Source organism: Eschscholzia californica, unplaced genomic scaffold (genome assembly GCF_041429995.1).
Source record: "Eschscholzia californica isolate CP2 unplaced genomic scaffold, dmEscCali1.0.p SCAF_5, whole genome shotgun sequence".
NCBI classification, from domain to species: Eukaryota; Viridiplantae; Streptophyta; class Magnoliopsida; order Ranunculales; family Papaveraceae; genus Eschscholzia; species Eschscholzia californica.
The window spans coordinates 36,904,016-37,047,137 of NW_028238472.1; the positions used below are offsets into that span (position 1 = coordinate 36,904,016).

The 143,122-nt window shown below is 35.4% G+C and overlaps 11 protein-coding genes across 30 annotated transcripts; 4 read left to right on the forward strand and 7 right to left on the reverse strand.

The window, feature by feature from the left end:
- Positions 1–7,909: 7,909 nt before the first annotated feature.
- Positions 7,910–15,376, reverse strand: LOC147538932 (casein kinase 1-like protein 3). Of its 18 annotated transcripts, none has more exons than XM_086639279.1 (18): positions 15,060–15,376; positions 14,917–14,957; positions 13,975–14,044; positions 13,745–13,893; positions 13,295–13,390; positions 12,991–13,061; positions 12,777–12,838; positions 12,625–12,688; positions 12,260–12,344; positions 12,035–12,161; positions 10,537–10,619; positions 10,128–10,185; positions 9,920–10,032; positions 9,470–9,667; positions 9,196–9,301; positions 8,891–8,929; positions 8,626–8,805; positions 7,910–8,406 (listed from the first exon to the last, which is right to left on the reverse strand). In XM_086639279.1, exons 1-14 carry the CDS (start codon positions 15,133–15,135, stop codon positions 9,473–9,475), a joined length of 1,290 nt encoding a protein of 429 aa, XP_086495405.1. In that variant the 5' UTR covers positions 15,136–15,376; the 3' UTR covers positions 7,910–8,406; positions 8,626–8,805; positions 8,891–8,929; positions 9,196–9,301; positions 9,470–9,472. The 18 variants fall into 18 exon arrangements, with proteins under 18 accessions (XP_086495405.1, XP_086495413.1, XP_086495408.1 ...); XM_086639287.1 differs by having other exon boundaries at positions 8,622–8,805; XM_086639282.1 differs by having other exon boundaries at positions 8,891–8,937.
- A 6,991-nt stretch (positions 15,377–22,367) lies between these two features.
- Positions 22,368–25,630, forward strand: LOC147538933 (uncharacterized). The gene is made up of 3 exons (XM_086643552.1): positions 22,368–22,805; positions 23,616–24,030; positions 25,558–25,630. The coding sequence occupies exons 1-2, from the start codon at positions 22,436–22,438 to the stop codon at positions 23,663–23,665; spliced, it is 420 nt and encodes a 139-aa protein (XP_086499678.1). The 5' UTR covers positions 22,368–22,435; the 3' UTR covers positions 23,666–24,030; positions 25,558–25,630.
- LOC147538934 (putative xyloglucan endotransglucosylase/hydrolase protein 26) lies at positions 25,238–27,294 on the reverse strand. Its single transcript, XM_086643551.1, has 4 exons — positions 26,983–27,294; positions 26,762–26,862; positions 25,938–26,131; positions 25,238–25,817 (listed from the first exon to the last, which is right to left on the reverse strand). The coding sequence occupies exons 1-4, from the start codon at positions 27,146–27,148 to the stop codon at positions 25,418–25,420; spliced, it is 861 nt and encodes a 286-aa protein (XP_086499677.1). The 5' UTR covers positions 27,149–27,294; the 3' UTR covers positions 25,238–25,417.
- A 5,628-nt stretch (positions 27,295–32,922) lies between these two features.
- On the reverse strand, positions 32,923–35,090 carry LOC147538935 (putative xyloglucan endotransglucosylase/hydrolase protein 26). The gene is made up of 4 exons (XM_086643425.1): positions 34,727–35,090; positions 34,181–34,281; positions 33,701–33,894; positions 32,923–33,614 (listed from the first exon to the last, which is right to left on the reverse strand). Exons 1-4 carry the CDS (start codon positions 34,905–34,907, stop codon positions 33,206–33,208), a joined length of 885 nt encoding a protein of 294 aa, XP_086499551.1. The 5' UTR covers positions 34,908–35,090; the 3' UTR covers positions 32,923–33,205.
- Positions 35,091–38,942: 3,852 nt separating this feature from the next.
- Positions 38,943–41,592, reverse strand: LOC147538936 (glyoxal oxidase-related protein). Its single transcript, XM_086642272.1, has 3 exons — positions 40,954–41,592; positions 40,346–40,506; positions 38,943–40,259 (listed from the first exon to the last, which is right to left on the reverse strand). Exons 1-3 carry the CDS (start codon positions 41,353–41,355, stop codon positions 39,086–39,088), a joined length of 1,737 nt encoding a protein of 578 aa, XP_086498398.1. The 5' UTR covers positions 41,356–41,592; the 3' UTR covers positions 38,943–39,085.
- Positions 41,593–50,090: 8,498 nt separating this feature from the next.
- LOC147538937 (uncharacterized) lies at positions 50,091–55,032 on the forward strand. The gene is made up of 4 exons (XM_086643047.1): positions 50,091–50,896; positions 50,960–51,292; positions 52,288–53,858; positions 54,363–55,032. Exons 1-4 carry the CDS (start codon positions 50,135–50,137, stop codon positions 54,970–54,972), a joined length of 3,276 nt encoding a protein of 1,091 aa, XP_086499173.1. The 5' UTR covers positions 50,091–50,134; the 3' UTR covers positions 54,973–55,032.
- A 5,174-nt stretch (positions 55,033–60,206) lies between these two features.
- On the forward strand, positions 60,207–66,675 carry EMB2726 (elongation factor Ts family protein). The gene is made up of 4 exons (XM_086642480.1): positions 60,207–60,276; positions 61,729–63,556; positions 64,475–65,195; positions 65,848–66,675. Exons 2-4 carry the CDS (start codon positions 61,801–61,803, stop codon positions 66,485–66,487), a joined length of 3,117 nt encoding a protein of 1,038 aa, XP_086498606.1. The 5' UTR covers positions 60,207–60,276; positions 61,729–61,800; the 3' UTR covers positions 66,488–66,675.
- A 373-nt stretch (positions 66,676–67,048) lies between these two features.
- GULLO3 (D-arabinono-1,4-lactone oxidase family protein) lies at positions 67,049–73,385 on the reverse strand. 2 transcript variants are annotated; one of them, XR_015225819.1, is made up of 5 exons: positions 72,928–73,385; positions 69,077–70,042; positions 68,289–68,544; positions 67,220–68,191; positions 67,049–67,135 (listed from the first exon to the last, which is right to left on the reverse strand). XR_015225819.1 is itself a non-coding variant. In XM_086642482.1 (4 exons), exons 2-4 carry the CDS (start codon positions 69,755–69,757, stop codon positions 67,374–67,376), a joined length of 1,755 nt encoding a protein of 584 aa, XP_086498608.1. In that variant the 5' UTR covers positions 69,758–70,042; positions 72,928–73,385; the 3' UTR covers positions 67,156–67,373. The 2 variants fall into 2 exon arrangements, 1 of the variants encoding a protein (XP_086498608.1); XM_086642482.1 differs by lacking the exon at positions 67,049–67,135 and having other exon boundaries at positions 67,156–68,191.
- A 4,759-nt stretch (positions 73,386–78,144) lies between these two features.
- Positions 78,145–79,597, reverse strand: LOC147538940 (ARM repeat superfamily protein). Its single transcript, XM_086644256.1, has one exon. The coding sequence runs from the start codon at positions 79,254–79,256 to the stop codon at positions 78,204–78,206; it is 1,053 nt and encodes a 350-aa protein (XP_086500382.1). The 5' UTR covers positions 79,257–79,597; the 3' UTR covers positions 78,145–78,203.
- A 17,393-nt stretch (positions 79,598–96,990) lies between these two features.
- LOC147538941 (sn-2 acyl-lipid omega-3 desaturase (ferredoxin), chloroplastic-like) lies at positions 96,991–107,940 on the forward strand. Its single transcript, XM_086643973.1, has 10 exons — positions 96,991–97,129; positions 98,504–98,821; positions 98,922–99,074; positions 105,973–106,042; positions 106,139–106,205; positions 106,326–106,418; positions 106,523–106,708; positions 106,815–106,895; positions 107,032–107,169; positions 107,395–107,940. The coding sequence occupies exons 3-10, from the start codon at positions 98,960–98,962 to the stop codon at positions 107,584–107,586; spliced, it is 942 nt and encodes a 313-aa protein (XP_086500099.1). The 5' UTR covers positions 96,991–97,129; positions 98,504–98,821; positions 98,922–98,959; the 3' UTR covers positions 107,587–107,940.
- Positions 107,941–129,298: 21,358 nt separating this feature from the next.
- LOC147538942 (uncharacterized) lies at positions 129,299–134,694 on the reverse strand. Of its 2 annotated transcripts, XM_086642037.1 has the most exons (6): positions 134,163–134,625; positions 132,474–132,962; positions 131,862–131,940; positions 130,198–131,171; positions 129,619–130,080; positions 129,299–129,515 (listed from the first exon to the last, which is right to left on the reverse strand). In XM_086642037.1, the coding sequence occupies exons 4-6, from the start codon at positions 131,156–131,158 to the stop codon at positions 129,511–129,513; spliced, it is 1,428 nt and encodes a 475-aa protein (XP_086498163.1). In that variant the 5' UTR covers positions 131,159–131,171; positions 131,862–131,940; positions 132,474–132,962; positions 134,163–134,625; the 3' UTR covers positions 129,299–129,510. The 2 variants fall into 2 exon arrangements, with proteins under 2 accessions (XP_086498163.1, XP_086498162.1); XM_086642036.1 differs by lacking the exon at positions 132,474–132,962 and having other exon boundaries at positions 134,163–134,694.
- Positions 134,695–143,122: the final 8,428 nt, after the last annotated feature.

Sequence of the window (143,122 nt, forward strand, 5' to 3'; positions counted from 1 at the left end):
CGTGGACGAGGCTGGTGTGGTGTAAAGAGGGGGTACCGAAACACTCATTTATTGCATGGATTACTCTTAAACGGGGTCTGAAAACAAAGACTAAGTTGCGGGCATGGGGTCTAGAGGTGGATGAAATCTGTCCTTTATGTGACTCGGGAATAGAGACAGACGAACACCTCTTTTTTCAGTGTTCTTATTCGGTCACAATATGGACGGAACTACTACTCATGCTAGGTATTCACCGGAATCATACAGGAATATGGTTAGAGGAGATCAATTGGTGTGTGGACACCTTTCGTGGTGACTCGATATTGGGACGATTGGGGAGTGTGGTCTTCACAGCCTATATCTATAATATCTGGACTGAACGAAATAACCGAGTATTTCGTGGTGCGAGCAAACCACATCAAGAGGTCTTACGACAAGTGATTAGTGAGATAAAAATAAAGGCAATGGCATGGAAACGGGTGATATTAGACACGAATGAGGCTAGATGTATATTAGATCGATGGAATATAACAGTCCCACTAGTCAGGAAGGCCCCACCGATTTGCAAATGGCAAGGACCTGCTGTTGGCCACATTCTAATTAACACTGATGGAGCATATGATCCCACTTTTGCTGGATATGGAGCTATTCTGCGGGACTCGCGAGGGGAAACAATAATAGCAGCAGCTTCCATGACGGAAAGAATCTCGGTTCTTGCACATGAAATGCAGGGGGTCAAAATGGGTCTTCAACTAGCCCTAAAAATGGGCAGGTCTCGGGTTCGAATAGCCACTGATTCATTATTAACTGTGACTATCTTAACTAACACTGGGAAAGATCCTCCATGGCATGGTATGCGACTATATCGAGAGATCCGGACGCTATGGGAACAATTTGAGGAGTGCTCCATTGCACATGTTTTTCGAGAGATAAACCAGGCAGCCGACTATCTCTCGAAGATGCGACCTGCTAGTGGGACTATTGAGTTGTTACCAACAGAATTACCGGAAGACCTACAAAAGATTTTAAGGGATGATAAAAGGGGTGTTATCAGAGTCCGTCATCCTTAGTTTCTTTGTTTTTTATCTTGATGTTGAATTTATATGGTTTACTTTAGTTGATTCGAACTTTTCATTGGTTAATTTTTTGATTCTTTCGTTGTAAAGGGTCGGGCCCTCTAACCCGTTGACAATTTCAAATAAAAAAATCTAGAACCTATAATAGGTGACACGTTCACTGCAAGATTTGCAGATTGTCATTTTGACGAAACAGTTTTCCCACCATTAGGGGGAGAAAATTCGTCTACAGTGAATAGCAAACAAATTGAATTGTGTTGGAGTGCACAAAGTTTATCTCATCTTGATCCTTATACAAATCAATCTGAGCTCGAAGTAGAAAGGATAATACATTTGCAAGGCATTGCAAATAAACTACCAGATGCATTTAATGATGCAGCAAGGGTAACCGAATCATATATCCCAGCCGCTAATGCCCGTGCACGAATTAATATTCCTAAAGGACCAGAAGAAACTGCTATAGCAAATGAATCATCTAAAATACGTCAGAAGCGTGGACGACCAATTGGTTCTAAAGATACTATCCCTAGAAAGAGGAAGAACCAATCACAAAATAATAGTTCTCTAGAAGAGACTATTAATGATACAACCACACTTTCTGAACAAATACCCCTTCAAGAGGGTGAAACCCTTGATGAGGCAGAGATACCGAACAATGAGGAAATCTCTATAAATTATGAATGTTCAAAAGAAGTGTGGGACCGAAATGAAACAATTGTCGATGAGATATTCTCTTTTGCGGTGGCAACCTCAATTCTGAAAGAGAATGATGATTATGAGCCACGCTCTATTGAGGAATGTCGACAAAGACCGGATTGGTCAAAATGGAAAGATGCAATTCAGGTAGAATTAGATTCACTTAATAAGCGTAGTATTTTTGGACCAGTGGTTCTCACACCTAAGGATGTAAACCCAGTTGGGTTCAAATGGGTTTTTGTAAGAAAACGCAATGAAAATAATGAGATTGTTCGCTATAAAGCACGACTTGTGGCACAAGTGTTTCTACAAAAACCTGGTATAGATTATGAAGAAACATATTCTCCTGTTATGGATGCAATTACATTTAGATATTTAATCAGTCTGGCAGCTCAAGAAGAACTTGATATGCATCTACTAGATGTCGTTATTGCGTATCTATATGGAAATTTAGATACTGATATTTACATGAAAGTCCCTGAAGGATTCAAATTACCTGAGGGAAAACTACGTATCATGTATTCACTGAAACTTAATAGAGCTTTATATGGTTTAAAGCAATCAGGGCGAATGTGGTACAATCGCCTCAGTGAATACTTGACCAAGGAAGGATATGTAAATGATCCTATTTGTCCATGTGTATTCATTAAGAAATCGTATACTGGATACGCTATCATTGCAATATACGTCGATGATATAAATCTAATTGGGACAGTTGAAGATGTCATATTAGGGTTGAATATTTGAAGAAAGAATTTGAGATGAAAGATCTTGGAAAAACAAAATTCTGCATTGGCTTGTAAATTGAGAGAAGTACAAATGGCATTCTTGTCCATCAAAATTTATATACTGAAAAGGTTTTGAAAAGATTTCGCATGGACACTTCATATCCTCTTAGTACTCCAATGGTTGTCAGATCATTAGATATTGTAAAAGATCCTTATCGTCCTAAAGAAGATAATGAAGCATTGCTTGGTCCTGAAGTACCGTATTTGAGTGCAATTGGTTCTTTATTATATTTGGCTCAATGTACTAGACCTGACATTTCTTTTGCAGTAAATTTATTAGTCAGATTCAGTTCGGCACCTACAAAGCGACATTGGATGGGAGTAAAGCATATACTTCGATACCTTCGAGGAACTACTAACATGGGATTATTCGATTCGAAGAATTCTTCTGATGATTCACAAGTAACAGGATACACTGACGCAGGATATCTCTCTGATCCACATAAAGGAATTTCACAAACAGGTTATGTTTTTACCAGTGGCGGTACAGCTTTCTCTTGGCGATGAAGTAAGCAAAGTATGCCCGCTATATCTTCTAACCACTCAGAGATTATAGCTCTTCATGAAGCTACTAGAGAATGTATATGGCTCAGGTCTATTATCAGTCATATTAGAATTTCTTGTGAACTTCCTGAAATTACAAAGTCACCTACCATTATTTATGAAGACAATGCGGCTTGCATTACCCAAATCAAAGAAGGATATATTAAAGGTGACAGAACGAAACATATTTCACCAAAGTTATTTTTCTCGCACCATTTACAAAAAAATGGTGGAATTGATATTCAGAAAATACAATCATGTGAGAATTATGCTGACTTGTTTACAAAGTCTCTGCCTACTACAACGTTCAGAAAACTAGTAGAAGGTATCGGAATGCGAAGCTTGAATAATCAGATTGTGTAAATCTACACCGGTTCACGATATGATATTCATCAGGGGGAGAATATTATCATTTGGAGATTTTCACATCGCTAATACTGGATATCTACGCTCTGTACTCTTTTTCCTTCGTCTAGTTTTTATCCCAATGGATTTTCCTGGCAAGGTTTTAACGAGGCAGCACTTTGCGTGTCATATTTTGTCACGCTGGATTTTGCTGACAAGATTTTAACATGGCAAATATTTTTATTAATGGACATCCAAGGGGGAGTGTTATAACATTATTTAGTGGTTGCCCATTAAATTATGGATGCCTATAGCAACACTCAAGTTGTATGAGGTGGCAAGTCCTTATCTTCAAGTTGCATGAGATTGAGGTGGCAATGAAGTTGCATAAGGGATAAGGCCATGGTAACTATTGCTGGCACAATTTTGGGTATGGGTAAGAACGAGTTTTCTTACCCATCAAGGAACTTACTACTTATCTTTTTTACAAGGCATTTCCCAAATCCTACATATAAGCCATTACCCTCATTAACTCTTGGTAACTTTTGGTGTAGTAATATAAAAGAGATATAAATAAAGAGTTCATGTGTTTATTAGATACAGTGTTCAAATAACAAAGTTATAGTGCCTTGATATTCACTTTATCTTTTAACTACAAGACTTCAACTCATTTTACATTAAAAATCATAATGTCTTTTATGGATTTTGTAAGAGAGTAGCAACACCACAGCTAGGTGAAGATGAAGATAATTGAATTAACTACCAGCTTTATAGGCACTCTCGGTTCTGGTAATCAGCACAAGCATTTCTCTTAGAGCACACCCTCCACATGTGCTAATGACCGGTGTGAATTAGTAACAAACTACTTTAGTTAGTTGTAACTAATTCATTATTTGTGTAAGTTTCTGTTAAGATGAAAAGTTGTATATAAAGAGACGAGAGATCTTTTGTTGTTCATCGAATTTAGAAGTTGAATAATACAATTTACTAACAAATTCATAAAAGTTTACATGGTATCAGAGCCTACTGATACATCTCGATCAAGATTCAAGATTGGATTCAAGTCAGAACTAAGAGCTCGAAAAGGAATTGATCTTATGTATCACATGATTAGAGATTCAATCTTCATCAAAAGATAAGTAATACTCCAGCATAGAGCATGAACCCCAACTCAGATCAGATTTCATATAATCCTAATCTTACGAGTTTGATATCTGCTAGGTTAGATGATTTGAATTTTCTTGTTTGGAAGGATCAAGTAGAAAATGTCCTAATTGGGAATGATCTTGTATGTTATATTGATGGCACATACAATGAACCCCCGACAACTTATTGTTGTTGATGGAAGAGATGTAGTTAACCCAACGTATCTTGCGAAAGAATGATAGCATTGTCAAGGCTTGTATAAAAGCTACAATAAATCATTCTATAGCTTCAGACATATTAGGGCTTAAGACCTCTAGAGAAATTTGGAACTATTTAGAAATGGTATTTCTTCAAGAATTTGAAGCTCAAAAATCCTCATTAAGAAACAAAATTCAGAATATCAGAAGGGGTTCCAATTCTGTATCTGAGTAGCAAGATAAAGTCTCTTGCTGACTCTCTTGTTGTTGTAAATGACAAGGTGAGTGATTATGAATTATCAAGAATTGCATTGCAAGGATTAGGCAGAGAGTATTCTCAATTTATCATAGCATTATAAAATGGAGATGGGACTCTAGCTTTTGCATACCTAAGAAGTAGACTAATTCATCATGCACATATGGTTGAAAGAACAAGAAATACATGATGAACCAAGTGAATATTTCTTTGTTAAGAAATTTCAAAATAGAGGCACAACAAGATCACCAAGTCAGAGAGTTCAAATTCAGAATCAAAACTTTGAGCCCTCTCAAAGAACCAAATTCAGACCAAATGCAAGACAAAGTCAAACCCAACCAAGAAACAATTTCTTTGGATATACAACTGTGTCTAGTGCAATTTGCTATAAATGGGGGGCATACAGCAAGACAGTGTAGGATGAGGTTCAAAGATTTTTCAGAATCTTCTAAGATTTTTATTTTCCGTATATGTAATGGTGGAAAAGTACGATGGACTCTTAATTTTTGGTTTCCGTATATCTAATGAAATGAATAACATTAGTTTGTCATTTTCTCTAAATTGTGTTTGGTTAAACCGATCAACCGAACTCAACCGAGACGAACCAAACCGAGCCGAACCATGTCGGTCGGCCGAATGATCGGCTCGACTTCGGCCGATGATTTAGTCAAACCGCCACTTATTGGTTCGGCTCCGGCTCGGACCAAAACCGAAAAAAACCGACCGCTGCTCACCCCTATTCACAATGATATTTGGGTCCAACACCCATCACCACAAACTCTGGAATCAGATACTATATCTTGTTCCTTGATGATTATAACAATTTTTTTTTTTGGATATATCCAATGAAGCTGAGATCAGACAGCTTGAAATGCTTCGAACACTTTCAGATACAAAATGAGAAACTCTTCTCATTACCAATAAAGTGCTGTCAAAGTGATGGTGCTCCTCAACTGTGTAAAGGGGAGTTTCAGGCTCGTCTTACTAAGTGTGGTATTGTGTTTAGATGCTCTTGTCCTTATACTCTAGGGAAAAATGGTAAGGCAGAAAGAAGGAACAGGCAAACTACTTCATTAGGGAATACTCTCCTTTTTCAAGCATCTATGCCAGAGGAATTCGGGTTTCATGCTTACTCTACTGCCACCGATCTTGTCAACAGAACTCAAAGTAAGTTGCTCTCTTACCAAACACCCTATGAGGTTTTATTTTAGAAATTCCCTCATTGTGCTATGATAAAAGTCTTTGGTTCACTCTGTTATAAAGTTCGATTCATGTGTCTTTATTGGGTACAATACCATTCATAAGGGCTATAAGTGTTTAGATATCAACTTAAATAAGGAGTATGTATCTAGCTAGACATGTCATCTTTGATGAGTCTTATTTTCCCTTTGCCACACATCAGCCACATATCCATTCTTCTAAGATTGGTTGACGGAGCTTTATAGACACTCTCGGTTCTGGTAATCAGCACAAGCATTTCTCTAAGAGCACACCCTCCACAAGTGATTATGACTCGTGACTAACTAACTACTTTAGTTAGTTTTAACTGATTCATTCTTTCTTTCTATAAGTTTCTGTTGTATATAAAGAGATGAGAGATCTTTTGTAATTCATTGAATTGAGAAGTTGAAAAATACAATTTACTTCAACAAATTCATAAAAGTTTACAGATTCAAATGTTCAACAATTCGATAGATACAAAAGTAATTTGAAGTAATAATTATTTTGTGGTAGCTGAATAAAATGTTGGTGGCTACAACTACTGGAAAGCAGTGCAAACTCATTGCAAAGCACTGCAAACTTGTTGCAAGCACCGCAAAACACTCAAACTCATTGCGAAGCAGTGCAAACTTGTTGCGAAGCAGTGCAAACTTGTTGCAAGCTCTTGAAAGTTTTGGAAACCTTTTACCAATTAAATAGAAAATACTTTGGAAGTAATTACACAACTCTACAAACCAGTTTTCAAAACACTGCAAACTCATTGCAAAGTCATCAAAAGCATAACTTTTAATGCAAAGGAACTTCATTTATGTACATCATGTGTGTTAAATGTTGATGAATTACAAATTATTTGTATTACGTATTCGATGATAACCAGTTGGATCATTCTTTGACTTCGAATGATTAAACGAGAACAACAATATTTTAGAAGAAACATCAAAGTTACATATTTTTATTTTAATCTTTCTGTCATCTTCCACATTTATTGAAAAAGATTTAAAGATCATGCGAATATATATTTGCCTATTTTTCAAAAAAATATTTGCAACTAAGTTGCAAAACTCTCCAAACCAGGTTGCAAAACAGTGCAAAGCAATGCAACTCAGTTTGCAAAGCAGTATTGCGTTTTGGCCAATAAGGTAAGTTTCGTCGTTTTTCCTCTGTTTCATAGTCTTCAGCTCTCTACGTACTTTTTTTTAATTTGCAACACCTTGCTAAGAGCTCTCTAAGTACCTTTTTAATTTGCAACACCTCGCGACAGCTTTGCAATGCTTTGCGACAGCTTTGTAATGCTTTGCGACAGTTTTGCAACTTGCGACAACTTTGTAGCACCTTGCGACAACTTTGTAACAACTTTACAACTGTTTTGCAGTCACTTTAGAACGTCTTGCAACAACTTTGCAATGCCTTGCAGCACCTTTGCAATACCTTGCAACACCTTTGTAAAAAAATAGTGAAATCTTAACCGAACAATATACAAATATTTTGGTTTCTGAAAAATACAAAATTCTGGTTTATTAACAAAAGAAAATAATTTAACCTGTCTTTTTAACTAAAAACTTTTTTTTTTTTTTTTTATTCTCATCAAGTAAAAATAAAAACTTTTTAAAATTAGGTCTTCGACTCAATTTCCTACTTTTAGGAGTTTTGACCAAATTTCCCTTTAAACAATTCTTCTCCATAAGTTTATAGAAATCTCAATATGTTTACAATCATAAGAACAATCACGTACTTAAAGTGAATAAAACTCTCAAATTAATTACCAATACACTTCCATCAGGAACTTTTCTACTCTTTTGATGTCTACATAGATCATGTATAGTAGTTCTCTCTCCAAAAAACAACAAAAGTAGATGATCATAATCTGCAATTACTAGCAACACAGTTCTTCTTCTTCATGGTTTATGACAGCTTTAAATATTTCGGAGAATTAACACAATCAGTTTAATCTACTACTATTCTGTAGATAGAAAAGCAGATATTCGTCGACTCGCCTTAGATCAGGCAACAAATTTAATTTAACACGCAAAAATGAGATTTTTCTTGACCAGAAAATATAAGTAATTGGAGCTCGCTTCCAGATGGCATTTATCTTCTTCAACCACTGAATTCCGTCTTTACCACGCCTTTTCAGATATTGGCTCATATTAGAAACACACCTGCAGAAAATAGATTTATATGGCGGTTAGAATCGTATAACGAGATAGATTATAAAAACCCGAAAAGTATCCCAACCCATTTTGGAACTTAACTTTAGAATTAATTACTTCTATCAGTCGAACAACTTCATAAATTATTAATTTTACCAGCAAATAAAGAGAAATACAGCAGGTTAGGGAATATCAAGGCATCGAAATATGAACAGGAGAATGACCTACTCGTTATAACAAAAGACTATTTCAATCTTAAGGTATACTACTCTTCATACGTCCTGCCACCAAAATCTGGGATTTCACATTTTCTCTATAACAAAATGTATTTAGATTTTAGAAGGTTGCGAGTTCACTAGAAGTCTTTTGTGTATCCCTTCTTCACTTGAATAGTCGTAAGATTGGTCTCTGGAAAATAGCAAAATAGTCGAATAAGATTTATGACATGTGTGACTGTACGAAACAACAAAGTTAAACTTAGCAGCTGTGGTACCTGGAGAAAACTCCATGTGAGCCCATGAAAGCTCCACGCCTGAAACACTAAATTATACTGTTTAATACAGATCCAACTGAGTTAATATGATCAATATCGCCGTTCAAGATTTTGAATCTATAGAAAATATTCAAGCAACATAAAATCCTTAAACAAATCCAACAAACACTATCATAATCACTTGGCACAATACGGAAGTCCCGACTATTAACAAATGAATTGAGGAAACATTCTCATATGAACATCCATGTTACATGAAAGTATGAAACCATAAAACCGGAAACATCTGTAGTTCAATTTTGTACCATTCATCCCCAGATGTGAATGGGAATCCAGTTAAGGGCTCGAGCTCGGCTTTTCTCACAGAAACTCGCGGCAGAAGTAAATCTATTCAGCATTTTCTCCGAGATCCTTCACAGATGACATAGATAAACTTAGTAATTCTTCCCAAGAAAAATTGAACGAGAATGCATATCCTAGATGTAGATTAGCAACTAAAATCCATGAGAACATAGATTTTACAAAGTAGATTTTTCACCATATTGTTGTAGTATCATATATACAAACCAACTACCCTACCAATTATCTGGCAGAAGGATTGCGTTCTAAAGTAGCACACCAGCTGCTTGTTGGACCGACTCTGCTGCTACCAAGCCCGCGATTAAGATTTGAATCTTCAGCAGGCCCCACAGGCCTCATGACAGTTCTCTTGGAATCCGCAGCCAGAGATAAAGAAGTAGATGGCATCGGCACATTCTTAACAAAGCTGCTAAGATTCTGCAGAAACCAAAATATGCAAGTAGATAAGTAGATTAAATCTACGTGATCAGTGACGAACACGTAATTCACAGCAGAAAAATAAATAAACATGTAAGAACAAATAATCTGCATTCAGAATCTTATGAATAAACTAATTAATTACCAGAATAAAAATCTAGAACACACAAGGGCTAAATCAATAGAAGACCACACAAAAATGTGATGAGAAGGGAATAATGAAATTACAGTGTTCTGAATTGAATTGTCAACCTGCAAATTATCGACTGCTGGTGATTTGAATTGCACATGGATGCCAGGGCGAGCAGCATTACTTGATCCTATGTGTTCTGTGGCCTGAGCTGCATATGATACAGCATTACCGACTACATTTAAATTTTAACCCAGAACTTAGTACTTCGGTAGTAGCATAAACAGCTGTAGATATACCAGACATTAAAAATCTAACTCACTATGTTACCTTGGCGCCTGTCATTATCCATTGTCATGGCGCGGTTGTTCACTCCTCGAGAAATTGGCTGTAAAACAAAAGTCAGCTTGACACAGACAATTTTTTTCTTTATAGCACGAAAGAAATAAGTGTGTTCACCAAAACGAATGAAAGGTACACTGGTTAAAAACTTGGCATTGGCTCCGAGGGTCCCACGTGAAGTGTGCGACTGTGACCAAGTTGAATTGCTGGTTGTCGCACACTAAAGAATAAGTGCATTCAGCACAACAAATATGAAAGGTACACTGTTTAACAAGTTGGCATCGGCTCCCAGGGTCCCACGTGAAGTGTTCAATTATGACTAAATTGAATTGCTGGTTGTCTTACACTAAAGAATAGACATAAAGTTATTGCTAGATCACATGTTAGAAATACTTACAGACAAACGATGCTGATTTTTAGCCTTTTGGGCTTGCTGATATTTCAGGATAGTCCAATCAAATATATAGTCAAACGTGTATCCTGTAATCCAAGAAAAGGACAAGAATTTATGTTCACTTGTGCAATTATTTGGAGGAAAAAATAAGCAATAAACATGAAAGCTTGAGTTCTGGGTCATTTTTAATTGTCAAACAGGACAATGTCATATTAACATTGGAAAGAAATAGTTTTGACGAAACTATACATAAATTATTTTTCGACTGAAAGTTTTAACAGATACGTAGCCTGTGTTGTCTTCTTTGCTTGACGAACAATAGAAAGACCCTACAAGAATAAAAGGGCAAGATATGATCCTCCTCCAACTTGGATGAATTGCTTTGCGCTCAATTGTGAATAAGCTTTGCCAGAGAAAGGAGAGGTAAATTATCTGGTTGTATAAGCTAAAAGACAAAGGGATCCGTTTAACTACTTTGATGCACGAGGTGCTTTAGCATCAAAGATTTCCTTTTTGCTTAAAATTTAGGGTGCCTCTATAGGCGCCTTCAAAACTGCTATAGGGGCCTCCCTAAAGTGTTTGACTACAATAAATTTCCGACAGCTGTAGGGTCTTTCTATTGTTCGTTTTATGGTCAGGGTTAGGGTTCTTCGTTTTATGGTCAGGGTTCTTCATTTTATGGATCCAAAAGATGAAAAGGTCAAAAATACCATTTGAGAATGGTTAGGGTTCTTTGTTTCATGGTTAGAGTTCTTCGTTTCATGGTTAGGGTTCTTCGTTTCATGGATTCAAAAGATTGAAAAATCAAAACCATTTGATAATGGTTAGGGTTCTTCGTTCCATGGATAAAGATGAAGCTTTATTAGTTGAAGAACTAATAGCTTCAACAGTTTTAGTTGAGAATGCACTTAGGAACTACATATTTGATAATATTAGAATGGATGAAGGAATTGAATTCAAGATTTGGGTAAGAAGGCACACGAAATGTAATTGGGAAATCACAGTTGAAATCTCTGGGTTTAGAGAAAGTAGAGAGAAAAGAAGGCACACGAAAAAGGGAGGAAGAAGAGGGGGTGCTCCGGAGGCGCCTCCTGGGCTGTTACGGGTGCGCCTACAGATGGAGGCTCCTATAGCAGTTTTGGGAGGCGCCTATAGACGCACCCAAAATTTAAATTAAGGACAATAGAATCGGCATGGCTACTTTTATGCAGGAGCCAGGAGCTGGTTTAGCAAAAAAGATTTCCCTTTCTCTTGAACTTCAAATCCTTCAAACTATCAGTCACCATAGCTTTTTCCTTATTGCTATTCACTGAAACCGTTATTTGGTATCTTCACGAAAAGAGAACAAAAACCCTCTTATGTCCGAAAGGGCCACAGCAATTGAGTGCTTCTAGAAACAATATCGCTGGACATACGACATGTTCATCTTATACAGCTAGGAAGTTGAAACTAATAGGGGAAAATGACAATTATAAAGATATAAGGGTCTTTTGACTCATACCTTCACGAGTAAACAAATCACGGAAAAGACGCTTCAAGAATCCATAGTCAGGCCGTTGATCAAATGTTAAGGAGTGGCAGTAATGGAAGTACGATGCGAACTCTACTGGATGACCCTTGCACAAGACCTTTTTACAGATTTAAAAAAGAAAATCACATCAGTTAATATAGCGTCACAATATCTAAAATTCCTAATGCTCACAAAACAGAAAAAGAGAAAGCGTACTTCAATTGGAGTTGATAACTTCTTCTCACATATCTTGTCATATTTTTGTTTCTTTGTGTCTGCTTTTAAACTCTGCCACGGAAGACTACAAATAGAAACATCTGAATCAATTCAACTGACAAAGGAAAAGAATGTTTATAAAGAATTTAGGAGTTTCTTTTTAATTATAAGAATAACAAGAAATTTAAGAATATCATTAACCAAGTCCCAATAGAAAACCACTAATCAGCCCGAATTCCAAATCATGAACCTAGTTTACTTGAAAGTAGGTAAACGCTGCAAGAGATTTTCAGAAGTTGAATAATAACAATACTCAACAATATTCCTCTACAAGGCAAAAGAAGAAGAGCATAGAAAGAACATACCTCCCTCTCAAAAAATATAGAAGGACGTAGCCAAGAGACTCCAAATCATCCCGGCGGCTTTGTTCTAAGGAAAGAATACCAGAAGAACGAAAGATGAGAACTAAAGATATGAATAACAAACCTCTCTTATTAAAAGAAGGTACTTTACTTACCGATCCCCAAATGAGTATTACAACTTGCATAACGTGCAGTTCCTGTCAGGTTTTTGTTCTCTCTGTATAGACACGAGGGGATATGTCATAAAACTTTTCTTGTTAGAACCGAAAAAATTGTAAAGCGTGAATTTCATATGACCTTAGGAGCTATTCATCCAACAATTGTCAGCTTATGGGAGCTAATTACAATTTAACAATATAAAAACATTACCTATAAGGAATATGGCGATTCGTTGTAGCATCTCGGTATCTCTTTGCAAGTCCAAAATCAATGATGTACACCTGAGAATGTACATTTAAAAGTATGATGATTGTGCCTCAAGAAATTAACTTGAATTGGGGGGGTATAGTTAGTTAATATGCAACGTTAATACTCCCCCGGTCTGTCGTTTATTTTATCATTCTTTTTTCCTGTTCTTTCCCTTGTATATTTTTTCCTTCATGAGTTCAATCAAGTTTCAAAAAAAAAAAATTCAAGTCAACTAATTAAGAGCACAGAATTGCAGTATATTTACCTGATTCGCTTTCCGACCAAGACCCATGAGAAAGTTATCTGGTTTTATGTCCCGATGCAAAAATCCTTTTGAATGCAGATACTCGATTCTTGTAATCTGGATTGAAGTCATAGAAATGGATGTATCAGCATAAAGATTTTTATGTGTTTGCAATATTGTAATGTGAATAACTACAATAGTCTGTAACTAGAAAAACTGGTAACGGTAAATATGGAATTCCTAATATTCAAACTATTATGGGTGCACGGTGAGAACCAAAGAGCCAATAGAAAAGCGACGAGTGATTAGAAATCAAAAGGACTATTTACCCTGGCACCCAACAAGAAAAGAAAGATATTTGAAATGCAATTGACAGACGTGATGGAAAGTTCCAAGAAATGCCAAGATTTCATTATGGTGTTATAATATGTAGCATGAGCTATAAACACCAAAATCACGCAATTAAATTACCATCTGATCAGCCAACATTAGAACACTCTTGAGAGAGAACTTTCTTCCACAATAGACAAAGAGATCTTCGAGACTTGGTCCCAATAAATCTATAACAAGGCAATTATACTCCCCATCCACCCCAGACCATTTTATGCCAGAAACACCACCTGCGAGTGAGGTTTAAAGAAAATAAATTAAGCTTGATAATATAAGGAATGGAAATATCAGTTGTTATCTCTTCCACTTACTTCCACCCTGAAGGATATTGTATAATTTGGCTTCATATAACAGCTGCGGATGTTTTGTCTTGCTATTCTCCTGTAAAAAGGATGATTACCAAATCTCAGTTAATAGAATTACTATTTAAAATGAGAATTTGCAACAGTTCAAAAGCAAACGCAAAATGTATGTCCTCTTCCCTAGACAGGAACTAGATAAAATAAGGGAAATTTGGTCAAAACTCCCGATAAATTTTTAGTTTTTAGTGACAAAAAACCAATCAATTTTTTCTAGTCTTCAACTCGCTAGGTATTTTCATAATTTGCAACAGCTTGCAAGATGGTTGCAACAACTTGCAAGATGTTTGCAACGACTTGCAAGAGGTTTGCAACAACTTGCAACTAGTTTGCAACAAATATAAAAATTTGGGCTTTTAACCAAACAAAATACAAATATTGGATTTTTAACCAAACAAAATATTTTCTGATAAAATAAATAGAGGGGCGCTACACTTGCTCAATCTAATAAAAACTAATACAACCAATTATCAAGAAAGAAAAACATGACTTTTAATTTGATAAAATAAATTTGGGCATTAAAACCCAAGAAGCAATAATTCAAACGTTGCACTTATATATGAAACCAAAATAAGTAAATAAAACTGAGTTTTTTCCCCCTCAATTATAAGCAGCAATTGCTCAACAACTCATAATCAAATCCTTTTATTTGAAGGAAGAATATAAATGAACTCTGAGATTGAAGAACACAAGAAAAGACCAAAATTTCTTAAGTTAAGTTAGATCAGATTAGTATCAAAAGCTAGCAATTTCAAAGAGAGAAAACAAACTTAAGATCGAAATACTAGAGTTTAACTCAAGATCCATCATCCATTATATTTCGAATTGAAATGAGTTAAAAATTAATCAAATACTACTGTTTTACAAAATGAAAGCAGATCGATTGATACTAACCATTTTTACCGCAACGATCTCACAAGTGTCAACATGAGTAGCTGAAAAAAAAAATCATCAAATCATCATCATCAGAGGAGACGAATAGAAATTGATTAGTCAAATAAGGAAAAGGAACTTGTGATTATAACAAAAATTCTCACCGAGATAGATTTCTCCAAAAGATCCGCTACCGATCTTTCGCCCTAGCTTATACTTCCCACCGATAATCCTCTCCATGCCCTAGATCTCTCTTTACTTCCTCTCTCTCTCTCTCTTTACTTTCTATCTCTCTCTAGGTCGTTGTCGTTTCAATGCATGGAAGGTGGATGGATATATAGTTTAATGGATTTTAAGAAGGAAAAGGTTAAAGCAGTTGAAACCAGGGAGGAAAGAGATAGAAACCAGTGGCAATTTTAGTGGTGTTATTCGGGACGGACGCCCCGCCCCAACTGTTTTGTGACGGTACAACTGGTTGTGGTCTGGGTCGGCTTGTTTGAATGTATAGTCCGCGGCGAGCTGGCCCATCGAGGGAATACATAGGCCAGTTCGAAACTAGGACCGTGCTTGTTTGTAGACGGCCTAATCCGTTTTGGCCAGTGGACTTGACCAAGTCAATAAATCAACAAATTGACTTAAGCTACACGTGTCATTACATAAGTTCAAAAGGAAGACTCTCAAAGAGAAATTTCACCCAAGTGTCATGGCACAAAGCTAAGAAAGACCCAGGGTCTGAAAACCCTGATGAGCAAAGACGCATGAAAAAAGATGTTTGTGTTTTGCGCATAAGATCAAACATGTAAGACATGGTTTTACTCACCTAGACGTCTCAAATACTAGGATTATGTGTAGTCGTCACCAATCAATTTCAGACAAAGTACTCTGAACTGCGACTAGAGAATGTCCTGTAATGCTGAAAGTGTCAGGAATAGACTCTTAAAAAGGCGGGAAAGAAAATGGTTGAAGCAAGTCATATGATGCAATCTTTCAAACTAGGATGAGTCAGTGTTGACTAAGAAGAACATCAAGCTGAAAAGGTTCAGACTGAGGGTTGTCGCAAACTCTACAAATAAAAGAGGATAATAAAAGCTTTCGAAGCGTTAATCTTCGTATCGAAATATTTAGAACTACCATTGATGATACATAAAATGGTCACCCGTTGACTATCGTCAATAAGTCAAGACAAGATCAAAAGCCCAACGGGTCAACCCGTCTTAAGACAACAGGATCGCTGAGCCCAAAGAGATCTGCCACCTAAGCCCAGAATTAGGAGGTCGGCAAGATCGTCTAAGGAGCTCCAGCCCTGTCCTTCCTTAAACACAACCATGTCTGCCATGGGATTCATAAGGAGAGTTGGGGGGCCGCTTAAGCAAGGCAATGTCTTACACCTTGAAGATATGAAGGCATAAGTGTGCCCCCGCTTAACCGACTTAATCCTATATCTTCCCAAAGATCTCTGTCGGTAACGATCGTAAGTGTTTGATTAACTTGGACTTCAAGAGTCTCAAAGGAGGAAACATCTCCTAAAAAATCTATTAACTCTTTAGGATATCTGCGAAGGATCCTTAAACATGGGAACTTATAAATATCCAAGATACGAGATAAATACAAAGAGGAAACCCTAACTACGAAATAGTACTCCTGATACAACACGATAGAATCTCAACCGCCTCAATCTCACTGCCTATTACGGTAGGTCCAAAGCAGCCTTCGACAAGTTAAGAACTCCAAGGTTCATTCAATATTCAATACTTTAACTGCAAAGGGCAATATAATCTGACTGTCTTGAGCGCAGGAAAGGTTTCCGAACTCTTTGCAGGTTTTCCCGACAGGTTTCCAAGAGCAAAAACGGGAATCAAAAAACTAATATTGTCCATTCAGACGTGATCCAACATCAAGTCTCTATTTCCAGAATGATAACCAGATTAACGTTTTTCTACATCAGCAATCATAGAAAACTGAAGGAAGCGTCCTTCAATCAAAATGATAATAAGCAAAGTTTACAGAGATCAGATCCAAAACTAAACTATCACTTTACACCAATATGAAAAGTCAAACTAAGGTTTAAGGCATTAGGTACATTCGAGAATGACCTAGACTAGTAAATTGAGTGCGTAAAGGAGTAAGCTGGAAAAAACTTGAATATATAAACTCTTGTTATCAGAAATAAAATAGTTTACTTAGTCATTTAAATTTGGTTTAATATGTAAAATGATTGTCCAAAATAATGAAATATTCCAAATATAATTAACAGATGCAAGATCTGATAAATGAAACACTTTAAGTGAAGTTGGAATCATTTCATTATCCGTTCCCTCGTCTAGGTCATTAAGTGGACAATAATGACTTACGGAGACTAGCGTGTGAGGTTGACTGGTAGCGTTGTTTCATGGGATATAGGAATATATTCGAGTCAACTACATGGGTGTATGATACAATGGATAACCCACCATGGAGTTCTTCAAAAATTGATCATCGGATACTCATTGACAAGATTGGGGAGATTCCTCAAAACATGAGTGCTCTACTCATCTTATATAATAAATGTCAAACTTTGGTACCATCAAACATCGCTTCGTAAAAAGAGGTAATAAATTAAGGTTGATACTGGGTAAGACACGATAAACATGAAGTTGAGTGGGAGTTCATATGTCCTCCTAATTAAGCTAGGATATGTATCTCTATGCCACTTGAAGAGTAACAACTAGAAAATGCATGGTTGTGCTCAAATTGATTAAAATTAATCATTTGGTTGACAGTTGTGCTCTAGATTAAGAAAATCTGAAAGGTATGACGTATTAGATGTCTAAGTACAAGTGGGAGAGTGAAGGAGATCATGTCCTTCTGAAGAAGATGTCTTTCGACCAAGATGATAATGCAATGAATTTGTCGAATATGACAATGATGCTTTATCTAGAAGATCAAGTCCGATCGATTTAATGATCGCAATGCTTAGCTAGAAGCCAGCTAAGATGGTCGAATCAATCTAATGGTTCGCGGCTAATTTCAACTGGATCGTACAACGGTACAGAGTGATGGTTGGATCGGAAAGGTATGACTAGATGGAACAGGGATAAGAAAGATAGATTAGACCTATCGAAATAGGCCCAACAAACCCGTTAAGAACCATACAAAGATAGCACAGGCAGGGCCAAGTGCATGGGCAAAATGGTGCCCAGGCATATGGCTCGACTCAAGTAAAGGGACGACCATATTATGGCCAGCAAGAGCTGAGCCAGCCAGGTCAAGCCCACTTAGTGGGTTTCCTTGACCGACCACATTAAGGGATGCCCCAGATGGGACAGAAATCTCATATAGGGATTCCCACTCAGAATGGGATTCTGAGTCTTATTTTCTCTGTGGTCCTTATTGAATCCTATTTTCAATAGGACTCTGACTTTAGATTTTCTATATAAGGACCTTATTAGAATGGGAAAAGTGTGGAATTTTCTCTAAGTAAAATCTATCTCTAACAATCAAGTAGAAAGAAAGTGGGAGAATTAGACAAAAAACTTTCAAGCTATCTATCTAGTTTAAAGGAGACGTCTTAACCTCTAAATAAGGTCCGCCGACTCCAAAGGAGGGAGATCAAGTTGATTGATCGGGTTTCTCAAGTAGAGGAGCTGCAATTTGGAGTTCTGATCTCTGGGATAAAGGCAGTCAGTTTAGTCCGCAGGAAAGCGATTCGGGTATACCTAACCTTAATCAAGTTCAAGTTCATCTCTGGTCCATGCATGAGGTCCTGGAAACTAGTATTAGTCGTCTGAGATTCTGCTTAGAACACTAGGTGACTACATAACCCAATACGACACTACCTAGTCATTAAATCAACCTGACTCACATATTTAAAAACTTGAATTATCAAAATCTCAAAACCATGAAGATTTGAGGGTGCATTTAAAGAAAACATGAAGGATAGAAGCCATATTTGTATTTACCTTCTAAAATTTTAGGTAAGTTTTAAAAGCGTCAGTTGCAAGTGTTACAGGCGCCTCCCTCAAAACAAATTTAGGGGTGTTTATGAGTGAAAAAAGCGCCTTTTAACGCTTATATGGGGCCCTTTAAAACTTGCCCAATTGTTCCCCGTTCACCGAAAGTGTACCTGTGATTTTTTATTTCCTTTTAAAATTTTACACCACAGGAAAATCGTCAAAATTTATAATTTTTATAAAACTTTGCACCCCGGAAAGTTTTCTTATTTCTAAAAGAATCGACCTTCGTAAATTAAAATGGGGTCGTCTAGTGGTGGCCAACGGGCCATGTCTGCCCGAAAACAGACCGTCACAATCCGTTTATAAGGCAAAACAACACGAAACAGAACGGCTCGTCCCAATTCGTCACGGGTCAAACAGAGCGTGGCAGGTTTAGGATTTTAAATTCTCAAACCCAACCACAACAAGTTAGGAATAACAACACGACCGACCACGACCACGCTAACCCGTTAGAAACGGTTTGTTTTAATTTATAAAATATTACTACCACTTTGTAGAAAGTATTTACTAGTTGTTACGAACAAAAAACAAATTAAGACTTAAGTTGGTAATATAGTTTTACATCTAAAAGACTAAACGATAATAGATGACTTCTTTTCCAACAAGTATACCAAGAAATAAACAAAAACGTTAGACTTTAAACAAAATACTATAACGTTTGACTTGGAAAAAAAATTAAGTACTACTATTTTTCTTACTTTTATTTTGTTTAAAAATAAAAAATAAATTTTAGGTGTTGGTGAATGGACCGGCATGTAGCACCCTCACTTTGGAGGGGCGCCACCAGCAAAAATTAAGGGCCCGAATAGCATTAGCCCTTTTAATTCCTAAACCCTTAACCCCTCACAGTCCTTTCTTTCCTTCCTTGTGCAGCCCGTGAGTTGTGAGAAGGGATTCTAGAGTGAGAAAGTGAGGTTTTAGAGAGAGAAAGTGAAAAAGAAAAAGGAAGATCTTGAAAGGGATTTGCTAAAGGGTTTAATTTCTTCTTGGTGCTACATCTCAGGTAGGTTTCTTCTTCCCTAAGGTTTACATAACCCTCTTTAATTTCAAACCTAGATTTGATTGGTTAGAACTATAATAACTTTAAACTATCAATTTTTACTAGGTTATCATCAACTTAGCACCAATTAGTGATACAATAGACATATACCAGTTATTCAAAAAAAAAAAATAGACATATACCAGGATTAGAAACTAATTCCAACAACAATATAGAGACCCTAGTGTAGGGAATTATACCCTAATACTAGTGTTTATAGCGGATAACGACATCTAATGTCTAACACTAGTATCCTCAAGATTATCATGCAAAACTAGTAATTAAACTAATGGAGATAGTAGATTACCTTAATCGCTTTTTCCCTCGAACTAGTTGAATTGATTAAAGAAGATCAAGAGCTTCAAGTGTAGCTCCTCTACTTGGGACACGAGCAATCAACTTGATCTCCACCTTGTTGTATAGCTAGCACACCAATGGTGGTTGGAAAGAAGAACACCTTCTTCTTTTGACTAGATAGATAGTAATGGGAATTAGCTCACTTTCTCCTCTCTACTTGATGTGGTAGAGTAAGAAAGCTTAGAGAGAAATTCCACACCTTATTCTCTGCCCTAAGAGTTTTTATATAGAACCCTAATAAGAATCCACCTCCTTTTAGGTTTCCTAAAACACCCTTTAGAATAAGATTTAGGGAAATAGTCGAAAATAGCAACTAGTTGATATTTTCTCAATTACCTAAGGAGATGACGTCCAAACCCAGTCAAAATTGGCAGATTTAATGTTCATAACATAAGAAAACGTCCCTCCAAAAATCAGCCCAATCCGAGCCCTAAAAGTGCCCGAATCGGCCTAGGCCCAAAAACCCTGTTTTTGGCCTTTTTGTACTATCTTTGCCTAATTCCTTTTTAGGCCTATGAGATATGTTTATGGGACACTCCCATGATTATATCTCACTCCCACTAGTCATATCCTAGATCAATTTGTCACTCTTATGTGTAACCCGTTGTAGGATCCGATCGAAGTTAGCCGCGAATTACTTCGTAATTCGACGATCGTAGTTGGTCTCTAGCTACAACTCTACGATCCCTAAATCAATCGGACTTGATGATCTTCTTCATCAATTGTCCTAGCCGACATATTGCTCGCATTGCCATCTTGGTCGAAGGACATCTCCTTCAACTCCTTCACCTAGACCATTATAGTTATATTAATAGAGTATTTATATACCCGGACATCAACCTAGGTTATTAAGGTTATATAAATATAGGTATAAATACACCCGGACAGCAACCTATATGCTAAGAATTATTCGTGTTTATGTTATTGATGTGGATAATTGATTGTATGAGATTATGTATGATATTGGAGCATAAGTGCTATCAATAGTTGTGTATGATATATTACTTTAGGTTTTAACCTAGAAGGCATAGACTAGTTGGAACCAAGAATGGTTGGCTCGACATGTGGGTCGATGAAAACATGGGTTTGTCAATGTGATATTGGACAACCCAGTGGACCATGGAGGTGGTAGAGGTCGAGGTGTTTTACCTGAGGAAAGGGGTTCTACAAGACCAGAGGATTCACAAGCACAGTCAGGAGGTCATGCAGGCTCAAATCCTAATCTGGATGGATGGACAACTGTGACCATAAGAGTTGAGGAATTGCAATATTGTTAACAATGTTGTGCAAGCTGCGATGAAGGCTAATGAGACTCCACAGAAGTCCACACCTGAAAGATAGGGACCTATTGAGGAACTGGGACCGGAAGTTGTCGTGAATCAACGACAACAAACCGAGTTGACATGGTTGAAGTACTATCATGAGTTTAAGAAAATGGGACTGGAGGACCGGTAGAGGCAGATGAATGGTGCAAGGAGATAGAGAGGATGTTTGTAGCCTTTGATTGCTCTAGGGAGTATAAGCAACAGATGGCGGTGTTCCAGTTAAAGAAGAATGCAGCTACTTGGTGGGACACTCAGTCTAGGCTAGTGGATCCATTGAGGTTCACATGGGAGTTTCGCCTCCTAGGCAGTTATTTCTTTCATTCGTTCTTGTCCGACCTACATGTCGATGATTTAGAAACATTGTTTGAGTTAAGAAAGTTTAATGGATTTCTTTTAGATGATTTATTGATTTTATGAGCTTCACATTTGATATTATTTGTATCTTTTGATGGATATATCGACTATGCTATACTGTTCTGCGGAGAAATGCTTAGAGTTTAGGTTTTCATGGCGGCCAACGTGGAAATCTAGATTTGGAGCGTTACACGGCAATACTGGACCATTCAGTACAACAACGTCTAAAAACGCCATGGTAACATCTGGAACGTGCCATGGGTCGTTTCCGTTTCACGGCACGACACGACACGACACGGCACAGCCTGAGGGCCTCCACAAGGGTCGTCTAAGTTAGATGTAGTTTTGGGTTTGTTTTGGTCTCGATATGAAACCAGAACAAAGGAAAATCGGTTCTAGCTCACTTTATAAGCGGGTACGCAGTTGATTGAAAGATTAGTTTTTACAAATACCTGAGTCAGAAGGACAAAGAAATGGGGGATGTCGAGAAGATGATAGCAATCGGCCTAGTATGGGGAATTACGAATTCTATTATGCGAAAGGGTGCCCTAATTTGGGATCAAAAGCTCAAATCATCATCCTATTCAAAACAATCTCAACAACAATCTAAACTCCATGATCGGCTACTTGGGTATTTGAAGAACTGGTTAAATCTTCTATTAACTTGGCAATATTCAGTTCCTTTCTTGGTTAATTTATCAGCTTCAGCTTCTTTTTTTGCTATTTTAAGTGATAGCCCTATATCTTTAGCTGTTCCAGTTACCAATGCCACAACTTTTGCAGCAACTGCAGTTTCAGCAATGGCTCTTGGTGAAGAAACTCGTATTGGGTTTGCACTTTTTGGTACTTTTCTTATTGTTCTTGGTGTCTGGATTTGTATTATGTGATGGGTTTTGTTTGATTATATGTGTTTATCTTATTGTTCAATTGAACCTTTTGTAATTGATTCAATGTCAATCAAACTCTGAAATTTACTGGGTATCTGAATTTGTATCATGAGATGATTTTTATGTTTTAGTTTAGGGTTTTTGTAGTAGATCATATTGAACTCTTGTTTTTTTTTGGGTTGTAAGTTAATCTGATTTTGATGTCAATAAAATGTAGAATTTTTATGGATCCAAAAGTTTAATTATTAGGATATCCAATTCCAAATTTTGGTATGGTTTTTGGATATGTTTCATAGATAAGTTTTCTTTTTCAGTAAATTTAATTTGTAGTCTTCAATCGCACTTTTAGATGTTCCGCGGCTGTGTTCTATGGTGTTCTAATTTATTTGATTCTCATATGAATGGAAGTGTGGAGTTTGATTGGCTCATCTCTCATATTGTTTGTTTCTTGTTCTTCGGTTTGCCGTATTGGTCCAATACTTCTCTCCTATTAGATTACATTTTTATTGTTGAATTTCTTAGACCATCCACTACCCAAACAACTAAAACTTTGGAGGTTATATTAAGATCTTATTTGTGCAGAAAATGGAAGGATATAATTTTAATAATCCCAATCTCCTAAGACTTTTTTGTTTGTTGAAAGGAAGAACTTAAACTACAAATAGGTACCGTCTAGTTATGAATTAAACTAAATTATGTAATAGTATAGATTTAGTTCTTAACTTATTTTGTTAAAATGTGGCTTTCATTTTTCTCCCTGATACAGCTGACACAGCGATGAATGCCGATCTGCAGAGACTTGAATGTATAGAATAATTGGGTTTTAACCAAGAGGTCCAAGATCTCAAAGCTGTAGTAGAAGCTGTAACTTTATGCTTCGTGTGCCAGAGAAATTTTTCATCTCTCGTAAACAAAAATTGAGGATAAATAAAGTCCAGTAATATCGACCTCAAAATCTGTTAATTGGATATTCGCTTGCTAATTCCTTGATGCTAGCAACATGAGTTTGAAAATTTACTATGTTTCTTCTGAAATGCTGAAATTTCTGTCCTTTCACATGCTCTAATGAAACACCTTTAGAGATGGAACCTTGAAACATCAGGTAGTTGCCAGTGCCATGATTTAAAATGCTCTGGAGTAAAGGAGGCAATGACTCAAATAGTTCAAACATATTTCTAAAGGTGAACTCAGCAGTATCTTCACCTCAAAACACTGAATAAGTGTTGTTAAGGAGCATCTGCCAATTAGTGATATGCCAAGCGCCATGGCGAGTGGTTTCTGAGTTATTTTATGATGTATATCATATTCATGTTTTGAATACTACGACTTTAGATACTTCTACTTTCAGTGAAAGATTTACAAGTTACAACAGTCCTTGTTATTGGCAGTGGAATAAGCTGCCTCAAAAGGTACTTAGTTGCCCAAATAAGGGCATATGTGGCATAGAGAGTTTAAGGAGCTTACATCTTTAGGAAATCAGCAACTAATTTAGGGATGTTATGTGACTATATATACACTTGTTATTTAGTTATTTGGGTTAGGGTAAACTTGCTAAGAAAGTCAGGCTAGAAAATAGAGTTCTAAATAGAGTTTTGGGCGAATGAGGACATTCTAAGAGGGAATTTTGAGCCACCCGCTGGGCCCAATCATAAATGTGTATACTGTATAACCATATGTATTTATTATGTGTTTTTCTCATTTTGATCATTGAAAACCTAAATCATCGTTATGTCTCTCTTTTTCATGCTTGCTATGCCTTTTATCACGCTCTTTAGTTGTTAACCCTACTTTGGTCGTTCATTAATCTTTGTCTTTTGCAAGTATTAGACTACAAACTAAAAATTAACGAATTGAAAGATTACTCTTTTCTTGTGGGATGGTCATGTTATGGCCTAATTGATATCCCGAGATATCCATACCGATATTGTATCTGACACTTGTATTAGATTCGGATATAGTCAGTTGAAAACTCTAGTAAGGGATACTATTAAACACTTACATACCTTTTTGGGTCATTTACTTTTAGTTATTATTTATTTTTCTCCCTTTTGGAGCTATCTATATCTAAAATGTACATAAAAGATGTTATAGGTATTGGCATGACACGAAAGTTATGAACAAAATCTCAAAAGTTACACCTACTGAAGTGACGGGAGTATCGAAGTGTTCGATATGGCAAAAACTCTAAATATGAGTATCCAAAGTTACATGGAGTAATTGTTTAAAATAAGTTACATGAAGTAACCATTGAAACAGATTCATACATCAGAAGGCTGTTCTTGTGGTAGCATGATTTAACAGGAAGCACAATTTACCAGTGTAATAACATATTTTCTCTTGGGAACGTGTCTTTGCATCTTGGATTATTTGACACATGCTAGAAACATATGAACTTTTAATAATATGATTATCATTGTTATTGTTATTACACTTTTATCTCGAATACACAAGAATGGTAGAATGTAAATAGTAACAAATAATATGAATAAAACAAAAAGAAATGAAAACCAAGAACTAGTTATTAATACGTTCTTTTATCTTTTGTGGAATCGATAATTCCGTATTATATCAATACTGTGGTAGAAAACACTCGGCGGGTATCTGCCAGTTGAATCTCTTAGTATCCTTGCAATAGTCATAGATCATGTAATTCTTTCTAACCCATTGCATCTGACCTATCTGTGCAAAATTGAGTGTGCTGTATACAGGAGATTTAAATTGAGAATTGGAGGTACCCCAGTTAATGCTGCTTGGTCCATGCCAAGTGCAAGCATTTGGACTGAACTTTCGGAAGCTAGCTCTGAATGGTGCACTTTGCCAGTCAATCTTGTCGAGCCCACCTCGGGTGGCCCAGTTATCAGCATTCCATAAACTGCAGTAAGTTTTCATACCTTGCTTGTTTGGAAATGGAATACCCATGTTTTCATAGTTACGGAAAACACGGATTGGAAGACCGTCTATGAACCACCTAAAAAAGATAATGAAAAATGTTAACTATATGATCTTCTCTATAACTGTAGTACTATATACATAGTTCAATTAGCCCGGTAGAAAGAATCGCCGGGGTTGACTACTTGACTGAACTTACACAATCTGGCTTGGATTCCAATGAATGGTATAGTTGTGAAAATCATCCGAAGGATCGAACCATGGGTAGAATTGTTCTTCTTTGCTTCCATTACCTTGAGCATAAACATTTGTATGGATAATGTAAGGTTTTCCTGATACATTTCCTAAGAACTCAAAGTCTATCTCGTCATGCTTGTCTCCTGTAGAAGATAGCTGCAAAAAGATCGAAACAAAACTTCACTCAAACATTTTCACAACAAGAAACGTAATCTCATAAAGTTAGCTTTCACTCTCAAAAGTGCAAGGAATGAAATTTTGGTAGGCATGGAAATGGATTCGAAATTTATTTCCTTGACAAGGCATTGTTAAGAGAAATGTAGTTAAATTTCGGTCCCGATCGTAACTTCGGTAGGCATGGAAATGGAAACACTTCGGTCGTTTCAACAGAAATGTTCCGATATATAATTCTAACCCGAGTTTGAAACTAAGTAGTTGGCCTCACGAGAGTCTCCTGACCCCAACCCAAGTTTAAAGATTTCCCCTGAGTTCTGGGACTTCATTTCTCGAATCTTTTTATGCTATATGTGTACATATATTTATGATATATACATTTCAAAAATATATTAATGTGTCGAGCTTTTACTTCGAGTAAAACGACTGGCTCGAGTGCCCGAGCCCAACTACCAAGGTCCAAAGTTTCTTTCATTAATTCATGGCCCATGGGGTGTAAGGTTTAAGGTAAACAGAGTTAGATAAATGTAAGTTGTGCATTTCGGAATTTCAATACAGATGATCAGGTAAGATGGATTCCAATGTTGAATATGAATTGGCAAGCCTACTTACATAGTAAGCAGTAACAGTGCCGGCGGAATTCCCAGGTACTAATCTGATTAACATTTCAATAGTGCCAAACAGGTATGAATTCTTGGTTTCAATTCCAGATCCTGAAAATCAGAAAGAAACCTTATTTTTAACAGCATTTGAATAAAAATATAAATCATCAGACTATCAGATTTATCTTGCTAAATACCATAGTTTGATTTATTCAAATTCGATAACAAAACCTGCAGATTTATCCAAAACAAGCTGAAGATCTTCACCATCGTTGGAAACCCACGAATGATCAGCTCCCCAGTTGAAATACATTGTATCCCAGAACTTAGCTTCAACGATAACCAAGAAAACACAGAGCACCATGAACAATGCCTGTAAGTTCTTCAACATCTTCATCCTAACTCCAAAAACAAAAGCAAAAAACAGAAATTTGATGAAACCTGAGAACTAGAATTCAGAGTGGGATGAGTTTGAAAGCATTGAAGGTTGGGGTTTTATAAGACTCCAATATAATCAATTTGAATTATGTAATTGAAATTGTTTGATAACCTTCTTTTTTGTAGTTCAATCACAACTCTTAGGGGTATTTTGGTCATTTTGAGATTTTTGCATGGGAGTTCAGATCCTAATTTTATGAGTTTATGATGACTAATAAATGTTGAACTAAAGATGGATCTTAGCAAATTCTGAAAGTATTCAAATCCAACGGTGAAGATTGAGTGGGTATTTTTTTGGATCTGACCAGCTTTAACTGGGTGGGTTGAGGCCCTTCAGGGAGTAGGAAAAAGTCGTGCAAAGAACTATGGTTGTTCATAACTGTAACGTGAGGGCCTCTTAAATTAGGGTATTTTGGAATGGGGAGTGTTAAACGCACTCACCATTTTTGCAATATGCACTCGCATCTTCTTTGACTTATACAATAAATACCTTTGAATGTGAGTGTATATAACAAAAACAGGCGAATGTTCCCTTTTGGGATCCTCTGACTGTAACGTGAGGCGCCTGTTATAAATTATACTATGTTCTTTTCATATTGGTAAACCTCGTGGTGCTACCGCATTTTGTTGGGCACCCTTCTAAAGCTACTGAGAAGTGGTAGGCTTGATTTTCAGGGGCTGCCGTCTTAGTTACCTATATATGAAGAAAATAAAATAAATGTGGCGATGATCATGGCTTGTAAAGACTCTCAAGTAGTAGTTTGATGACTTCTAAAAGTATTTTTACTCTGTTAGCGGATCAAAATGTTGGTATGGTAGTTTATGAGCTCTTCAACCTATATTTTGATCTTCCATCATCATTTCTCATCGGTTAAAAAGATCTAACCAATGATTTGACAAATGTTGACATAATGTTATACATCACATGTATAAATTATACTTCATAGTTAATTTAAATAGAGAATGCAAGAAATGTTTTTTGGGTCCATTGGCATATAGCCCAAAATAATGTTCAAAAAGGATTTATGGTGTAATCTTTTCAAAAAATAGGTTTTTAGTCCTTTTGCTTTTGGGACTAAAAACCCTTAGTATATTAGACAAACTACATTCCATGTCCCTAAATAAATTTCGCGGGATTTTTTAACGTGGGGTCAGACCGAAATTCAAGCGGCATATTGTACCGTGATTCTGGGTTTAAAAAAGGATATAATTTAAACAAAATTTTCTCTCTCATCTATCATCTATTTTGAAATCGAACCAAAACTTTCCCTTAAGTTAGTTACCAAAACCCTAATGAAATTTCAGATTTGGAAAGATTATATTTTCTGAGATCAATTACCGTGATTTGGGGGTTAATATTTGAAACGTATATATCACTTTCTCTCACTTAACTTTCAGATTTGGAAATAGTATATTTTCTGGGATCAATTTAGCGTGATTTGAGGGTTAATATACAAAACGTATATACCACTTTCTCTCACTTAACTTTCAGTTTTGGAAAGAGTTAATTTTTCTGGGAACATTACAGCAGCATTTGTTTTCGTTTTTACTCATATATATAAACACACATCGAATACAAATTACTAAACAATTACGTAAATTATGTGTTATTTATGACGAGAAAACCATCATTTGTCATGTATACAACGTAATTTATCAAATGTATGTGTATCACTGTTCAATAAATTACACAGAATTTCTTTTACATTACACATCGTTTACATTATGTTACAGAAAAAACGTACAAAATCTTCTCTGGTTCAAAAATGGTGTCCATCCATGTACTCTCCATTTGTAGTCTTGAACGGGACAAACAACACTTACACTATATTGTCGAAGAGCATATCGAAATGCTTTTGCACCACCAGGAAACAACTGATCAACTTCAGTAAATATTTATCCCAGCCATCAGATTTTAGTTTTGTGGTCTTACTTAGACTGGATGATTCTGTAGGAAATTCCATAAGTAACAAGAAAACTACAAAAAGAAAACATATACATTTGTCAACAAAACATATAATTTACTAGAAACGACATGTATAATGGAATAAATTATGCATATTGTTTGTTAAACTTCATAATGTGTTAGGAGACAAACAGAACTTTAGTTTGAATCACAAGGTCACCGTTATGTGAAAAACTATGTATAATATGTAATAAATTACATATAATTTTTGGAACATTACACAATGTTTACATTCTGTTACAGTATAATTGTACGAAATCTTCAGTGGTGTGTAAAGCGCAATAAAGTACATATAATTTTTTGCACAATACAAATTGTTTACATTCTGTTACAGTAACATCGTACGGAATCTTCTATGGTACAAATGTGTGATGTTCAATAAATGGACATACTTCCATGTAACCATGTAAATTACACATCGTTTACATTCTGTTACAAAAAACGTACGAAATCTTCTCTGGTACAAAATTGTGATGTTCAATAAAGTACACTTAATTTCGTATAAATTACACATCGTTTACATCCTGTTACAAAAAAACGTACGTAATCTTCTCTGGATAAAAAATGGTATCGTTACTGGATCTGATATCAAGAGATGTTCTAAACATCAAGATCTGTAACCTAAATCTAATGAAAAATAAAATAATACATGGATACAAAGATAACATAATCAAAGATAATGAATTAGTAAACAAAGATTTAACATTAACACCATAAATCGATTATGAAGATCTTAGAGAGAGAAAATCATGAATAATGATGAATATTTGAGAAGATGATACAGAGATGAAATCGATTATAATGAAAATCATAAATATCTTTAAAGATGATGAAAAACATTAGAAAGAAAGATTAAACTTGTTACTTTAACCTCATAAGCAACTGTAGATCTTAACAAAGGTACGAACCTGAATCTTTTTTTATTGAAATCGAAATAAACAATGGAGTTTTCAGTCGGTTTATTGGATTGGAATGAGATCTGAAGCTTATTCAAAAAGAGAATGAATATAGGTTACGGTTTTAGGAAGAGAAAAATTTTGGTTTTCGATTTTGATTAGAAATGAAGATAATGGTTTCGGTTATTAAGATCGTGATTGGAGAGAGAAAGAGGGAGATAAAAATTGAAACCGAATATCGGTGGATTTGATTAAAACGGAAGTGTTTCATTATATATAAAAAAAAATTTAATGAAAGGAAACATTATATATAAATTTAGATAAGGTATTATGAAATTATAAGCATCCTAGAGATTTGGGTTTTCTCTCGAGATGGATACAAATGGATTATATATCTATTTGTTTTAATATTTTGGTTTATAAAACCATTTGAAGCTTAGAGTGGATTAAATGTGTTATTAGGGATAGATTTTTGTGTCATAAGCCCAAAAATTAATGTTCTAATGATCTTTTGTCTCCTTAGTGAGCATTATGTTCTAATGACAAATTACGTATTGACGTGTAATATTTCTTCTTTTCTCTCTCTAAAAAACGATGGAAAAACCTGTTTGCATCTTTTCTCTGTGTCTCTTTGTTAATTTTTTTCAAAGGAGTTTTCAAATATTTAGAATGTAAGGTGAAGCTTTATCGTTGAATTTATTCGATCTGTCTTATTTAGATCTAAGGCATTGAAAAAACTTCAAAAACTTGAAATGAAGATGATCAAACAGAGCAAATAAATCTTCAACCAAAAACTCAATTAATGCTATATAACAAAAGGACACTGGTATTTATAGAGCACTTCAGAGGAATTTACAGTAGAGCTGGTCCTAGTCTTGGTATTTATAAAGATCTTTTGGTTATGATCCAAAAACTATTTTGGATTTAAAAGTAAACGCTTAAATTTAGAGCGAAGTCTCCAGAAAGTGATCCATATGATAAAACTCTAAGCCTAAAACTAATAGCTAAACACCATTAAATTCAAAGTCAAAATCAAGGTTTTTGTTTAAACCATCAATCATCAATGAATCAAATTGTTTGGGTTCTTAAGGTTCTTTTTATTGGATCGAATAGACATTATAATTTCTTGTCTGGTATTAACGAGGTTTCTAATTTTTCTTGTATGGTATGCATCAAAATCTTAAAGTTCTTTTTATTGGATCAAATAAGCTTTATAATTTATTGGTTTGATTCATAACATGAGTTTTGATTTTCTCTCTCCAGAAATCTTAGATTATCCAACGTAAATAGAACTAAGGTTTCTATATAGGTAGGACTTTGTTGGTTTTAATGAGGGTTTTATGAGTTTTCTTTATTGTGTGAAGTTTAAACTCGGACACTGATGTAAAAAATTGTTTGAGGAAGATGATATTTTTTGATAGATCCGTACTGTACAAGATGAGATTTTTGGCATATATTGTCGAAAATCAATCGTTTTTTCGCTACTATATATCTTTCATCTATTTATTTTTTTGTTGTTTGTGGCTGATTTTTTATTTATTTCTAGTTTAAGCAATTCTTTATGTTTTGACATGTAATAAGCACAAACATTTGTAGGTTATTTAAATTTCAGTTGTAAGAGCTTCATATTCTTTATTAGAATTTAAAACCTAATTATTAAAAAATTGCAAAAAGAAAAAAAAAACGAAATCTTTTACCGTTTTGTGAAAAATGATATTATTAACTAGGATAAAAATGTGGCTGAAAACTTCATCGTTAAAAGCATCAACTGGCCGAAATCTTGGGGGACAAAATGAAGAAAATTGATTTACCTATAAATACGAGTTTTCTTTGGAAGAATTGCCACAATTTGTTTTTCTTACCTCTAAAAATATGTTTCACTCAGAATATTATTACTATGAATAAAATGATTCCTGAGCAGTGGTGGATTCATGTGGAGTCTAGGGGTGTCTATAGACCCCCTGAACCTTTTCGATTTAGTATACGATATTTGATAAAAAAAGAAGAAGTAGTTGTAGATTGTTGTTAATAACAATAATCACAATTTCTCTTCATAAAAAAAAAAAAACAAAACAATAATCACAATTAGCCCACCTGTAAAAGGGTAGTTTTAGCACTTTTTGTAGTCACGCTCTAGTTCCAGACCAATCATTCACTTTTTTATCTTTATTATTCTGTTGGAAATGTAAAGCAAGAACATAGAGTATTCAGCGCTTTACCTTACCATAATCTTTTTTCTATTAATCTACAACTACTTTTTATTTGCTTAAATTTCTATGATTGTAATTTTTAGAAGGGTCGTAGTAATTTTTTAGACCCCCTTCAAAATAAGTCCTGGATACGTCGAGAGCTCAAGAATGTCAACTCCCTCCATTAATGAGATCCTTGAGAAGCTTCAACTTCCTCCGAAAATGAAGCTTCTAAAAATATTAAACTTCTCCAATAATGAAGCATCATCAAACCAATTTCTTCCATTAATAGCATTGTTGGTGGATGATTGTGAGGATGATTCCTGGTGGTGGTGGTAAGATTTGAAGACGAAAGAAAACATTACAATTAGATCTAAAACTTTAGAAACCCAAACACCATTAGTGTTGCTCTAAAGACAATCTATGTTGATCAAACCAAACATTGTTCTTGTTGTTTCAGATCTAATGTAATTGGATTTTCTATTAAGATTGAGACTTAAACCTTTTTTGGTTTATTTTGGACTTAAAGCCCATAGCCCCTTTAACTAGTAGAGTATCAAATACCCATACTAATACTAATTTTTATATCACATAAGGGAAAACAACAATTTCTTTCAAATTATACAAACTCATAAATTTCCATTTCATTTATAGATCAATAAAATTGAAAAACAAGAAGAAGTTTATGAAAGAATCACATTTAATAAGTAACTCAAGAATTCAATTGATCACAAATGAAGAAGAAAAATAAAAAAAGGATTCAAGATAGAATCCACAAAGCAAAGGTATAAATATATTGAAACAAAGTAAAACTTCAATGTGATATGACCAATGTGTTCAAACAAATTTATTTTAGTCCACATTCCTTTACATGGAACTGTGAATATAACATAATAATATATAATTAAGTAGAACCAACTTGTTCATTCTTCTCCTTGTAGAATCGAAAAATCGATCGAATTCTTTCAAAACTGTGGCAAAGAACATTCAGAAGGCATCTTAAAGTTGAATCTCTTTGTATCCTTGCAATAATCATAAATCAAGCTCTTCTTTCTAACCCATTGCATTTGACCTATCTGTGCATTACTCAGTTTACTATATGCTGGTAAATTCCACCAATTAGCAGGAGATTTAGAGCCGCATTGACCGATACTACCTTGTCCAAACCAAGTACAAGCTCTTGGACTAAACTTTCTGAATTTAGCTATAAATGGTGCTCTTGTCCAATCAATTTTGTCTAGTCCACCTCTTGTTGCCCAGTTATCAGCATTCCATAAACTTCCATAAGTCTTCATACCTTGCTTGTTTGGAAATGGAGTTCCTTGTTTCTCATAGTTACGGAAAACACGAATTGGTAGCCCGTCGATGAACCACCTACACGATAATAACAAACATGTCAGTCGTTAGCACGGTCTATCTTTATTATATATATATGTGGAAATGGGGCTGGCTGAACTTACACAATCTGGCTTGGGTTCCAATGGATGGTGTAGTTGTGGAAATCAGAAGTTGGGTCAAACCATGGGTAGAATTGTTGCTCTTTGTCACCTTTGCCTTGAGCATAAACATTTGTGTGGATAATGTATGGTCTCCCTGATACATTTCCTAAGAACTCAAAATCTATTTCGTCGTGCTTTTCACCGGTAGAAGATAACTGCAGAAAAATGAAAACAAGACTTTAGTTACCATTCATAATTAAACAACTTTTTTGAACATGAAACATATCAAGTCTGTGGAGATTAAACTCGGAATCAAATGGCACGATGTGGTCTATCAACCTCAAGTGTTTTTTTGTTGGAAGTAGTGGAGGATGTGGATGTGCCGTTTGACCTATAATGTTTGAAACTTACTCTGATACCATATTAAGTTTCGTGCGGGATTATTTTCACATAAATATCTTATACAAACTATTGTATTGATATGCTTGGTCAAGTACTTACATAGTAGGCCACGACAGTCCCTGCAGAATTACCCGGTACTAGTTTTATTTGCATTTCGATGCTGCCAAACAGGTACAAGTTCTTGGTTTCAACTCCAGTTCCTGTAAATCAAAACAAAATTCTTTCTTCTTAAGATGTATTAGAAAAAAACCTAAATAACAAACAGTTCCTTGAAGATCGATGCAAAAACTTCTACCTCTTGGATGCGTTAGCATCAAGATGTGTACACTAGATTTACTAAAGTTGGGCTTAAAAGTCTTTCTCGAAGAACACTCATTGAGGTGTACTTCAATAACTAGTACAAGAACGACTTTTTCCAAGCATTTGGTAACAATTGTAACGATAATTAAATAGTGAAACCGAAAAATTTCAGCCCTTATAAATGTACTGGAACAACTTTACTAGTAAGACTGTTTTCGAACGAGTCCATAAATAAAATAAATGAGCACTGAATTGCTAATCATTGCTAAGTATCAATGTTCTAGACATCAAAATAAATTAAGATCATAAGATCAAAGTAATATGAGTTAAAACGAAATTAGAAACCTGAAGTTTTATCCAACACAAGTGTAAGTTCATCGCCATTGTTCGATATCGATCCATGTTTAGCTCCCCAATTGAAAAACATGGTATCCCAAAACTTAGCCTCAACAATTTTTTGGTGCTCAAAGACAACCAACAAAACAAGAAGACACATGAAAATTGCTTTTGAGTTGCCCATTTTCATCCCAACTCAAATATGAACTTAGAAACTCAAGACTTAATTGAATTCAATGTTGGGATGGTTTTGAATATATGCAATTAGTTGTCTTTATATAGAGATGAAATTAAGGAATTTAAGGTAGACTTGTTTTTTTTGGAGCTTCATACTTTTCAATTGGCAAGGGTAGTTTTGGTTATTTTGATTAATGAATTGCATGAAACCTAGATTCTAATTTAAATAATCTATGGTGAGAACTATTTCGACCCTTGTCGTGATGTATTATTCTTCAAAAGTATGCAAATTAACGGTGGATATTGATATAAAGATTTAGGAAATAATGTTCAAAACGCTATTTGGCCTAAAAGTAGGGGTGGAACACAACCCGAAAGTTGATGTGGCAATTTTCCATTGGTCCACACTTTTTTCTCCAGTGCCCGAACCAATGGTAGCCGACGACATCAACTTTGGGCTGTTGTCAGTCTCTATTTTCGGGCTAAATAACATTTCTCATTAATGGTAACGATAGTCTAAGAAAATTATTGTAAACTTAAATCTTAAAATAAAATGAAAAATAAGAAATATATGTAGGGGCATAATGGTATTCTTTCTTTCACTAAGAAGCTGGAACGCGGTAAGACTTGGCAGTAGGAGAGAATCGTGCAAGGGACTATAGGTAAGGCCGGCCGGTTAAGAGTTTACCCAATTGTGAGGGCTTTTTCAGTTTTGGGGTGCACTAATATATTAATAGGATTATGCTTTTCTGAGATTTTTTCTTCTAAACTTTCAAAAGATTTTATATTTCATAAAGATTTTAGAACTTTGGATCTTCAATATAAGTGAACGAGCCTTGTGTGATTAAAAAATGAATGTTGTAATGGAATAATAATTGTTCTACGCTAATGTAATGTTAAGACGTAAGAAAAAAGAAATTACTTAGTAACGTTCGGGAAAAATAAAATTAGACAGACTTTGGACAAAAATTTCATGTGGTTTGCGTGATTCGCAGTTCAGTGGATCATCGGACACATGAATCACAAAAAATCACATAAAATCTGAGATATTTGGTCAGAACTCCCTAAAAATTTGGACCTTGGTCAAAAAGGACCAGTCAACCTTTTTTTTTGTCTTCAGCTCCCTGAGTACTTTTTTAATTTCCAACACCTTGCGACAGCTTTACAACGCCTTGCGAAAGCTATGCAGTGCCTTACGACAATTTTACAACACTTTGGGACAACTTTACAACTGTTTTGCAACAACTTTAGAGTTTAGAGCGTCTTGCAACACTTTAAAATTGGATATTCGGCCCAATTTCCAGTTTTCATAATGTTGATGCACATGAGAAATAGAAAGTAAAAGAGATGAACAGTTATATTAGCATTACCCTAATAATTGTATTTTAACAATTTTCATATGTTTATTCACATGGAGAGGCTTTGGCTGATTACTTAGGGAAATAATCAATGGAAAGAAGAATAAAGCAGAAAAAGCAAATTTGGTCAGAACTCCACATAATTTTTTTATGAGATGTTTCCTATTTGGCCCCCTACTTTGTGACCAACTTTTTTTATGGCCCCCTGTTTTTTGTAAATTCAAATATGGTCGCCTTTTGTTTATTGTAAATGTCATAACTACCCTTCCTATAAATATTTTTTCAAAATAAAATTAAATAGAAAATATAATTAGGGGGCCACCTCACCTCTCTCTCTTTCTCCACTCACCTTTTTCTCTCTCTTCACCTCTCCTCTCTCTCTCTCCACCTCTTCGTCTTCTCCGACAAGGTCGCCGACCGGAAAAATTTTCGGTCGGCGATCTTGAAAATAAAAATTTCTCCTCTCTCTTTCTAAAACTCCGGCGAAGGGGTTTCCCTTCGCCGGAGTTATTGGTCTGTTCAAGAACATACCAAATCTATTCTTGAACAGACCTACTTTCGGCGAAGGGAAACCCCTTCGTTGAAGTGTTTAGAGAGAGAGATGAGAGATTTTTTTTTTAGAACGGTTGAAGGTCGCCGCCGACCGGAACTGCCGACGATTTTCGTCGGAGAAGAGAGAAGAGAGAGGTGAGGTGGAGAGAGGTGACGTGGAAGTGATGTGGAAATTTATATTATCTATTTAATTTTATTTTGAAATAATTTTACATTAAAAAAGGGGCATATTTGAATTTACGGAAAACAGGAGGTCATAAAGGAAGTTGATCGCAAAGTAGGGGGCCAAATAGGAACTAACTCATTTTTTATGTTGGTGAAAAACTCACTCAATTTTTTAGTGTTCAGCTACTTAGTATTTTCGTAATTTACAACAACTTGCAAGAAATTTACAACAACTTGCAAGAAATTTGCAACAATTTAAAAAAAACGTTGCAAAATATAATGAGTGAGTTTTAAATAAATAAAACACAAAGTATTAGGTTTTTAATGAAAAACAAGATATAACTTATTTTTTTAACTTAAATCTTTTATAATAATTCACCCAATTTTGTGAAGCAAAAACATTAACGTGCCTAAACTAAAATTATCAATGTCAAAATTGGACAAAATACTAAATGTTGGTTTAAAATGGTAGTCATTACAATGTCAGAGACTCAGAATTGCATAGAATACTAAATGTTGGTCTAAAATGGTAGTCTTGAATTTTGTATTTTCACTTTTGAGGCAAAATCCCCTTTTACACTGTCAAAACGACCTTTGTATGATTATTCTACTTTTTAATAGTTTCCTATTTATAAGATTTTACAATTTCATTTGTTTAGAAGACTTGTTAGTGACATGTTTTTGAATAAGAAACTTTTAATTCAAAAGAAATTACACCGAAGACCCAATATTCCTTTTTCATTGTCAAAGTTCAAAATTTAATTTTTTTGTTAAAAATTCAAATATTTGTATTTTGTTTAGTTAAAAGATACTTGCAAGGCGTTGCAAAGCTGTCACAAGGTGTTTCATTACAAGGCATTGTAAATTAAAAGGTACTCAAAGAGCTGAAGATTAATAAAGTTTGACTGATTTTTTTTTATCAAATTGAAAAAACTTACAGGGAATTTGGACCAAATTTCTCTTTAGTTTAATCCTGTAAGAAAGGGTTCCTCTATAAATAATATTCATTCAATTTTGTTAATATAGTTTGGCAGTTTCTATATACTAGCGAATTTTATGAGTTTTTAAAGTTTTAGCCGACGTTTTAAAAACTTTTATTTAATTTTCCACTAGGTCATCTTCAATTATATACGTCTTTTTGAAGAAATAACGGTCATAACGAATAGGATCACACCTATTAAGATTTTTGAGAAGTACATTAAGTTTTCTATGTGTGTCGTTATTATAGTTCCAATTTCTAGAGTATGCCGTTATACGTGCTCTTGTTTAGTATACTAGGTTTCCGCCACGTCTTACGGACGCGACAGATCCCTCTTGACTAACGCCGTAACATTTTGAAATTATTTTCTGCAAATTTTCAACTTCAATAAAACCATATTTAGTGGAGAAAAATATGTGGCGGTAAGGGGAAGTGATAAGGGATATTGTAACAGATTTTCGTCCCACTAATTTCTCTTCCTCCCACGATTTCCACCCATAATTGTTGGGTATCTAGTAAATGCCAACAATTGCCTAGCAGTTAATTTATTAGAAGCTGACATATCTGATAATATCTAATACAAATGAGGGTATAAAAGTCTAATGGTAGTTTCATGAAGTTAGAACTTAAATATTGATATTAATACCTTTTTATTTTGATTCAAACTACAAAAAGAGGATTTTAAATCGGACGTGGATGTGATCTTTATCAAACTCCCAACAAAAATAGACGGTCAGACTCCCTGAATCACTGACTGACCTGTTTTAATATAATAGAATACCCTTTTATTTTGATTCGAATTACAACAAGAGGATTTTATATCGGTCGTCGGATGTGATCTTTATCAAACTCCCAACAAAAACAGACGGCCGGACTTATACCCTTAATAACTGACTGACCTGTTTTAATATAATAGATGTTGAAATCAATCAGTTCTCTTCAACTACACACAAATGAAGTTCAAAATTTGAGTATGAAAAAAAATTAAACTGAATTTTGCAAAGAAATTCATAAATTAAGTAGATTATGTATAAGAAATTATCACAAAGAAGAATGTTATATGAAATCAACAACACAAATTAAGTTTAAAAAGAAAAAATGTTGAAGCTACAACTTAATGATAATGAATAATGGGTTTTACTCGGTGATTCGAAACCACATTCCTTTACTGGGAACACCGCGATGAACTACGAAAAGAAGATAGTAACCAGGTGGAGCAACTGCACCAGATGGTGGTGTCACAGTTCCAATACTGTATCCAAGCAACCCAGGTTGAACCATAGTTATTGCCAAACTTATGAGCCTTTGGTTCATTGAATACCCATGAGTTGTAAATGGTGGTGCATATAGTGTCACCTTTATATCTTGCTTATCTAATATTGCGAAGTCGGCCAACCTGATATCTATTTGCAGATCCATTCCATAACCCAGGAATCCTCCTGCACTATCTCCCACAATTTCTGGTCTGTGAATATCTAGTAATGGATCCAAGTATGGTGGCAAAAATTTCTCAACTCTTAATTCGGTAGGGTACTTTGTTCCACCAAACTTGTATACATTGTTTGTGTTACTACCCGCGACTAAAATTTTACCATCGGGTAGTAAAGCAGATGTTGAATGGTACATTCTTGGAATGTTAGTTGGTGCAAGTTCGAAAAATCGTGCGGTTTTAGGTCCCATTGGTTTGTACATAACAGGCGTAAAATTAGGGTCATCGGCGAATTCCCAACCAGATACACCTTTCTTTGCACCATTAAGCATAAGAATATCACCTGTTGGAAGGTTTAACATGTCTCCCATTACTCTTGGACTAGGCATTGTTTCCATTTTCCAAGCTGCATTAGGTTTTGTTATTTGAAGTCTTCCACAACTTGTTAATGCAGGTAAGAAGATTTTCTTTTCAGCATTTTTCATTCCTTCAGGTTGTCCACCACCACATATTATGACTTCAGTGGGAATTACTTCGGCGTTATTTCCATGGAGTTTAATAGGTAAGAGAGCAGACATTCCTGATCCTGGGTAATTTCGAGCTCCACCTTGTAACACTGGAAATTCCTTAATGACTTTATTGGTATTTGGGTTTAGAAGGACCGAACGAGTATTGGCAAATATGAAAAGATTTCCATCTGTTGATAGATGAACAAAAGGGTAAAGATTGTTTTCGGATATATCTGTTGTTTGACGAAGCATTGGGAGTTCGTAAGCTTGGGTGTTAGATTGTCCTGGGGCTGGTACATATTCGTAGTTAAACATTCTTCGACCTCCAACAACAATGAAACGTCCGTCTGGAAGAATTTGTTGAGTCGAGTACCTGTCGTTGTGACCAAGTATATGTTAGTAAAAGGCTTCCTAACGTATACTTGAATGATGGATGAAGTGGCGTCTAATAGATCTTACCATCTTTGGTCTGAGAGTGCCATAGGGTACTCTTTCCAGTCACAGTTTTCGCATGTTTTAAGGTATCTTATGGCTCGTTTTCCGTCATCCCACCCACCTGTGTTTATTAGGGTTCCATCAGGTGCCAGTCCACCTGATGAGCACCATGTATCGGTATCAATCTGCAACAAAGATCATCATGTTGTTGAGAATGACATTTCAAATGTCCTAGCAGATACCATGCTTGTGAATTACTTACTAATAATATGATATTTTATGTAGTATTTCAAAATAATCGGTTTTAAACCATAAAGTACTACAATTGATTAATGTTCGTGCATACTACATGAAACAATGCTCCATTTAATAGTAAAAAAAATGTGTGTCGACTGGTCTCGTTTTTGGTCATTTCTACACCCGATAAATCTAACCCCCAACATTGAAATCAAAGTTTCACCAATCGTTATTGTATCAACGTTATGTGCCTAACAAGTAATGCTGCATAAATACTCTATTGACTACATTGAGCAACCAACTAGTGAATAATGTGGTAGGTCGTATACACTTAAATTAGAGGCCTAAGAAGAATATGTACGTCTCTAAATAGATAGATATAATAAAAAATTAACCTTAAGAGCGCGGATTTCGGCTGTGTCAATATCAAATTCAACAGCGTGAGCGGTACAATCCTTTTGACCATTTGTTTTCGGAATGATACGACAAGCTCCAGTTAAAGGAACAGAAGAAGGACCAAAGACGGTAGCATCGAACATTATAGCTTTATTAGTAGGCAATATGACAAGATGCATGGAAGAAACACCAGAACTTGTAGTTACAAGCTCCCATGAACCTTTATATTCAGTTGTAAAATCAGCAACTTTTTGAACTAACTCTCCATCCACAGGAATATCTTGTTCAAATAAACCTCCTAATGGAACTTCAAGTCCATGTGAGGGTAATTGGAAGAAACCAAAAAGCCCTAAAATGAGAAAGAGAAGAGGAATGGATTGGGGTTGGGAAAATGACCTCATTCTCAACAACCTCCAATTAATGGAAGTTTAATTGAGGTGTTTTTTTTTTTTTTTGTTTTTGAGATGAATATTGGGTCACTTTTGCATTTTCTTGCAAAAGCTTCCCCTCCTCTGAAGCTTTCTCCTTCTTCTTCTTATTCTCTTTAACTTTTATTACTGGCCTTACCTTCTTCCCTCTTTTTCTTGTCTTCTTATTTTTGAACACTTTGCTTAATTTAGAGTGTTTCTAATGGTAGTAAATTGTTATTTCTCATCCAACAAAACTCCAAAATAGTATCTAGTTGGTTCCAAGTTTTAGGGTGGAGAAGTTGGGTCAAATTTAATTTGTTATTTTCATGTTTCTAAACTAGGACATATTAATACAAATTTTGTTATTTTCATGTTTGTATTCTTCCTGTATTTGTTATGTTTTTTTCTTAATGCCTTCCTTCGCACTTTTAATACAATCCAATTTTTTTCTACATTCTTTTTATTTTCGGCCATATTAGAGAATTACAAACCGTACTTTTTTTCGAGACACTATTTTGTTTGTTTTTAATAGAAGTAGTGTATGGGTCAAAATCCGCTCTCGGTAGCGCCTCAAAAAATCGACAGAAAATGGACTTGTGTGCCCGTCAAGCCTGCAAAATCAAACAAAAAAATGGGTCCGACTCACTCACCTCTGGACGACAAGTGTTCCTTTTTTCATCTCCTCTATACCTAAGGACTGCCCTTTTTTCACATATTGAAGAAACGGCAACCATCTTTCTCTATCATACATACTGTTAGCATGTGACAGGCTGCCATTTTCTCTCTCCAAGCAAGGCGAACATTCCCTTGAGCGGTCACTCTACATATTTCCCTCCCCTGGCAACTCAAAGAGTCAGGCAAGCTTATTTCTTCAGTCGATCTAACTCGTAGAGACCGAGCAGTTGCTTTCTTTCAAAATCCGACTTATTCAGTTTTTTCATTAACGAATGCTTCACCACTTAAGTTGTGTCAACTCGTCCCTCTTCATCTTCGACATCTATGTTGTGAAAGTTCATGTGTGTATTTATAGAGTGACTTAGGTATCTTAGTAACAACTCGAAGTAGTTTACGTGGTTTGGTCGGAGGATTACATCCTACATCCACGATGAAAGCGATTAATGACTGTATTATATTATCTCCACAATCGTGGGATTGATTGGTTTACAACTCAATAGACTCGATGACTCAATGTAACACATTAATTTAAAATACATAGAGGTCACTTCTATTTATAGAGTGCATCTCCAATGCAAAACTCAATCTTAGAAACTCGGAGTGCCACATAGGATTTTCTGAGTTTTTTTTAAAAATCATCTCTAATGCAAAACTCAACTAAGATCTCAAAGATGATTTGTCGAGAGTGGAATAGAGATATCTCAAGAGGACACTCTATTTTCAGAGTGCCCTCTTGAGATATCTCTAATTGTCCAACTCATCAATATTTAAATTTCAACTAATAGAAATCAAGTCTTCGTATATTTCCAAAATAACTAACTATTTTTTTACAAAAATAACCATGACAAGTAAGTAAAATAAAAGAGTTTAGAGTGTTGCATTGGAGACATACAAGAATTGAAAATCTCTATTTTCGACACCTAGGAGTGAGAATCTCAATTGGAACTTGACAAATAGGACGAATAGAGATTTTTTTGAGTTTTGCATTGGAGATGATCTTAGGTATCTTAATTTTTCAGGACTCTATCTACGATAATTACAAGATAACTAAATAACATATTCTAAATCTTCATATATCTTGAACGGTTGATATTTCATATATTCGGATCTCGATCCATCTCGATCCTTATAGTATAATACTCCTCATCAAGTTGGAATGGCGTAACTTGGGAAGTATCCAACCTGAAGATTAAACGTACAATCTATTCAATTATTGAACTTGAAATTCTTCTTTTTTGTTTTTTGTTTTTTGTTTGATGTCAAACAATTGGCAACGATGGTGAATACTTCGACTGCAACTCCACTTTATAAGTAACTTTAGCTTGGTAATTTGAATAGGCTTAGAAACTTGAAATTCTTCAACTGAAGTAAACTTGATTAATAATGCTCGAATAATAATATCATGTTGGTTAATCAAAAGAAGAAACTTGAACTTGTAATCGCATCTTATTCTTTTCTTTTCTTTTTCTTAAGCTTGAACAACATTCTTTTCTTTATTTCTTTCTTTCTTTTATTTCGACAAAGATGGAAAAACAATGGAAGTGAACATTGAGCATAAAAATCAGTGATTGAGATGGGGGCCGGATTGATTGATCCCTAAGGTATCAAATTCGAGAGATGATCAAACTCATATGGATGTTGATGAATTGACCAGAGCCGCATGGTTACGGTTCGTTAGAATATATCTTCCATGTAAAAGAAACTAGAAAAGTGACGATCTAATGATATTTCAATCTCGACCGAAGAGAGAGAAAAATTGCATAACAAAAAAAAACTGAAGTAGGGAAAAATAAAAGAGGGAAAAGATGAAGCTTCGTTCCAAGTCTACTAGTAAAAAAATAAGAATGACACACAAAACCATGACTAAATGAAACTTTAAGACTAAACCAGCTTTAACAAGGACAACATGATATAGTTGATGAACAATCAAGAAATATTTTTGGTAGCATACCAACATTTTTAACACAAGCAGAAGCCATAAGGGAAGATTACGATCCGAAAAGTGGAAGGAATATGGTTTCTGTCGATTTTGGGAAGGTGAGATGGAATTGGGTACTTCTAAAGAATGTGAAAATAACCTTGATATTTGCAAACCTATGTGATTAAACTTCTTGTTGTTATCGATTTGTTCATGGGAAACCATTAATTCTGTTGTCGATTTGTTCATGGGAAGGTTAAAGCTAATGTAGTTACGACCGCTGTTCACCGTGGCTTCGGTCGCCGACTTCCCTGTCATCAGGTCACCAACTTCTTTGACTTTTTGGCACTGAGCAGGCCACAACCCCCATACATGGTCTTACGACTTTGCGGAGACTTGTGTTTGGTAAGATTTGTTTCGTGGAAGAAATAAGGTTTTTGTCAAATTTTTGGAAGGGGAGATGGAATGGGGTACTTCTAAAAACCGCAACCTTATTCAAAATGGCATATGTGAAAGAGAGGGGCCCACATGAATAAATTCGAGTCCCTTATAAATTTCTCTTAAGATTTTTCCTATCATGTCAAACACCAAAAATTGAATTGTGTAAGAAAAACTTGGTTTTCTTTTCCTTCAGAAAACATGTTTTTCACATCAAATATTTTCACACGTATCAAACAGACCCTTAATGAAACCCCTTTTTTTGGAAGACGACTACGATCTACGTCGGTCATGATATTTGGCATTTGATACATCATAGATGTGATAAGCTCGATAACGCCCCACTCAAACACTAACAAGACCGGGCCTATAGCCCAACAAGACAGTGATCGGAAGCCCAACAACATTATTTATACCCTAGTAATCTCAATTCATGACCAAAGATTCCACCTTCTCTGGGATTCGAACGTGGGACCTCCAGGGCTTTCTGGAGTTTATGTTAACACCTTGGAACCGCTTGGGCTACCAACTGTTGACATGAAACCCCTTTTTTGCACCCTATAAGTATGAAAATATCTGTATCTTTATTATTTCCATCTCTTTTTCTTCGATCTCCCGTATCCTTCCGTTGTTATGCTACCATTTGCCGATGCTCTACCGACAAATCTTCATTTTTCATACCTACCTTATCTTCTCTTGCGTCAATTTTCTTTCGACTTTATCTTTATTTGAAAATATGAACTTTTCTTATCCTTAAATAATAAACATGGTGTTTTTTTTGGAAGAAGCAAAATAGTTCATTAATCGACCGAGTAATGGTAGCCAAGAAGGCTACCGAAAACTCAACAATATTACAAGTTAATACATTGGAAGGCTTAAAGCCTTGATAAAGCATCCTAATTACAAATGAAGTCACTAAAGTTTATATTCTTGATCCATGGCTGTTTGATAGCCCAGTGGAATACCATTCCTTTGATTTTAACAACTATGGTTTCTATTGTTTCCTCTTTATCAGATTCCACATCAAGTAATCTAGTATTTCTCACACTCCATATGACCCAAATAGTAGCCGGGAGGATGCAAAGGTTGATGAAGCTCTTCATATCTTTGTTTTTCTTGTGCTTCCATTCTCTAAGGACTTGAGCAATTGACTGGGCGGAGCTAAGAAGGATAGCTCGTGATAAAGAATTCCACACTTGCTTAGTGAAAGGACAAAGGAGAAATAAATGGTCTTGTGTTTCTCCATCCATCTTACAAAGAGAGCATCTATTAGGAATAATCAATCCTTTCTTGATCATACTATCGGTTGTCGGAATTGAACAATGCTCCAAAGCCCAAAGAAAGAAAGAGACTTTTATAGGAATAACCTTATTCCAGTAGTAAGAAGAGTTGATGACCATAGGGTGGCTATCCATTTGTTCCAAAGCTTGGTATAGGGACCTAACAGTGAAGCCATCAGGGTGAGGAGTCCATATTCTCTCATCGCTTCTGGAGTATAGAGACTTAGATGCCTTGTGGTAGCTTCAAGCATGGTCAATAAATCTAGAATCTCTGATTCTTTTATAGGCCTAGAGAAATGAAAATTCCATAAATCATCCGAAAAGTTATCTCCAATGTTATCCGAGATAGAAGCTTGCTTTTTTTGGAAGCTCTCCAAAGAGATGAAAATTTCGTTCTAAAGGCCTCTTTCTTCGTCCAATCGTCGAACCAGAAATTGATCTTGTCCCCTCTGTTAATATGAAGCTCTGATAGCTTTTGAATGTCATGAGTCATAGTAGAAATGTATTTCCAAGGACCACCTCCTTTGAAGTTTTTCTCCATCTTAGGAAACCATCTACCAGGCTGACCTTTATACTTTTCTTCTATGGTTCTTCTCCATAAACTGTCTGGTTCTTGACCGTAGCGCCAAATCCATTTATCAAGCAAGGTTTTGTTCATCAATTCCAAGTTTTTAACTCCCAGACCACCATATTTCTTGTTACGACAAATCTTGGACCATGCTACCCAGTGGTGCTTCCTTTTAGATGTTGATGAACCCAATAGAAAGTTCTTAATTGTTTTCTCAATGATGTTCTTAATAGACACTGGTATTATAAACATGGTGTTAAGTATGCACTGAAAAAGGAAAATTCTATTATGGTGGTTGCACCCAGGGTTGGGAATGAGGCCGAATGGCTAGGGTCCCTGATGAGATATGTAAATGTCCCATCTGAGTCTCTTAATTTAGACGAGTTAGTCTCTCTAGAGCAGTTACTCTCACAAATTACTCTCTTTTATGTGCAGGTACCCTTTTACAGAGTTACGCGTGCAAAACGGATAAAGTTGGAAAGAATGCAGATTAGGGGTATTTTGGTCATTTGCTGATTCTGATTTCATGGTCAAGGTTAGTGCTCGGATGGAAAGTAGAGTCCAAGACGAACCCGCAGGCGAAAACGGAAGTCAAATCGGAGTTCGAATGAGTAAAATAGAGCGAGTCAAAGTTCGGGTCAAATTCAGTTGACCAAGGGTCAAGAGGGACACGTGGCGCGCATCCAGGAAGTCATCGGAGGGACCAAAGAAGTCGCGGGCTACATTCTGTCACGGTCAGAAGTGCACCCAGCTATTAGAAAAACACGGGATTATTTAACGGACCCGATTTAGCTGAGATACGTGGCAACATCAGAGAGCTGAGGCCGTACCATTTTCGTCCACCCGCGAAGCACTGAATCGATCTTTCTCACCAGCCAAACCCGTACGTGATTATCTCTTCCTCGCTTATCTTTTCAACCAGTTTAGTTAGAGAGAGAGACCGAGAGAAAGAGAGAATCAAAACAGATAAATCCTTCTCTCTCTCGTCTCTATCTAATGCTGGATGAAAGTTGTTTCATGGAGAGATCCGAGACAGAGGGATTTAAGAAGAAAGATTGACCGAGTAATAGGAGGAGAGAGGGAAACCGAAGCTGGGATAAGAAGGAATAAGAGATTTGAATTGATTCGATTGGGTTTTTTTTTTGTCTATAAAAACAGAAGAGAAACAGAGATCAGGGGGGATCATCGGTTATATAGAACAGAACAGAAAAGGAGAAAGTAGAGAGAGAAACCGAGAGCTGAATCTCGGTTTTAAGAGAGAAATAGAACAGTAGAGAGAGAGAGAGAGTTTTTGAGTATTTCTGCTTTTTCTTTTCTTTCTGATTGTACTCTTTATTCGTGAGAGATAGAGAGAGAGACAGAGAGATTGAGAAGAGAGTTTTGTAGAGAGAGAGAAAAACAGAAACTCGGTTTTTACAGAATTAGTTTGATTTTTCTTCCTTGATTCTTTGATTGCTCTTGTTATTTTCTGTTTCTAGTGAGAAAGAAAGAGATAACATAGAGATAGAGAGATTAGATTAAGAAAAAAGAGAGAAAACAGGAACATAGAGAGAGAAAACAGAGTTGAAGAAGATGAGAAAATAATTTTCTCAGAGAGGAAAATATTTCTGGGAAGACGAGAAAATCGTTTTCCCAGAGGGTGCGTTTGGCAGATTCTCGGAAAAACAGAAGGAAATCAACTCCTTAAGGGTCTGTTTGGTGGGAAAATCGCAGAAAAGTAAGTTTCTTTCATCTTTTTCTTCTATTACTTCGAATATTTATCGTTTCTAGCATGAGTAGCTAAGTCTTTTATATCTAGGGTTTTAGATGAAGTTTAAATAACTATTCTAATAATAAATTTATTACAGTTTTTATTGTTTTAACGATAATATCTTCCGGGTTTCTTTAGACCGTTCATGGACTGAAAACCTGAGTTATACAAAGAACTATCGAATTAGACCAAAATTAATTTGTCCTTAGAATTGTTAGGAAAACGGATTCGAAAACCCTAGGTTCCCTTTTTCTGAATATCGAAATATTTATTTATTTATTTATTTTTCTTGAGTTTTATATTATAGTTCTATTTCATCACCATCAAAACCAATTTTAAATCTCAATAGTTTTAAGGTTAGAATTAGTTTAACTTAGTCTCTGAGGAACGAACCGGTCTTACCGGAACTATTACTTGACGCCCGTATACTTGCGGGTGGAAACCTATTTAGGTAACTTTTTAGGTCCATCAAGTTTTTGGCGCCGCTGCCGGGGACTTAGTTTAAATTTAATCTAATTTTATTTCTATTTTTTTTTAGTAAGTTTATATTTTTGGACACTTCTACTTGCTTTTCCGTTTTTGGTGTAGAAAAACACTAAGGAGCAAAGGAGAAGACGCAACAAGGAGAGGAGCTCAAGAAGAAGAATTTACATTTTTTGTTATTTTTATTTTTATTTTATTTTATTTTTTTGGTGAGAGAGAGACTTTTTAGACTTTCTAGTTTTATTTTTTTTATTTTTTTAAGTTTTGACCCTAATTTAAAGGGCTAAATTGTAACCGAAAAAAAAAACCAAAACGAAGTCTCGGAACACTCGCGGGTCATCTACAAAGGTCATCGCCCGTCTTGAACGAGAGGTAAATTTCTTGAACACCCACGAATCTCCTGTCAGTGGGTTTTTGGTGTGAATTCGTGTGCCTAATTGCTTTGATCGAACTGTTTAGTGTAATCATTCTAGTAAGGGCACTAACCCAGTTACAAGATAAGAAACGGATTTCATCACCGTTCTCTTGCCCACATAGGTAACAACATTCACGAACCCAAACTTCACTTAAAAGCTAAAATATTATTTAGACATCAGCCCCTAAGGTATCGAGCTCATAAGACCCTTCAAAAACAACTCGAGAAATTGACTTTTATCTAGGCATTCTCAGAGGAAAGTTTGTAAACAATTTTTGTCAAAAAGGCCGCTCGAGAAGAGGAAACGTTTGCCGAAGGAAGACGGCTATCACAACGTTCATCGTTGGTTGTCTTCCTGGAGAATTGTCTACCGACTACTCTGGTCGAGTAACCTTTATAAACAGTCAAAGTTCAAGTGTTGTGGAGAAGTAGGAGCTGTCTAGCTTTTTAGGGGAATCTGACAAACCTGTCTATTGTCTAGATTTTGTTTAGGTTGCTTGGTGAAGTCAGACTGTTTGTGTTTGCTTTCCTATAGGTTCCTCGTAGTGATTCTTTGGTTCGAATATCCTTGGTCGTTGGGCTCTAGTGTATGCCCAATAGATATCGTGATAAGAGAGGTCGTTTCATCAGTAGAGAAGCACATTTAAGTAATCTTTTAGCGAGTCTCTCTTTGAGTGACACTATGGGTGAGAATCTAAACCAAGCCAGGGATGGAAATCAGCCTATGACACTCAGGGATTACATGAATCCCACTAGAACGTGTCAACCGTCATGCATACAGTTACCCCAATGCACGACTCAATTCGAGTTGAAACCGAGCACTATTCAAATGCTTCCTGTTTTCCGTGGGGTTGAGAACGAGAATCCCTACTACCATGTTAGGGATTTCGAAGAAATCTGTGGGACTATGAATTTCCCCAATATGCCTGACGAAATATTGAGACTTAGGTTGTTCCCTTTCTCACTGAAGGAGAAAGCAAAATCTTGGTTGTATGCCTTACAACCCCATTCCATTACTACATGGGAAGAATTGAGCAGTGCATTCCTTCTGAAATTCTTCCCGAAACACAAAACTACCTCTTTAAGGCAAAGTCTTAACAGTTTTGTACAGCAAGAAGAATAATCTCTCTATAAATATCTTGAGAGATTTAAAGAAATCTTACTACAGTGTCCACACCATGGTTTTGAAAAAATCAGATTAGTCCAGATTCTCTATGACGGACTAAATTACCCAACTACATCCATGGTAGAATCATTCTGTGGTGGCGGTTTTACTCATAAATCCGCCGATGATTGCATGGCTTTTCTAGAAGATCTAGCTGAGAAATCCCAGCAATGGGAAACTTCTAGAGGACCTCCTACTAGGGCTAATCCTACTCCGAATAAAGCTGGCATCTATAGAGTTGATGAGTCAGATCTTAAACTCGCCGCCATGACGAGAAGGATAGAAGCCCTAGAACTTGGTCAGCCTAAAGCATTCAGGGAGGATCCCACTCAAGTCATGAGTGTTGGAAATGAATCCATCTCTTATCCGTGCTCGGTCTGTGGAGACCCATCTCATACTGGAAATAAGTGTACCCTATTTTTTGTTCCTGACGAGAAAGAGCATGCTAACGCTCTTTATCTAAACTCTAGGCAAGATAACCGTCAGAAATATGATCCTTATTCGAACACTTATAATCCGGGTTGGAGAAATCACCCCAATTTTTCTTGGTCAAAGGGTCAGGGTCAGGGCCAGATTAGTAGTTCAATGAACCCTCCTGGGTTTAATGCTCCTAGGAATCCTTATGCTCAAAACCAGGGTCAATCTAGTACCCAATATCCTTCTCAGAACAAAGAGTCTTTAGAGGAAACCATGAAGCAGCTAGTTAAGGCCCAAATGGATTTTGCACAACAGACCAACCAGACTATATCCAGTCTAAGAACCGAGGTAGGTCAACTTACAGAAGCCCTTAGGCAGAGAGAACAGGGTATATTTCCTAGTCAACCAGAGCCAAACCCGAAGGGTAAAATGGACCAGGCCAATGCAATAACCACCCTTAGAAGTGGTAGGGAAATTGACAATAAGGTAGGAGTTCCCGAAGATAATGAACAAAACTCTGAACCACCAACCTTACCAACTAGTACCCCTAGTAAAGAGCCTGTGAAGGCTCCTGAGTTTGAAAACCTACCCATTGTGCCTGAGCCATATGTTCCTAGAGCCCCTTATCCTCAGCGTCTGGTAGAACCTAAGAAGAAGTCTCAGTTTGAGGAGATAATGGAAATATTCAAACAGGTTAGTATTAACATTCCATTATTAGATGCCATTAAACAGATCCCGTCTTACGCTAAATTCCTTAAAGACATATGTACTCAAAAGCGTAAGATGAACGTGCATAAGAAAGTCTTCTTGACTAATCAAGTGAGTTCTATTATCCAACAAACCCTTCCATCTAAGTACAAAGACCCAGGAAGTCCTACATTACCATGCACCATAGGAGAACATGAGATCGAACGAGCATTATTAGATCTAGGTGCTAGTGTTAACCTCCTTCCTTACTCAGTGTACTTACAGTTAGGTTTAGGAGAAATAAAACCCACTCCTATAGTTCTCCAGTTGGCGGATCGGTCTATTAGACGACCACGTGGAATAGTGGAAGATGTTTTAATAAAGGTCGGTGAATTCATCTTTCCTGTAGATTTCATCATCTTGGATACCGACCCTATTCGTGATACCCAAAGTCAGATTCCAGTCATTTTAGGATGACCATTCTTAGCTACATCTGATGCTGTCATATATTGTAGGAGTGGTCTCTTAAAATTATCTTTTGGAAACATGACTGTAGAGATGAACATCTATAAAGCTGGACTTTTCCAGATGATGTTGAGGATTTTACCGAGTTGAATCTGATAGATATGTTTGTTCAGGATTCTTTACCTGAAACTTTATCTGAGGATCCCTTAGAAACACTGTTGGCTCATTTTGGCTTAGACTTTGATGAGGAGGGAAGTATCAATGAGGTAAATGCTTTGCTGGATTCTACCCCATTACTGGATACTGATAAGTGGAAAGCGAAAGTTGAACCCCTCATTTTGTCAAAGCCAATTGACTCGCCAACTTTAGAGACAAATCAACTATCATCGACCAATGAGTCCAGTGGTCCATCTATCCCAGAGTTGTCTACATCCACAGACAAACCACCTTCCTTAGAATTGAAACCCTTGCCTGACAACTTAAAGTATTCGTTTCTAGGCCCATCTGAAACTCTACCTGTCATTATTGCTTCTGAGTTAGAAAAAGAACAGGAGAGTAGACTGTTAGATGTCCTTAGAAACCACAAAGAGGCCTTAGGGTGGTCAATATCAGATTTAAAGGGTATAAGTCCTTCTGTTTGCATGCACCATATCTATCTAGAGGAAGATGCTAAACCGTCTAGGGAAATGCAACGTAGACTTAACCCTCACATGAAGGAGGTAGTTAGAGCTGAAGTCCTGAAATTATTAGGTGCGGGTATCATATACCCTATTTCAGATAGTACTTGGGTCAGTCCTGTTCAAACTGTACCCAAGAAATCAGGCATTACTGTAGTCAAGAACGAAGCAAATGAGTTAATACCCACCAGGATGACCACTGGGTGGCGTGTTTGTGTTGACTACAGGAAATTAAACACGGTCACGAGGAAAGACCATTTTCCTCTTCCTTTCATTGATCAGATGTTAGAGAGACTAGCTGGGCATAGCTACTACTGTTTCTTAGATGGCTATTCTGGCTATAATCAGATTCCTATAGCCCCTGAAGACCAAGAGAAAACCACTTTTACCTGTCCATTTGGAACTTATGCTTATCGTCGGATGCCTTTTGGGCTGTGTAATGCACCCGCCACTTTTCAAAGATGTATGATGAGCATATTTTCAGATATGGTAGAGAGGTTCCTCGAGGTCTTTATGGATGATTTTTCAGTCTTTGGCTCATCATTTGATCAATGTCTGCATCACCTCACACTCGTGTTGGTTCGATGCAAAGAGAAGAACTTAGTTCTCAATTGGGAGAAATGTCACTTTATGGTTCGCTCAGGAATAGTCTTAGGGCATGTCATTTCTGAAAAGGGCATTGAAGTAGATAAAGCAAAAGTGGAGTTGATAAAAAGCCTCCCAGTCCCTAAAACGGTCAAAGATATTCGATCGTTCTTAGGACATGCTGGATTTTATCGGCGGTTTATCAAAGATTTCAGCAAGATATCTAGACCTCTTTGTAATCTTTTGGCAAAAGAGAACAAATTTGTCTTTGATGGTCCTTGCTTAGAAGCCTTTGAAAAACTTAAACTTATGCTTACTTCTGCCCCTATTGTTCAACCTCCCAACTGGAGTACTCCATTTGAGATCATGTGTGATGCATCTGATTATGCTATTGGAGTCGTGTTAGGTCAACGTGAGAATAAACTTCTTCACGTTATATACTATGCCAGTAAGACGTTGAATGATGCACAGCTAAACTACTCTACCACTGAAAAAGAGTTGTTAGCTGTAGTGTATGCCTTAGAGAAGTTCAGATCATATCTCGTTGGGTCTAAGGTCATCATATTCTCTGATCATGCTGCATTAAAATATCTCCTTTCTAAAAAGGATGCAAAACCTAGGCTGATTAGATGGATACTGTTGCTACAGGAATTTGACATAGAGATTCGGGACAAAAAGGGTTCCGAAAATTTAGTAGCAGACCACTTGTCTAGACTTGTAGTCGAGTCTGTCAAAGACAAGTTACCCATGAGAGAGAGCTTTCCTGATGAGCAACTCTTTAGTGTCTCCCGATTACCTTGGTTTGCTGATATAGTGAACTATCTTGCTACTGGTCAAATACCCAAACACTGGACCAAGCAAGATCGTGATAAATTTTTATCTGAGGTGAAACGGTTCTTCTGGGACGACCCATACTTATTCAAGTATTGTCCCGATCAGATCATTAGGAGATGTGTTCCTGATGAGGAACAATTGAAAATCATCTCCTTTTGTCATGATCATGCATGTGGAGGGCATTTTAGTAGTAAAAAGACGGCAGCCAAAATTCCGCAATGTGGTTTTTACTGGCCGTCTATATTTAAGGATACCCATGCATATTGTTTGGCATGTGAACGATGCCAAAAGTTGGGAAGCATTTCACGTAGGAACATGATGCCCCTTAATCCTATTTTGGTAGTTGAGGTCTTCGATGTGTGGGGCATTGATTTCATGGGTCCCTTCCCAAATTCATTTGGAAATCTGTACATCCTAGTGGCAGTTGACTATGTGTCTAAGTGGATAGAGGCGGTTGCTTGCAAAACGAATGATCACAAAGTTGTGATCACTTTCTTGAAGGAAAACATACTTTCACGTTTTGGTACACCGCGGGCAATTATTAGTGATGGGGGCACACACTTTTGTAATAGGCAGTTTGAGCTTTTAATGAATAAATATGGTATTACCCATAAAGTGTCTACCCCATATCATCCACAGACTAGTGGTCAAGTCGAGGTGTCGAATAGGGAGATTAAACGCATTCTGGAGAAAACGGTTAACACCAATAGGAAGGATTGGTCTTTACGACTAACCGATGCACTATGGGCTTACCGTACAGCGTTTAAGACCCCTATTGGAATGTCTCCATATAGACTAATGTATGGCAGAGCATGCCACTTACCCGTTGAGTTAGAGCATAGAGCATATTGGGCTATCAAGCAATTGAATTTTTCGCTTGACAAGGAGGGTAGAGAGAGAAAGTTGCAAATCAGTGAGTTGGAGGAGTTGAGAAATGATGCATATGAGAGTGCTAGGTTATATAAACATAAGATGAAAATGTTGCATGATAAAATTATTTTAAGAAAAACATTTTCACCGGGTCAGAAAGTTTTATTATATAACACACGTTTGCATTTATTTCCTGGTAAACTCCGTTCTAGATGGACAGGGCCTTTCACGGTCAAGTTTGTGTATCCTTATGGTGCGGTTGACATTGAAGACAAAAATGGTAGTGTGTCCAAAGTGAATGGACAACGGCTGAAACCATTTTTAGAGATGTTGACCGATACAGAGGACGTTCCTATCGAAGATCCTGTCTATCAAAACTGATCTGCTATGATCAGTTTCGTCTGGCTGAAGACGTTAAACTTAGCGCTTTCTGGGAGGCAACCCATGCATAGGACTTCTGAATCTGGTAACATCTTTCCCTCATCCTGTTATTTTGCATAGTCTTCAGAACATTGAGGACAATGTTCGGTTTAAGTTTGGGGATGGGGATTGAATTTTTAGTCCTTATTTCAAAAATTCAAAAGGGTTCAAAATTTTTAATTTTTGGATTAGAAACGTGAGTCTAGTTGTTTTTGCTTGTTAATAGTTATAGAGTCTAGTTGGTTGTACTATGCTTTTGTTAAAGGTTTTTTCCACGAATTTCGAGTCTTAAAGTTGTCTGTGCACTAGCCATGTGAGTATTAGATAGGTGAAGAGTAGACTTTTCTAATAGAACTTAATCGATCATTAGTGGAGACTTAACCCATGTGAGATTCTGAGCCTTTCTTTTGCTTTGAGTGATCTCTTCTGAGCTAATTCTGAGTAGAATGAAGAGCTACTCAACCTCGCAGTATTCCTTGGAACTCAGTTGATCTCTTGAGTTCAAATTTTACAACCACTAGGGATGTCATCAGGAATGCAAACCTTCTCTTGTAGTCTGAGAAACTTGAAAACAGTGTCAACTAGAGGAAGATAGGAACATCATCATCATTTAGAACCCTGGGAATAAGGCATGAAGCAAAGTGAATAGAATTTTACCCAAGGAAAGAATAATGTGAAGAAAGTATGTTATGTATTTTGAGTTTTATTACCAGAGTCAGTCTCAAAAAAAAAAAAAAAAAAAGAATGAAAAAAAAAATGAAAATGAAAGAAAAAAGAGTGTTTATGTAGTTTTGTTTACCCCTTGAAGCAGTTCTTGAAGATTTGAAGACGTCGAGTTCTCAGGAGTTCTAGTCAGATCCTCATTAGTGTCTATCTACCTCTAGGAAGCATTGTTAGATAGTAGATCAGGTGAGAAGAGTTGGTTAGCTTCCCCATCCTGTATTAGTGGTTGTTTCCTTCTTTGAGATCAGTCGTCCACAAAAATTATAGTCCGTCTTTTTCATGTGTTGAGTTTTCCTTCATATTCATACTAACACATAGAGTGAACCATTCTTGAGTGACTTTGATTTTTGAGTGTATAACCGTGAGGCAGTAGTCGAGGCGAAATGTATTGAGAAAGTAATCGAGGTCTTGTCCTTTCAGAACCGAAATGATACTTATATTGGCTGGTCACGTGCACTTCGAGTCTTGATTACTGGTGAAAAGATTTTTAGCATTTGTATGGTTTGGTCGACTTAGATTTCATGTCTATTAACTTTTGAAAATCTACCGGATGAACATTTTTAGTCCACATCATATTTAGACCCTTTTGCATTTTTGAATTTTGTGGGTATATTCACTGCAAACCCTCACGAGACAAAACTCGTCCTCTTGGGTAACCTAGAGGTTTAACGGCTTGTTGCACGTGCTAAGTGCAATCGTGGGTCCCTACGAAAGTGGTGAAATGGGTTTAGTTTTATTTTTCTGTTTTGCTCGAGGACTAGCAAAATCTAAGTTTGGGGATGTTTGATGAGACATGTAAATGTCCCATCTGAGTCTCTTAATTTAGACGAGTTAGTCTCTCTAGAGCAGTTACTCTCACAAATTACTCTCTTTTATGTGCAGGTACCCTTTTACAGAGTTACGCGTGCAAAACGGATAAAGTTGGAAAGAATGCAGATTAGGGGTATTTTGGTCATTTGCTGATTCTGATTTCATGGTCAAGGTTAGTGCTCGGATGGAAAGTAGAGTCCAAGACGAACCCGCAGGCGAAAACGGAAGTCAAATCGGAGTTCGAATGAGTAAAATAGAGCGAGTCAAAGTTCGGGTCAAATTCAGTTGACCAAGGGTCAAGAGGGACACGTGGCGCGCATCCAGGAAGTCATCGGAGGGACCAAAGAAGTCGCGGGCTACATTCTGTCACGGTCAGAAGTGCACCCAGCTATTAGAAAAACACGGGATTATTTAACGGACCCGATTTAGCTGAGATACGTGGCAACATCAGAGAGCTGAGGCCGTACCATTTTCGTCCACCCGTGAAGCACTGAATCGATCTTTCTCACCAGCCAAACCCGTACGTGATTATCTCTTCCTCGCTTATCTTTTCAACCAGTTTAGTTAGAGAGAGAGACCGAGAGAAAGAGAGAATCAAAACAGATAAATCCTTCTCTCTCTCGTCTCTATCTAATGCTGGATGAAAGTTGTTTCATGGAGAGATCCGAGACAGAGGGATTTAAGAAGAAAGATTGATCGAGTAATACGAGGAGAGAGGGAAACCGAAGCTGGGATAAGAAGGAATAAGAGATTTGAATTGATTCGATTGGGTTTTTTTTTTGTCTATAAAAACAGAAGAGAAACAGAGATCAGGGGGGATCATCGGTTATATAGAACAGAACAGAAAAGGAGAAAGTAGAGAGAGAAACCGAGAGCTGAATCTCGGTTTTAAGAGAGAAATAGAACAGTAGAGAGAGAGAGAGAGTTTTTGAGTATTTCTGCTTTTTCTTTTCTTTCTGATTGTACTCTTTATTCGTGAGAGATAGAGAGAGAGACAGAGAGATTAAGAAGAGAGTTTTGTAGAGAGAGAGAAAAACAGAAACTCGGTTTTTACAGAATTAGTTTGATTTTTCTTCCTTGATTCTTTGATTGCTCTTGTTATTTTCTGTTTCTAGTGAGAAAGAAAGAGATAACATAGAGATAGAGAGATTAGATTAAGAAAAAAGAGAGAAAACAGGAACATAGAGAGAGAAAACAGAGTTGAAGAAGATGAGAAAATAATTTTCTCAGAGAGGAAAATATTTCCGGGAAGACGAGAAAATCGTTTTCCCAGAGGGTGCGTTTGGCAGATTCTCGGAAAAACAGAAGGAAATCAACTCCTTAAGGGTCTGTTTGGTGGGAAAATCGCAGAAAAGTAAGTTTCTTTCATCTTTTTCTTCTATTACTCCGAATATTTATCGTTTCTAGCATGAGTAGCTAAGTCTTTTATATCTAGGGTTTTAGATGAAGTTTAAATAACTATTCTAATAATAAATTTATTACAGTTTTTATTGTTTTAACGATAATATCTTCCGGGTTTCTTTAGACCGTTCATGGACTGAAAACCTGAGTTATACAAAGAACTATCGAATTAGACCAAAATTAATTTGTCCTTAGAATTGTTAGGAAAACGGATTCGAAAACCCTAGGTTCCCTTTTTCTGAATATCGAAATATTTATTTATTTATTTATTTTTCTTGAGTTTTATATTATAGTTCTATTTCATCACCATCAAAACCAATTTTAAATCTCAATAGTTTTAAGGTTAGAATTAGTTTAACTTAGTCTCTGAGGAACGAACCGGTCTTACCGGAACTATTACTTGACGCCCGTATACTTGCGGGTGGAAACCTATTTAGGTAACTTTTTAGGTCCATCAGTCCCCCCCCCCCCCACTTATGCTCCTGTCCGGAGTGTCCATGGGTGCTCAACGACTGAGACAGGCAGAACTCGTGCCCTATAAGTATTTTGTGCAAGGACGTGGGTAGAAAGGCTTACGCGGCGTACAACCACACCCATCCATTTGTCGCCCCTTTCGTGTGACTGACTCTTCGCTTGTCCAATTACCTGCCTGTAGGTCCGCCTCATTTATGTATGTTGGATTCAGTATGGTTGGTACCCGTTGTTAGATGAAGAATGTCTCTTTTCAATCTGTTCCCATTCCCATCCCTATATAACCCCCCAATAATCTTAACACCACTCTTCAATCTTCTCCTCTTATGTTCTTCAAAATTTCAAATATATCTCTCTTCTTTGTCTCCCCCTCTCTCAGAGTCTCTGGTTACACACTTACATAACGACGAGTCAAGATGTTGAATCTTCCTTAACATCGAAATATCAGCACTTTTTGTCTTAGTCAACATCGAAATGTTTCCCAAATGAAGATCTTATGCTTTAACTTTTTATTTTGTAGTAATTTTAGTTGTGTTCTTTTAATTGCAAGTTGTCACATCTCGACATTGAAGTTCTCATAGTTGATTAAAGAACGGTAAAATCCTTCGCTTTTGTTTGTGGTTCTCTAATATATGTGTCGTTGCTCGACCGACTGTTATCTGACACATCCGCCTAGGAATATGGTCAAGGACGAGAATTTCACCGAGAAAATTTCGAAATGCCTGTCCATTTTGTTTGGCAGTCCCAGCAGCCAAGAGATATGTTCGTTCCGCCCGTTCTGGGAGGATGACAACCCGTTCTGTCCCATCCCATTCCCACCCCTAGTTGTAGTGGTGCGGAAAAGATCTGGAAGACCGCTACCCGATCGGTTCGACCGAGACAAAAAGTATCCATGGGCACCCCATGGTCATAACGGTCAGTGACCGTTTGACCCGAAAGAATTGGCGGACAGTCAAAGTCAAAATTTTATGTCGGCTGACCGCCCGCTGACCGACTGACCAATATGGCCTATCCAAATACCCGACTAGTACTAGTGACCGAATAAACCCGTCTTCATTTTCAAAGGTTATAGAAAATCGGATTTTATAGACTTATGATGGTTGTTCTCTCTCTGAATCTCTCCATTTATATCATTCTCTCTCTAAATCTCTCCATCTATTCGAAGTTTTGCACCGAGCATCGTACTACGAATGTCTGTATAACTTTATGTTATGTTTTTGTCTGAATCTTTTGTTCCCACTAATTTCATTCATACTTATACTTGTTTCATTCATACTTAATAGTTCGATTCATATTTGTTGTTTGAGAGTTGTTTAGCGCGGATGAAAATGAAGTTATAAGTTTCTGTAAATGGTTAGTGGAAAGCCTGAACCGAGACTGTCCGACGTCCGACTGGCCCGATAAAATAAACGATTAATGGACAAACAATTCTTGAAAGTGACCATCCGAGATTGCCCGAATAAATAGGTGGTCACCGACATTTTGTGTCCGAGTCGACCGATCCGATGAAGTTAGAGCCCGGTATCGACCGGCCCGAACAGATTCCCACCCCTACCTAGTTGCACCTAAAAAGTTAGTCAACACTGTTTGACAAAGTCAAGAGAAAATCTAAGTTGTGACAAGTTATTTAGGGGGTGCGTATAGAATCTCCCATTTACAACATGATGGTTGAATTTTGAGTTAGTAATAAGTTCTTATCTCTCAGTTTGTGAAAGAGAAAAAAACTCAAAGGAAGGGGATAAGGATAAAGGATTTAAATCCCCGCCTTTCGTTCTTCTTCATTCCCTACTCCAAAGAACAAAAGGAACACTCAAAGCTAGAAAGAGAGAGAGAGAGAGAAAAAGAGAGAGAAATTCACAGGTAATCCTTTCATTTACCTAGTTACGTTAATGGGTACTTAATTGTAATATCCCTATGTACAGTACTGGTATTTTCATGTCTTGGGTTTTTTGAAGTTTTGGGGTTTCATTTAGTTCTTTAATGCAATTTTTTAGTCTTATCCATGGATATGAAAACTGGGTTTTGTTTTTCTTCGTTAGGTTTAGTTTGAGTCCTTCAAATTGGGACTGATTATTTTAGCTATGAGAAGCTATCTTGCTTGAAACCAGAGTGAAGTAAAATCATGAAATGGCCTTTTTCATAAATGAGTTTTGTTTGTTGTAGAAGTAAAAAACAAGATAGAAATTGTGTGAAATTGGAAAATTTTATATAGAGAATGGAATATAATTTCTATGACTTATTACACAATTTCTTTATTGGGTGTGTATTATAGGAGTTCACAGTAAAAAGTTTAATATATAGGGAAGAGATTGAGAAGTTTTCTAATGATGAATTTTGTTTTCTGTTGTCCTGAAAATTGTTCTAGTGGTTTGAAATTTTAGTTTCATCTGTTTAATTATTGAGAACAAGAAAACAATGGTGAACTTAGTTTGAGCCTTGCATTTCGAAAACCAAGAGAAATCATCTTTATCCTTCTAATAAATCTCGTCTTGGTTTATTTAGAGGTGAAAAGGTATTGCTCTGTTGGCACCTATACACAATTAGGTAGTTTATAAGGACTTATATTGTTCAAAGTGTCTTGAATATGGGTCGATAGCTAACCAGGTTTGCGACCCGCTAAACTGCTTTACCCCGGCAGGAAAATTTTGGGTATGGAGCAGGGTTGATCTTCTTGTCTGTAAGGCAGTGCTTACTCTGCAGGTCTGGTATGCGAGGCAAGGCTTTTGAGTTTTGATTAGGGCGCTTATCAAAGTTAGTGATATCCATGTAAATTTCGGAATTATAAAGAGAGAGGAGGTAGGATTAGGGTATCAATGGGTAAATGAAACCCTAGGGATATCTCGATCATCCCTTAGTGTTGGGTCTAACAGACCGAACCACGTAAATCTCTTGTGTTTTGCGTGATTGTTTATTTTATCAATTACTTTTCTTGGTTACTGGAATTTCTTCATAACATATATTCCTGTTTTTTGTTTCATAAGAAAATATAATCGTATATTTTATTTTGGGATTTCTTTTTTAACTTGCCTTCACTATATTTTGGAGGTTTAGTCATTTTGCTTTTTCATGAGTGTTGTTTCTTAATCCTCAAAATGATAAAATTTGCTTCAGTTTAGTAAATATTTGTCATTGTCTTGGAGTGCATATGTTATTGTAATTTATTATCTAATATCACATTATGCAAAAGACTAATGGTGTTGCATATTGATTTATTTAGATCTTTTATCCTAAATGAATTGATTTCGAATACCTCACTTCTTAATCAATCTTGGGAGTGTTTATTCTATTTGGCTCATTGGTTTTTATGTGCAGGTTTGAAAAAGTATGATACAATCTATCCTATCTTTAGAATAGACGTCTCAACTTGTAAGATTTGCAACCAAAATGACTCCTCTAGCTTCTTCTGCCACAACCAATGTTCTACTCTATCCTGGAACGACATTTGCGTCACGCAAAAACAATAATTTTGCAAGATACAGTACTTCGGAAAAATCTTCAAGGCAGTCATTGTCTTCGAAAAGGTTACTCTTACCACTTTCGACATCAATAAGATTATTTCCTAATTACAGAAGCGGGTATTCGATACGGCATGGATCAAGAACCCATATAATAGCAGCTAGTGGAACTGATGTAGCTCTAGAAGAGCCAGGTTCTGCCATTCAAAGTGAAAATACTGAAATTGCAGAAGTTCAATCTAATGCTGGTGAAGCTAATGAAAAAGCCTCAACTTCAGATGCAGTTGTTACCCCTTCACCTCAATCTAAGCGTCCAAGACCGATTCGGAAAAGTGACATGCCACCAGTTAAGAATGAGGAATTGGTTCCTGGTGCATCTTTTACTGGGAAAGTAAGATCTATTCAGCCATTTGGTGCTTTTGTCGACTTTGGAGCTTTCACAGATGGCCTTGTACATGTTTCTCAATTGAGTGATGGGTTTGTTAAAGATGTAGGAAATGTCGTCTCAGTTGGGCAAGAGGTGAAGGTGAGGTTACTAGAAGCAAATACTGAAAATGGACGAATTTCTCTCACCATGCGAGAGGGGGACGATAAATCACAACAACGTAAAGATACTCAAGGAAGTAACAGTAATGATAAGCCTAGAACACCAAGAAAGAACCCAAGATCAAATCAAAACTCGCAAAAAACCTCAAAGTTTGTGAAGGGCCAAGAACTAGTAGGAACAGTGAAAAACTTAACTAGAGCTGGTGCTTTTATATCTCTTCCTGAAGGGGAAGAAGGATTTCTTCCCACATCAGAGGAAGTTGATGAAGGATTTGCATCTCTTATGGGCGGAGGAGGATCTTCACTAACAGTTGGTGAAGAAGTTACTGTTCGGGTCTTGCGTACTTCACGAGGACAGGTTACTTTGACAATGAAGAAAGAAGAAAGTGGTAATGACTTGAATTCAACCAGTCAGGGAGTTGTCCATTCAGCAACAAACCCCTTTTTACTAGCTTTTCGACAGAACAAAGATATAGCTGCATTTTTGGATGAGAGAGAGAAATTAGAGACACCCCCTGAAACTTCAGAAATACCTGAAATTTCGCAGGAGATTGAAGCTGATAAAACTTCCTCGGATGTGGCAACCAATGAAGTCGAGGCAGCGACTGTGGTAGGTGCTCCTCCCTCTGAACCTGCCACTTCAGAGGACAACCCGGAAAATACAGTCTCGAACACATCAGAAAATGGTGATGCTGCAGATAAAACCATACAGGAAGATGTTGTTTCTACAAACTTGGCTTCTGAGGAGAGTGTAGGAGAGACTCTTGTACCAATTGTAGATAATGAAAATGTTAATGAATCTGACTCCAATCCAGAAGTGGGCTCAGATCTTACTGTGTCTTCAGAAAGTGTGGATGAAATTGTACAGAGTCCGGCAGAAGAAATTGTCAAAGATGAAGTGACTTCTGATCTTACTTTGCCTTCAGAAACTGTGAATAGCGAAAATGTTGTAGAGAGTAAAAGTGATGATAATATAAATGAGGAACCGCAATCCGAAGAATCTTCTACCAATGAGAATGACATTCCATCTAAGACACCAGATGAAGAAGAAAAGACTGAAGTTGTTGCTGAAAATAACAACGTCGACAGCTCAGCTCAACAAGCTGACAATCTGTCTCCCCAGGAAAGCACACCTAAAGGTTTCTGACCTTTTCACTAATTCTGTCTTTGTTTAGTTTGTGTTTATTTCTTGTTTAATTGCAGTATGCAACTTCAACAGGATTCTTCTTTGAAGGCGTTATTCAGCTTAGAGCCTAACCCTTTGTCATTTTGATGTAATTCTTTTTATTTAGTTGAAATTTCGATACCGACTTAGGTTTTGTTTTCTACTTTCCTTGTTATGTTTTTGAAATTACTAAGGTTATATTTGGGTGAATTGTTAAAGTACAATAATAATAAGATGAGCGTCAGGTAAATAGCTAAATTTTCCCTAGTAATTAAGATATAAATTTCAGTTTGGGTCTAAGTTTTGGTTCAGCTGGAACTTATTTCGTCGAAATATTTTGTGAAGTGCGGAAATAGTTACATACTTTCACCAGAAATGATGGAAATATTATCCAAAAGGTATGAGGATTATCCCACTTTTTGCAAGGATGATATGCTTGAGAAAAAGACCATCATATGGTTTTCACATGAAAGTTTAAACACTTTATCCCTAACGAAGAAGAAGATGATGATGATTATGGCATTATCCAGTGGTTGCTTGATACTTAAAGGTGAATATGAAATTGAAAGGTGAGAGTGTTTCTACAAGGCAGTAACACTTTCTAGATCTATTTTAGATTTTGACTGTTTCCATTTGTGGGTAGTCTATTTCAGAGTTCTATTATTTACCGAAAGTGTCTCTCTTGTTTCTTGTTAGAAATCGGCATAATCACTGAAATACCGATCTTTCTTACTATTATCCAAATTTCAGTTGATACATACTGTTGGTTTATTGGATTGTTTGTACAGAAATGTATTCAAAGGGAAACTGTTGGTGAAATTTCCGACGTTCAGACTCGTATTAGTAAAGATAGAATTTTCCATACTAATACTAATTCATTTATGAAATGCAGCGACTATATCTCCTGCTCTTGTGAAGCAGCTTCGTGATGACACTGGAGCAGGGATGATGGACTGCAAAAAGGCTCTTGCAGAAACTGGAGGTGATATTGTTAAAGCTCAAGAGTTCCTCAGGAAGAAAGGTTTAGCAAGTGCAGATAAGAAAGCCAGTAGAGCAACGGCTGAAGGAAGAATTGGATCGTATATTCATGATAGCAGAATCGGCATCCTAATTGAAGTCAACTGTGAAACTGATTTTGTCGCTAGAGGAGATATCTTTAAGGAGTTGGTCGATGATCTTGCCATGCAAGCAGCTGCCTACCCACAAGTACAATATATAGTCACCGACGATGTTCCTGCTGAGATTGTGGAAAAAGAAAGAGAGATTGAAATGCAGAAGGAAGATCTCTTGTCAAAACCAGAGCAAATTAGATCGAAGATTGTGGAAGGTCGGATAAGGAAAAGGCTTGAGGAGCTTGCATTATTGGAGCAGCCTTACATAAAGAATGATAAGGTAATCGTGAAGGATTGGGTAAAGCAAACAATTGCAACCATTGGGGAAAATATGAAGGTAAATAGATTTGTAAGATTCAATCTTGGAGAAGGTTTAGAGAAGAAAAGCCAAGATTTTGCTGCAGAAGTAGCTGCCCAAACTGCTGCTAAATCTTCTGCTCCTGCACCAGCTCCACCACAGGATCAACCAGCAGTACCTGAAGCAAAAGAAGCTGTTGAGAAGTACGTAGTTTCTTTCTTCCATTTTTCATTTGATTGCAATAGAATTTTATTATTTTCAAGATATATAAATCCTAATCTTGGAATTTTAGTTATGAATTGCAAATGCATAAAAAGCTTCTTTAGTCATCCAGTTTAGAACTAGCGAACTTATCATAATTTTCTTTTAGGTTGAAGGATGCATAAAGAGCTTCTTTAGTCAACTTGAAGCTTAACATCTGATAATTTTAAAAAATTTCTTTTGGCCATGATATCTTTGTGAGGCGAGGGTTGTTTTCATAGACTAATGTCTTAGTGGAGATTATCTCCAATAAGGACTGGTGTTGTCGAATCCTAGCTCAAATCACAAGTCAAAAGTTCTTAATACAATATACAAAAATCTATATAAACTGTTGTGAGATTTAGTAAGATAGTCATGCAATTTAATCTATCTCAATATGGTTGATTTAGTTAATTTCCTTTCAACTTATATATCATGTATTTAGATATAGTGAGAACTGAGAACTTGTCCCCAACATAAGTCACCCATAACCGTAATCCTTCATTTCTGCTCCAAGTAGTATGTTCGTCTCAAACTTGGATCACATTATATTTTCATGTAATAATAATCTTCAAATTTTACTTGAAGGGCAGATCCTGAATTTGTATTTTGCAGAGTGCCAACCGTGAAAGTATCAGCTGCATTGGTTAAGCAACTTCGTGAAGAAACAGGAGCCGGCATGATGGATTGCAAGAAAGCACTTGCAGAAACTGAAGGTGACCTTGAAAAAGCACAAGAATATCTACGAAAGAAAGGCCTCTCAACCGCCGACAAGAAGGCTAGCCGAATAGCTGCAGAAGGAAGAATCGGGTCCTACATTCATGATTCTCGAATTGGGGTTCTGATCGAGATCAATTGCGAAACAGATTTTGTCGGGAGGAGTGAGAAATTCAAAGAGTTGGTCGATGATCTTGCAATGCAAGTAGTAGCCTGCCCACAAGTGAAATACGTCTCAATGGAAGACATTCCCGAGAGCTTAGTAAGCAAGGAGAAAGAGATTGAAATGCAGAGAGAAGATTTGCAATCAAAGCCTGAGAATATTAGAGAGAAAATTGTTGAAGGAAGGATCTCAAAGAGACTTGGAGAACTCGCTCTTTTAGAGCAATCATTTATCAAGAACGATAGTCTTCTAGTAAAGGATTTGGTAAAGCAAACTGTTGCAGCTCTTGGTGAGAACATAAAAGTTCGAAGATTCGTTCGTTTCACTCTTGGCGAATCATCTGAAGATGTAAAATCACCAACTGAAGCAACTTGAAGTAAAAGAATTTGCTTGGGGTTCTGCGAACTTTTGCTTTTATCGCAAATTTGTCCTTTTTGTTGTGCTTTAAAAGAGTTAGAAGGTGTAATCTGAATTATTTTTTGATACTGAGCATTAATTTTTTCTTTAAACATTTTGTGGCAGTCGAATTTTAATGAGAATTAGAATCAAGCAAGATTCAAGTACATGAGTATACTGCATGACGATCGTGTTCCATTAGACAACTTCAGTGATGGAACCCAATGAAAATATAAGAGCTTCACCCCAGGTGTGTTTTCTTTTTCGGAGTGCTGTATTTTGTGATTATTGAATTCGGGAAGCATACAATATAGCTTCTTTTTACGGATTCAAGACATCAACGAGAACTTCAAATGGTGAGTGTTTCATTCTTTGGTTACAAGAAAGTTGTTTTTTAGGGAACTTAGGAAATACAATGGGTAATTTGAATGGAAGACCTTGAGCTCACTGGAATAGCTTAAAGGTTCTAAATCAAAAATAGTTTCTTTTGTCCTTGGTTTGGTCGGGAATATGATTTGATTAATTGGCTAATTCAACAGCTCAAAAAAGACTGATTTTGTTAATGATTTTCTTATTAGGGTAATAGTTTTCGAAAAATAAATGAGATTTTCAAATTTGATAATCTCTCTAGCACGAAGACACACGTATTACCACTCAATTAAAGGTCGGATTTCACAAAAAAAAATGGACTGCAGTTTCAAATTTGATAACCAAGAACAGACCATAAGTAGGAAGACAAGCAAGTGTTCGGAGAAGATAAATATTTGGAGAAATGCAATGCTCATAGATGTTGCAAACATCTATGACTATGAGCATTGACAAGTTCTTGAACTAACTATCCAAACTAAATTTGGGAAATATATATTCATTGTGCCATTGAAGTAGCTGAATACTTGCAAACCCTAGCTTGATTATATACTAGTCCTTGTTTGCAAAAATATCCCTTGCTTGGATTACAATGCCTATCTTCTGAGCATATACATAGCCCTTCCATAGCACATCCATCAGTTTTTGTTCTTCCTTTTCCAAGAACAATCTCATCTGACCAATCACTTGAAAACATATTTTCAGGATCCAATTGCTTCTTTGCTGCAAGAAACTTGCTAAAGTTAGGATACTTTTGAGGCACACCCAAAAACGCGACGTTCCGATTCTTTGCCCAATGTGGTCTAGCCCCGTATTTGAATAACGCAATTTGTTCTACTTCTTCCCATATGTCTTGATTCAACCTTGGCGTTGAGGCATCGCCCGCTCGATAGTAGTTGAAATCAACCACGACAGAATCCTCTGGTTGGCCTAGATATGCCTCGGAAGCCTTAATAAATCGTATTAAAAACCCATTATAAATGTCAACCCCACAAAAGTTTTCAGGTTTTAGATCCCTTAGTTTCTTTACGTCGAGAATGAAGTCTCGAAACTTTGAAGCGGGAAATATAATTGTTGTTTCGTAGAAGAAGAGTCCTTTGATTCTTGGATCCCAAGCGCAAGTGCTTAGAGTGTTTATTGCAGGCGAGTATAAACATGAACCAGATGTTTGCATTTTACCTTGATGACCAATAACTGGATACCCGGTAAAAATGAGGTTATTTTTCAATCCATTTGCTACTAGTTTCTTGAATCCTACAACAGTAGATGCCATTGCACACTTTCCATCGACGTTTCGAATATTCTCTAGTCCTTTTTCTGTGTAACCACATTCAACAATTTATATATGCTTGAAATTTGTATCTACTAAAATCAGATGGTTAAACATAGTCACATAGAAATGACGAAGAAGTACCTGAAGACCTAACAGCACTTGAAACAAGAACAAGATTTGATTGAAATCCAAGAAAGTCGTTGACTCCGTCGCCGGAAGTGTTCAAAGGAACTCGATCATCTTGTCTATATACTGCTGTATGTTTTGATGGATACCAAGTAATGTCTGCGAATTCATGTTTTCGTGCAAAGTCCATGAATTCATCCTCGAAATGACTATCATTATTGAAGACATTGGTAATGCTTCTTTTGAACCCAGGCTCTAATGATAGCTTTATCTGTAGTTTACATGAAATTTTGTTTCAATTAGTTTTCTTCTTAGCAATAACATAGTCCTTAGCAAGAATTTGGTTTTTGTCAATGACCGTCTATCCTAATTTTTGTTCACGTAAGTGTTCTGAAAAATGCCGAAAGTGACTAAAATCGGAGTACACAACTACACAAGATGAAAGTAGAGTGGTGTTCTATTTTATTTTTTTGGAATTTCGGATCTGAAATCTGACTCGACATTTCAATTGACTTGGGTCAGATTTCAGAAACTTTAGCTTTCATCTAACTCATGTCTAACTCGTACGAAATGTATCGATCGCCTGATTTTGGGCCCTTTTAAGTCAGACGAAAACTAAATTAGAATTAAGATGCTATTGTCTGAAATATCTGAACTATTGTAACAGTAACCGAAACAAATCAGACGACTCAGATTCATAGGAGTCAGAACCAAACCACTCAAATTTAGATGAGTCAGAATCACGCGACTCAGAGGCAGACACTAAGAAAAAACAAACACCACCTAAGTACTACTCTACTTACCTTTGAGATGGCCCCCAACAATCCTAAAGACACTTTTGCAGCATTAAAAAGTGGGTTTCGAGCATCAAGTGAAATAATTTTTGCATATCCTTCAGATTGTGTTGCAGAAACTACGATATTAAGACCGACAATATGATCATGAACAGATCCTCCTTTTCCCCACCATGAACTTCCATGTGATCCAGTACTTATAAGTCCTCCAATACTAACACCTTCCCAATATGGAGAAGCAACTAAACTCAATCCAGCTTCTTCCACCTTATTGATCAAATCTCTCAATGAAACTCCCGAATCTGTCGTAACAGTAAGACTTTTAACATCAACTTCTATATTTGAATTATACTTCTCTGTACTGATAAGAATAGAGTTCTTCGATTGTGTTTCCGGGCATACTAATTTTGGTATGGTATGTGAGAACCCTGTTACAATCTTAACTTTCAATTTCTTTTGATTTGCTTGAGCAATAGCTAATCGTAATTCTTCCTCGGTTGTTGGGTAGGTGATATTTTGAACTTTACAGTCTTTTCTGTCGTTCCATACACCATAAGCGTTATGGATAATGCATTCCGTTCCGTCACAATTTACTGGAGATGGAGGAGGCATTGCTTGTGTGTTGGGTAAGTTTGAGCTCATAACCAACCCCAATAAAGAGACTAGCCAGACCAGAAGAGAGAAAGCCATTGAAGTTAGAAAATTGTTTTCTCAGATGTCTTAACATGCACTTAAAGAGGAGAATTTGAAGGTAAAGGGGAGGTTGGTTTCAAATATAACTTGGATGAGAATCCAAGATACTTTCTTTTGTTCTATTTCTTGCCTTTTGCTCTGGATTTTGATTTAGAAGTTTTATAAGTTTTGATGTGGATTTTATCTTAATTTCCTTTCTTAAAAGATTGCCTTTGTCTAAGTTGAAGAATCTTACTTACAGAACAAGAAAGTTTGATCACACTCCATCTCATCTTTGCTAATCTGCAGTATTTGGAATATAAAGGATTGGATCATTTTGATTTTATCAAATTGCCATTAAACACGAAAAATAACCCGTAAACAATAAACAATTTCGAAAATAATTTAACCATAAAAAGATATAAATGTAGATGTTTTAAATCTCAGTGTATAAATATTTTATCAGAGCATTAATTGCCAAGATCCACGATGTGAAGAAGAAATTTGAATTCACCATCTTCAAATTTGTAGCTAGAGAATGCAATAGTGCAGCCCATTCATTGACAAAATATTTTTGAGAACAATGTAAACAAATTATAGATGGGACCTACTCCACTTAACTGTATCAAGGATGTTATCCAAAAAAAAAAATCTAAATGTATAAATATGATATCTCATTTTTTTATTTCAAGATTGAACTCCAAGAGTCATTACATCGGAATTGCACTGATACATCATGATTATAATATGTAATACATCATGAATTTGGATAAATACTATAACGGCCAATTAAGACATGTTGTGCCCTAAAGGCCCTTAGGGCCATCCTAAGGGTTTGTAAGTTCATATATTCTAGATCCATGATCCATTTTATATATTGAGGAATTTAGCGATACACCCTCACCACTAATATCCAATTAGTGGTACCTCTTTTTTTTTATTGAGTATTAATGAAACTCCATTTTTTTTTCACTTAAAAGTATGAAAATAGTCATACACTTATTATTTCTTCTTTTTTCCCTCTCATATCACTACGACCAACGTAACACTCTAACTTCGGTACTCCCATGAATTTTTCCTATTTAAGTTGTAAGTTCACGAATGACATAACACTCTAACTTCGGCCTTTATATGTATTCTATCTTATTTGTAAGTTCAATTAATAATTTCTTTTCTAATTTTTAAAGTTTTCGTTCAATTCAGAATTTTACGACTTTTATTTCGAACTATTGTGATTTATTTTATTTAAATATTCGACAAATGTCGGTGGTAAAGTAGAAAAAAGATGGATAAGAGAAAAAAAAAAGGTATGAGAAATAAAGATTCATTGACAGAGCATAACCTCGCAGAGGTATGAGAGATTAAAGAAAAAAGATTAAAAAAACAAGAATTTTTTAGCTTATAGCCCAAAAAACGGGGCCTAATGACATTAAGTCCACTCTAATCCCATTAAGGGTTTGAAAACCAAAATAATATTGTATAAGGATATCTAGTCCATTGGTATACATCTAGAGAGAAAACACAAATCCCTAGAATATATATTAATTCATAATACCTATATAACCTTCCTCATATATTATAACTGATTTACTAACAAAATCCTTGAATATATTTTTCTATTTTTATCTCTCACATTCTCTCTCCAATCACGTTTCCATTCAAAGTAATGTTAGCTTCATTATCTTCACTAACGGAAGTAATTTATTTTCTCTCACTAAAACCGATTCACTTAATAAATCTCCATTAAACTCAGAAATCTTGTTTTACCTTCATTAGATTGTTGTGCAAATATTCATCCTTTATCAGGTTTGACACTGTGAAATTCATTATAATCACCATTGTTAAGATTTAATATTGTTGCTCATGTTAAATTATCAGATTATGTTGCTTTATTATGGATCATATCAGATTTATGATCCAATTCTATAAGATCTATTTACTAATTCATTAACTTCTAATGTATGATGTTTATTTTCTCTCTCTAAAATTTCATAACTATTTTAGATCTTGATGTTTATTCCTTATTCAACGATTCCTTCAAATTTGATATTTTATGTTTCCATTCAATGATAATATCATATTTCTTTAGATTTATGTTTAATCTTCTGTGGTTTATGATATTTCTTCAGATCAGATTTATCCATCCGTACAACTTTGGAACCTGGTGATTATCCGTACGGTTTCTCATAACAGAATATACAATATAGGTAATGTACGATACATTCTCATACTTTACAGTACATTACGCAAAATTTCCAGTAAGTTGTTATTATTACTGAATGATATATATGTGTATTTATCATAGGGTTATTTCCCAAATGGCCCCCAACTTTGTGACCAGCTTCCTGCCTAGCCCCCTAGATTAGCAAAAATACCCATATGGTCCCCTTTTTAAGATTCCGTTATAACACCGTTAACCAGTCAACATTTCTCTCTCCTCCATCTCATAATCTCTCTCTGCCACCTCATCTTCTAGCCAACTCATCATCTTCTCCGGCGAGAGATGCCGGCCGGCCAATTTCCGGCCGGCGACTTCAAACCTAAATTTTTTTTCTTTTTTTCTCTTCCTCTCTCTCTCTCTAAAAAAAAAAAAATTTCTTTCTTTTCTCTCTCTCTAGAACAGTTCTAGAGAGAGAGGGGATCAACAGATCTGTTGAAGCTGGTCTCTCTACACTGGCCGACAGTCGATCAGGGATTTTTTTTTTTTTCTGAACTGATTAAGATTTGATTTGATTTTAATAACACAAACCTCAATGATCTCTTTATCAACAGTGAGCTTGTTTAGGGTTAAAATTCCAGTTTTATCACTACATAGAACATCCATACCAGCCATTTCTTTAATGGATGTCACTCTTTTAGTAATGGCACCTTGTTCTGAAATTCTGTGAGATCCATTAGCCATGGTTAATGATAAAACTGTTGGCATAGCAATTAAAGGCACCAAAAAAAATTTCATCTCTATATTTCCTGTGTTTTATTCGGTACATCACAATCACTCCAATTACCATCCCTATTGCAATTGAGCAAATACAGAAATTTCCAATGGTTGTCAAAACCAAAGATCATCATCAATAAACAAAATCAAGACATACCCATTAAAATTAAACCTATCAAAATCAAAACCCAAAGTTTCAATTTGAAAAGAGAAAAGATTAGCAGCTTTACCAAAGAAGATAAATGGGTTTTACCTTTTGGAAGTGACCAACTGAATCAGTATTATCAACAAAATGAGCAACTTTACCAAAGAAGATAAATGGGTAATGGAGATCTAGTCCGAACAGGAGATATGCAACAAGAAGGGGTTTGGTATTCCTTGGTGTAAATCGAATCCAATATGAAAGGTTCTGACTGATTAAGAACGACGGGTTTCAGAGGAGATGAAGAAGCTTTAATGGCGGTAGTGTGATTATGTGTGGATCCATAGTCAAAAGCGGCATTGTTCCATATTTGGAGATCTGGAAGGTTTAGGGTTTCTAAAATTTCAAGCGTCCTGGTGAGATTAGAGAGAGAGATGATGATGAGGTTCTTGTTGGATGAAACACACCTAGAGGCTAGATCTGCCAGACTTAGAGAGGGAGAGAGGAGAGAAAGGAAGAGAGAGAAAATGAGAACAGGAGAGAGAAAAAAAAAGTTTGTGACCAGCTTCAGAAAACAGGAGAGAGAGAGGAAGAAGAAGAGAAATTTTTTTTTTTAAATATTTAAGGTTTGAAGGTCGCCGGCCGGAAATTTAGCCGACCGGCGACCCCTGTCGGAGAAGATGATGATGTGGCGTTTTAGGTGACTTGGCAGAGAGAAGAAATGAGGTGGAGGAGTGAGAGTAACGGACAGTTAAAGATAACAGAAAAGGGGGCTATATGGGAATATTTACTAAAGTAAGGGGCCAGGCAGGAAGCTGGTCACAAAGTTGGGGGCCATTTGGGAAATAACCCTTTATCATACAAATTATACGTACTTTATCAATGATATCAAAAACATTTTACCAAAAGTTCATACAGTATGAAAAATTTATCCAACATTTCTCGTCATTTTTTTCCCAGAACAGTTACCAAAAGTGCACATAAATAATGTATTATTTATTTACCATTACGCTTACTTTTCACACAAAACAGTAGCCTTGTTAAGCTTACCAAACTACATAAAACCTTCAAATATTGTCAAAATTTGACAAACATTAGACATAATTTACGGAACTGTACATGTAGTTTATAATACAATATATGATTTTTTTTTTTTTAATATACGTGTATTTATGTGTGTAGATTTGATGTAACAGATGGAATTTCAAACAGAATCATCAAATCAAAGTAAGTCAACGAAACTAAAACCTGATGGTTCGGATAAAATATTTACTGAAGTTGGTCAGCTGTTTCCTAGTGGTGCAAAAGCATTTGGATATGCTCTTCGACAATATAGTGTAACTGTTGTTTGTCCTGCTCAAGACTACAAATGGAGAGTACATGGATGAGCACCATTTTTGAACCAGGGAAGATTTAGTACGTTTTTTTTGTAACAGAATGAAAACGATGTGTAATGTAAAAGAAATTATGTGTAATTTATTAAACAAGACCCACATACATTTGATAAATTACGTTGTATACATGACATATGATGGTTTCCTCGTCTTAAATAACACATAATTTACGTATTTGTTTCATAATTAGTATTCGATGTTTGAGTAAAAACGAAAACAAATGCTGCTTTAATGTTCCCAGAAAAATATACTATTTCCAAATCTGGAAGTTAAGTAAGAGAAAGTGATATATATGTTTTGTATATTAACCCCCAAATCACGCTAAATTGATCCCACAAAATATACTCTTTCCAAAGCTGAAAGTTAAGTGAGAGAAAATTGATTTGAATCGAAAATAAAATTTACATAGTAAGATAGAGAAAATTGATTTGGTTTCCAAATCTGTAAAGAAGAGAGAGAAAATTGATTTGGAAATATCCGTGGTGATGGCGTTTTATTTTGGTTAGGATTTTGGTTTCTGATTGATTCGGATAATAGGAAAGAAAAATTTGATTTCCAAATCTGTTTAGAGGAGAGAAATTATGATTTGTTTCAATCCATTTTTTGCTAATAAATCCAAAACGCGCGAAATTTGACTCTGGGACATCGACGGTACTGTGTTTAGAAAGTGAGAGTTTTTATGTCCATAATGTAAAAAGACTAAATATCCATATTTTGGGAAGATTGAATCATAAACCTTTTTTAAACATTATTTTGGTCTATATACCCATGGACCCAAAAAACAATAAGAATAAGAGTGTTTTCGTACTTTAAAGTGCAAAAAAAGAGTTTCACTAATATCTAATTAAAAAAAAAGGATATCGCTAATTAGACATTAGTGGTGAGGGGTATTGCCTAAATTACATGGGATAAATCTTGGTAATATACTTCTTCTCAATATTGTTAAGGGTGTGTTTGATATCACCTATTTCCATGGAAATAAAATAATTTCTATGGAAATAAGTATTTTCACCATTTGATACGAAGTGTAATTCCATGGCTTTATTTCCCTAGAGAACCTATTGTGATGAAATAGTCCACTTTAATTCCTTGTTCCCCTAAGACTTAGCTTCCGTGGAAAGTGAAACATCAAAATAAAAATATTTTAATATATTCGGATACTTGAAGCATAATATTTATCTCCACATATGTTCAAAATGACATTTTTACCCAGAAAATTTAGCAAAATACACTTTTACTTGTACATTGGGCAAATGACATTTTTGTCTTTCTTACCAAATGACATGTTTACCAGGTTGTCAAAATGGCGTTTTGGCTTTATGTAGCCAAAATTACATTTTTATCATTTTATAATATCAAATTGACAATTTACCTTTATGATGTCAAAATATCATTTTTACCCTCGTATAATACCAAAATGACATTTTTACCCTTATGTCGTCTGAATAATATTCTTACCTTTATGTTGTAAAAATGGCATGTCTACAGTGGTATATTAAAATGACAATTTTACCCTTTTATATTAGGAAATCTTTTTATATCCTACATTGTCGAATTTACATTTTTATCTTGTTTATTAACAGCTGGACATTCTTACGTTTTAGTTAGCAAAGTGGCACAAGGTTGAATAACTTGACAACATAGGAGTAAAAATATTTGACAACATAGAGTAAAAATATAATTTGGACATTATAATGGTAAAAATATAATTTGGGCAGTATAAGGATGAAAATGTCATTTTGACAACATAAGGGTAAAATGTCATTTTCACTACATAAAGAGTAAATAAAACTCTTAATTGAATATTATATTCGTAGAAGTTAGTTGTGAACAAAATAACAAAGTTCGTAATTCCACAGAATAATAAATGACCACAAGACGAAAGAACTCTTATTTCCACGGATAAATTTCGTGGAAGACTTTCCATAAAACTCTTTTATTTCCATGGAATTATTTCTCTGGTACAAACACAACCTTAAGAAAAGTAAAAGAAATAACAAAAAGATATTATTGGAACACATTTTTTTTTTGTATATATATATATATCCACGTGAATAACGAAATTGGAACAATCAACAATTATAATTAAACAGAATTAAAAATTTGCTTCTTAAGCAAATTTCTTTTCATAAAATTCTTTTATTTCCATAAAATTATTTCTCTGGTACAACAAACACAACCTTAAGAAAAGAAAAAGAGATAACAAAAATATATTATTGGAACACATTTTTTTCCTTTTTCTTTTGTACAAACCCACGTGACTAAAGAAATTGGAACAATCAACAATTATAATTAAACAGAATTAAAAGTTTGCTTCTTAAGCAAGCTCTAGATAGTTAAATAATATATTTTGATTAATACATAAATAAACTTTGATTAATACATTAATAAACTTTGATTAATACATTAATAAACTTTGATTCATTTATATATCATTTTTTGATTAATACATGGAATTATTTCTTTTGTTCACTAAAATATTTTCTAACTAGTTAAATAATATATTTTGAGTAATACATAAATAAACTTTGATTCATTTATATATCATTTTTTTAAGAAATTTAACCGGACTTTTGAAATTTGAGGGATGACAGATCAGAAAGGAAAACACATGGTACATTACAATTTTAGGTGTTACTAAGAAGGTTAACAGAGAAACTTTTACCGTCATTTTAAAGAGAGTATGTTCTGAAATAAAAATTACTTAAAAAGTTCAAAGAGAAAGAAATAAAGTTTAGAGAGAAAATTTTAAATAGGAAAACATTTAGATTTAAAAAAAAAAACTAAAAAGGAAAGAAGAGGGACGAATGAGAAAAATTCCAACCCAACTCTGACTTATCAAAACTAAAACTAAATTCATAATTCACACAACATAAATATTATAGGTCCTTTGTGGTGGGGGCCAGTGCGGGCCCCACCCCGCACTCCTCAACAAACGGGCATGGTCATATCATATTGTCAGATGATACACGATAGAGAAAAAGAAATAAAGTTCAGAGAGAAAAAGTTAAATAGGAAAATGTTTAGATTAAAAAAAAATTAAAAAGGAAAGAAGAGAGACGAACGAAAATTCCAACCCAATTCTGACTTATCAAAACTAAAACTATAATCCTAACTCAAACAACATAAATATTATAGGTCCCTTGTGGTGGGGGCAAGTGCGGTCCCCAGCCCGCACTCATTAGAAACAAAAAAAGAATGAACAAAAGAAGAAAGGAATTTTTCGAACAAATTTTTTTTTATTTAAAACGAAGAACATGAATGAATATATTTAGAATTTTAGATAGTACCTTTGATTTTGAGGGTTGAACCGTTAAAGAATGAAGATAATAATCCAAACCAACAAAGATTAGAGATTTAGGTTGATTGGTTGAAGGTCGATGGCTCGATTCTTCGTTCAAGAGTGAAGACTAATGACTAATGAGGGTTGAACTTTGTAAGATTAGGGATTTAGGATTTTAGGGTTAGATCTTAGCTTTTGAGATTTCACAACTTTTAGGGATTTCAGTCGTCGGTTCGAGAAGCGAGAAGAAATGAAAGGATCTAGGGTTTTTTTTCCGTTATATACTCAGGCGGAAGGAAATCCAACGGCTCCAGTATAACCCTACAAAATCTAATGGTCAATCTTCTTTCGGTTAATAGTGCGGACTAAACGACTCGTAGGACGGGTTTATGATCGGGCGAGCGGTCTTTACTTAAATCGGTTGGTCACGGGCGGACCTCCAGGTAGGCCCTTTTGTTCGTGACCGTCCGATTGAATTCACCGGCCGGGCGGGTAACGCTCGGCTCGGACACCGGGTATCTACGGTCACTGTCGGTCATGGGCGGACCGAGACGGGTACGGTTTGGCGGTCAAAGTTCCAACCCTAGCCCCTGGGGACCTTTTAGACGAGTGTAAGCAAAGTGGAGTGAGAGAATCACATAAGCAACATCTCACAACTTAATAGCTTTATAAATTATTGGTCATACAAAGTTAACAAAAACTAAAACTAATTATGGCCCATAATTCATTATCAACGGTAGTCCTTCTTCAATGAAATCCAGCCGTCCACTTTCTTGAAGAGATTTCAACAACTGAATCCCCTTTCTCCTCCCTCTTGCACTACACTCTCCCTGCAATCCCATCACTATTGCCTTCGCTAATTCCTCCGGCAAATCCACCGCCTCTCCACCACCAACGCCGCCGCCGCTGAAAATAGCAGCAAGAACACTAATTGCACATTCCTTCCCTCTTCCCATCATCCTCTCCACCACTTGTATAAGCATCGGAACCGCCAAGGCATGAGTTCTTAGCTCCGCCACTCCTTCCGCCACCGTACAAAGTAATTCAAGTGCCGCTAATGCTCTCTCCGCCGCGGCTCCTTCTAACTCCGGCAATACCTCCACCACCTCCACAACAGCTCCAGTCTCAACCGCCACGTGTCTGTTCCCCTCGGACAAACATAAAGCCAATAATACTTTTGTTGCCGGTTTTGCCCCTTCATTGTCTCTTAAGAATTTGACTACCTCACCCATCACAGCCGGTGGACAAGCCGGATCTTTACCTCCATCTGTCGGTGGGTTTGGGACAAGTGAGCGTTCGAGAAGGTAAAGAGTTGAGAGTCGGGTGGCGTGGGAATCATTGCTACTACTGAATTGGAGTTCCGCCACGTGGAATAGCTCAGCCTGGTTGGTGTAGGGAACAGTTAGTTGCGGTGGTGGTGGGTTATTAGTCTGCGGTGGTATTTCAGAAGTTGGGTGATGAGTGAATTGAGAAACTGGGTGTTGGTTTAATGACATTGGTGAATCTGGTAGAGGGAATCTCCATTGGGTAAAGCTTTGGGAGGTTGAGGAAGAAGATGATTCAGATTCGGGTTGTGGTGATGGATTAATGGGTCGAAGTGGTGGTGGTGGTGGTGGTGGGTGAGAAGAAATGGGTGGTGGGAAGATGGGTGTGGAAGGAGGAGGATTGGTAGGGCTGAGAACGGGTTCGGTGCAATAATGAAAAATTCCACAAGAGAAGAGTGGACGAGGTGGGTTTTTAAGCTTTTGGTGTTGGGTTTTCATGGTTATTTGAGATTGAAATACTTAGAAAGAAGAAACATATGTGAGAGAGAGAAAAAGAGGAGGGTTCTTCTTGATTTTCTATATGTATACTCTGAAAACTTTTAGGGTTTTGGGAGAGAGAGTCAGAGAGAGAGAGAGCGATAGAGGGAGATGAAGATAGATGTATGTATTAATGGACTGAAAAGTTTGTCTGTGAGCTTCTGCAGATTGCAGGTCCCGCACTTGCATATACAGTAGAGAGAGAGAGAGAGAGAGAGAGAGAGAGAGAGAGAGAGAGAGAGAGAGAGTGTTGCTGACTCGCTTTCACTGTTTGGTGCCAAACTCTAATTTCATAAAAATCTAAAACAAAATAGGGTCTCCTCTATAATTAAAGCCTTGGAATCAAGCCCCAAGCCCGGCCCACAATTACAGGGTCCGGTAGGCAAATGGACCGCCTGAAGCCCGTGATGGATGGATGGATGGGATTGGGCTTCATCCAAAAAAAGCCTCACCCACTCGTATAACTTGAGCATCGGCCCGTCTCAACTACCCATCTTACCAATAAACAATATTTTCAACTTCGGCATCAAATGATATCTGATTCTCGATTGCCACCAGTTTGAAATGCTAACTAGCTCTGCTCGAAACTCTGACTCGTCTAGTCTTCAGACTCAAAAGTTTGAGTGTTACGCACCCAAATAATCCATTTCTCACCGTTATCCTTGAGTCATAACCTTTCTATTGCACTCTTGTTTCTCTCCAATGATATATTTTTTTCCCGTTTTTTTTCTTAACCCAGCACAAAATCCCTTTAGCTACATTAAAGAAAAATAAAGCCCCTTTACTTAAAAGAGCATAACTCCTACTCAAATTAAATTTTAAGGAAAAGGACACTTCAGATTTTTATGATCTAATTTGTACCTAAAAAATCGTAAGTCACCACTTTGATTATTAACCGAACACAAAACCTCTATGCATGATTTTGTTGTTAAAGAGTGTCGTTGTTAAAGGAATATCATCGTTAACATTGACCGACTCTGCAATTACCGATAAAATCCACTAATTATAAATATCATTAGCCACCTAATTTGAATGTCCCAAGATTCAACCAGACCCAAATTTATAGAAACAAAACCAGCTGTATTAAAAGAAAAATCTTTTAGAATTCACATGTACAATCAAAGATGTAATTCTCTTATCTACTCGTAACTTTGTTTACAACTACACTGATGAAATTCTTCCGTAATTAACACATTATTAATGGCTATAAACAAGAAAAAAAATACTAATTAAAACCCTAAATCAAATTAAACCATAATGAATTCATTTCTCCGATAAATCTTTGATGGATCGGCAAATCGCGCTGAAAATGATCGAGATAGGTTTTCAGGTTCAATACGAGCCAATTCTTGATCAAAATTCTTTAAATAACTATTAGGATCATATGTAACTCGACCCGAACTTGAACTTGAACTTAAACTGAAAATTTTCTTCTTTTCTTTCTTTATTTTTCTCCAAAACACTTTCCATTTTTTTGTACTTGATGATCGGGTTAGTTTAAAATAATTAACCTTTGGAAGATCTTCGTTTTCGATGTTGTTTGCCATGTATGATGATATGTCATTTTGATGACGACCTAATCGGATACTTCTACTGGCTGATGAGTTGCACCAATTTTGAATGCCTTCCATTGCCATGAATGAACAAGATTTCTCCATCCCCAAGTTTATAGGAAAATGACTCTTCAACAAACAAAAAAGTTTATAGGAAAATGTCTAGTAGTTGTTTAGATGAAAATTATGTATTTATAAATTTTTTAATGGCCAGAAGTTGGAAAAGAGGATAGAGTCTAGAATGGGGCTTGGTTCGGCTCACCTCACCCCTTAGCTTTAATGTCCTACCTTTCTAAGCGTTCTCTTTTTATTTTCCAGTTATAATCTAAATTATAAAGAGAAAATATATCGGGTTCGAAAATGAAAACCGACAATCGTCCTGAAAGTTGATGCGAACGGTTCCTATTGATCAAGATATTTTTTTCTCCATATATTTGGACCAATGAGAATCAGCCACATTAACATTCTGCTTCTTGCCTGCTCACATTTTTGACCAAACATCATTTATCAACTAAAAAGCTAAAGCCTATTACCTTTAACATTATTCAACAAAAGGTGGCCATCTGTAGTTGATCTGATATTATTTGTGGGTCTAAGTAACATGTAAGTCCTTCATCAAAAAAAAAAAAAAGTAACATGTAAGTAAGTCCACACTTAGTACTCCCCATTCTTATTTATTTCTTTTTTTTTGTTAAAAGAGTACTCCCATTCCTATTATATTTGGTGTATGGTCATTTTCTTATTTCATTTGTTGCATGTGTTTTTTGATCCATTAGAAACTTTTTTTCATAAAATTATTAAGACGACGTGCACCTCTATTTGATGCAGTGGTTGGCCACTTCTTCTTAAGCCTACTGGATCTTTTTTTTTAGTTCCCTGGATATGTTTGGGTTGGGATTTGGATAGATTTTACAACATTTTGACTTTCTACATATCATTATTCACCCTTGAAGTTATGGTTGCAATCCACACTAAACCATAAGATTTTTTTTTTTTTTTGGTTGAGTAATTAACCATAAGATTTAGAATTTAAAAAGTTTAACTCAATTTGAAAGTTTTAAAATCAATTGAAGGACATATCCTTATTTAATTGGTAATTATACTTACCCCCTCAAATTAATGGATTACAATAAGATATCTTCTTTAACTCTTTATTAATAAGGTAATTGAGTTTACCACCTCTACAACCAATTCACTTTCGGTTTTAAAGGCTTGTTTGGTTAACAGTTTACTGAATATTTTCCTCAAATTATACCTTTTCTTTTTCTTGAAGGCCAATCTTTTCGTACAAATATAATACAACCTAAATAATGGAGTATATTATTTGCACTAAAATAAGATCTAATGCAGGAAAGTTATAAAGCATATTCAATTCCGAAGTGTTCTTCAATTTTCTAAACCCAATCTGTTGTTCAAATAAATTTGTTGTTCAACTTTGTTAAACCCAAGAATAGTATTGTTCTTCAAATACATATATGTAGGACATAATTTCGATCTGAAAATCAAAATGAAGTTTCTAGGGTTAATATGATAAGAGGGAAAGGAGAAGAAGTGATTTGCTAAGAGAAGAAGTGATTTGGTTAGAGGAGAAGTGATCAATTGTTATATGATGATCAAGGGTTATATGTGAGAGAGAGAGAGAGTGAGAGAGAGAGAGGGAAGATGATCATCTTCCACTTTACCTATCACTATTGCTTGTTGTTGGTCGTGTGTGAGAGGGGGAGAGAAAGTTGGTTAAGAGAAAGATCCGCCTTCCCAACCATGAGAAAATCATTTTACCATCAATTTTGTGGTAAAATAGTTTGAAGTGTTTTCCAATCTTTGTTTCTTATTAGAATTTTATTCTCACACTTTTTTGTTCCTATCGAACAGTGGAAATCGATTTTCGTAAGAAAATCGACTTTCCCACCTTGTTTTCACACTATCAAAGACCCTTAGTGAATTAGTATATATTCAAAATAAATTTGTTTTATGATTACATCATCTCTTTAGTGTATAAAGTTACAAATAATCAATTATAATTCACCGGATGTTGGTTAAAAGTTGAAAAAATATTGGACTTTATGACCTTTTTTTTGTTGACCTCAATCTTTTTTAGTTGACCTCAATCTTTTTTCCTTCTATGTACCAATATTTGACTTTGCCTCACATTAGATTAATGCGGCCAAGAATATTGGTGATTTGTTCACGTATTACTCTGTTAGAAATATTAGTCACATTAGTAGTTAATTTCGTCCCACAAAGAGTTATAGTATCTCTTGTTCTTTCTAGATACGCTTCTTCTTTGCAGAAGGGTTTATGTCTCTTATTCCACATTAATGGCAGGGGAGGCCCTGGGCCAAAGCGAACAAAGCGTCGCTTCAGGCCACCGACTTTTAGGGGCCACTAAGACATTAATTTCTTTAAGAAATATATAGGAAGTTCAAGTATCTAAAAAAATTATAAGGGCCCATTTAACAAATGTTAAGTAAAAAGGGCCACCCAATTTGATGATATTTAAATGAATGGTGGATACAACAGTTTGTTTGACTTGTGAAACAAAAATGTTTTTTAAATATCCAAATCATGAAATCCCAATATCCTTTCTTTTCTTCAAGCCAAAGTGCCAAATCAGACTGTTTATTCAATTTCTAGAAACAGAATATATTGTTTTTTGTTGTAAGTTGGTCAGTTTCATAAGTACAGGGAAATATTTTGTTTTCTGTTTGAGTTAAAAAAGTTAAACTCCCAAGATGATAGTGATTTCATAGATTCATGTGGTTGCCTTGAAACCTTTTTCAAGCATAATGAGTCATATGAAATAGACGAACTAGACTTATTTTCTGAACTGAAAGTGTTGAAGCGTCTTTTACCAAATGAGATCAAAAGACCAATTCAAGTGCTAGATTTTTTGAAAGATATGAAAGCTTGTTACCCGAACACATGAGTTTCTTATAGAATTATGTTAACGATACCAGCTACTGTTGCCTCTGCATAATGAGTCATATGACATAGACGAACTAGACTTATTTTTCGAACTGAAAGTGTTGAAGCGTCTTTTACCAAATGAGATCAAAAGACCAATTCAAGTGCTAGATTTTTTGAAAGATATGAAAGGTTGTTACCCGAACACATGGATTTCTTATAGAATTATGTTAAGGATACCAGTTACTGTTGCCTCTGCAGAAAGAAGTTTTTCTAAGTTGAAGTTGATTAAGTCTTATATTCGATCTATTATGTCGCAAGAAAGGTTAAGCGGGTTAGCTATATTATCTATTGAGAAGGATATGGCTGGGAGTCTTGATTATTCGAAGATTATTAGTGAGCATCGAAAAATTTAAGAAGAACAAAATTTCAGTGATTGTAATTATCAAAAACACTATTTTGTTATATAAATATGATGAAAATATTTTGCGGTATTTTCGGTTTTCATGTAATACATTTAAACGTTTTACAATTTGATAGAAGGAGCCACATTTTCAGACCTCGCTTCGGGCCATCGAAAAGTCAGGGACGACCCTGATTAATGGCTACAACTAACGATAAACTATCAAACACAATTTTCCACAGCATCCTCAGCTTGCCCCCCACGTTTTTCGACCACTTCCCATTCAATTTCTTCTTATACATCAAAGAAGACCCTTCATTTCAAAATAACTAACATGAGAAATGAAACTGATTAAAATTAGGGCATTTGGTTTCAGCTAACAAATTATCTTCCAGAAAACTAAACAATGATTTCTTGAAGGATAAAATCTAAAAACATGATTTTATTTCATAAATGGATATCACAAAAAAAAAAAATCAATGAACTTAATTAGAATAAAGCATATTTGGGTTTAAAATGAACCAAGCAAAATAAAAGATGCCCCTTCATACTCTAACCCCCATTACAAACACAATTGAAAACTTAGAATTCTGAATTTCGTGCGACCTCAAATTTTTTCTCTATAGATTTCGCATTAAAGAAAAAGAGAAGAATCATCAATGTAGTTAAGAGGTAACCATAATGGACATCGAAGAAAGACTTGTTGTTATTCTTGAATGCATAGGATGGGGTTAGAATTCAACTAGTTCGGGAAGCAGTTGGAAGTTATGTTTTGAGATAAAGAAGAGAAGGTAGGGAGAGAAATGTGATAGTATAAAGGAGTTTTTCGACTAAAAAATCCAACATAATCTCACTTTGCAAATAAATATAAATTAAATTTCTCTCATATCGGACAAATAGTAAATGTTGAAGGATGAGTTTGGTAGTGGAAGTAGTTGGCAGGTAATGTCGAACCGAGAGAAATAGACGGATAACTAGTTTAGCGGTCTATTTTAGAAGTTGCTCATCTTTCGGAGGCCATTTTGGTAGATGATCATATTTGGAGGACCAAAATAGAATTAACCCTAAACAAAATAAATTATAATCAGTTGGTCTCTAGCTGTTGAGCCATCAGCCGTGAGATGAGACTATAGGCCTTCAGTTGCAGACTTGGAGTCAAAAGACAACAACTGGGAGCAGGTGGACTTAGAAGTTGTTAAGAACATTGAGTTTGAATCGGGACCACGTGGTTTTACGAGGGAGGACTGAGTCAGCTAACAAGTGTTTTTATGGGGGCATTTGTCATAAGTGCCCTTATCAACTACCACGCTCGCCGAAAGTGACTAACATCTTACTTAGGTCTTAGAGCATCTCCAATGGGACACTCTAACAAACACTCTGTAAATCCTAATTGTCAAGTGTCAATAGAGACTCTCTTTCCTAAATGTTAGCACAGAGACACTCTAATTTTTGTTGGCTTCCAATGGAGATCTCTAAAGTCTCTCTACTTAATATACATGTCCCTCTTCAATCCAATGGATAAAAGATAGTTGAAAAGCAAAGTTTTTTATTGGTTGGAATTTTAAAATAACACTTAGAGAGTCTCAAGTGGACATCTTATTTTAGAGTTTCTTTCTCTAGACACCCTATAATAAATGTGTCCCCATCATATTAGAGTGTCTAACAAAGTGTTCCATTGGAAATGGTTTTTTAACAAAAACCCCAAAAATTCATATGTGGCACTCTAAGTGTTAGAGATTGAGTGTCCCATTGGAGATGCTCTTAGCCCTTCCTCAATCCCCCACCCTCATTCTATTGTTTTTAAATCATTTTATTTATTATTAAAGTGTTGCTAATAAGTTTTAATTAATTTTTATACAAAAGTTAGTTAAAAGTAGCAATGGGAGAATCTTTCTATCAACTATATATTGTTCCTTTCAACAAAAAAAAACTATATTGTTCCGAATCCATGTACCAAATACATACCATAGTGATAGTAATAGGTAAACCGTAACAACTAAAGTTAAACTTGAGTAGTTTTTGTCAAGATGATAGGATTATTTTACAAAAAGTATTTAGTACAAGAAATTAGTGCAATGCATTAACTTGTAAATGGAAATGTGTCAGAGTGATTACGTATTACATTAGAAAGTCTGGCGACTTCGGAGAAACAAGAAATTTTTCTGATGCACAATATTTAAAGAGAAACTATGGAGTTCGTCAGATTTTATGCGACAACAAAACTTTTCTTCTTCTCATCCCTTCCCATCTTCGACCACCAGCTCCGACTACCAGCACTGACCACCACCACCATCATTACTCTCTCCTCATTACTCTCTCCTCATTACTCTCTCTATCCTCCCTCCCCCAACACTCTTTCTCCAACTCTTCCGACGAAGGGGAGGTCCCCTGCACCTAAACAGATAGAGAAAAAGAGATAGAAAGAGAGAGAAGAAAGATAAATGGAGGGGTCGGCGGATATATATATATATATATATATATATATATATATATATATATATATATATATATATAGAGAGAGAGAGAGAGAGAGAGAGAGAGAGAGAGAGAGAGAGGAGAAATGGCTGTGACCATAGGTGGAGATAGAAAGATGAGGAAAAACTGTTAAAGATTGCTAACAACGACAGATTGCTTGCAACCGTTATAGGAGTAAAGAAGAAATGATGTTGGGGCACTTGGGGGAAACAAAAGATAAACAAAACAATTACCTCCAAAATTTTGTACCATAAAAATTTTTCTTCTTTCTTCACTAGCTCTGCATTCGGCTCGCCAATCTCTTCATCTATTGCTATAGTCTTGCATCGTGCACTATCATCACATCCTAAAAAACTAGGTTTGGCTCAACTACAGCCACACGAACTTCTTGTGGTCTTGTCGCGTCTCTAGTGATGACGCTTCACCCGTCGAGCTCCGTCAACGCCTTTGTCGAGCACCTTGTGCCTGCGAGCCCTTATAAGATTGTTGGTTTCTTAGTTGGTGCATCTGTGTCTCTCATGTTTTGCTTCCTCAGATGATTTTCCTTTTCCATCTCCGAACATGGTGATAATGGGTTCTGATGATGCATAAAATGTCCAGACGTTGACTAACGTCTTAAGAGTCAAAGATCAGACCAGAAGTCTCTCGGAACAGCTCGGCTTAAGGCAGTAGGACAGCTAAAACCCCTGATGGTCCACCGCACATTCCCCTAACTGGGAGGTCGGCCAGAAGAAACCAGCTCTGCACAAAACGCCCTCGGCATGGACAGATCAGCCCTGGGATCTCTAAAGGAATAAGGAGGGTCTCCACAGGTTCGGCCCATATCTTACGCCCAGAACTGGAAAGATATCAGCGCTGTGCGACCTAATGACTTAATCCCGGACTTTCCAGAAAGATCTCAGTCGGTTACACATCTTGAAGTGTTTGAGCCCGATTGGACTCCAGGTACCTAAAGGAGGAAACTTCCCCTTTAGAGTCTATCACTCTGACAAGATATCAAAACGAAGTATCCTTAAACTTAGGAACTTTCACTTATCAAAGATCAGGCATAGACTCGAAGAAAAACCCTAGATACGCAAAAGAGGTAACTTCTATTACGGGTTGACGGTCACCGCCTCACCACCGCCGCTAATCACAGTCGGCCTACCTTCGCCTATAATTAAAGGCCTCCCACATCGTCCTTCATAGGACACGATCGCTAGAGAGGAAAAACATATTCTCTCTCTCAAAAATAGGATCTCTTCATACCAGAAGGATCACCCCCAAAAACAGAGTTCTCACAACTCGCCCCTCCAAAAGGATCAATCAATATTCATTCTTTTACTGCAAAGAGCACCCTGACCGTCTTGAGCGTCGGAGCGGTTTTCGAACCCTTTGCGGGTTTTCCCCCCTCGGGAACAGACGAACAGGAACAAGGAGCAAGGAGCTGGAGCAAGGAGCTGGAGCAAAGGAACAAAGAAGATTAAAGAAGCAGATCAAGGAAGCAAAGCTGAACAGAGGAATCCCTCATCTCTAAACAGAATATACCATCATAACGGAGGCTGTCATGCATCAACTCCCTTTTTCATGATGATTTAACCGGGAGCCAATTTTCGACATCAGAAGGTTTGAGTGTTTTGAATGCTTCGAAGATTTTTGGATTCTGGTGGCCTTTAAGTCATGACAAAGCTTAAGTTGCCTAGGAGACTCGTGCCGACCTCTCATGACAGCTCAGGTGGCATAGCTGACTCAAAGTAATTTTAAAATGTCTGTTTTTGTTCTTTTTACATATTTCGAATACTACTTTGGTTTTAATAGCTAAAACCCTTCTATCTGACAAACAAGCCATGAATGTGAAAGAGAAACCCACGAGAGCATGGTCATGCGGTGGGGGTGTGGGCAGGGCGCCCTCACTGACCCCCCTCCCCCCCCCCCCCCCCCACTAGGGTTCATATATGTAAAGTTTTGTTTACTACTATATATTTATTTACAGACATATAGTTAACACGAAACCCCAATCAGCGAAGTTGGCAAGGGCGCTCGCGAGTTCGACTCACATAGCCTTCAAAACCATCTGGTTTCTAGGTGGCTTTATTTATATCGCGCGTGTAATTATTACTTTTGGCCGTCTTTAGGGCAAAATTCATGGGGATTTTGGTGGGCCAAACAAATTATATGGCGTCCTTTTAGAACTTTCCTTGGTTTTTCTACAATTATGTGAGTTCGAGAGTACAATTGTACAAGTATTTAATCCATCTTTTTATTTCTATACTATTGCAATTTCATTTTTTGGGTCCATTTCTTTCATCTTTTGAAGTGTTTTTAATACATATCTAAGAGTTTTTAATATATAAATATATATGGGAAAATCATGATATAAAAGACCTCATATTAAAAAATCAATCGTGAGAAATCAATTGAAACTGTTAATATGTTTTATGATTGGATTATCTTATTATTCAATTCAATCTTTAATTTGATAAAAGAAACTACTGAAGAAAGTTATGATCTTATTGAAGAAGTTGGGGTTTTGAATGCAATTGTCTTGACATATGTTAGGTATTCTAGAAGATAGGTTGGTAACTGATTTGGAATTGGAAATTTAGGGTTATTATGTGTTGATTGAATTTTTTTCTATGTTTGTAGGTTATAGTTGAAAATTGAAATTTGTTTGTTATTTGGTTATGTAGGTAGTAGGAATGGTTAATTGAATATTATTTTTTGTGTTCCCTTCTGTAATCACACACGAATGTACATAATGGGGGGAAGTAGTGATTGAGGCTTTTAGAGTGAGAAAATGACATTTTTGTATATCGGCAATACAAACAGGTAAATAATGATCCTCATTCCGAGCTGGAGAGGGGACGTACCAGGTAATTTGAAATTTTGGATGATTGTATTCATTGGGATTTTTTTTTTTGGGAAGAGAAAGAGATGAAGACTAAGGACTTAAAGGCAATCAAATTTACTTTCGGGCTAAAAAAGAAATATGTCCTCTAAGTTGACTAATTCTCTATTCCCCAGAGACTTTTCTTTATTCCCCAAAGCCGCGGCCTTTATAATAACAAAGACACAACTAAAGCTTCTTTCACTTTCTTGTCTTCTCGTCGTCAACCGTCGGTGTGCAGATATCTGGTACATCGGTAGAGAGAGTTGTAAGTTGATGAAGAAACTCCCAATAGTGGTTTATGATCAAGACACTCGGTCCTTAATAAAAACTCTTAATTGTATTTAGGTTTTAATAAACAGTGTATCTGTGCTAATGCCTTATTTGGTAGTCCACCCTTTCTGATGGGCTAACATTAAATTTGATATTCTATTCACTTGTAATTTTATCTCACATAAACAACTAAATGCTAATATCGATCATCACTATCAACATCTATATAATAAAACAGAAGGGAAAACGATGACTGGGACAAACATCATTTTTTAATAAAGGATATTGTCTAGAAGCCCTTCTCAAATTTTAGAATATAGTCCTTTGTAGAAATAAAATTACCTATTTAAAAAACAATAATCTTTTCCTTCTACGAAATAAAAATCTTTTTTTAATAAAGGATATTGTCTAAAAGTCCTTCTCAAAATTTAAAACATAGTCCTTCGTAGAAATAAAGTTACATATTTAAAAAATAATAATCCTTTTCTTCTTAGAAATAAAAATTCTAATTTAAGAAAAAGGGATATTTAGTGTTTAGGTCAAGGATAAGTACCGGTTCTAGTGTTTAGGTCACAAGTTTGTCCGTTATAGGGTCTGGGTCACGGACTAACAGTTGACCCCTTGACTAATGACGATAGCTAACTACCGTCATTAGACAACATGGTCAATGGTTAGTCCGTGACCCAGACCCTAAAGCCGGTATTTATCCTTGACCCAAACACTAAACACGAGCTGATGTGAGCCGTTCTAAGTTCCATTTGTTGCTGCCATGAAAACCGAGTTAGTCCCTTGAAATCCCAAACTCGAGGGTGCTTCCATGAACATCCAAGCTGCTGCCACCTTCCATGAGCCGAGCTCAACTCCTTCCCGTGTCGGCCAAGCTTTTGCCGGTCATATCTCTCTCTCTTTCCCTCTTTTCAAGCTCTCTTAAACCCTAACTCTCGAGAACCCTGGAAAACCCCCCAACTTCAGAAAACAAAGGTGAAGATCTGTTCATTTACTCATCTAACAACTTTCGATACAATTGCCATGGATTCACATCTAAAAAACAAGGTAAAATCAGATCTAGAATCTTTTATTAAATTAAAACAATTTTATCATCGATTACGTCTTGTTTGGAAACAAAGCTATCTTCTTCGGTCTTCCATAAACTGGAAAATCATCATTCGTTTCCGCCATGGCTAAATTCCAGAACTACGATATCTACGATATAAATATATCAAATGTTACTGATGATTCTGACCTAAAAATGCTTCTTCTTCAAACAACAAAACGATTAGTTATTTTTATTAAAGATTTAGATCTATATTTGAATGAGAAATCAACATCTATAAGTTTATCAGGAATTTTGAATTTCATGGACGAAATTTTCTCTACTTGGTTGAAGAAAGAATCATGGTGATTACTATGAACAACAAAGACCAAATTGATCCATCAATTTTAAGACCTGAAAGAATTGATGTTCAAATCCTTTTTGTGATTTTAATGCGTTCAAATTTATTTCCGTCTTTGGAACGGCTCACAACAACGCTATTTAGTGTTTGGGTCAAGGATAAGTACCGACTTTAGGGTCTGGGTCACGGACTAACCATTGACCCATTGACTAATGACGCTAGTTAACTGCGTCATTAGTCAACGTGGTCAATGGTTAGTCCGTGACCCAGACCCTATAACGGACAAACTTGTGACCTAAACACTAAAACCAGTACTTATCCTTGACCCAAACGCTAAATATCCCTAAGAAAAAAAGAAACAAAATAAATTTCAAGGGTTAAAAAAAGAAATTAAAATATCTCTCTCTCAATAAAATAATAACTACCCTTTAATAGAAAAGAAACAAAAAATAATAAGTAATAAAAATCTCTCTCTCAATAAAATATAACAATAAATTTCGTAACATTTGATTGATACAAGTGTCCGTGCCCTACGGCACGAGATATACCCTAGTCTATTATATAAAACAGAATGGAAAACGATGACTGGGACAAACATCCTTTTTTAATAAAGGATATTGTCTAGAAGCCCTTCTCAAAATTTAAAATATAGTCCTCCGTAGAAATAAAGTTACCTATTTAAAAAACAATTATCGTTTCCTTTTTAGAAATAAAATAACTAATTTAAAAAAAAACAAAATAAATTTCGAGGGTTAAAAAAATAAATTAAAATCTCTATCTCTCAATAAAATAATAACTAATTTAAGAGAAAAAAAACAAAAAAAAAATAAAAAAAATAATAACTAATAAAAATTCTCTCTCTCAATAAAATATAACAATAAATTTCGTAACGTTTGATTGATACAAGTGTCAGTGCTCTAAAACAAAAGGGAAAACGATGACTGGGACAAACATCATTTTTTAATAAAGGATATTGTCTAGAAACCCTTCTCAAAATTTAAAATAAAGTGTTTCGTAGAAATAAAGTTACCAATTTAAAAAACAATAATTGTTTCCTTCTTAGAAATAAAATAACTAATTTAAGAAAAAAAGAAACAAAATAAATTTCAAAAGTTAAAAAAAGAAATTAAAATCTCTTTCTCTTTCAATAAAATCTATTATATAAAACAGAAGGGAAAATGGTGACTGGGACAAACATCCTTATTTAATAAGAGATATTGTCTAGAAGCCTTTCCCAAAATTTATAATATGGTCATTAGAAACAAAATAAAAAAAATTGAAATCTATAAATTGGCGTTTCAGAGAACAAAGATGCGGTTTCCTACAGTAGTAGCCCCTTTTTAACTGTGTTTGGAAAGTTGTGATATATCATCACAAGTTTAGGGTTTTCTGGCGTTTCAGAGAACAAAGATGCGGTTTCCGTATTAATTTATTTGTTGGTCTTTCAATTCAGTTGTTAAGCTTAGGGTTTGATGATTTTATCATCACAAGTTTGCTTTCTGATTTTAGTCTCTGATGTTAAACTCATGATTTCTCCATTGTACAACTTAGGATTCTCTGTCAGGGCCGTGCCTGAGAATTTGAGGGCCCAGTGCCAAAATTTAGTTTGGGCCTTCTGTATAATCAAAATATAAAAAAAAATATACACAAAATAATAAACACGCTCAAAAATAATTTGACCATGTAAAGATAATTGATTGTTGATTTATTTACTCAAAATGAATTTAAGAGGCATTCGAAACAAAAAAAATTTACTTGAAATTTTTCTCCTTGTATTTTTTGAAGCGAAATCATCAACTAACGATTCGTAATCAATTTTGTCAAAGAATCCACTTTCAGTGTTGAGCAAAGCTAATGAAAGAATTGTTCCACTCACAATTTTTAAGAAAAAATTAACTATTAAGAACTCTAACAGACTAATCAATTTGATAAGCAATTTAGTCGTCATGGAAATAGATGAGTTTATTTTTTCAAATGGAAAGATATGATTTGTAATAAGAAAGGAGAGAAGAAAAAACAATATTGTAATGTGTAATAATAATAAAAAATAGATCGAGAATAAAATATAATAAATAATAAAAGCCCAAAAAAAACTAGAAAGAAAAATTCTAATACCAAAAGAAACTAGAAAGTAGAGAAAGAGAAGTATACTCCTAGGTTTTACCCTAATTACTTTACCCTAATGGTTGTAAAGTGGGGCCCGTGAGTTTATCCAAATTTAATTGCTGAGCAAGGTAGAGAGAGAAAAATTGGAAGGGACCGTCAGACATGGTTGTAAAGTGGGGCAGGGTGAATTTACCCAAATTGCTTTCTTAGGGAAGGTTACCCTAATTGCTTGCCTCTTTAATTTTGACTCCCCTTTTTGAGAAAATTAAATTTGACTTTCAAACTTGGGAAGGGGAATTAATTTTTTTGGGCCCACTGTGAGTGGGGGGCCCAGTGCGGCCGCCCTGCCCGCACTGGGCACCGCACAGCCCTGTTCTCTGTTTTCTTACATTTAATTGACTGGAAATTTATGGGTTTTCTGGTTTTCTTCACTTCAATGCTTAGGGCTCTCTGGTTTTCTCTATTTAATTTATTATGAATTGGGATTTTTTTTCTTGTACAGTTAATTGACCTGCCGTTCTTACTATATTCTCCATTCGTGATGGAGGAACGTAATAGTTTAACAAAGAACTCATTTTTTGTCAACAGTTGGTAGCCCAAGTGGTTCCAAGGTGTTGACATAAACTCCAGAAATCCCTGGAGGTCTCAGGTTCGAATCTCAGATAAAGTGAAATCTTTGGTTATTTGAATTGGGATTATTAGGGTGTAAATAATGTTGTTGGGCTTTAGGCCATGTCTTGTTGGGCTATAGGCCCGGTTCTCTTAGTGTTTGAGTGGCTCGGTTATCGAGCTTATCACATCTATGATGTATCAAGTGCCAAATGTAACGACATACGTTAGATCGTAGTCGACTTCCAAAAAAAAAAAAAAAAAAAAAAAACTCATTTGTTTTACATGTTCATCTTTTGCAGCAAACAATATGACTGGGGAATGTGTTTGTTTTGACTATTAGTTTTTTTCAATCGTTAATATTTTGTTAGCTCTGATGTATAATCTTATACTAATTTGAATCTACTTGTTTCAAAAAATATGTTCATAATTGGCTATATAACTATGGTATATGGATTTCATGTTGAACACTTCCCAATCAATGGCTATAGGTTCATAAAATGGTTCATATCAATAGCCTATATGTATATGAGGTTAGATTCATAAATATTTCAAAATGGTAAAATATTTTGTTTTTTTTTTTTTTTGTTTTTTTTTTTTTTTTTTTTGTTGAGAAGAACGAGCAAAAGAAAAGAAAACAAATTACAACTTCAAATCGTGTCTCATGGTAGCTATCGAAGACCACGTTCGCTGGATCTTTTCTTTCCTCCCCCACTTAGCTAGTGCGTCGGCCAGAATGTTTGTCTTTCTCGGGCTGTAATGGAATTGGATGTGCTGAAATGTGGTGCAGAGTTCTTTGAGTTGCGCCATATGTTGGACAGATTGCCAGTTGATGTCGTTGGTACTATCTTGAATGTGGTGGATTAGATTGATATTATCACTTTCGATGATAATGTAGTCAAGGTTAAGTTCCTGAACCCTTGTTGAACACCTTGCAATCATCAATGGCTTTGTGGCTTTAATGTTACTTATCTTTTTTTATGAAATTGTAGTAATAAGCTATTTTTACACAATTTGTCATTTATTGTTTTCTCACCCTTTCTCGTGGTTTTGGTATATGATTTATTAATGGTTCATTTTTTTAGGGTGGGTTTTGAAATGAAGGAGTATACGGTGAAGCTAATTAACAAATGAATTCATATTGAACTAATCCGTCCAACTTTAGTGTGCGGGATGAGGACTTAAAAAATAAAGTATTCACACAAAAGAAAAATAAGAGATTGTCAAATCCGCAACGAGACTGTAAATAAGAAAAGGATTGAGGAATCCATGACGGAAGCTTGGAGCTCATTTTTTATGTAAGATCATTTGGAATTCTTTACAGAATTCTAAAATCTTATAAGTATTCTGAAACCAATTTTGATAGTTTACTATATCGTTGTATTCTTCATCCAACTCGGTTCAAATAATTCCTAAAGACAAACATGTCAAACAAAACAGATCACTTGAGACGTTCTTAATATTGTATACTTTCACGTGGAAAATTTGTTTATAATCATGTAAACCTCTCTAATTTTTGTAAGTGTTTTTAAGTTATTTTTATTACCGGAATGTTATTATACTTTCCTTTTATTTAGATTTATAACTTTGATTATACTGTGATTCGTTAGATTTTCTGTTAAGAATGAGTTGTGCTTGACCTAAGACTTCTGTTATACCCTTAATTAGTTAGAAGTTAGATATCCACCACTAACCTAAGCCAGAATTAAATGAAAAAATAACTACTCCAACTTTCTTATTCAATTTATTTTTTTTTAAACAATCCATTATCGTACTTCATAAACTCGCTCGAAATAAAATTGATTTAAAGGATATTGTCTAGAAACCCTTCCCAAAATTTAAAATAAAGTCTTTCGTAGAAATAAAGTTACCAATTTAAAAAACAATAATTGTTTCCTTCTTAGAAATAAAATAACTAATTTAAGAAAAAAGAAACAAAATAAATTCCAAAAGTTAAAAAAAGAAATTAAAATCCCTTTCTCTTTCAATAAAATAATATCTAATTTGAGAGAAAAGAAAGAAAACATTAAATACAAAAGAATAATATCCAATAAAAATCGCTCTCTCTCTCTCTCCGTAAAATATAACAATAAATTTCGTAACATTTGATTGATACAAGTGTCCGTGCCTTAGGGCACGGGATATACCCTAGTTATCATTAATATTAAGAAACTCTAAAAAAAATATCAAATCGTATGTTACTGTATGTTACTATAAAGACGAATTCATCTAATCAAATCAACTAGATTGGTCGACTAAATGATGAAATCTATGAAGTTTGATTGAGATAATAAAAGGAAAAAATAAGAAACAGTGATAAACCAAAAGAGACATTAATCAATTTAATCATTAAAGTTTTCTTCTAATATAATCACATTATCCTATTTCTCTCTCTCTCTATTTCCTTATAATCAAAATTAGAATTCTAATTTAATTTCTAAAGAACATTCTATCGTCAAGAATTAGTCACAAAATTAATAACAATCTTTCTTCACCTTTCTCTGCTCCATGCACTAATTTCTCTTGCTAGCACCATTACTATCACTTACACTGTTGACATTCATGTTTTTCTTATTTCTTTGAAACACTTTCGCCAGATACTTCCTTGTCCTCTCAAGAATAGTTTCTTTCTTCCTTGTAAATGGGTAACTCCTTAGATATCTTTGTCTACTTAAAGATCTTCTCATCTGATCATTCATCATAGGCACGTCACCAGCACCACCAGCACCACTGCTGCTGCTCCCCCTATTCAAGGTTCTGACAAACTCTGCATCAGATTCCGGCCACTTGTGTAAGTTCACATACGTCGGTGTGACGGACACAACTATATCGTCATTAGCATAATTGGAGATACAACTCATTTTCTTTAAACTTAGAAGAATTAACTAAAATACTTGAACTTTATTGATAAAAGTGAATGAATAAAACAACTACTAGCCCCCTTTATATAGTCCAAGGGTTTCCTAATTCTAATCAAATTCAAATAGCAACTTCTAAGAAAATATAACACATTAGAATGAAAGAAATCTTAAACTGCAAGCAATTACTAAAAATAGAAAAATTACTAAAAATTAGTTTTTGAGACCTAAATGATGGAATTTGACCGTGGGTCGGTCGTGGCAAAGCGAAAGGAATGAGCGGAATGTTATTTTTGGGCCATCTCCTCTACGTCAACTAAACCCTAGTTGAATTCAACAAATCATGGCAAAACATGAAGTATCCAGTTAGTTCTCCTGATTTCACTGAGTTAGGTTTATCTCTGAAAAAAACCCGTTAGTGCAAGTAGTATATTTAAGGTGGATTCTTCTTCTTTCTATTTTGGTTGTTATTGTTCTTGCTTATTTCCTTCTATTCCAAGGAGTTTTGCATAATGAATTCAACTACCCAACCAAGTGGTTTAATAAAGGTATTCAATAATACACCATTACAAGTAGTTCCAAACGCTATGAAAATTAATTTGTTAAAAACGTTGAAGTGAGTTTGATATTGTAATTGGTTCATTAGTTGATGTAATTTTAATCCATTGTTAATTGCCAATGTTGATTTTATGCAAGTTACATACTCTTCTTACATGCTTTTCTTCCATTTCCAATATAATGCTATATATTGGGTAGTGGTAACTTGATATTATGATATACCATCTCCCCGTCTGTTTAAACGGGTTGTAGCATACTGCTTCTAGGCAGCCAGATGCCCCATTGTGGACCACTAGATTCGAGAAGTTCAAAACCCAAGTTTTTATTCATTTAACCTTTTGTTGAATGTAAAATTACAATATAATCTCGAAGGTGATCTTGTGAGTTGTGAGAACTCTTATCGTTGGTTCATGTTTGAACATGCTTCGAGCTTAGGGAGGAGACTTCGCCATGCATCTGCAATCTCATTTGCCAAATGAGCCTGTCTTTTTGCAAATTCATGAAAAGCAAGACCCACATCTAATGTTTTTTGCTCGTGAAAACGCACTATCTCTTCACTCATTAACCTCACTATTGTCTCAAACCTTCTTCTTGCTTCTACCCCCTCGGCCTTCAACTGCATTTCATCTTATAATCCGTTGTCAATTTCGATTGAAAATGCTGAATATTTGGTCCTGAGTATAAAACAACAACGAATTAGCAAATATACTAAGATTGATATACTCGCCTCCTTGTATTCATGCTCGGGTTTCTCCTCCCTTGTCTGATCCTATTAGCAACCAATAGTAATTGAAGAATGAAAATATGAAGACTTGCAGTTTGCTATGCTGGGTTTCGCTTAATGAACGGAGGAAAAAGCTCATTGATTTCTGCTTGTTCTAACTTAAACTTGGTAGTGTACAAATTCTTGAAGTTTTGAAATTCAGATGACGATGAAAGTCCGGTTTATCTGATAAATTTGCTTATAGAAATATAATAATGTCAACCATTGACGGACAAAAAAGAAGCAATTAAAGTTTTAAATGTAAAAGCTTACAGGTCTATCTCCTTCCGCTTAATTGCTTCGGCTAGTTCACAGTGTTGCTTGAAAGCATTGGCTCTTTCTAGAAATATAAAAGGGCATATGTTAAACTTCTACAAGAAAACTAAAAGTACTAACAAGCTAACTTAACTAGTTTCATATAATTTGATATTTTTCATGATGTGCAGATCAAGCTGTTCCAACCATGCAACTGAGGTAAGTGATTCACAATGGATCAAGGGTCATGGCGTGGTGGGACGGCTCATTTGTAACCTGTGGCATGTATGGCAAGCCAGATTCACAACCACACCTTGATAGACTGCACTGCACGAACATAATTTTTCAAATGTTCTTCAAAAGTCATTAAGAGGTGGTGAGCCTGCAGCCGAAAAAGAAACCCACATTTAGAAAGCAGAAACATAAAATTGTGGAAGGATATGAAAGATGAGCATAAGGAATACCTCTTTTTGTAGTTTAACTGCTAACAGTTCTGATTTCGTTCCAAGGTCTGAAAATGCCTTGTCGAGATTTTTTCCCTTCACAAGCACCCAAGAGTTTGACGGCCTTGCCGTAGTCCGAAAGAGACTGACCCAATTCTGGAAACAGGTACACAACAAAAGTGAACCTTGTGGAGAGGCAAGCTAATGGAGCCTATGCTGAACCGAGAATGGACTGTGTATCTAAGAGAAGATCAAACGAAAACTAATATCTCACCTCTGTGCCTCTTCACGAGGCGAAAGGCATGTTTTTGTGCCTCCAGTAAGTGGTCTTCAAGCTCAAAGACATAACACTTTAATTTCTCACATTCAGCATTTGATTCTTCAACAGGCTTTTCCTTTCCAAGGACAACGTCACTTACTTTAGTTTGCACATCCTGTAAAGAATCTTAAGAAAACTCAAGTTATGACTTTACGAGTGTATAAATGGCAGTTCTTATTATAGTGATTTTCCTAAACCCCACTAACATTACAAGCTCTAATTAGATAAGGGTAGAATCTTGTTTGTGTTCAATTTGGGTTTTCTAACTTTCTCGCCGCCTTTTTTTTAGTTGTGTTTACAGTACAATTTTCTCTTTTTATTTTTATTCAGGCAATTGGATGCTATCTTCCAAAAACTCAAACACAAACTACCTTGAAAAATTTGCATCAAGTCGGTTGGCTTCTTTCTAAAAATACCGATCTCCTGAGACCTGGGTCTCTCCATTGCTTGTAAAGAGAACCAAAAACCAATATGAAATCGTCGGTCATTTTAAAATTTTCCATCTGAAGCAACTATATTTCAGAATGTTGTACTTGCAGATACGCCAAAGAGTCTAAAATTAAATATTTTGTCTGTCTTTTCTCTTTCCTGCACTTCATTTCTTTGTTTTCCATTAATTTGTCGCCCGGTCGCTGACAAGACGACCCTCCGCTAACAACTTTCTTGATCTCCTTTTTTTTCTCTCCACTATCACTTCATCCACCAATGCACTCTTTCTTCATCTTCATTGTTCTGGTGAAAGAGAAGGTTCATTCATCGGAATCTTTTGTGTGATTTGGTGGGGGGTTGAAAAAAATGAATAACATCTTCGAGATGAAGTAGATGACAAAGAGAAAGAGAATCAAAATGCAAATATTAAAGTGAGACCGTAAGAATAGAGAAAAAAAAAAGGTGAGCTCAGAATGTGAGACCAAATGGACAAGTTGGTCGTTAGAAAAAGGAAGATTTGTTCTTTTATTGAGAGAGAGAGAGAGATTTATTAGTTATTATTTTTTTTGTATTATTTTTTTGTTTCTTTTCTCTTAAATTAGTTATTATTTTATTGAGAGAGATATATTTTAATTTCTTTTTTTAACCCTTGAAATTTATTTTGTTTCTTTTTTTCTTAAATTAGAATTTTTATTTCTAAGAATGAAAAGATTATTATTTTTAAATAGGTAACTTTATTTCTACGAAGGACTATGTTTTAAATTTTGAGAAGGGCTTCGTTATTAAAAAAAAAAAATTATTTCTAAGAAGGAAAGGACTATTGTTTAGACAATATCCTTTATTAAAAAATGATTTTTATTTCTAAGAAGGAAAAAATTATTATTTTTTAAATAGGTAACTTTATTTCTACGAATGACTATATTTTAAATTTTGAGAAGGACTTCTAGACAATATGCATGATTAAAAAAGATGTATATAGATTGTATCTGTGCTAGTGCCTTATTTGGTAGTCCACCCTTTTTGATGGGCTCACATTAAATTTAATATTCTATTCACTTGTAATTGTATCTCACATAAACAACTAAATGCTAATATCGATCATCACTAGCAACATTATCATTAATATTAAGAAACATTAAAAAAAATATCTAAGACGAATTCATCACATCAAATCAACTAGATTGGTCGACTATATGATGAAATCTATGAGGTTTGATTGGGATAATGAAAGGAAAAAAATAAGAAACAGTGACAAACCAAAAGAGACATTAATTAATTTAATCATTAAAGTTTTCTTCTAATATAATCACATTATCCTATTTCTCTCTCTCTCTCTCTCTCTCTCTCTCTCTCTCTCTCTCTATTTCCTTATAATCAGAATTAGAATTCTAACTTAATTTCTAAAGAACATTCTATCGTCAAGAATTAGTGACAAAATTAATAACAATCTTTCTTCACCTTTCTCTGCTCCATGCACTAATTTCTCTTGCTAGCACCATTACTATCACTTACACTGTTGACATTCATGTTTTTCTTATTTCTTTGAAACACTTTCGCCAGATACTTCCTTGTCCTCTCAAGAATAGTTTCTTTCTTCGTTGTAAATGGGTAACTCCTTAGATATCTTTGTCTACTTAAAGATCTTCTCATCTGATCATTCATCATAAGCACGTTACCACCACCACCACTGCTGCTGCTCCCCCTATTCAAGGTTCTGACAAACTCTGCACCAGATTGCGGCCACTTTTTTAAGTTCACATACGTCGGTGTGACAGGCATAACTATATCGCCATTAGCATGATTGGAGATACAATCAGAACCCATTTTCTTTGTGTTGAAATTGAAGTGTGGGTATGTGTTTAAATATGAAAACAAATATTAGATTTATAAAAACTAATAAGTTCGAAACTAAGAGGGTGTTTGATTTTTTAGCACTTGTAAGTGCTACCACTTACTAAGTGATTATCACTTAGTAAGTGGTAGCACTTACAAGTGCTAAAAAATCAAACACCCTCTTAGTTTCGAACTTATTAGTTTTTATAAATCTAATATTTGTTTTCATATTTAGAATTAATATAAAAACAAAAATCAATCACTTAGTAAGTGATATCACTTGTAAGTGTTGTGGCGTTTGTTTTCCATCACTTCTAAGTGCTTGATTTTTGTTTTTATATTAATTCTAAATGTCATAAAAATGAGAAATTGTCTATTTTGACCTTAAAGTATTTATATATTAGTATTTCATACTAATTCATTGTGCTCCCGAGTTTAGATACAAGAGTTTTACGGTTTACGAATACTTTGTGTTGAAAATATTAACTTCAAATAATTAAAAAGTATGAAGGAGAAAGAACTTACGTTGCATCATGGAGTTTGGGTGGTTTCATGACTAATGAAGGAAGATATCAGGGACGACCCTGACTTTTTGGTGGCCCGAAGCGAGGTCTGAAAATGAGGCCCTTTCTATCAAATTGTAAAACGTATAAATGTATTTACATGAAACAATAAGTACCGCAAAATATTTTCTCATATTTATATAACAAAATAATTTTTTTCACAATTACAATCACTGAAATTTTGTTCTTCTTAAATTTTTCGATGCAAAGTCACTAATAATCGTCGAATAATCAAGACTGTCAACCATATTCTTCTCAATAGATAATGTAGCTAACCCGTTTAACCTTAATCTGACATAGTAGATCGAATATAAGACTTAATCAACTTCAACTTATAAAAACTTGTTTCTGCAGAGGCAACAATAACTGGTATCGCCAACATAATTCTATAAGAAACCCATGTGTTCGGTTAACACATGCTCAAAAGGAATTCAAAAATTTCAAAGTCTTGTTTTAATATATTTTCAGCATCATAAACTGTTTTTGAATCATCACTTGTCTCCACCAATTCTTCTAAAGCTTCTCGTAATTGTGGAGCTTGAAACCTAATGTCTTGGTGGTCCTTTTACTTAACATTTTTTAAATGGGTTGAGCTTCTCGTAATCATCATTTGTCTCCACCAGTTTTTGAATCAACACTTTCTACTCTACTTTCCCATAAAATCAAAGAAACTATGTAAGAAAAACCCAAGATTTGGGCCCAAATACGGAAAAAAACCCACTCGGGAATAATAATGTAAAAAAAACCCAACTTTAAACTGTTGGCAACACTTTTGAAACTATTACAACACTTTTGAAACTGTGACAACATATATAATTATGTGTGAACAAAAACAAATTTGTTCATACATTTACAAAATTGTTGAGAGCAAATACAAAATTGTTGAGAGCAAATTGTGTTTTGTTCAGAAATTTTCATAAATGTTTTGTAATTTCAAATTTTGGGTTTTTTTTGCATTATTATTCCGGGTTGGGCTTCATTTGCTATTTTGACCCGAATTTTGGGCCTTATAATTTTCCTCTCTAAATCAAACAAACTGTTGGACCCACCATTCATTTAAAGATCATCGAATTTGGTGGTCCTTTTTACTTAGCATTTTTCAAACGGGGCCCTTATAATTTTCTTAGAGAGTCGGACTTCTTATATATTTCTAACAGAAATTAATGTATCGGTGGCCCCTAAAAGTCGGTGGCCCGAAGCGACGCTTTGTTCGCTTTGGCCCAGGGCCACCCTTGGAAGATATGTGAAAAAAATTTAAGAGAAAAGCTTAGGTGAAGGATGAGTGAGAAGGAAAAGTGCCATCGCTAAAGTCATAAAAAGATTTTTTTTACTTATCAATTGTTTGAGATTTTTTCTTGGGTTATAATCATATTGGTAATTATTATATTCGGAGAAGGATAAAAATGTCATTTTTAGCACTTAGAAAGTAAGTGCAAAAAAATAAGCTCCAACTTGGAGCTTACTTTTTTGCACTTACTTTAACCCCACTCACAAGTGATATTCACTTATTAAGTGAAAAAACAAACGGGCCAAAATTGCCGGCCCACACTTATTAAGTGAAAATCACTTAATAAGTACAAAAATCAAACACCCTCTAAGGATGAAACGAAACTTGGAAGAATTAACTAAAATACTTAACGATAAAAGTGAATGAATAAAACAACTATTAGTCCCCTTTATATAGTCCTAGAGTTTCCTAATCCTAATCAAATTCAAATAGCAACTTCTAAGAAAATAAAACACTAGAATGAAAGAAATCTTAAACTGCAAGCAATTATTAAAAATAGAAACACTACTAAAAATTAGTTTTTGAGACCTACATGATGAAATTTGACCCTCAAAATGAGCTGGTCGTGGCAAAGCGAAAGGAATGAGCGGAATGTTATTTTTGGACCATCTCCTCTACGTCAACTAAACCCTAGTTGAATTCAACAAATCATGGCAAAACATGAAGTATCCTGTTAGTGCAAGTAGTATATTGAAGGTGGATTCTTCTTCTTTCTATTTTGGTTGTTATTGTTCTTGCTTATTTCCTTCTATTCCATGGTTTCTTCATTAAATCGAGATCGAATTCCACCTTGTCGGATTTGTTTTCGTTACTTCTCCTTACTGAATTATCCATTCCAAGGAGTTTTGCATAATGAATTCAACTATCCAACCAAGTGGTTTAATAAAGGTATTCAATAATACACCATTACAAGTAGTTCCAAACGCTATGAAAATTAATTTGTTAAAAACGTTGAGTAATTCATCGGGTATAGGGTGTGGAATAATTACTTGAAGTGAGTTTGATATTGTAATTGGTTCATACTGTTACATGCTTTTCTTCCATTTCCAATGTTGATTTTAAGCAAGACCCATATCTAATGTTTTTTGCTCTTGAAATCGCACTATCTCTTCACTCATTAACCTCAGTACTATTGTCTCAAACCTTCTTGTTGCTTCTACCCCCTCGGCCTTCAACTGCATTTCATCACATATTATTAACCACTTGTTAAATATTAATGCTACAAAAGAAAGTTCCGTAATTTGGTAGATTTGAATTTCTCAAATGCATATCGTCTTCTAAAATCTTATTTAGAAGGTTCCACGTGTTCATAGATAACAAAATGATGTACTCATAACTTGAAGTAAAATACTTTTGTCTCTCTAAATTTAGCAAATATAACTCACACATGATGCACCTCTTGTACCAAAAGATTATATTTCAATGTCTCGTAGAAGGCTCATAAATACCGCTTCAAGTGGCTAACCATTTGGATGCCAAAATCAAATAGCTCTCACAAATTAAAAAATAGACCAACTCTAGTGTTAAGAGTCTCATTTTAACGAAAACTCACTATCAACCTTAACAATGTATTATGCATAAAATATATCTTAAGCATGATCACCAAAATATCTCAAATAGTCAATTTGATGTTCTCAAAGGATATCTAATAACCCTTAAATTCATTGTTTCTTGCCGATTCATGCAATACTCAGTAATGGATCCAAATACTCAAAAATGAGCATCAAACTATATGTGTCCACATAAGCAGGTAAGTATCCATTAGAAAAAGCATGAACATAATATGATCAAGACATAACGAGGCACCCAAGTGTGCATAACAATGCCGGTTTTTACAGAATAGTAAGGCATTGTCCCGCACGGAGTAAATAACTGACAACATGATATAAAAGTAAGAACTTTGATAAAGGAGATACGAACTTACCGGTGTTTCGCTAATTATGTTTTTATTCAATCAGTTCGCGTGATCATATGGCAAGATGTTAATTGAAACAACTTCCACTTCAACTACAGAATTTACTGTCTAAAAATTGTTGGAAAAAAATTGGCGTTTAAGTTGAAATGGACGGTAGAAAACTAATCGATGAATAAAATCATGTTGATCACTAGACTTCAAAGCTCGATAAATCGATTCTTTTAGACAGTAATTCGCCCCCTTCTGGTTTGGAACCACGAGTACACAACGGGTCAGGAATTATGCCTTCAGGATACGATGAAGCCCTTCAACAACTGCTTGGTTCAAAGTATGTACGCTTTGACCAAGACCAAGAACACTCTGTATATATAACTGATAATGCCAAAAGAACCGACTTCAATCCACCAAAAGAAAACAAAACACTTGACAAAGACTAGAAAGTAATTTTGAGAGAGAAAATTTGAAGCAAATAGAGAGAAATAGAGTCCGGATTTCAGTTGGATGATTGTCTTCTGTATTTCTCAAGTGTGGAGAAGGATGACCATTTATAAGAGTCCAAGAGTTACCAGGTGGAAGGATACATCCTATTTGAATGAGTACCCATTCAAATGCATGGTTGCGCCATGTCCATCTATTGGTGAAAGAGTCATGCCCATTCACCTTTTGAAAATCTCCAACATTCTATTGGGTTGCTCAAGGAACTATCTTTTGGGCTATATTTGTTCTTGGCCATGATTGGTACTTCTCTTCTCTTTCTTACTTTCTTAGATAGTTAGATTATAATTTTGCATACCCATTTTGGTTTTTTGATTCAGTTTTATTTTACTGTTTGTGTTTTTCATTTTTGAAGTGGTCATGGGAGTTTTTCAGATAATCAGAAGCTAAACAGTATAGTTGGTCATCTCCTTCATTCCTTCATTCTTGTTCCTTATAATGGATGGTACTATATCATTTCATATTCTCTGGATTTACAACACTCTGATGTATCTCAATTTGATTTCCATTTGAATTGTTGAATGTGAATGTAATGCTGCAGGAGAATCAGTCACAGGACTCACCATCAGAATCATGGGCATGTCGAGAACGATGAATCATGGCACCCGGTTTGTTTGTTAACTCTTTTTCGTTGCTTCTCTGTTCAAATTACAGGACTGTTTATTTAGTATACCCTGACTCGAATTCTCAAGGAAATTTGGTTTTTTGTAACTTCTATCCTGCTGCAGTTAACAGAGAAAGCTTACAGAAATATGGATGATACAAGTCGAAATCTCCGATTTACGGTGCCGTTTCCTATGTTGGCTTACCCTGTCTATCTGGTCAGTTTGTTCACCATCTTGATTGAATTCATAGACTTCTTCTTCACCATATATTCATTCATATGAGAGTGTTGTTTGTTAAGCTGATTTGTTTTCGGTTTTAGTGGCGTAGAAGTCCCGGAAAGAAGGGTTCTCATTTTGACCCAAACAGCGATTTGTTCACTCCGAATGAGAGGAATTCTGTAATCATTTCCACACTTTGTTGGACTACAATGTTGATCTTGCTCATAGGATTCTCTATCATAGTAGGTCCCATCAAGGTTCTCAAGCTATATGTTGTTCCATATTGGGTGTGTTAAGTTCTTCATCCTACATTATTTCATCATCTTGTTCGATTTTGATTTATTAGATATATCATATAGGATATCCTAATTTTGGACTTGATTTCAAATTCAGGTCTTTGTGATGTGGTTGGATTGTGTAACTTACTTGCATCACCATGGTTATGAGCAGAAGCTTCCTTGGTATAGAGGAAAGGTGAGAAACTGAGAACCAATTTCGTTTAAGTTCTTGTTTATGAACTTCCGTGTGACGAATTATAGTCGTTCGGGTAGTATATATCATGTGTTTCTTTCCACATAGTAAGTGTTTTCTAATTTTTGGTATATAACAGGAATGGAGCTACCTAAGAGGAGGGCTTACAAAAGTTGATCGTGACTACGGGTGGATTAACAACATTCACCATGATATTGGGACTCATGTTATCCATCATCTCTTCCCTCAAATCCCACACTATCACTTGGTAGAAGCGGTAAGTCTTTAACAACCATTTTCTCTAAAGAGCTCTAACTCGTAAACAATGTTCTTTATTTTATATCTATAGATAGATATTTGCTTGTTGGGATAATCCCACAACAGTTGAGGAAAGGGAGCTGGTGTTAGAAAAGTCCATACCCCTAGCTTTTGATTTAGACATGTCTATAATGCGATAGTCAAAGAGCTCCGTGTTAATGGGTACCTAATCTTGAAAATGCAGACAGAGGCAGCGAAGCCGGTGTTAGGAAAGTACTACAGGGAGCCTAAGAAATCAGGACCAATCCCGATTCATTTAGCCGAAAATCTAATTAAAAGCATGAGACAAGATCATTATGTTAGTGATTCTGGGGAGGTTGTGTATTATCAAACCGATAACCAGAGGTATGCAAGTTCTAAAAACAAGTCAGAGTAGAGATATTGTTGATGGTAAACTATTCGTTGAGATGTTTTGATCGATCGCCACCGATATTTTCTTTCATAATTCAACTTTGTAATGGTAATCTATGAAGAAGGGAAACTTCAAAGTTTTGCAGGTAAGAGAAAATGGGTAGAGTTAATATGTATCTGTCTATGATGATAACGAGATTTTTAGCTGATTGTTAAGTATTGAGCATGCCTCATGTACCTGTATTGTTCTATAGATTTTGTCTGTATAGGTTCATGGTTATTCTCAACCTGTATTGTCCGAAAAGTGGGATTTTATCTGAATTGGTTTAAAGTAGTATCCTGGTATGGGTTTTAAGCTGATATAAATGATATTTATTATTATTTTATTTTTTTCTGAAATTATTTCAATTTGCAACACAAGTTTGCCTATGAACCATATAAGGTACAAGAAAGGATTTTATAGGCACCACAAGGTTTCCTACTTTGGATTAGGGTTGCCTATAAGATCTCCCAAACTCTAATATATTTTTTTTTTGTTGAGGTAAACTACTCCATATGAATTGAAATTGTGTCTAAACAATTGCATTTGGGTCCCCACCAGTAAAGCAGATGTCTGTAAACTGTAAAGTAGTGAAATACTGTAACAAAAATAGGTCATTCAATAAGAGATATTGGAAACTTTCAACAAAAAAAAAAAAAAGAGATATTGGAAAGATAGATATTGAGTATCCTAATTTGTATTTTATGCAATCAAATTGAACAATAAATTGATATTATATGAGATATTACAAATTTTGGTTCAAAAATATTTTACTTTTACCTAAAAATTTGAGAAAAATAGACTACTAAAATTTTTCATTGTTTATCTTTGTATTTGAGTTTGAACTTATCAAGTACAAGACCTTCTGGATAAACCACTAGAAACATTTTCGATCTTATCAAGTGTAAGACCTTTGCGGTTTTGACCTTTTTAATAAATAAAAAATGTGTATTGTTATGGTCCCGGATTGCTCAAACGAATATCGAGAGTTTGGACTAGAAATATGATTACGAACTTATCAAATACAAAACCTTTTGGATAAACTTCTAAAATTGTTGGATTATAGGATTATGCTCAAGTTTAATAAGTGACAAGGCAGACTGCGCCAAAATCGAAACTATCTTCCTCTAGACGTCGACTCGAAGAACCAAAACTAGAAATAATATTGATAACTGATAACACTTACACAACATCACAATTGCGCTACCATATATCTTGAGGTCTCTTGCAATTAAATAATTAGTATATATTTGAAATTTTCCCTCTCTAATTTTGGTGGCAATAAAGATTTAAAACTATGGTGGCATGGTAGGTGAAAGACCCATGATGCTAACTGTTGGGGCCACTCCCTTTGACCTCAAAAGTAGATAAACTAGGGAAATAACCCTATATAATTCTGCATATATTTTTCAGAATGATTGTACATTATTCAGATAGTTTATCTACTTTTTGGAATGTATGTTCTAATTGTATAGTGATTTATAATATGCTCCAAAAATCTATTTTATCATTTTCAACGTTACTCACAGAAATTTTTACAGGAACCTCCAAAATGTTTTGCTTCCATAAAAGCAGGTAAAAATTGTGTTATATAATGTCATGTGTGAATTTAGCTAGGTATCCCATTCAGCAATAACACAAATAATTAAATTAAATTAATGAGGAAAACGGTTAGAAAGGACAAAAAGAAAGATTTAGTTAGTTAGGGCAGTTAGAATATAGTTTGTTAGTTATGGTAGTTAGAAGACCTAGTATTATATAAAGGCAATCTAGTGTGAGATTTTAAGAGAACCAAACTGAACTGATCGATAGAGTGAGAAACAGAGAGGAGGAGAGAAAGAAGAGAAAGCTAGAGAGAGAGAGAAAGAGAGAGGAGGAGAAAGAAAGAATGAAGAGATCAAGAAGAGAGAGAAATGAAGAAGATGATCATGATCGTGATGATCTTCTCCAATCAACTAACCCTGAATCAAAATCAAGCTCCTCTTCTTCTGATGAGTCTATGAATAATAATAATAATAAGTCATCTATTCTTAAATGGGCAAGATCATTTATTCCTAAAAGAGCAAGATTATCTTCAGAACCCCAAACCTCAACTGGAGGAGGAGTTGATCGTGAATTAAAATTGCGAAAAGAATTGGATTATTTGGTGGAGGTAAAACGGACATTTGGAGTCAGACGTCAAAATATATATAAAGATTTCCTAGATGTCATGATGGAGTTTCGTAGTAAAAGGATTGATTTGAAACAAGCTATTAAGAGGGTGAAAGAATTTTTCAGAGGTCATTCCAACCTTATTTTGGGCTTCAATACCTTCTTGCCTCGTAGTCTGCACATCTCTCTTGACCCACTCGCTCCCATTGAAGAAGACTACGGAGAAGAAGACTAAGGAGGAGGAGGAGGAGGAGGAGGAGGAGGAGGAGGAGGAGGAGGAGGAGGAGGAGGAGGAGGAGGAGGAGGAGGAGGAGGAGGAGGAGGAGGAGGAGGAGGAGGAGGAGGAGGAGGAGGAGGAGGAGGAGGAGGAGGAGGAGGAGGAGGAGGAGGAGGAGGAGGAGGAGGAGGAAGAATCAAGATCAAGAACCAGTGACTCAGGCTCAAGATCAAGAACGAGTGACTCAGACTCAGACTCAGACTCAATATGATGAACAAAACCAGCCTCTCACTCAGACTCATGCTCACGATCCACTGACTCAGACTCATGCTCAAGAACCACTGACTCAGACCCAACAACCACTGACTCAGACTCAACATCAAGAACCACTCACTCAGATTGTTCATTTTGAAGAAAATAATGTCAGATGATTAAATTGAAGCTTTCACATTTTTGGGTAGATCATCTACATTTCTAGCTAGGTTATTTTACATTCTCAAATTCTTGTTGCTTACTATTTTTCTTCTTTGAATTCTTCCATGTAACAATTGAATTTTTTGTATGCAAGTAGTCAAGAACACACCACCATTTTAGATATTCTATACCCTCAAATTTTCATTTTCTTTTCGCCCTACATGTCACTTGGAATGGTTTGTCATGTTTCGATTTATGTATTGGAATGGTTCATGTGGAGGAGTATTGGAATGGTTTGTCATGTTTTGCTAGATTTCAATTGTCTATTGAAATGGTTCATTTGGAGGAGTATTGGAATGGTTATCACCATTGTCTGACTTGTTTCAAACTTGTATTTGTCCGTCCTTGTCGAAGAAACCATGGATTACCCTATCCATCAGAACACGGATAGGACATTTCAGATATTCTATACCCTCAAATGTCACTTGGAATGGTTTGTCATGTTGTGATAGATTTCAATTTATGTATAGGAATGGTTCATGTGGAGGAGTATTGGAATGGTTATCAACATTGTTGAGACTTAATAAAGCAATTGTATTTACAACATCTCTCTACTATTCGATCTCATTCTCTCTTTCTCCTTCTCGGCTTCACCCAAGCTCAATCTTTCTCTTAATCTTCTAAGGAGGTTTATACCTCTTCACCTGGTATAAGAGCCTTATTTTTATTTACAATGACTTCTACTGATGTTACCTCTGAAGCTATTCATGCTAATACTACTAATTCTGGTGGACTGGTTGATGTTCATCACTCAGATTCTCCCACCACTATCTTAATTACGCCTCTTCTAACAAGCGACAACTACTCCTCATGGTCTCGAGGAATGATCAAAGCTCTCCGAGCTAAGGATAAACTAGGATTTGTTGACAAGACAGTTTCTAAACCTATCAATCCTAATGGTTACATCGATGGGGACAATGTAACGATTTAGTTTCTAGTTGGCTTATCAATTCAGTTGATCCGTCTTTGCGTTCTTCCATTCTATATGATGATAATTCTATTGATATTTGGAAGAATCTTTATGATCGTTTTCATCAAACGAATGCTTCTAAAGTTTTTCAGCTAAAGAGAGCTATTTCATGTCTCAAACAACAAGGTTCCGACGTTTCAACCTATTTTACTAATCTTAAAGCTCTTCGGGATGAATTAAACTCCTTAATGACTACAGAACCATGTATATGTGGACATGGCCGATCTTTGATTGATCGGACTAATCAAGATAGAGCAATAGAGTTTCTTCAAGGTCTTCATGACCGATTCTCGGCTACTAGAAGTCAAATTTTGTTAATGGACCCGTTCCAGTCCATTGCTCGGATTCACTCCCTTGTTAAACAAGAGGAAGTTCAGCAAAGTCTCCTTACTCCTATGAATATCAATACAGACACTGCTGCCATTGTCGTTGGAACCAATGATTATGATTCCAATAGGTTTAATGGTTCCAATAGACAACGATCCAAGCGTCCCCGACCCTTTTGCAACAATTGTAAAATCCATGGTCATCACGTTTCAACATGTTACAAAATCCATGGATACGAACTACGGTCAGCGAAACCGAATCCGCTCTCGGGTCCGAACCGGTTGCTGCCTCGGTCATTGATCAATCGAGTTCGAGGGTGCCTGCAGCAACGTCGTTCACAGCCGAGCAAGACCAATCCATATTGGCACTTTTGGATCAAAACACCAAACACACTAATACAACTACTATCGACACCAACAGGGATCCTCACATCAACTTAACAAGTAAGTTATCTTCTTCTTTCACCCTCCTTGGGTTATCGATTCAGGAGCCGCCAAACATATTTGTTCAGCTCTTTGTCATTTCTCTACATACTCCATTGCACCACCGGATTTCTATGTCCGCTTACCCGACGGTTCACGGGTTAAGGTGCTTCATATTGGTTCCGTCTATTTTTCAAATAACTATTATTTACAAGATGTTCTTCATATATCTTTTCAATAATCTCATCTCTATCTCTCAAATATCTGAATCACTTCATTGTACCGTTTTATTTGACCTTGACTTGTGTCTTTTTCAGGAACGAGCAACGAAGAAGAAGATTGGGCATGGTAGTCTTCATGACGACTTTTAATTCCTTCGCACGGAGCGTCCCATCCTTTCGTTTATAAGTTTAGTTAGATATAGTTCTAGTAATTACTCTTTTGTTTTATGGCATTGGCGTTTCGGCCACCCATCTTTTACTCGTTTTCAGTATTTAAATTCTAAGCATTCATGTATGAATTTTAAATTTTTATCAAATAAAGTATCGTGCGATGTTTGTCCTCTTTCGAAACAATGTCGTTTGCCTTTTCCCTCTCGTATAAATTCTTCCTCTCACTTATTTGAAATACTTTCTCTCTCTAGATCACAGCCCGACACGTCACCCCGCCGGGTTTCGTGCCGGGATGAGGATCATTTTCCTTCAAAAATATGTCTTTAGATTCTAAACTATGCGTTGTACAAAGAAATTTGTTTTCCATCATTTTAGGCTAGCCATTGTCAAAAGTCTTCGTTCCGCCTCTGGTTATGTTTGATAAGTTACAAACTGGATATTTAATATGATATTATATTAAGATCCAAACATTCCATAAAAGTTTAAAACTTCATTATGTCGTTCATAGTTATAAAATTTTGATCTAAGATAGAATAAACAAATTTTTTTGGTCACCATTGAATGGGGATTCTTAGACTAGATCTCTTGTACAAATAAAATTTTAAATAGAAATTTTTTTCCTACGACAACTTTCTTCAAAATACATTGATTTCACCTATGGCTTTTATCCATCTACTGATAATTATCTTGAATTTTGTTCAATTTTTCTTTGTAACTTTTTTTTTGTACGAAAGACCCACATCCGAATTTCGCACAGACCCCCTAAATTCTCAGCCACGACCTGCATGATAGAGGTAGATAGAGAAGGAGGGATGACGAGAGAAGGAGGGAAATAGAGAGAACCTAATGATTTATAGAGATCAAATATTAACATTCTTATAAGGAATTTGTATACAAGTAGGGGATTCCATGTATGATTTAAGGTAAAAAAGAAACATGCATCTAATCAACATTCGAGTTATGGCATTACACAAAATTGTGTTATGCATGCACTTGATTAAGTTGATTAACTACACCCAGAAAACCTAGATGGTTGGTTAACAAAGCGGCCTGTGAACGATCGACGAAAATAATAATCAGATTCCTCTTCCGTATAAGTAAACCCTTCATCGAAATTCTTGGAATAACTTGATTGATCATATGAAAGTACTCTAGGTGTACCAGTAGTAAAACTAAATATTCTCTTCTTTTCCCTGTTTATTCTCCTCAATAATATTCTCCATCTTGGTGTACTAATTGACCGCGATAATGTCGAAGACGACGATGAACTGTTTGCACCATCAATGTATCTCTGACTTCCACATCTGATTCCTCTACTCATCCCTGAGTTGCAGAGAATTTGAAAACCAGCCATTGATTGATTAATTAGATCACAATTAGTAATAGTAGTTGATGTTGTTAGATGAGTACATAGGGTTAGACCTATTTATATTAAGTTTTTGTCTTGGGATTTAGGGCTTTGATTTTCCAACCCAATGCCAATCCAATCTCAAGATCAAATCTTTCATGTTTCATGCATCTTCCATAGTTCCATATTTAACTTTGGGTTATATATTTTTCAATCAACCCCTCTAAATTAGGGTCATTTTCTTGGTGATCACCACTTCATTTTATTTGTTCAAAGGTCGTTAAGTCAAAATTTGTCTTTGGATTTGTAGTTTTGTTTTCGAAACTACCACCAACCCAATCTCAAGACAACACGCGCATGTGTCATACGAGGCTCTTGGATGTTCATTCACCTAGGACAAATGAATTTGGAATGGACTCTGACTCAAAACGGGTTTCTTTAATTACAAGTCTTTTTCCATTATAAAACAAATAAAATAAAATAAAATAAAATATAACAAATTTTGTGAACACCTAGCCACCCAGAGACAAGGAAAGGAGTAACAAGTGACGAAATGTTTCAGGGGTAGATACGGAGATTCGCGAATAAGGCGACCTTTCGAACTGCGGCAGAATTCATGGGCAGGCAATAGACAACCTGACGAATTGTAAAACCGATTTATAACTTAATATATGTCTTAAAGACTCATATTACACAAAAAACCAATATAAATATCACGTTCATAGTGTACATGTATGGTGGGATAACCAAGATTTTTTTTTGGTTAATTTTGATGGTACCTCAACATTTTCAACAAATTTTTCTCCGAGATGTTTCAAATTTTGGTTACAATAGGAGAAGAATACTGATGACTCTTCGCTTCAGGATGGAGCTGCCGTCCAATGCTATTGGGAGATGAGCTTATTATCCTAGGGTTAATATATAAATCAAATGAGGAGGTTTGGTACTTCACTAGAGGCTTATTATAAAAGTGACTCTTCCACACGTGAATGAGTACCCTCTTTGAGAATTATATTTGGGACTCCTTTTTTTTTTTTTTTTTTTATGAAAGATATTTGGGACACCTTACAAAATAAAAGATGTGGTGGTTTTGATTCCGAAGGGATGTGGTTTGGACTTGTGAATTATCTCTCAATATTTTGAAGGTATTCTCGTATTGTTTGGGACATTTATCAATATTCAATGTTGTTCACCACATTTGTGTGAAGTGGAGACACCCCAGTTATTTGTTTGGTTAATTCGTTACGATGTTGTATCAATACCAAAATTATATAATATAGTACATTTAAAAAGTGCAACAAAGAAAAGAAAAGAAAAATTAAATAATGCAACAGATTCCCACACACACACATACATATTATATATATATATATAGAGAGAGAGAGAGAGAGAGAGAGGTTACACTTTCTCCGCTTTTGGTTTTTTAAGTTCTCAAATGCAAGACTATAAATTTCATCATTTCAAATCAATACTAATTCAGATATAATTTATTTAGTTAATGATTGTATAGGTCAAAATATTATGTATAATAACTGAAAAAACAAGTATCTTTTTCTATTAATCAAAATGTGCTAAAATATTATAAGTAATGAGTCCTAAAGTTGAAAATAATATGAGTAATTATAAATGAGGTCTTTTTTTTTTTACTTTTTCCTTCCCTAAATACCCTTTCTTACTTAAATAACTCTCTCTCTAACAAACGTGATATTTTTTTGGGATTATTTGTTCTTCATCTCGGTTCTTCTTCTTCATCTAAGTGCTTCTTCTTCATCGATCACATTAAAAAAATCAAACAAAACCTAATATAGATCAACAACTTTGAAATCATTATCTTCTTCTTCATTAAAATATCTTCTTTTGAACTGTTTTGGTCTTTTTTTCTTGTGTAGGAGGGTTTAAAGGATACCACCTTGAATGTGTTTGTAGCCAGCAAAAATACCATGGTAAGTTAATTAGGGTTTTATTTTTTTATACATTTAATATAGGGTTATCATGTTCTGTTGTTGAGATTAGTACTTCCATACTCCAGGTTCATTCAGTAGATGACAATGATTCAACTAAGGAAGACAATTCCACCCCTAATTTTCACCAAGCTCTCAAATCTTGTTCATTTGCGAAACTGGGTAATCTCTCCTTTTAAATTATGCTTTTGGTATAAATTGGGATGTTTGATATTAAACTTCTTCAAGTTCTTAAAGTTAACCCTAATTTGAGAAGAAGATGAATGAAATTATTCACACTTTCTTCTCAATCATGTCTACTGGACTGTTTTTCTTATTACTTGCTTTAGATGCTTCTTCTACCAACAATCGAAGAGAGAAATCTTTGGGACTTCTTATCTCATTGGATCTAACTTGTAAGTTTCAATGGGTATGTAAAATTGGGATATAATGGTGTTGCACATAGGATATTCAATGAAATGCCAGTTAAAGATGTCATTTCTTGGAACATCATGATTTCTGGATACTTGAAAGATGGGAATCAAGATGCGGATTGAAGCTATTTACACAAATGGTTAAAACGAGAATTAAAGAGAGTAAAAGGTCAGTAGTAAGTATTCTCACTGCATGTGGCAGATCAACCAAGATAAAGGAAGGAAAATCGAGCCACGAATCACTTATTAAGAACTTCTTGAACTCAAGTTCAATTCTTAGCACTGCGTTGATAGACATGTATAGTAAATGCAAAAGAGTTGAATGTGCAAGAATAGTATTTGAAAGTATGTCGAATAGGAATTTAGTTTGTTGGAGTTGAAGGTCGTAATTTTCTTTATCAAAAGCTTGAAAAAATGATGGTTTATGGACTTCGATACAATAACAATTTTGAAGGTTTGATTTTAAAGCCGACCACACAATTTCTTCATGAAATTTATATGATGCATGATTAAATCAATTCTAAACTCAAGTTTCGTAAATACACTCTTATTTCAAATTCTCGATTAACAAATCAAATTTGCAAGATATGCAACTCAAGATTATATTATACGAAACTTGCAAATCATGTTTGCAATCTACATTATGCAAACACAGTTTGCAGTTTACATTATGCAACACATGTTTGCAGAAAAACGTGAAGGAAAAAAACGTCGTTTTTTTTTAGATTTTTTTTTTTTGAAAAAAAAAATATTGAAAGTGGATCTTATTAGAAAGCTAATGAAAAATCAATTCTAAATATATAATTTTTATAGAAATCCGACATTTCAAACAAAAGTTATGTCGATTTAAAGTTTAAAGAAAAATAAAACAATTTAGTTACACAAAATTACAAAAAAAAGGGTAATTTAGTATTTGCACACTTTTTGACCTGAATAATAATTTTCAAATATTGTGTGATTTTCTACTCATTTTCAATATTATTTTGACTTTTCTAGAAATTACCTCTAATTTATTTACTTCATAACAAGATTGTACATGTAATATAGGTCTCTAAATCTTTATAAATGCCAGAATGTAATATCTGATGATGCAGAATACTATTAGCTTTTTGAAAAAGCATTTAAATGACGACTTTTGAAATTCATACAATTTTGAAACGATGCCTGCAGTAGTCTAGTCTACGAAACTTATGGCAAACCACAAACGAAAAATAGTTTGTCTTTTAACTAACTCTATCTCTTACTACGTTTTATAGGTATTTACCTAATGGTTTTGGCATTTGTTGCACCAAGTGCCAGTAGTTTAGTGGTAAGAATTCCACGTTGTGGTCGTGGAGACCTGGGCTCGAATCCCAGCAGCAACATTTGTTTATAATTTTTATTTTAGGTTTATTCAAACCCCAAAGGATGATTAAAAAGAATGATTACGGATCCCTCTGAATTTGTTTCTGATTTGTTTTTATTTACTTCCTATTTTATATTTGTCTGGAATTGCCTTCATCTTTTTCAAGTGGAAAATACTCTAAACAATCCTAAAAAATGGGTCGATCACAGGTCAGCAACCGACATGACCTGCTCCCGTTTGATGAATCGTGTTCAAAGAGAAACGGTATGTCTAATGGGAAGTGGGCTCGCAAGAGTTCAGCCTGTGGTCAACTCTTTTTTCAGACCGTTTAGCATCGTTGCTTCGGTGCAGTATCTCCTTTCAAAAGAAATTCTTTTTGGAATGCCTTCCTCTCGGGGACTTTTTACAAAAAGGGTAATGTGAAAGATGCTTAAGAAAAGACCAATAATGGTGGGATTGGCATGCTTAAACACAAAACAATTGATAAGACCTAAATTAGGGAAATTTATATGCAAACACCATGTCTACCGCCACACTCACATTGACTTGGTCAATTCCACTTCCACTCAATACTAAAGTCAATATTGGTTAAGGTGATTTTTTTTTTTTTGAACTATTAATCATATATTAAATCAAAACGTTATTACAATATTTATTAACTAATATACATGGGATATTCTTCCAGCTCTTCCTTGCCTTCTTCTTTCTCGCCCATTTTGCTAGTTTGTCTGCACTTGAATTTAGGTTTCTTTTTACATACTTGAATTGCACTTCTTCAAAGTCTTTTCTTCTTTCTTTAATTTTGCGTGTATGGATTAACGATTGCCAGTTCACCACGTGCCTTTTCCGGTATAGATGTTTGATTAGATTAATATTATCGCTTTCTACTATTATCTTCTTATACTGATTCTCCTTCGCCCATTCGATACCAAGTAAGATAGTCATTGCTTCTCATTCTTCACTGTTTCTCGCTCTCTTAGATGTTACTTGCGCTGCGATGAATTGTGATTCTGCATTATGAACTATCAAACTGATTCCCACATTGGATGTTACATTGGTATAAGAAGCGTCTACATTTATCTTAATAAAATTTTCTGGCGGGGGTTGCCATTTTTCACTGTTATTCTGCCTGATTTTTTCAGATTTGGTGCTGGTTTTAGGAAAATTATCAATCATTCTGATAATTTTATTGAGATCATTTAATTCATATTGAAAGCAGTGGTCGCATCTCACTTTCCATATTATCCATAAGATGGTAGTAAAGTGAACATTATTACTAGTGTAGCATTGATTCTTTTGATTTTCCCAGGAGAAAATCCATTCAGATAACGAAGTAATGTTCTCCGCGATAATATAGTACTTAAACCAGATGTTTTTAGCTAATGCACAATGTAGAAAAGCATGTTCTATAGATTCAATGCTCGTGCAATTAGGACAAGTATTATCATTATTTATATATTTACCTATTCTGTCCTTCACAGGGAGTGCTTTGGTGCAGATTTTCCAGATGAACATCTTGATCCGTGGAATTGTCGGGAGAGACCAAATGAAGTTCCAGTTCTGGTTATTCGTGTTATTGATGTTAGTAGTATTACTAAGGTGCTGGTACATAGAGGCGACCGTAAATTTACCTGTTTTAGTGAGTTTCCATCTGAGCTGATCTTTACCTTCGTTATTCAACGGGATAGACTGAATGATATTCTAAGTATGAATGTCAAAGTTTTCTCTTAACACTTCAGTATTCCAGCTGTTGTGTGAGATCAATTGCGATACTTTAGTGAGATTAGAGTTATTTATGTTTAGAATTCTGCCATTGCTCTCTGGAGTCCAATTATCAGTCCAAATATTTATATCTTCACCCGAATGCACTTCCCAAATCGCTAGATCATCAAGTAGGTTGTAGTGCTTCCTTATAGTCTTCCACGTCCAGGAGTGATGAGCTTTAGCGAGCCCAGGGGTATTAGATTTAGGAAAATATTTGGCTTTGAGAATTTTAACCCAAGTAGCTTCAGAGTCAGTGATGGGCCTAAAAATAGGTCTATTCCCGCAAGTATACGGGGTCAAGTTATAGTATTGAAAATAAGATCGAGTATCGTCCCAAGGACAAGCTATTTTATCTAAATCTCGAATTAAAACCCCCTTTCATTAATTTTGATTTGTTTTTAAGAAACTATTTTAAAAAGAAAGCAATACTAAAAGACTAATAAGAATGAAATCAAGATGAGAAGAAGAATCTAGGGTTTTCGATTTCACCACATAAATGGACTACTTAAAACATGCATTAATTAACAAATCCCTTTTCTCATGTATAACTCAAAATCTAACATAATAAACTATTTAGATTTCGGAATATATTCTTTAATAACACAATTCAAAATCAAGAATGTATGATTGATTATCATATAAAACTAATTTCCTACACTATCATTCAAGATCTAAAAGGCATATCTCATCTAATAAATCAATAAAAGCATGAAATATCTAATTATAATACATGAATGATAATAAGGTTATTGAATCAACATGAAATGACAATCAATAGGCATTGAAGCTCAAAATAAGAATTCATTGATTTATAACATATCTCAAAATAAGCCCAAATATGGGTTTCCTCTACACCCTAGATACAAAATTTAGCTACTCATGGAATCTAAAATAATATTCATTAAATTCATAAAATAAATGGAATTACAAAAGATTAATGGAAAGAAATCACCAAGAATGTTCCCAATCCATATTCCCATGTATCTCCATTTTGATGTCCAATTTAAGCTCCAAGTATCTCAAGAATATTGCTCAAAACTCCAAATAATAGCTTATTAGAAGATAAAAGAAGAGAAATTTAGAAGAGAGATAGAAGAAGAAGAGATTTTAGAGAAGAAGGTATGAAGAAATTAGAAGGTTAGAAGAAGAAATTAGAAGGAGAAAGAAATTAGAAAGAAAATGTAGAGAAAAGATGAAGGTGGTTGAGAAAGTAGAAGAAAAGAATGGTGGCTAGGGTTTTTAGTTGAGAAGAGGTAGAGAGAAAAGGAGGCTAAGAGAGGATAAGAAGTGGCTTAGAAATTAGATAAGGAAGCCTTTGAGAGGGTTTGCAAGTCTAAGTTTTAATGGAGGAGAAAGAGACTTATTTATAGAGTTGGGTTAGGGTTTTGATTGGGTCAAATGGTAAATAGTAGGAGAAAAGAGGGTCATTTTTGGAATTCTAGGGGTTAAAAGAACAATCTGGTCGGCGGCTAGGGTTTATAATGGGTTTCGGATGCTTTAGTGTAGCCGGGTGTAAGATGATAAGTTGAATCGGCCACAGAAACCGTCGGATTTGGAAGCGCGCGGATCTGGGCTGTTAAGAGCGTGACACGCGTCGGTAGCAAGGAAGCTAAACAGCTTCGGTTCACACGGGATTAAGCAATAAAGGGCTAGATCATCCGAAGCCGTCGGATCTTGAAAACGCGGAAGTGAGAGGCTGAGATTAAAACGTGGAGACGGAAGCTACCAAGTTAAGTTGCTACGGGTGCACGGAATAAGTATAAAACACGGGATGCACAGGAACCGTCCGATCTAGGACACGCGGAAGGCTACGGTCCAGATTAAGACGTGAACAAGGGACTACCGTAGCTCGCTGAGACGCGCTACACTGGATGATTCACGATGGTCCCACTTCGCTGCTTAGCGCGAACACGCGATTTAGATGCTCCGACCTCCGAACTACGACACGTGTCCCTAAGCATACCGCCGGCCAGAAACTTGCCCGAACTTGCACCGAATGCTGACCAAATGTTGACCTGACTTTGACCTTGGTTTATTCCTTCGTCCGGACTCCGATTTGACTTCCGTTTTCTCCTACGGACTCGTCTCGACCTCTACTTTTCAACCACGCACTGACCTTGGCCAAATTTCCAGAATGCCCTTGACTCCAAATGACCAAAATACCCTTTATGCATCTTTTTCTCATTTTTAACCGTTTTTCACACCTAACTCTGCAAAAGACACCTAATCAAGAAAACCAACCATTTTATTACAATAAAGACTCGAAACAGACTAACTCGGCTAATTTAAACGACTCTGATGGGACATTTTCATGACCCATCAGTCAGTCTTGAGTCGCCACGCCAATTTAGCTAAGAGAGCCTTATTGTCCAAATCTGGCAGATGAAGCCCTAGACCTCCTAGTTTTTTCGGAGTGCAGATATAAGACCAGGCTTTGGTGCAAATACCTTTAGACTTACCCCACCAGAAATTCCGTTGAACGGCCTTGATGCTTTTGCTAATTCCTTTAGGAATTGCGAAGCACTGCATCTGATATCGGGGTACGGCCGCCGCAATGGTTGAAATAACCACCGTGCGACCAGCTTGAGAAAGGAACGAGTAATTCCAGTTGTTGAGTTTCTTTTTGATTTGTTCTAGAATGTCTTTGAAGACGGACATTTTCTGAGCACCTATGAAGAGTTGCGTGCCCAGGTATTTTTCTGACGTGGACGCATATTTGACTTTCAGGGTACGCATTATCATTCTCTTGAATTTGGGATGAGAGTTCTTAGAATAGAAATTATTGGACTTCGCATAATTAATCAATTGCCCTGAGGTCTCACAGAAGTCCTCAAGGATTTTCTTGAGTAAGTGGATGTTGTCTAAAGTGTTTTTCCCAAAAATAATGCAATCGTCCGCAAAAAGAAGATGGGAGATCTCTAGATTAGAATTACCCGTGGGAAAACCTAAGAATCTATCTTGATTGTTATTTATCATCAACTTACGACTGAGGCCTTCCATCGCTAAAGTAAACAGGAAAGGGGAGAGGGGGTCGCCTTGACGAATGCCTCTAGTGGGATGAAATGCTTTACCTGGACGACCATTAATAAGAACCGACATCGTAGAAGTAGTGATGCAATTATTTATCATATTGACCTAATGTTCGTTATAACCAAGATTTTCCATGATGTCTGAGAGAAATTTCCATTCTATTCTGTCAAAAGCTTTGGTTAAGGTGATTAAAAAAAAAATACTTAAAATCTTCTACCACACCTAAAACCTACAAATTATTCTATTAACCACATTCATAAATAAGCCCACCACTTGCAACATTTTTTTGTTGGTGAATGCATGCTGAAGTCAAACAATTATCTTCCTATAATATCATATTCAAATTATTAAAAAAAAAATTGTTGGTGTTTTAATGGTGAAAATCATGAAAAAGAGATAAATTCTACATTCTTATTCTTGAAAAGCAAAAAACTTTGTGAAATAGTCTACATATTGAGTTATTGGCCAACATGAAGCTATCGATGCCTTATGTTACACATCGATTTCATCTTACTAACAGTTTGACTACAATATCGATTTCATCTTACCGACCAAAAATTCATCTAAAATTCTTTTCAAATGTTGCTATTTCTTACATGTTAGTACGACTCCGCCAACTTTGTGATAGTTCGAGTATAGCATCAGTTTCACCTTACCGACGGAAAATTTATCAAAATTTTCTCGAATGTTGCTCAGGGGGTGAAAATCAAAAAACTGAAATTGAGAACGAGTGAGAAGAAATCAAGAATGAGAGGGAAAAATCAGGTAGGAGAAGTTTTTGAGGGAGAAAAAGAGAACAAGGGAGAAGAACTTGATCAAGGAGTTTGACCAATATAGCTATATTGGACAAGTGAATATGTTAGGGTAAAAATGTGTCCAAGTACGAGTGTGATTATCCCCGAGTGTGGGGGTAAAAATGGCAAGCTTATAAAACGTTTCCCCCTCAATTATGGAGTTAACAGCTACTTTAGGTGTTTCAACAAAAAAAAGCTACTTTAAGATTTCTCAAAAGAACAACTACTTTAGGCTGAAAGCAGGCTACTAGGGCTGGGCCGACTCTGCTCGAATCTGCACCTAATTTTATGCCCCTAAGGGCAAGTTTAACGTGGGGCTCGGACTCCCAATTTTAGGAGCCCCTAAATTTTTGAGAGCACCGGGACTTTTTTCAATTCCAACGTTGGGCTCCTAACAAGGACTCTCAAATCCAAATTATGTGTGTGTAATGTACGTGTGCGGACTTTAGATTTAAATTATGAATTACTAATTTCAAATATAAAATACCCTTTCCTCCAGATACAAATCATACACACATCTGTCTTATTCCCAAAACAGCCGTGCCTCAATCCCCAGCAGACTACAGGCCTATTAGTCTACTAAATACTACTTACAAAATAATTACTAAAATTCTTGCAGAGAGACTTAAAATCCACCTAAATCAATTCGTCTCTCCTTTCCAAGTAGCCTTTGTCCCAGGTAGACAAATATTTGACAACATCATTATGGGTCAAGAGATTATCCACTCGTTTAAAAAGATGAAAGGAGCAAAGGGATATTTTGGCCTGAAGCTAGACATGTCTAAGGCTTTTGATAGAATTGAATGGTCATTTTTGACTGATATTATGCACAAGCTTGGTTTTTCTGTGCATTGGATCAACATGATTTCCAACTGCATCTCTACCTCCTCCATGTCTGTCCTTATAAATGGTCACCCAGGACCAAAATTTCATCCTTCCAGAGGCATTAGACAAGGGGACCCCTTGTCTCCGTTCCTGTTCACTCTAGCCATGGAAGGACTAAGCCGAATTCTAGAATCATCTCCCGATAATAATAAATTTCTAGGATTTCCCACTAACAACCCGAATCTAACCATCTCCCATCTTCTCTTTGCTGATGATTGTATCATTTTCGGAAAAAATTCTCTAGAGAATGTGCATAATCTAAAAACCATCTTTAGTCTTTTCTGTTCAGCTTCTGGACAAACTATAAACTACAATAAATCTAATATATTCTACTCCAAAAACTCTCATCCAAAATTTAAACGCATAATCATGAGAACTCTAAAAGTACAATATGCTTCTACTTCAGAAAAATATCTTGGAACGCAGCTTTTCATCGGAGCCCACAAAACAAAATTTTTTAATAGTATTCTAGATCAGATTAAGAATAAATTAACTAAATGGAACCACTCTTTCCTTTCTCAGGCCGGTCGTACAGTAATTGTCTCTGCTGTAGCGGCAGCCGTTCCTCGATATCAGATGCAATGCTTTGCCATTCCTAAAGGCATAAGCAAACGCATAGTGACTTTGCAAAAGTCCTTCTGGTGGGGAAAGTCCAAAGGCATTTGTACGAAAGCTTGGTCGTACATCTGTCTTCCGAAAAAACTAGGAGGGCTAGGTATTCATCATCCTCATATAGATAACACAGCCCTCCTTAGCAAGCTAGCCTGGAGACTCAAGTCTGACCCAGATGCCATTTGGGTTAAATTCCTGAAAGCCAAATATTTTCCTAAGACGGACTCTCCGGGTCCGGCCAAATCCCATCACTCATGGAATTGGAAAGTAATTAGAAAGCACTATGGTCAACAACCCTTGGTTGGAGTGGTAAGAGGTATAATCTTCCACCCTAGAGGTCAAGGGTTCGAGACACGCTGAACAATTCAAAAAAAAGAATTAGAAAGCACTATGATCTTATTAATAGTCATATCACTTGGGAGGTGCAGACGGGGGAAAACATTAACATTTGGAAAGACAATTGGATCCCAGGAGTTAACGAGCAAATTCAAAATATAAACAATTCTACCCTAACTACTGTGTCTCAACTTATAAGTAATAACATGTGGGACGATAGCATTCTTAGACAAAATTTCAATGAAACCATCAGCAACCTCATCAAAGCTATTCCTATTCAGCCTGAAGGAACTGATAAAATGAAACGGAATCTAACTAAATCAGGAAATCACTCTGTCCGATCAATGTATCAGCACCTGAGTTCGATTAACCAGTCTACTCCTCCTGAGGAAGTGAACTGGAATTTTATTTGGTCTATTCCCACCATCCCTCGCATTCAGCTCTTTATTTGGAAAATTTGCACTAAAGCGCTTCCAGTTCGTCAGCGGATAGGTAAGTATATTGGTGATATGTTTAATTGTCCAAACTGTTTAGAAATAGAAACTATTGAACATGCTCTCTTGTACTGCCCCCTTGCGAAAAATATTTGGTTTCATTTTAACATTATCTCGACTAATATCCCCTCTCTATCTGAATGGATACTTTCGTGGCAGAATCCGAATCAACTTAGTTGTACCGCGGATAATATACATTTTGTTACAATTTTATGGCACATATGGAAAACTAGGTGTGATCACTGCTTTCAGCAAACCTTATACAATGTTAACAATATTTTAGATCTTATTAAAACTTTTCCCAGGATTAATCCTGCTCAGTTAAAGGCTCGACCTGCGACTGTAGCTAGATGGCAACCCCCTCCCCATCCTTTCATTAAAATAAACGTTGATGCATCTTTTGTGAATGTTGAACAACTCATCGGTACCAGTTTCATAGTACATGACTCTCAATCGAAATTTGTATTTGCTAGCGTGCATACGGCTAGAGCCAGGAACAGTGAAGAAAGTGAGGCATTAGCCATTCTCAACAGTCTTATTTGGATAAAAGAAAATAACCACATGCAGGTCATAATTGAAAGCGACAACATCAACTTGATCAAACACCTTAACAACCCCAGGCATCAAGTGCAATGGCAATCTTTGGCGCATATTCGCAGTATAAGAAACATCAAGCGTGATATCCAACAGGTTAAATTTAGTCACACAAATAGAAATGCAAATTCTCATGCGGACAAACTCGCTAAATGGGCTCGAAGGAAGGAGAGATCAAAAATGTGGACTTGTATTCCCTATTTTCTTTTACATATGTATTGTAATGCCACTCTGAATGCTTAGTTCTTAATATATTTATCCTTAACAAAAAAAAAATATATAAAATACCCTCAACAAAAAAAAAAAAATTTGATTTAAACTATGAATTATTAATTTCAAATATAAAATTTAATTCAATATTTTTTTATTTTAATTTATGAATTATTAATTTCAAATATAAAATTTAAATTCGATATTATTCTAGAGAGAGCTTAAAAAGAATTGGGAAAAAAAATTAGAGAAAGAATTGAAAAAACAAATTTAAAAAATTAAATTTGCTTTGAAAAAAAGATTAAAAAAAAGAATTAGGAACTCTCAACAGCTATAAAATGGGGTTGGGAGCCCCCCAGCCCGGGCTCCCATTTGGGAGCCCGGGAGGGTGTGGCTCCCAGCCCCACCAGGAGCCCAGCCTCGGGGCTCCCGGGTTGGAGCACTCCCGGTTTGGGATGGGTCTCCCAATTTTGGAAGCCCCTGAATTTTGAGAGTCCCGGGACTTTTCTCAATTCCAACGTCTGGCTCCCAACTAGGGCTCTCCAATCCAAATTTTGAATTGTTATAATTAAAATTCATTAAAATTAATTAAGATTTAATAAATAATTAAAATTCATACACAATTAAAACAACTAAATAATTGTTATACTTAAAACTAATCTAATTCGCAAGTTGAGAACAATTTCCTTTGAATAGCAAGTTGTTCGGGATTCATGTTTGAAGTATCTTTGTTCATCAAGTCTACCCCAATTTGCATCCGTTGAATGTCTAGTTGTTTGTTTTGCACGTCTAATTGTTTGTTTTGCACGTCTATTTGTTTGGTTTGAAGGACTAGACTTTCTTTTTGCGCATTTATGGAGTCATTAAGAAGTTATCTCTAGTCTCCTGATTCGCATTTCTCTCTTTCCAAAACCCAATCGCTGTGGAACTTTCACTACGTTTGGCTTTATCTCTAGCCTCCTTGCTTGCTTTTCTTCGAACTGGTCTTTGTTGGATTGTAGAGTGAGATCCTTCGTCTTGGTCCAAAGAATGTTTTCTTTTGTTTGACGAAGATTGAGATAACCATTTGGAATGGTCTTTCAAAATATTATAACAATGTTCGAACTTAAAAGGTTTGCCGTCATTGTTTCGTTTAAACAATTCATATGCGGACTTCAATTGCAAAATAAAAATTTTAATTTCAAATATGTTGTCAAAATGTAATAAGAGTAATTACCCGATCATCATCATTTTCTCGCTTTTTGGGTTCCTTTGCAACAATGACAAATGCCCACAAAACTTCGCGCATTGCTTGTTAATCTCGCTCCAACGATATTTAATACTCTTCGGAGCACGATTTTGGTTTGTACGCTCGTTGAAGTGTTCGACGATCTTGTTCCAAAAAGTACCCGCTCTTTGATCATTTTCAGTAATCGCATCGGTAGCAATATGCAAATAAGCGTTAACGAGCACATTATCATCTACATGATTATAACGCTTAGCGAAAACTGACGAATTCGGCGTTTCATTACAGTCAAAAGTTTCTTCGACCCCATCATTCGATAAACGAACATCATCATAATTGAAATCGGAGGTTAACATGTTTACATAACTTCCAACATTATTGAAATTGGAGTTTGGACTATCCATTGATAGAGAAAAAAAGAGAGATTGAAAAAATAATATTGAGGCAGAGAGATTGAGAAAAAAAGAGATTGAGGTAGAGAGATTGAAGCAGAAAAAGAGATTGAAATAGAGAGATGGTTGGAGTATTGGGGTGGATCCCATAGAGAGATGGTTGGAGTATTGGGGTGGATGGGATCCACCCCAATACTACAGTTGGTGACTCCCAACGGTACTATGTTGGAGCTGGGAGCCCGGAGGGCGGGGCTGCCCGGGCTCCCAGCCCCACCCCACACACATTGGAAATGCCCTAACAACACACGTCGGTTTTCATATTCAACTAATTTGTAAAGCTTAATTTGGTAGAGTAATACTTTCAACAAAAAAGAAATTGGTAGGGTAATATTCTCAACAAAAAAAAAAAGGTTGGTAGAGGTAATAACATGTCTCCCCTCGTGGTAGAGAGAAGACTTGAGGCCATGTTTGGCGTTCGATTCTATACAAACTACATGTCAACTTTGTTATATATTTTAATCAGTGGTATTTATTCACCCCTTCAGCTTCACTCCATCAAAATCCCTCTTCGATCAAATATATAAAAAATTTATATTGGTATTAGCTTCATCTTCCCATACTAAAATTCTCGCTTAAAAAGTATTTCTCTTTAAACGGTATGAAATCAATTGGAATAAATAAAAAATGAGAGAACGAAAAGACGTAGAGAGGACCAAAGAGAGAAAGTTACCTTTGAGGGAAAGAGATAGAGAAAGCTACTATGGTAAGGGTCATAGTTGAAACGCTAAGTTTGTAATTATTTTTAGTTGTGATATTATATTAAGGAAAATTTTAATATTAGTCATTCTAATATTTTATTAAGGATAATTTTGTTGATAAATATTTAAACAAATCATTCCCGGAAATAGAAATAAAAAACCCACCCTCCTCCCTAGGTTTGCTATCACCCTCTTTAGGGGGAATCCTATTCCCGGAACACCACAATTCCCCCCTCCGTTCCCGCGAGCCAAACAGTAATAATCTTGTGATTCTCAAAAATCACATTCCGTTCCCGCGAGCCAAACAGTAATAATCTTGTGATTCTCAAAAATCACATTCCGTTCCCACAACTTTCTCGCGCGTCAAAAATGACCTGAATATTATTAATTAAGAAAAGGTTCAGTTCTTAAAAGCAGATTATCTCTCCATTGCCTGTACATTTCCACGGCGTGCATCGGTGCCACTCAATACCTGAAAGTATGTAAGCTAGAGATGGTTGTCATGGTCTTGCGGGAAGTTATGACAGTTTAATTGATTACTAGTTTCTTTTTTTGGTAAGGATTCGATTATAAGTTAATTATATGTAGAAAGCAACAACTATATTCACCTCGAATGATTGATTTTCCAGTTTCTAATATCATCTATTGGGAATCCATCAAATATCTGACAAACCTTATTTCCATTATTTGTATCTAAAGTGAAAGTATCAAAACCTGATCATTAGCAACCATTTTTGTCTGGTATTTGCAACTAAAACCCAAACTCAGGAACTGTAAGACATGATTGAATTCTTGTTAACCTACAAAAGGTGGGGAAAAATAAGTGCATCAGATACTAAAATATTAAGAATCACTGGCAGTACAAATGGTTATTTACAAAATTAAATGAAAAAGAAAACATACCTTCATTTGTTAGAATCGCTTCAACTCCGTTCACGGATATCTGTCTAGTTGTTTCAATCGCTTCAGTTCCGCTTACTCCTATATTTATAGTTCTCTGTATCTCTTCAACCCCATTTGTGCATAAATCTGCAGTTCTCTCAATAGCATCAGCCCCATGTGTTGGTACATCTGTAGTTGTCTGAATCGCTTCAGCCCCATCTGTCGGTAGATCTGTAGTTGTTTGAATCGCGTCAACTCCATTTGTTGGTAAATTTATAGTTGTCTGAATCGCATCAGCATCATTTATGCCTATATCTGTAGTTGTCTGAATTGCTTCAGCCCCAGCTGTGCCTAGATAAGTTGTTGCTTCAATATCTTCAACTCCATCTGACCCTAGATTTGTTGGTGCAAGTGTAGCGTCAACTCCATTCATGGGTAAATCTATAGTTGTCTGAATTGCTTCAAATCCATTTGCGGGTATATCTGAGACAAAGAAGTCAAGAAAATAACAACTAAGAAACACAGATTCCTTAAGATTAGTTGTAGATAAAGGAGGGGAAGTATTCAATTGAAAGAATTTGCTTAAACCTGCATCATTACCATAAAACTCTTTGTCCTTCGCTTTCTCTTTACAGTTCCGACTGTCATGACCATGTCCATTACAGGTTTTACAAAGTCTTGGTTTCTTGGTTGCATCTGATATTTCTGCCCCACTCTCGCTCATCCCACTAGCAACAGCCACTGTTTTCTCCTTCGCTCTCCTAACCCTTTTCTTGCCTCGCTTTTGGTGCTCCTGTGGATCTACTAATACCATATCATCTCCAATGGTACACATTTCATTTTTATAATCCACATTCTCATTCTCAACGATAAGGCTATCTAATTCTTTAACCTTTTCAAAAGCTTGATCTAGAAAAGTCATTGCTACTTTATATGTTTCCTCTGATTTACCAGCTAAATATGCTAATTGTGTTGATCTCCGACAAAGCTCAGTGATACGCATAGCTTCTGATCCAACAGAACGATCGTTCATGCTCAAATCATTGGTAGTACTGATTTCACCTATATTTGCTTCCTTTATCCACCTTGTCATTATCGAGTGAGGCATATGTTTGTCTGAACCACCCATAAGTACTCGTTTCGCTGGGGTAACCAAAACATGATTATGATCATCAGTGAAATCATTCACTACCCACTGATCAGTTTCTCTATCCCGAATTATACGCATCATTGCTTTGCAGTTTGTTCTCATTGTTGATCTAGTTTTTCTGGTTTTACTTGGGTCGTTCGAACTGCATTTCTTCTTGTGAACTCCTTCACAAGAACAAGTGAATAAAACTCGCGTTACCTTTCTTCCACGTTGAGCTTTATATGTTGACCTTTTACGTATAACGAATCCGTTATCCCTACCATAGTCTTGGTAAACAACTTCCGCATCACGTATAGAAGAGAAAACCATACCGACATATGGTTTCTGCGGTTTCTCATCGTTAACTGGATATGGAACTATTTCATGACCTTCGTCTTCATTTATTGTTTCAATGTTTCCACCACTTGTCATCCCAAGTAGGTACCTATATTGCATGCAATTACTAATTATAACTTATAAGTAAATATAATTGCAAGATAAGAAAAGTAGATATAAGCGTATAATACATTTCTTCCATTTTTGTTGCACAAATTCGTGGACTTACAGTACAAAAACAGAAACTTCAAGGACGAAATATTTTATCGTTCAAAACCCTGAGGGCCTGAACCATCGAGAAAAGGAATTGCAAACAAACCATTCTCACTCATTAGACTCAGTTAATTGAAAAAGATTTCACTAATCATAATTAAGAAAATTGCACAACTTTTTAACCAAGTAACATGAAAATCCCAAGACTTTTTTTCCCTGTTGGGTCTCGGATAATCAGATACTTGTATTGACTATTTGGACGTCTCATGTACCATGTCAATAAGAGATATCTGAGTTCACGTAATCTTGCTTGCTTACTCAAATTACTCTTTATTACAAATTCAACAGATTTGTCAGTCTAATTTCCGAGGTATGGCAATAAAATATCATCATTATGTATTCTGACCTGTATAGTTCTATTATTTGTTTTTCTATCTTAGTTTACAATAAGAAGAAAGTATGACCAAGAAATCCGTTCTGCTAATCGGACTTGTTATTAAATTTAATGCAATGCCAAGAACCACATACAAAAGAAGAAAAAAATGATGGCCTACATGTTTAAAGATCTGGAAGAACTAGAACGTACCTCTAAAAATAACACCTTTCTATGGCCTTCACTTGAGGTACCCTCTTGTTTCAAAGAGGAAACTGTTGAATTCCTCGTACTGCATCAGTGTAGAAATTAGCACATTAATACAGCAGCCATATGATCAAAAGCAGCATGATACAAATTATTTAACAGAGACAGAAAATCCAGAAGAAAGATGATCTTCGTCATATTTCCAAGTAAACAAATATCTAGTACTTGAGGAATACAATGAGGGTCTTAATAGGATTCAACCGACAGGAATAACTAGTGGGCAGCTGTTATTATAGTAAGAATCCAGTTTTATACGAGTATAGTAAATCTGTCATCTAGACCTTGAAGCAACTAATGTCCACCATGAGTTCGGGTAATCCAGTTGTAAACACCCCCTCGATCTACTGCATGCACACAAAGGATTTTGCATACAAGAGTCTTACAAGGTCTTCTCAAATGAACTAAGAAATCGAAAAAAAATACAACACGAACAAAAAGCAAGCGACTAGCTAACATAGTATCCCAATCATAGGTGAAATCCCTAAATGAAAGATAGATATGTTGCCCGAGCCTTCCTCGACTATCGTTGTAGATGAAATGGAATGATTCACCATTCACCTTTGTCTTAAAAAATGGCCAAATTGCTAACTTTGCATGTAGTCCAAATTATGCTTCTCCAAAGCTCTCCATTAGGGGCCCACCTGATGTTAGTTTAAGCAGCTACCTGTTGAGGAACTGTACCCGTAACAGAAGGGGCATATTAATTGCATCTTGCCTTTGAGTAGGATAAATGTTGCGGACATAGTACTACCAGTGAAGACATCAAGAACTCGATCTTGTGCACCTTTAGCAGTAATTAACTTGCTCCTAACTATGCAAAGCATTAGTCTCCGTCAACATGTTGGAACAAAAAAAATCTAGATTAATGGCTAATGGGTGAGATTGTTCTACCCACTCTTAAGATGTAAGTAACTTGGAGTTGAGACCCAGTAAAAGATGGTAATGGAAGGGGTCCAAAACTCCGCAATAGCTATACAATCTGTACATGCCTGAGTTACGCTTCTTGGAACTTGGAGTTTTAAAGCAAGGAAGTCACGGTACTTGGTCCTGTATGTTGAAATGAGAAGGGATTGTAATAATCTTAATTGGCCTTTGAAGAGGGACTCACTCAACTTATGGTCATTCGCCGAGAATCTTTTATGCTGAAAGAAAGATATAACTGCTATCATACAAACTCACATATATTATTAAGTTCTAAGATATTTTTAGGTCATGAAACTAATTTCACTGAAACTTGTGGGGTTTGACTGTTAAACTACTATAGAAACCAATGTGCTTATATCGGTTGTTTCACACAAATATATTAGCTTAAATCTTGGAAATTGGGACTCGAATGCACAATCAGAACGAAAGATTTCGAGCTACTTGGTTGCAGCCTCCTATCGATACATACCAAATACTCAATATTTTCTGGTATGTTACTAGTGATAGCCACTTATTTTGAGCTAGTACTTTGCTTCGAAGAAGATGATGATGAAATTTTCTTTTAAAACAAATAACTTAATGTATCGGTGCTTCATGTTCTTATTACTTTTCTTCTTGATTACAACAGTTGATTCGCTGGTACACGGGGTTAGTTTTTACAACTTTAACCCCTTTCCTAAATCTTAATGGTACGGACTACAGATATAGAGAAAAAAACTCTAGCCTAAATCCCCATTTCCCAAAACAGAACTATCATAAAACCAACCCAGAGACACCCAAAAACAAAAGAATGAAGTAAACGTATACAGAATAATAGTTCTAGGTAGGAGAATTGATCAAATTATCTCCACCCGATATTACTTAGAAAAATCAACTGAAATGTCTAATACATGACCCTTATAAAATCGAACTCCGTGTTGAATTATGTTTACTTAATTTCTAACTATCTTCAAAATCAATTATAACCTAATCAAAACAAGCATCTCAATATCACTCTTCCTTCTCTTAATTCTATAAAGGAAGCTAAAAAAAAACAAGAAAACCTAAACCAGATATTATGGCGTGATATAGATTAAAAGAGATAAAACCCAATCGAAAAATGAAATAAGGAGAGAAAATAAACAATTTTTCAACAAATTCCTATGCCAGATAAATTTGTAGGAAAATAAAACCTAGTTCAAAAGCCCCAATTTGGCAATATTAAACAAAAGAATGGATAGAAAACGAAACCCTAATTGAGAAATGCTACTTCTTTTGTATATTATTATTATTATGCTCGAATATATAAGTAGCATTCAGTATAATTCGATAAGAAATTCATACCTTTCAGAATCGGTCGTTGCTGAGGGTTTGTAGAAAAATCTAAAACCCTAGTTTTTAGCTCTGGGGTATAACGAAGAACAGCTAGCAGTGATGAAGAACGATAAAGATATATGTTTCTAGAAATATATATATATAGAGAGAGAGAGAGGGACTAAAAACGCTCCCGCCGAATAGACGGAACCGTTAATGTAGTTGCTTTAAACAGAGATACGTAATATTCATTCTCTCACTCTCTCTCTCTAAATTCTTTAAAAAACAATCCAAGATGTTCACAATATCTCATCATAATTTGATATGAAGAGTGCCAGGATTAGAGTACATAATCTTTGGGATACTCTCTTTGCACCCCAATCACTATTTATTTATTTTCCTAATACACATAGATGAGGGTATAACTTGTGTTGGATGAGTAATTCAAAAAAAAAAAAACTTGTGTTGGATGAGATATAACCCTCTTCTTCTTATTTTTTGTATGGTCAGCGTGCCTCGAACTTATGATCTTGAGGGTGGAAGACTAAACCTCCTAACGCTCAAACTAAGGGTTGTTGACTCCTCTCTTGTTATACAGAGAGGGAATATGTTAAATTCACGATTATGTAATAATCAGAGATTTATATTGAAATAATCAACAAGATAATATAACGTGGTTTGGTTTGATAATCACGACCTACGTCCACAGAAAAATAATTGTTTCATTAATAATCACTACAAATTGTGGATTTGATCGGTTACATTGGTCAGACATATATAACTCGTGGGTACATGTTACATTTCACTAATCATAATAGGTTTAAGGTTTCCTAGTTTCTCCTAACTAAACTAGGAAATAATATAAGGATTTTTCTGATATAACCATTACATGATTACAAGATATTTCCTAAATATAAGAGATTGAATATTCTTGATCTTCATATATCTTGGAATATCTTCGAATGTTCTAAATTCATCTTGGTCGTCGGATCTCGTCTCCTCGATCCGTCACGTACATACATACACACGTACCTCAATTCTTGAACTCATCTTCATCGTCGAATCTCTTCATCTCAATTCGTCTTATATTACGTATCATATTACACCCTGCAAGTTGGAGCACGTAAATTTTGAAGTGTCCAACTTAGAGAGAAAAAAAGCTTGTTGATTCTACTTCGTTATCTTCTTGCAATGAAAACGTTAGTAAATGCAGAAGCTTGAACGAGAGTCAATGACAACAAAAGTAAGAATATTGTTGTCATGCATGAGAAAATGTCATTGTATGAACAATGTGATAGAAAATGTCGATAAAAAAAATTTGTGATAGTTAATATCGACAAGAAATTAAGTTATTGTCGTATAAAAAAGGTCAACTAGTAAAAGCGACAACAAAATAAATAGAAAATTATTGTTAGAACGGCAAAAAAAGAATGTGAAGAATTAACAACCAAAATGATGGTGTCGGGAAAATTATCGACAAAAGATCTCTTTGTCGTGAAAATGCCAAAATCGATGGTACAATTTCGAAAGAAAACACAAAATAGACGAAGGAAGTCTAATTTGGAGAAAAATAAAGGTTATATAGATATTATGATCTTGAAAATGTCACGGATGAACCCAGAATGTAAGTCAAAATAGAGATACGATATTCGTTGAAAGAAGAATCTAAAATAAATTTGGGTGGGAAGAAAAATCATCACAAGCAAAGATATATGTTTCTAGAAATAGAGAGAGAGACTAAAAACGCTCCCGACGAATAGACGTAAACGCTAATGTAGTTGCTTTAAACAAAGATACGTAATATTCATTTTCTCTTTCTAAATTCTTCAAGAAGACAATCCAAGATGTTCACAATATCTCATAATTTGATCTGAAGAGTACTAGGATTAGAAAAGTACAAATTCTTTAAGCTACTCTCTTTGCATCCCCATCACTATTTATTTATTTTTCGAGTATAAGTAGGCAAAGAGTATAACCCGTGTCCGATGGTTCTAACCTTCCTCCCTTGTTATATAGAGGAGGGTATAAATGTGTCTTTTGGGCAACAGACAGTTCTATAATCTCAATCGTTAGAAATAAAATTGGGAGATGTGATCATAGCCATTGCAAATAAGTTCGGGAGGTATAATCTCTACCCTTTGAGATGATTTTGGAAGTTGTACTCTTATTGAAGAGGAGAAAGATGTTTAAAAATATCTCCTTCTACCTTATTACATAGATTAGATTCGCGTGATATGCATAGTTCACATTTTAGATTCGTGTGATATGCATAGTTCACATTACATCATATGCCAGAGGTCCACTTGCATCATTATTCTCCAAGCCTTCATTTCCGATGATAAACTTGGAACATCCAAGGATGGATTTACACAATGGCCTCCCCCAACAGCATAAAAGTTCTTGGCCCAATGTAATTGGTAAGAACTTTCTAATTTGAAAATGAAGATGTGTGTTTAAGCTCCTTTGTCCTTATTTTTAAATTTCTACATGAATCCGTCGTAGTGTTTTGATATTTCAATTTTTTGATATTTTTGTAACAACATTGTTTGTTTTGGGGTTTTAATCTACTAATTACTATGGTATAAAAACTATCAAGTTTTAACAGAGTATTTATGCCCATTTTTCAAAATAAATCACATCTTTTTTTAATTGCGCGGAGGGGAACCCCTTTACAAATTAAATAAAAAATAAAAAATTCTTTATTAAAATCTATATAATAAAATAGAAGGAAAAACGCTGACGGGAACAAACATCATTTTATAATATAAGATATAGTCTAGAAGTCCTTCCCAAAATTTAAATTATAGTCTTTCTTAGAAATAAAATAACCTATTTTAAAAAAAAGAATAATTGTGCCCTCCTAGAAATAAAATAACTAATTTAAGAAAAAATTAAACAAAGATATTGTAAGGGTTAAAAAAGAAATTGAAAATCTCTATCTCACTCAATAAAATAATTGATTTAAAAAAAAATGAAACAAAAGAAAATAAACAATAACTAAAAAACCAAAAAATTAGAGTATCCATAATATATCAATAATAAATATGAAAAGTCGTCAAGTTTGATTAATAGAAGTGTCGGGATATACCTTAGTATATACTAAACCGACATATATGAATGGTAAAGGCCAACAAAGAAAATGGCTGCTAGGCCCTAACAATACTTTCGGATGTCCTATCAATCAATATTAATTAAAAAACATTTTTATAAACATAACATTATACATTCTAAACGGGTGAATGTTAAATGTTATTCTGTTAAGACCAGTGTGGGCAAACATATTGGCCTCCAGTACAATGGTTGGGCACCCCTCCAAAATAAAGAGAGTTCATAGGTTTGAGTTTTGAGGCGGATTTGCTTTAAGATTTTCTCATGTAATTAATTAGTGTAAATAAATAGAGTTAGTTCTTTAAGGCCTTTAGGTTATGTTTATATGCCTTTCAAGATCCAAAAATTGACGTGACCGTTTATGAGCTTTCCATTTATGTATTAATTATATAACCAGCAACCGAAAAAAATTTATGTTTTTCCTTACCTTTTCAGCTCCTTGTTCGGTTGTGACTGGAAAGACAAAGTTACTGTAAATTACATGGAGGGAAGGTGTAAAGAGAGGAGAGATTATATCTTGCTATAAGATAAGTAGATCTCTCTTAATTAATGGGTTATTTCTCAAATCGCCCCCAACTTTATGACCGGTTTCCTGTCTAGTTCCCTACTTTATCAAAAATACCCAGATGACCCCCTTTTTTAGATTCCGTTATAACACCGTTAACTAGTCATCACTTCCCTCTCATCCAACTCATCGTTACTGTCTACCACCTCATCTTCTAGCCACCTCATCATCTTCACCGGCGAAGGTTGCCGGTCGGCCAATTTTCCGGTCGGCAACCTTCAAACATTAAAAAAAATATATCTCTCCTATCTCTCTCTAAAAAAAATATTAATTTTCTCTCTCCTCTCTCTCTCTAAACTTCGGCGAAGGGAATCCCCCTTCGCCGGAGTTTAGAGAGAGAGGAGAGAGGAAATAAAAAAAATAAAATTATTTTTTTATTTAGAGAGAGAGACGAGAGATTTTTTTTATAAGTGACAAAGAGGGAGTGAGAGACATAAAAAGCGATAATAACATTAGTGAGATTTGAGAGAGCCAGAGAAGTTTAGTACGAAGGAAGCGGAACACTAGAGAGTGGAGAGAAACTCTAAAAGGTTGTCATGAAATTGAAATTCAGGATCACGTTTTACGTCACTGTACTTTTACTAGAAATATTTGGTTCTATTTTAATATTCAGTCGAGTAACATTTTATCTTTAAAGGAATGAATAACTTCTTGGAATAATACGCATCATCACGATAATAATTGGACACGCTTTATGCAACTATTCTATGGTTTATTTGGAAAGTTCGTTGTGACCATTGTTTTCAACAACAACATAACATTTCTCCTATGCAAGTTATGAATCGGATTTTGATTTTTCCCAAGACTACTATTCATAAACTTACTAAAAATCTTCAACTGAAAGTGATTAAGTGGGCTCCTCCGTTTAATCCTTATGTTAAAGTAAATATTGATGCATCTTTTACCAAAACTAATGAAATTGCTGGCATTAGTTGCATAATTCAGAACCACATTAGATCAAGAAACGAGGAAGAATGTGAAATCCATGCTATTTTTAATGGGAATCGAATGGACATCTAGCAACAATGTTAAATTCATACATGCTGAAAGTGACAATCAAACCGTCATCAAGCATCTTCAAAACCCAAGTAAAATGATTCACTGGCAGAGTGGCAGTCGAGGGCTCATGTCAAAGCAGTGAGAAACCTTCTTCACTGTTCCATAGCGTCAAATTCTCCCATATACCTCGCGGAGGAATGGCTTAAACTGACAGTCTAGCTAAATGGACTCGTACCCATAATTGTTATTATATTTGGACAATAGTTTCATTTTTTCTTTCCACAAGTGTTATAATAAATTAATAACGCACTTGTTTATTAATTTAGTGATCTTGCAAAAAAAGAAGTCTTTATATTAGTTTAAAAATGCCGAATTGGACGTTGAGAGATAAATCAATAATTTTTGAGTTTAAGGTCCAAAAATAGGGGCGGTAATGAGTCATATATCCACTCCTAAATTAATAAATAAAATAAAACCAAAATAAACCGAAAATGTAAAATAAGTCCAAAAATTAACTATTTGGTGGGCCCCATGCATCAATCCTTAAATTATCTCTCATTTTTGCCCTTTCATAAATATTTTTTAAGCATTGGTAAACCAAAGGTTTATACTGGTTAAGTTAATAACTCTTTCCATATATTTTATGAAAGAATATTTATGTTGGATATTTAATACCAATCTTTATTTCCATAAACTCCATAAATATTTAACCAAATCAGTGGATATTTAACAAAAATGAGTTGCACTCTCAAAAAATCGAGTTTCTATCTATGTAACTCTATATTCTTTGAATTCAAGAAAGTATATTATTTCTAAATCCGTTGTATTTGATTAAAGTAACCTACCAAATCAATGGATATTTACCTAAAACGAGATGCTCAATCCAAAAAACGAATTTCTCTCTCTGTAACTCTTTGTTCTTTGAACTTCAAGAAAGTATGAAGTTGTGATTTGCGTTTTATCTCTACCTCGATCTAATTAGACATCTACAAATTCGTTTGTGAGGTATGTCCAACTTAAATTGATCGTCAGAATCTATAAATCTCTATTACTACAATCTTCTTAAAAAAATTATTTATTCTAACAAAAAACTTATATGTAACATTTTTTATTACTTTTTTGGTAAAAAGTGAATGTTGAAATCTCTATTAATTCAATATTTTTTTCATAAAAAAGTTTTATAAAGTGAAATTGTGTTTGCTACATTTTGGGTATTCTACTAGCATTTTCTAAATTCTATTAGCATCTGTTATGAATTTGTTACAATAGGTTAAAAAGCAAATACTATTTTGTTAGCATCTTATTGATTCTAATAACATTTTTTACATTCCATTAGCATCTGTTGAATGTATTTATTGCAGTAGGTTAAAATGTAATTACTATTTTTCTAGCATCCTATTGATTCTACTAACATATTCTACATTCTATCAGTATCTGTTGAATGAATTTGTTACAGTAGGTTAACAAATACTTTTTAGTAATTAAAATGTATAAGGTGAAATTGTTTTTGTTACATTTTCCGTATTCTACTAGCATTTTATCGATTCTAGTGACATCTACTAGCATTTTCTACATTCGTATTCTACATTCGTATTCTACTCTGTCAACCTCATTGATCTCACATGTAGTTGCGGTAGGTGGTCGATAGATGGTATCCCTTGTCAACATGCCATGTTGTGCATCAAGAATTATGATGGTGATACGACAAGTTTTTTTTATCATTTTCACCAAACAAGCATTCGTCAACACTTATCAATGTTATGTCTACCCAATACCAAATTATGATGAGCCAATGGAGTACATCGATGAAACAAGAACACTACCTCCGTTAACAAAGAGAAAACCAGGAAGACCAAGGACAGTAAGAAGAGAGAGCTCAGGAAACATACCCAAAAAAATGAGGGTTTGCGGTCAGTGTAAAAACCCGGCTTATCACAATAGTGCCTCATGCACGACAACTATATAATAACTAACTTAAGTTTTGATTATGCAGGTTTACTTATTCTGCTAGAAACATAAATATTCTACTTATGTCTTTTACATGTTTAGAGAATTTGATCAATGTTACCAGATTATCGTATTTAAACAAGAGAATTTTCTTATTTCCTATTAAATTTTATCAATGGTTATGATATTATCGTAGTTATACTCATATGTATTTGGCTAGAGTAAGTTACAAAATGTCGAAAAACTGAAAAATGCTGGTAGTGTTGGTAAAATTTTGTCAACATCTTACTGGTATCTTTATACCCATTGGACCATGCTAGAAAAATTTGTTTGATGTTTCTAGCAATTTTCAATACAATCAAAGCAGGTTGATTTTAGCCTTTGTTATATTTTAATCAAAATGTCCAGATTTTTGATATATTTTTGTACGAATTATTTGTTTCCTTAGTTATATATGTTATCAATGGATTCAGCATTAAGTGTTTGAGTTCATCATGCCTTTGCCCTACCACGTATTATAATTGTATAGTTTCAATAGTGTCCAAGAAATTTGAGTAACATCTTTATCGTATCTATAAACCTGTTGTCTAAAATATAATATAATTGTGGTATTGTAGAACATTGATAAATAATCTCATAACTGCTCAAGATGTTATTCAAACTTAAAACATAAACATGTTTGCTACGTTTTATCACATATTCCGTTACAAAATACAAGTTAAAGTACTTAAACATTTTTTCTTCGTATATCCATCGATTCATTCAGCAACAACCAAGTTAATTCACCCCTCTTCCTTTGCGCTAGTTTTGTCCAATCATCTTTTGACATCTCGTTAGGAAAATGTTTATAGTTCAATTCAATATAAAGTTCTTCCATGTGCAAAATCACATACAACCTACAATCAGGCCTGTCAAAGTTCAAACAACAAACCAATTCAACATCTTTGGGTTGTAACCATTTATGGCTTTATGCGTTTCTATAAGAAACTAAAAAATGCTAGTCAAACAAGTCATTTTTCTTATGAAACCAATTTTGAACAGTAACCATTTCAAGGTTTTATGATAAACTTCAAAAATGCTAGACAAAAAAACGACATTGTTTTTGCAATCCAGTTTATTCTCTCATTTTTTTCCCATATTACACCATGTAATGTTCTATGGTTGTCAAAAGGCTTGACAAGTAACCATTGATAAAGTTTTATAAGAAACTTAATAATGCTAGACAAAATATTAAGTTTTTATTGAAAGTAACTATATTCTGGATCTAACATTATGCTTGATAGTCTACAATACAAAATCCTAAATTAGATAGAATCCTAATTTGTCGGTCTAAAATAAAAAATTTAAGCAGAAACCATTTCTTCAAAAAAATTACACAACAACAGAGACAAGGTAACAATACAAATTTTTTGTTGCATGCAAAAAAGAGTTCACTTTGAACTGATTTAGGGTTTTGAAAATAACTTCCATTAAACCACTTCGAAACAACTAAACCCTAGAAATTTTTTATTAACTAATCAATTTCAGAAAAATAAATCATAGTTAAATTTGTAAAAATCAAAACCTAATTCGTTTTGTGTTGTAGAAATCAATCTAAATCATAAACAAAGTTGAAGGAACAACAAAAATGATGAAAACCAAAATAACTTACTCTTTACTGTTGATGATGATGAACGAAACCAACAATGGATTCTCCCTCTCTCCTACTTGATGCTCTCTTTCTCTCCCTGTTAGGTTTATTTTGGGCGTGTTTAAGATAAGAGTTTCTCTCTCTCTCTCTCTCTCTCTCTCTCCCTCTCTCTTTCTTTGGTTTGATATTTGAGGAAAAGACAACTTTTTTTTTGGTTATTTTTTTGAAACAGAAAAGGCTACTTTTTTTTCTTATGCTAAACGAAAAAGGCAAATTTTTCCGGAGAAAGAAAGTTTGCTTTTGAAGAAATAAATGTAATGAATCTTTATATATTATGGTATCTTTTATTTTGGGTTGTTTTTTTTTAACTTAGGATAGGTTAGACAGTAAAAGAGAATAAGAGGATAGACATGTAATTTACTTTGAGTGGATTTATTTTCTATTTCAGATTATCTTTGGTCTCTAGACTCATTGATCATGCCATTTTGGACTTAAAACACATCCCCCCATAAATCAAATGGACACTCTAAGAGTAACCATATCCCCATATTATTTTTTTTTTGTTGAAATATCCCCACATTATCTTAAAAATCAAAACTGAATTTTGCATAGAGTGAAGTTTAAGAAAAAAAAAAAACTCTAAAAAATTATATGGGACACTCATAGTTTGAACTTGAGTATTGGATTGGAGATGATCTAACCACTTAGCCAATTTCCACCCCTAATGGCAAACTTAACATA

What these genes read in the sequence shown, in the direction of transcription:
- LOC147538932 (XM_086639279.1), bottom strand. Translation starts at nt 15,135, where the DNA reads ATGGAGAGGATTATCGGTGGGAAGTATAAGCTAGGGCGAAAGATCGGT. An exon ending in AGTTATCAACTCCAATTGAA is followed by an intron (nt 12,162 to 12,259) that starts GTACGCTTTCTC and finishes ATCTGTAAAAAG; the next exon opens with GTCTTGTGCAAGGGTCATCC. An exon ending in AAAATCAGCATCGTTTGTCT is followed by an intron (nt 10,186 to 10,536) that starts GTAAGTATTTCT and finishes TTTGTTTTACAG; the next exon opens with CCAATTTCTCGAGGAGTGAA.
- LOC147538933 (XM_086643552.1), top strand. Translation starts at nt 22,436, where the DNA reads ATGGGGGATGTCGAGAAGATGATAGCAATCGGCCTAGTATGGGGAATT. An exon ending in TATTGGGTTTGCACTTTTTG is followed by an intron (nt 22,806 to 23,615) that starts GTACTTTTCTTA and finishes TCCCTGATACAG; the next exon opens with CTGACACAGCGATGAATGCC.
- LOC147538934 (XM_086643551.1), bottom strand. Translation starts at nt 27,148, where the DNA reads ATGAAGATGTTGAAGAACTTACAGGCATTGTTCATGGTGCTCTGTGTT. An exon ending in TGTTTTGGATAAATCTGCAG is followed by an intron (nt 26,863 to 26,982) that starts GTTTTGTTATCG and finishes TCTGATTTTCAG; the next exon opens with GATCTGGAATTGAAACCAAG. An exon ending in TGGAATCCAAGCCAGATTGT is followed by an intron (nt 25,818 to 25,937) that starts GTAAGTTCAGTC and finishes TATCTTTTTTAG; the next exon opens with GTGGTTCATAGACGGTCTTC.
- LOC147538935 (XM_086643425.1), bottom strand. Translation starts at nt 34,907, where the DNA reads ATGAAAATGGGCAACTCAAAAGCAATTTTCATGTGTCTTCTTGTTTTG. An exon ending in TGTGTTGGATAAAACTTCAG is followed by an intron (nt 34,282 to 34,726) that starts GTTTCTAATTTC and finishes TTTGATTTACAG; the next exon opens with GAACTGGAGTTGAAACCAAG. An exon ending in TGGAACCCAAGCCAGATTGT is followed by an intron (nt 33,615 to 33,700) that starts GTAAGTTCAGCC and finishes ATTATCGTGTAG; the next exon opens with GTGGTTCATCGACGGGCTAC.
- LOC147538936 (XM_086642272.1), bottom strand. Translation starts at nt 41,355, where the DNA reads ATGAGGTCATTTTCCCAACCCCAATCCATTCCTCTTCTCTTTCTCATT. An exon ending in CCGAAATCCGCGCTCTTAAG is followed by an intron (nt 40,507 to 40,953) that starts GTTAATTTTTTA and finishes TCTTTGTTGCAG; the next exon opens with ATTGATACCGATACATGGTG. An exon ending in GCACTCTCAGACCAAAGATG is followed by an intron (nt 40,260 to 40,345) that starts GTAAGATCTATT and finishes TCACAACGACAG; the next exon opens with GTACTCGACTCAACAAATTC.
- LOC147538937 (XM_086643047.1), top strand. Translation starts at nt 50,135, where the DNA reads ATGGTAGAATCATTCTGTGGTGGCGGTTTTACTCATAAATCCGCCGAT. An exon ending in AAGTCTTCTTGACTAATCAA is followed by an intron (nt 51,293 to 52,287) that starts GTGAGTTCTATT and finishes ATCTATCTAGAG; the next exon opens with GAAGATGCTAAACCGTCTAG. An exon ending in TGTGTTCCTGATGAGGAACA is followed by an intron (nt 53,859 to 54,362) that starts ATTGAAAATCAT and finishes TCATCCACAGAC; the next exon opens with TAGTGGTCAAGTCGAGGTGT.
- EMB2726 (XM_086642480.1), top strand. Translation starts at nt 61,801, where the DNA reads ATGACTCCTCTAGCTTCTTCTGCCACAACCAATGTTCTACTCTATCCT. An exon ending in CCAGGAAAGCACACCTAAAG is followed by an intron (nt 63,557 to 64,474) that starts GTTTCTGACCTT and finishes TATGAAATGCAG; the next exon opens with CGACTATATCTCCTGCTCTT. An exon ending in GCAAAAGAAGCTGTTGAGAA is followed by an intron (nt 65,196 to 65,847) that starts GTACGTAGTTTC and finishes TGTATTTTGCAG; the next exon opens with AGTGCCAACCGTGAAAGTAT.
- GULLO3 (XM_086642482.1), bottom strand. Translation starts at nt 69,757, where the DNA reads ATGGCTTTCTCTCTTCTGGTCTGGCTAGTCTCTTTATTGGGGTTGGTT. An exon ending in TGTTGGGGGCCATCTCAAAG is followed by an intron (nt 68,545 to 69,076) that starts GTAAGTAGAGTA and finishes TGTAAACTACAG; the next exon opens with ATAAAGCTATCATTAGAGCC. An exon ending in AAGTGCTGTTAGGTCTTCAG is followed by an intron (nt 68,192 to 68,288) that starts GTACTTCTTCGT and finishes GTGGTTACACAG; the next exon opens with AAAAAGGACTAGAGAATATT.
- LOC147538940 (XM_086644256.1), bottom strand. Translation starts at nt 79,256, where the DNA reads ATGAAAACCCAACACCAAAAGCTTAAAAACCCACCTCGTCCACTCTTC.
- LOC147538941 (XM_086643973.1), top strand. Translation starts at nt 98,960, where the DNA reads ATGGAGCCTATGCTGAACCGAGAATGGACTGTGTATCTAAGAGAAGAT. An exon ending in TGGCTTACCCTGTCTATCTG is followed by an intron (nt 106,419 to 106,522) that starts GTCAGTTTGTTC and finishes TTTCGGTTTTAG; the next exon opens with TGGCGTAGAAGTCCCGGAAA. An exon ending in TTCCTTGGTATAGAGGAAAG is followed by an intron (nt 106,896 to 107,031) that starts GTGAGAAACTGA and finishes GGTATATAACAG; the next exon opens with GAATGGAGCTACCTAAGAGG.
- LOC147538942 (XM_086642036.1), bottom strand. Translation starts at nt 131,158, where the DNA reads ATGACAAGTGGTGGAAACATTGAAACAATAAATGAAGACGAAGGTCAT. An exon ending in GAAGGACAAAGAGTTTTATG is followed by an intron (nt 130,081 to 130,197) that starts GTAATGATGCAG and finishes TCTTTGTCTCAG; the next exon opens with ATATACCCGCAAATGGATTT.